Source organism: Talpa europaea (assembly GCF_964194135.1).
Source record: "Talpa europaea genome assembly, chromosome: 7".
In the NCBI taxonomy this organism is placed as follows: Eukaryota; Metazoa; Chordata; class Mammalia; order Eulipotyphla; family Talpidae; genus Talpa; species Talpa europaea.
In genome coordinates, this window is record NC_140074.1 from 103,206,632 (window position 1) to 103,350,007 (window position 143,376).

Sequence of the window (143,376 nt, forward strand, 5' to 3'; positions counted from 1 at the left end):
AAACTACGGAAAAACCCGCTCCGCGTCGGCGGGCGCAAGGCCACCTGCGGCGCCAGGTAGCCACGTGACCCGGCCAGTAGATCACGCGCGAAGGGCGGGAAAACGCCCCCGCCACTCTCCCGACTGCCCTATGGGAGACGGGATCCGGGGAGGGTGGGCGGTGCCACCCAGCGCGGGGCGGTCCCAGCTGCTGTCCTCCAGTGGCGTCCCTGAGAGCCCGTATCCGCCCAGGCGAAAGGGCCAGGCGCACGTCTGTCAGGCGGCTCGGCCAATGGGCTCGTGCACTGGTCTCGCGCCCGCCCCCGCCTCGGCCTCCCGGCGCCCGCGCTGCCTTCCCTCAGGCCGCCGCGGCGGCGCCCGCCCGCGCCTCCATCCGGGCCCCGCGCGCGGCTCTCGTGCGGTGGCGGGCGGCGGCAGGCGCGGGGCTGGGTTGTCCCCGTGGAGGGCCGCGGCAGCGGGCGGCGGGCGGCAGCCTTCTCTCCGAGCCTGAGGTGGGTACGGCGGGTGGGACAGTGAGCGCGGTTCCGTCGCCATTTTCTTTCGCTCAGACCGCCGGCGGCGGCGGCTGCGGGAGAAGGACAGTGCGGCGGCCGGCGGCCTGGGGCTGCTAGTGGGCCGGCAGCGGAGGGAGGTCGTGGTCGCGGGCGGCGCGAGCGGGGGTTGGGCGCCGCGTGGCGGGTCGGCCCCAACCCCCTTCGCTTCCCGCCAGCGCCTCGCGGGCCGGCGGGGGAGGGGTCGTTCTTCACATTCTTCACCCCGCCCCTCCCCCCACTTCAATCAAATTTGGGCGGGGGAAGTCCCACCCTCCGGGCCGCGCCCATTGGCCGGCGCCGCCTCCCGCTGTGGCGCGACTGGCTGAGGGTGCTGCCAGCTCCCTTGACGTCACTTCCGCTATCAGGTTTGTGGGCCGGGGAGACCTTGGCCTTGGGGGCCCGGGTGCCAGAGTAGAGGCTAGGGGTGCGGGGAGGCCGGTTGGCGGCACCTGGGGGCATGCTGCCTGTCCTTGTTCGCCCGGCCTAGCGCAGCCTTGTGGCCCCGAGCGCCCGGGCGTCCGGCCCGCCGCACGCCGTCCTTGGGGGGAGGGGAGCGGGCGGAAGTCGCGGCTCGGGGGACGGGCCTGTGTGCTGCGACCTGGGTTCCCGCCAGCGGCAGGCTGAGCGCTAGCTGCGCGCCTGCACGAAGGCGGCCAGTGTGGGCACCGCGGTAACCTCTCTGCCCTTGGTCGGCCTGGGCCCTCGGCTGTCCCAACTTTTGACAGTCGGACCTGACACCCGCCTCGTGTGTCAGGTGGAGGGTGTGTGTATCGCCCGTTTCTCATTGATGAGAGTGCTTTAGCAAACGGGGAGAAGGCGGCGGAGACTTGAACAGATTGTTACACACATGGGATGAGTTGCCTTCCTGACCAGCAGTGCTTTCCCGGCACTCAGTTCCTGAAGTTAAAATTTCCTTTAGCGTTCCGCTGCATTTGTTTCTATTAGCCTTAACGTCATCAGTAGTATAAGCCAATTTCATATCAAAATCTGCATCTATATGTGGTTTAGAAGACATAGCAATTGTTTCTATCCAGGTTTTTCTGCTGTTTGGCAGTCTAATTACATAATTCTGGTAGTATGTGTAGTTTTTTGGGAGTATGTGTCGTTAAGGAAGTAAAAACGTGGATATTCATTTGAGTGTTTTATTCATACATAGATGCTGAAAGTATTAACTTCGAAACGTCCAAGGTGTTTGAAAGTAAACAAATGTCTCCATCTCTTCTTAATTTAGTTACCATTCCATAGAAATTAAAAAGTGACACTTGGGGTACAATTATAGTTGGTGTGTGGGGGGAATTGAACCCTTTGGGTAGTTACATTGCAGTAACACGTAGAAAATATTTCATGCAGTCGCGAAGCAGATTGTGGGTCTTCTCCACTCCCCACTAAATTGAAACCTTAATTGCAGAAACTCAGCAATTTTGCAGGTTTTTAAAGTGGAGGAAAACAACATATTTATAAAAAGGTGAAAGTATGTAAGTCACTGAGTTCAGACTTAAGGGTGAAGAGATTGACGATGTACAAATTTACTTAACGGCATTTTATTCCTATTAGCATTAACTAGAATTTCCTGGTGTAGAGCAGAGCATACTAAATATTTGTATACTTCTTCTTTCGGTAGCTAATACAGTAGTAGTTTTACTGAGAGTAAAGCTTAGTAGAAATTGCTTAGTATTAAAAGCACAAATTCAGTCTTTCAAACTGTAGGTCGGTCCTGACTCACTGGCTCATGAAATCAGTAGTTGGCGGTCATCAAAATTTTTTATAACTAAAATTGAAAATATTAGTGTGTTAAATGAAACTATTGATGAAGCTATGCATGCATATACCACCAAAATATCTTATTCTGAGGGTGTCAAAAAACTCCGAGAAACATTTCCAAAGGGTATTTTTCTCATGTATGGATGGCACTGGTCCTCTCCAAAGAGTATTAAAAACAGACCTGTTTATTTATATTTATATTTGGTGGAACATGTTTCCCCCTCTTTAGTTTTCAGGAGTTGGCATACATCTTAATCACTTAATTTTCATAGCGTGACAAGCTTTTACTTAGACTGTAGGGGATCTTGTCCAGCCTTGACTATTAGTTGCCAATGATTTTTCCATGCCTAGATGAGAATGGAAGTATCTGGATCACCAGTAATGAGTTGTCAACATTGCCTCATGTGACCTCTGAACTGGAGTAAAGGAGACCTGTTACTACCTGCTCTTTGTCTGTGTTGGTGTTCTAAGCCATGCACACTTAAGAGTGGACTTAATAGCCAGATAAAATGAGAGCCAATGCTTACTTTCATACTAAGTCCTTGAAATCCAGTTTTACAGTTAAAGCACATCTCTCTCTAGGCTGGTTTTATTTCCAGTGTTCAGTAGTGGGGTATGGGTAATAGCTACCAGTGGGTAATGTCATTCTGTGGCTTATCTTGACTGCTTTTCAAAATTTAGATTGCTCCAGCTGAATGTTTGCAGTTTCAAATTATATTAGCCAAAGATATTCCTTCTCTCCCCACAACTTAACTTCAAATGCAAGGAAATTGCATCAGGCGATTTCTTAGGCTCTCTATCTGCCATTTAAGTCATGAGATAGCTGCAATTACACATTTTAAGTGTTGACTTTGCTTTTCTAGGAATATTTTAAGGGACTTTAGATCTCTTTAAAAATGACAGATATTACTAAATACATTTTGGGAGAAATTTGTTTCTTCTGTATTTTGTGTCAGTTTTGATGATGGTGAAATTACACTACTTTTTCACTTGAGAGGCCTCCTCTCCCCCACAGTTTTTAGGGAGTCGGTTATATAAATAGTGCCTGGGAGGGAACTTTTAAGTTTTTCTTGGTGGATCCACGCTGGTACATTGTAAACTGAATTGTCTACTAAGGATAGAATTAATTTTAGGTAAACTGGAGTCTAGATTAACTAGAATCTACTTTTTCTTGGTTTGGGGATGTGCAAATTAGTGACTTTTCTATCTGGGAACATAATCAGTATAATGGAAAGTAGGAAAGCTGAAGATTTTAAAGGATTGAGAAATAATGCTGTGTGTATATATAAAACGACCATTAAGTTACCCAAGAAGTAGCATACACCTCATCCTAAATATTTGTGTTCATTAGTGGACTTGGAGCCGAATCTATGTTTCTTAAGTATAGAGGCGTAGCATCGATTATCACTTGTGCAGGGAAGTTGGCTTAGAATAATTATTTGTGTTAGAAAATTTACAAAGGCTTACTAGGGTTTAAGTTCGCATCAGACATCTTTTTTAAAGATGTGTTTTTGGACCCTGACACTCAGTCTGCTTTTGGTCATATACTTGATAAAAGCTATGGACACTTGCAGAAGAATCACATATATAATTTCTGGGTGTTACCGACAATCCTCCCTAGTGACAGTTAAGGATGCAGGTATTGACTGTACAGGTGTGTTATATATGATAGCATACACTGTCATATTAAAATACAAGTAGATTTTAAAATATGAGTAATGGAATGAATGTTAGGGAACTGTACTTGATATAATTACAAATATAGACAAGCAGGTTTATTTGTAATAAGTACATTTGCGTTTTTGTAGCTAGCATCTTTTGATTTGAAGATAAGTATTTTTGGCTGTCACAAGTTTATCTGAGAGAGTAAAATTACTTAGATTCTCATTTTGTGAAAAAGATTTATTTATTATGCATACAAGAGCTGGGGTTCAGGCCAGAGGAACGGGGGTGTAGGGTGGGGTGACAGGCTCCACCAGAGACAGAACTGGCAGATTGACTGAAGCACACTGCTGAGGGGAGCAGCAGGCAAGTCAGGAGAGGTCTGCTGCGCCATGTGGGTTGCTCCCTGGGCCGGCGGGGATAGAACACACGTTCTATTCAGTCTGCAGGGGCTGTGACTTGCTTCATAGGTTGCATCTTAACCCCTTGCACCACCACCAGGGAAGCCCAGATTCTCATACTGTTTTAATATACTAAGAATAGTTGCTATTTGTTGAATACTTAATTATGGGTCATGGAGGTGCTTTGCCATGCGGTCCCAATCCTTAAAACAACCCTCTGAGGTGTGGCTGTTGAGGGCGATAACTAAAATTGGGATTGGGGGGAGTTTGTACAGTTGCCAAGAACACAGTGACTGAGTAGCCGCTTAACTCCAAGCCTCAGTCTTTAACTCCTTTTTCATACTGCTGTGTAATGCTGAAATGAGTTCCTTTTGATCCATTCTATCCATGACATAATTTTAATGGGACTGGGCTGTTCAAGCTGTAGATTGAGGAGTAGTATGTGAATAGGAATAGAAAAGAAATTTAAAAGTCACTGTAAAAGTTATATGAAAGATCAAATTTTCAGTTTCAGCTAATAGCATCTTGTCTAAAAAATGTTTTACTTAAATGTCTATTATCATTGGTTGTAGTTCCAAGATACTGAGCATCTGTTACTGGAGCTTTTAGTATTTTATTTCTAGTATTTCTTAATCCGGTAGGATTTGTGTGGTATATTTAAGTTAGAAATAGAGCCAGAGATTCCATGATGTGTCTAAAGACACAATAAATAGGGATCCAGAATTCAAACCAGGTCTCTTGATTCTGAAGTATAGCAACTGAAAACACACTAACTAGTTACTTTATCTGTCCTCGTATCCTTACACTGTATAATTGTGAGCAGTGTACTTGTTAGGGGTTTACTTGACCTTATTTCTTAGGGAGCATTTCCAGGGATCCTCATAATTCAGAATTTAGTACAGTAAGCCCTCATTGGACGTAGTCGGTAGGTGCTCAGAAACTGCAGCTTTAAGTGAAATGATATGTAATGAAATCAGGTCCTAGAATAACTGTCCTTTTGTTTGATGTTGGTTTTCTCATCAACATTATAACAGAATGACCTAGAACAAAAGACCCTGCTGTATGTGGATTGTGTTCTGTGTTTCTGAAAAGTTGCTTAGCTGATCATTGTCTCAGCAGTTAGATTTTAGCTTCCAAAATTTGCTCTAATCTGTTCTTCCTGCCACTTACCCATAAACAATCAACATTTGGATTGTTTTTATATATATTTCCCCACATTGAACATTTGAATAACCTTTGGCAGGTACGTTGCTTTCTATCAATATTGCACCTATATTCATTCCTGGACCAAGAAAAATAGTAAAAAGTAAGTATGCTACTCTTACTAAAACTGAAGAAATGAATATTTTATTTTTATTTCTTTTAAAGATATACTTATTTATGTGTACAAGAACTGTGGTGTAGGCCAGAGGTGCTGGGTGGGGGGGGAGAGTGAGAGGACTCACCAGAGACAGAGTGGGGAACAGAACAGGCAGACTGGCTGAAACACACTGCTGAGGGGAGCAGCGGGCAAGACAGGAGAGGTCTGCTTTGCCATGTGGGTAGCTCCCTGGCCTGCTGGGGCTTGAACTCGCGCTGCAGAGGCTGCAAATTGCTTCATAGTGTGGTGCTTAACCCCTTGCGCCACCAGGGAGGGCCAGTATATAGGTTGGTTTAATTTACCTTTATATATGGTGTTTTGTAGGGGGTCCAAATTAATTTTGTGCGTGAACATCCTGTTGTCCTAGCACTCTTGGTGAAAACTATTCTTTCATTGTTGAATTGTCTTGGTACTATTATTAAAAATCATTTGACACAATGTATGGTGTTTGTTTCTGGACTTTGAATCTAGTACATTAGCTATATTTCATAAGAGTGGTTTTTGTCACACATTTTGGTTCCTACTCTACCTCATAAATTTCTTTGACATAAAGTTCAATGCATACCCTGAATAATCAGCCTGTATTAGGTACCTCCTAAGTGTGAGGTGTGTAAACCAAAGCTGATGTGGTTTAGATTTGGGTTTTACAATTTTAATTACAAAACTAAACATCACATTACTTAATTTAGAAGGTATTGTACCAAGTTGTTGAAAACATAGGTCCCTGCCTTTAATCCTCATGGTACCTTCTATCTATGTAGGAAGGATGATGCTCTTTTTTTTTTTAAAGATTGGTTTATTCATACAAGCACTGGGTGCAGTCAGAAGCACGGGAGGGTGAGAGAATTCACCAGAGCCAAAGGGGAGAGCAGAGCAGGCAGACTGACAAAATACACTGCTGAGGGGAGCAGCGGGCATGGCAGGAGAGGTCTGTCGCGCCATGTGGGACCCTCGCCCGTGGCCTGGGATTGAACTGGCACTGCAGAGGCTTCGGGCAGCTTCGCAGCCCAGTGCTCAACTGCTGTGCCACAAGGGGAGGCCCAGGAAGGATGTTCCTTCTAACTCAGATTCAGGTTATCTTTGATTGTTAAACTTTTTAGTATTTGCAGGCATGGAATAATACATGGGTAAGTTAACTTAAAATTTAGGTTCTCTTTGTAATTTTTGATATCCCTTATACATTTACACATTCAACTGTGGATTGTGATTGATGTACATGACTTTGGGGTTTTGAAGTCATTAGGTTTCATTAGATACTCTCAGTTCCTTTGTAATGGATTTTGTTTCTCAAGGAAGGATAAGTTATGAACTCATTTTTAGTGCTTGTAAGAAAACTGAAAGTTGATGATTAGTCAAGATGTGCTAAGGTGATTTGTAAATTTACGGTACTGAGAATGGATTCAGATGACTAAGTATTTATAATAATTTTAAACAGATAAAATGAAAGTACAGTGTGGCTCACATATATACTAAAGTTTAAGTTGTTAGTTTGGAAGGAAATCTTCAAGTTAAGTGAATAATAGTGGTCTAATACTTCTTTATTCTCTCCTTTATTCACACAGGGAACCAGGATTGCCGAATAGAAATTCTTCCTGTGGTTCTCAACTGTGGTCCCTTTCAGCATTTGCTCTGGGAGTTCTCTTCACTGTGGGATGAGGTAGTAGGTTGTATAGTTTTAGGGTCACACCCACCACTGGGAGATAACTATACAATCTACTGTCTTTCCTAAGGTGATAGAAAAATCTGCATCCAGGTGGCCTCGTAGAAATTTGATAACTAGTACAAAGTTTAAGATGAACATATATAAAAATGGTATAGTGCAGCATTTCTTTATTGTGTGTAAGTTGATTCTTTTGCGTTCTAAAAGCTTTAACCTCTAGTCTGGATGAGTGGTGTACTTTTTTCTGTATGTCAGAATAGTGTTGTGACTGATGTTGATAATTCTGTATTCAGTTTTTCTTTTGAAAAAGTATGTATTCTCCATTCCAGAAGAAAAGATTGCTCTATCAGAGTGAGGTAGTAGATTGTATAGTTGTGGGGTAGTGATTTTACCCTATTCAGGAGATAACTATACAATCTATTGCCTTCCCTGAGGAGTATACTTGCTGCATTTGTTTTTATCTAGGTTATATTAAAACTCAAAAAAAATTCTTGATTTCATTTGTATTTATACTTTATGTCAATTGCTATATTTTTTTTTTCTTTTCAAATGTAGTGTATTTACAGTAGGTACAGTAACCTACCATTTTAAATTTCCATATATGGTATATTTCAGAAATTAAGTGAAAATCACCCAAGAGTAGATTAACTAACCTTCAGACAATCTTAATAGGGACCCAGCCTCTTTAGGGTTGTAAAATGGGTTCACTGCCCCCACATCCTGTCACACACGACCACCCACATCCTGGATGGTCTGAGCTAAAATGGAGTCAGGTCGATTGTGTTATTCCACAATTTGGGTTTTGGGGTGGCTTTGGGCAGTCTTGTAACCGCTGCTTTATTGTTACTTTGATTTGGGGGACTTCATGTTTTAGACCTAAAAAGGAATAATGTGCTTTTGGTTCTATCCTTCTTCCCTAGTAAGTCACTGAGACTGCAACTTTGCTCCCTCCCCGAACCTGAAAGAAGTCACCTCTTCCACATATTTCCGTTTTCCCTTAATGTTAACATCTAAAATAATCATAATGTTGTACCATTTGGCTGGAAATTTGCATGAAAGAAAACATCAAATTCTCTTCTGATTAGGCCCAATCTAGGTGATTTATCCTGTACTGATTTAATGCTTTTTATTTTATCCATGGTATATAGATGGACATCTGCATTGTCCAGAACTGATCTTTGTTTTATAAACTGGACATGAAACGTTGAGGGTGAGAGACTTTTGTTCACGTTTGTTACTTTTTGGTATGCCAACGAAAATTGGGAATATTGAAGGAATTCTCTTTGGCTTGATCTTTGTTGAACTGACAAGTTGGATAATTCACTTGCTCGCTGTGTGGCAAGTATAGTCATGGAGTATTACCGTTTTTCTGCACATGCCTCCATTGTGGATGTCATCACCATGTTGTACCTGGAAAATTAGCCTAATGTAATTACTAACTGAAGTCTAGAAGCAATTGAATGTATATCTTTTATAACATAAGGAACCATTTTGTATTTTTATTAACCAAGCCTAGTAAGTGACTCATTTTGTGGAAAATGACTGTTTTCTAAAAACCCTTAAAAGCACCTTTATGAAGAGGTACCTAAAAGTACTTTTAAAACTTGTTTTAAAATACCATGATCATAATTTGCTTCTGTTTAATTCATTAGTCAAAAACTTAAATATCTGGGCTCAGGAGGTCTTTTTTTTTTTTTTTTTAAGTGGGAGACAAAGTTTTATTTATTTTTTTTTAAAGTGGGACCCTTGCACCTGAGGTTTGATTTTTAAGCTAATACATCTGTAGTTTTTACCAAAGTTATGGCTAGTAACTTCTCAAAAGCATCAGTGAAAGAATTCCACTTGGTTTGAATTTGAAATAAACCATGAAGAATATGACCTAATTTAACAGGTTAATTTGAAGTGCATCTTCCAAGTAGAAGACCGGCAAGAAAAAAAAAATGGGTTCCTAGGAAGAGGTAGTAGGTTGCATAGTTTTAGGGCAGGGATTTTGCCCACAAGGAGGTAACTATACGACCTGCTGCCTTTCTTAGGGCCTTATTATTCTACGGTAACCTGTTTGATGTTAGCAGAGTTCTTTCTCCAGATTTTCTCATAAATGAAAACATTGCAGGAATATCAAAGAAAGTGATGCTTATAAACAGCAGCATGGTGCTATCATTGATGACTAATGGTCAACTAGTGAGAATCTTAAGATTTCTGAGGTATACTTTGTTGGTGTCCCACTTCAGGGTCCCTGTAAAGTTTTGGAAAGCATAGGAGTTTGGGGGGTCTTGCTCACCTTTCTGAGATCTTGAGACTGTCAGTTTTTCCCCTCTAGTTTTTGCTACACCTGAAAGAAGATGTTTAATAAAACTATTTGAGATATTTTGCTGTTTCTTACACTGTATTTGTAAAGATTTGTCTGAAGTTTCTGGGTTTCTTTGTCTTCTGAACTTAAAATTGGGAGCATTTCTTAGGGGGTGGTATTGTATATTGTGGAAATTGTACATTACACTGAGAACCTGTTATGGTACATAGCCCTGTGATTGAACTGTTTAATGTGTACAAGGACTGAAAAGTAAACAAGTGAAAATTGTTGATGAGATAGTAGAATTGACTGTAATTTGTTAAGTATCTTTTCAATAAAAATACATTTACTGTAAAACCTGTGCTATTTAAATTATTCTTAACCCTCCTTTTGATCCTTACAGTTAGATGTTTTTTACTTAAAAATATTTAGACTTGTTTTAAGATCTGTTTCAAGGTGTTAATTTAATTTTTTATTAGCCATGATTTAATGGTTGTACTATTATTCACAAATGTATGTCAGTAAAACTAATTTGAACCATATTCAACACATTTTTTTGCAAATGCTTGAGTGTTTGTACACACACAGTTCCATCTGTTTAGGACACTTTCCACTGGTAATTCTCATTCCTTGAGTTCAGGCAGACATTACCTTGTAGAAATTTCCCTCATCTCATTTTGCTTCCCAGTCTGGTTGAACACAGATACATCACATTAAGAATGGTGGGGCCTCCCCTGGTGGTGCAGCGGTTGAGGACTGGGCTGTGAGGCTGCCCGCGGCCTCTGCAGCGCTGGTTTGTTCCCTAGCCGCCAGCGAGGGTCCCCCCAAAAAAAAAAAATGGTGCTCACGGAGATGTGTGTGCATTAGCATACCAACGGTGCTTTTAATTTTTTTTTTTTTTTGGTAATGATTTTGAACGGTAATATATTTAAAGACTCCATGGTGAAAGGAAGTTCTCAATTGGGTGGCAAAATTGCATCAATTTCATTTTTAGGAAAAGAGCAAGGATGTGAAAGTGATATTGACTAGTAGGATTGGGAAAGATTTTTTGATCAATTATAAATTTTCTCTACTTTCGCTTATAAAAGTATTGTAAGCATGCTTAATAAAATATTTGGACCACACCAGCCAGCTCTCAGTCCCCATGCCATTGAAGTAATTTTCCAGGTTTTCGCTGTTCCCAATTTTGTTTCCTATTTTGCCTTTCACTGTGAAGGTCTTAGGGGAAGGACAGGGAGACAACTGAGGGGCCCTCGGGGATTGGATAGCAGTACCTTAGCCATTGATTTTTGGTTGAATGGTTGGCCTGAGGAAATCTGCTGTGTGCTAACTCCTTGGGGGTTCTCAAGTCCCATTTGCTTGAAAACTAGCTTAAAAAAGTTTTAATTTGACATAAAGGCTATTTTCCTAAAATAAGAGCCTGGGGGTGAAGTGACTGCATTGAACTGCTATTGATGTTGGAAGGACCATTTCAAAGAAACATGGAGATGGTACAGTGCTGTATGGAGCGTAACAAAGTCCTACGTTCTAGTTTCTCTGCTATCTCTGGCACATGATTTCCATCCTCAACGCCACCTCTGTTACAGTGTGATGGCTATAATGGCCATCACCCTTTTTGCAAGGCATGAAGATGTAAGGGTAGGCACACGTCAACCATCAAAACTTACTGAATGGTCTTGGCAGCAACACAAGCTAGTGCTTCCTTTGTGTCTCAACAGTAGCTGCTGGGCTAAGCTGATGTAGCTGCAAGGAGGCTGAAAATAACCTAACAGGCTGATTGCCAGGCTGAACAGAAATGGCACCACTAGTAAGGAGACTGGGGATAGATGGAAGTGTTCAAGCAACTATATAGCAGAGGGCACTGGGGAAAAACATGAAATCAAAAGGCTCTATTCCACCTGTGTCAATACTTGGGGCTGCCTCAGAGGATGTTGAGTTGGGACCCCTCCAACTTCTCTGGGCTTGAAGCTCTCAGTTGAAACTGAAGTTCAGTCCAAAGGGGATGTTGTATGGGGCTTTACAGCTCAGCAGAGAGGGCTGCTGAGGTCTGCTTGGACCCTCTAACACATCACCTCTAACACAGGACTTGCTACAGACTAGAACTAATAAAACCTTTTTCTTTTTTCTTAGTTGTGTAGAACAGTTGCAGGTTCATAGCAAAATTGGACAGGAAGTATTTGCCCTGAAACCACCCCCCACCCCCACCCCAAGTGACTCCATTATTGACATCCTGACCACTGTGGGACATTTTAATAAAAACACTTTTCCCCCCTTCCCTTTGAAGTTCACTGTAGAATTAGGCTAAGAGGCTTAGTATGACCAAATGGAAGGACAGACACGTAACTTAGCAATAACTAATGAACACATTCTTGCTTAGGCTTATAAAATTGGAAAATTAATGACAGTAGGAGATACTTAACTTTTTTTTAATCTTATATAAACTTAAAGAGCTAAACCTGTAGGGCTGTGGACAATAAGTTGCATTATATGCAGTGAAGTAGAAACAGTATGATGAACTTTATTTACCCAAGAAGGTTTTACCAGCAAGCAGGGAGGTAGGAGGGAATATGGCTGAGGTCAGCTTTGGGGAGTACTGGAGGAGTTCCAGTGCTCAGCAGTCTGGGATGGGTATGGTGCGATTCCCCAGATCAAATGGGGTGTGAGACCTGGGAGCAAGGATGACTAGTTTGACATTACTTGGGAAGATCACACATCTAGGGAAATCCATGGTGAGCATGACACCTTGTCAGTGAGGGGTGAGGAAGGAGTACTGTAACTTGGATAGGGAGGTGCGTGGAAGGTCCACCCACATGACATCCTGCTCAGAGAACACTTTTTTATTGAGGCATGAATCCTCATTTCAGGAAAGGAGCCCAAACTCTTGGTCTAGGGTTATGACCAGACCAATGATAAGTAAGGAGTGGTGGAGAGGAAGGGGGGGTGTAGCTGAGCAATGTTTCAGAAATGTGGATCTTATTAATGGTGGCCAGCAAGGATCAAAGACTACAAGAGCCGGACATCTCCCTGGTACCGAGATGTTAGCTCTTTGAAAAATTGGATTACCTATAGGGAAGAAAAGAGGTAGGGGGGAGAATCCTGAGTTGGATAGACTACAACTTTTTTGATTTTACCCATTTAGGAATAGTTTTCATTGTATGCTTTTTTTTTTTAAAAGATTTATTTATGCATACAATAACTGGGATACAGGCCAGAGGTGTGGAGGGTGAGTGGATTCACCAGAGACAGAGTGGGGAACAGAACAGGCAGATTGAAATACACTGCTGAGGGGAGCAGCGGGCAAGTCAGGAGAGGTCTGCTTTACCATGTGGGTCTCCTCCCTGGCCAGGGATTGAACTCCTACTGCAGTGGCTGCTGATAGCTTCATAGTTTGTGTCTTAACCCCTTGCGCCACCAGGAAGGCCCTGTATGTTCTTTGGAACTGAATTACCATTTAATTTTTTTAAACTGAAGTAACCTTGCATCATAATATGTAAGTGCATCGCTGAGAATCAACATGTGTATATACTACTTTAAATTCACCGCTGAAAAAACATTTTCGCCACACCATTCTCTCCTTTCCCCCAAATTGCGCAGCCCTCCTTCCCTCCCCATGCCTCCTTTCTGGTAACCATTCAGAAGCTTTTGTTTCATTTCATGTTAGTTTTCTCTACCATATGTCATATAGTGTTTTTGGTTATCTGACTGACTTTTCCTCTAGGCCCATTCATATTGCAAATGACAGGATTTCATTTTTTTTTTTTTTGTAGCTAAACAGTATTTCATAAAACTACTTTAAGTCAAAGAAGTTACCTTAACAAGATGATACTTCAGTTTTCTGCCATTAGTGGGCTCAAGGTATTCAGAACTTAAAAAACTTGTTATGTGTTTTTGTTCTTAAGTGATAATTGCAAGATTTGAACCTCTGCGATTACCTTCATCTGAAACTTAACTATTCGTAAGTAGTTTCACATGTAGTGAAATACTGATACAGAAACAGCTTTTTGAAAGCAAGCTGTATAGCTTAACTTTGTCACAGGTGATGTAGACAGTTTGCAGTATCTCATTTTATACATGTAGGTATATTATCCAGAGTATTTAACATGAACATGTTTCATATGAGATCTCAATAAATGTGTGTACATATCTATTTATACACATACATATGTGCATACATATACATATACTTGGAGTCCTTGCTTGTTAACAGTTACACATGTAAGAATTGTGTCCTTTGCCTAGCAGAGAACTATAAATGAGAACAAGGTTCCAGTATTAACAAGTTTGCATTAACACTTTCTGTGCTAAACAGGAAGTCCCTCCATATATATGCATCCTTTTTTAAATTTTTCTGGCTTTCTTCCATGTTTTGCTTCCCATTAGTTAGAATCCCTGTGGTATTAGATCCTCACAAGGAGCTAATCCTCTTAAGTTTCCAGGAAGCATTGTCCAGTTCATTGGCAGCTGCACGGGAAGCCTAACACTAAATCTGGTGCAGAAGTGACTCAGCAGAGGTGGGACACTGACCAAAATGAGAAAGGAGGTGGCTGAGAAAATCTGAAAAGATGCACACGATTTGAGGTACAATACTTTGGCCTAATGAATCCCGTGATTTTAAATATTGTTCCTAAGTAATCTTCTGAAGGTTTTAAAAATACCTTGGGAACCCCACCACAGATGCAAAGGGGACGGGTTATGGTGAATGGCAGAGCAGAGGATGCATGAATAGTGGGAAAAAGAATTCCAGTTAGTGAAAAGCCCTTGAAAATAATAGCCTGTGGATACACAGTTCTTTTGTGACTGAGAGAACGGTGACCTAGTTCCTAAGAATCATGCAGTGTGTGGTCCTTTCAGTATGACTTCATTCACTTAGCATATGTAAGCCCTGTTCCTTTTTATTGCTGAGTAGTATTCTCTTTTATGGCTCTGCCACATTTTGTTTATCCTTTTAGTGATTGGTGAGTATTTGAATTTTTTTTCTAGATTTGGCTCAATTTATGCTGCTATAAATATTTGCATACATATCTTTCTGTGGACATCTGTTTTCATCTGTAGAAGAAATACCTAGGAGTAGAATTGCTGAGTATGGTAGAATAGTTCTCTTTTTAAATTTTTGAGGAATTGGCTATATTGTTTTTCATGATGGCTATAGCAGTTTTCATTCCCATTACCAATGTACAGGATTCCCTTTCTCTACATCCTTTCAAATATCTGTTATGTCTTGCCTTACTGATGACACCATCCAAACATGAGTTGGATGGTACCTCATCCTGTCCCCCACCAGAATGGTTTTATTGAGTTGATGTGTAAGTTGTATAAATGGTATATACAATGTGATGATTTGATACACCTACATATTGCAAAATTTTATCACAGTAAAAGTTAAAACATCCTTCACCTCACACAATTACAGTTTTGTTGTTGTTATTGAAACATTTTTAATATTTATAGAAACTTTTAAAGTGTATTTTATAGCATTGTAACTAATCAGCATACTGTAAATCACATCCCCAGAATTTATTCCATTTATCACTATAGGCTTGTGTCCTTTGACAACATCTCATTTCTCCCAGTTCCGGGTAACTACCATTCTCTCTTTCTGAGTTCAGCCTTTTTAGATTCTACATATAAGTGAAATCATAGTGTCTTGACTTACCTTACTTAGCATAATGCCCTTGAGGTCCATCCATGTTGTTGCAAATGGCAATCTTTTGTTTAATGACTGAAAAATACTTGTTTCTTTACTTGCAAAATGAGGTAAAATTCCCTCCTCTGCTTACAAGTCCCTTGGGAGATTCTCCTGGAATAATGGATTGGATGAGCTCTAAAATGTACACTTCACCATCCATATGTTACTACTTGTGATAACATCCTGTTTTTCTGCTGCCTCAGTATCTGTGGAGTCTAGTCTCTCCTTCCTGTTACTATTTCCATGTTATGACTGGGCCCTGAATCCTCACTTTACACATGATGGATGCCTTGACTAAGCTCTTAATCATCTGTACTGTCCTTGTTACAGATCTGGTCCTTGGATCCCAGACGCCAACACATACTAGCTGTGTGATGTTCAGAAATGGTGTCATATTCCAATGCCTCAGTTTCTTTATTTGCAAACTGGGGATAGAGTAGCACATAATCCCACAGCGTTGGAAGAATCAAACGCTAAGGTTGTGATGTTTGCCAGGCACGCTGGAAGTGACTTGTCCAAAGCCATTTGCATGGCTAATTTGCATCCGAGGCACTTATGGTAGTCACTGAAATCCATGGTCTTTAAATATTTTCCTTAGGCTTCTCTACCTCACCTTTGTTTCAGGTTTCCCTTCGCCCAAGACCTTTGTTTTCTCCTCAGTGTCAGGAACTCTCTCCAGGTTTCTATTAATTCTCCTAGCATTCTAGGCTCCTGACAGACTAAACAACTTTGTTGTGTTTAACTTCCCTGTGTCTTCACCTCAGTACCATGAATGAGGACAGGCAAAGACAGAGGGCTGTTGGAGGGTGTATGGGGAAGGGTGTTTCCAGGGGGGAAAGGAGCAAAGGACAGGGGACGGGCCAGCAGGGTGATGTGTGTGGGAGCAGTGAGCAGGCTGTTGAAGGTGGGTGAAAGGTGTGCGTTGTAGAATATGATGCTGAGGGTTACCAGCCATACCTGGACTGCTCAGCCCATGACTGCTGGTGTAAGATTTCTTGTTCATTAGGTAACACAAATCCACAAAAGGTAAAGACATGACTATGTCTCCTCCAGGGCATCTTGTTCCTCTTTTCACTCCAATCGTCTCATATCAGTCAGACTTTTGGGGCTCTCCCACTCATTCCCCTTGCAGCCTCTGGGAGGCCTAGGCTCCCCATCATCAGAAAGGTAATTGTCTGCAGTCAGACTACTGAGATACTGTAGCTGAAGACCCAAGAAAGACATAGAATAGATTGCAAGACCTCTTGTCCACAGAGAAATCTCTATGCCTTAGATTCCTCGACTGTAAGATGGGGTAATAGCACCTACTTCAGGGGGGTGTCTTGTGAATTAAATGAGACAATATAAGAAGAGTGCATAGCACAGGTCTAGCACAAAGTTAGCCCCCACAAAAGCTTTCTGTCCTGGCAACCTTCAGGGAGTCTTCCCTCTAGCACATTCCATTCAGACAAGCATGATGTGAAGACACAAACCAACATCCTCACTCCTCTGTGTGGCCATTGCCTGGGAAGTGAACCCCTCAATTTGTGCTTTCAAGAAAGCAGAGGTGATTGAAGAACAGGACAGAATGAAGGGAATTGCTGTCAGGATTACCAACACATCAGGAAGGAGGGGGAAGGCCCGAGAGGCTCCAAGGAAGGCAGTGTGATGAAGAGAAGGTCTGTCCTAGCGATATCTGGGTACAGCTAGCTCTACTAGTCACTCCTGGGGAATGTGGGCAGGGCCCTCTCCTTGTCCCATAGTTTTTGATTGAATTGGATTGATGTGAGTGACTACATATCAAGTGTAGCATATTGGCTGGCATGGGCAATGCATTGCATCCGTCTCAGCACTAGGAAGCTATCAGCAGCATGAGTTTGATCCCCAGCCAGGGAGCTGACCCACATAGCGCAGCAGATCTCTCCTGTCTTACCTGCTGCTCCCCTCAGCAGTGTATTTTCAATTAGTCTGCCTGTTCTGTTCCCCACTCTGTCTCTGGTGAATCCTCGAGAACCCTCCACACCCCTGGCCTACACCCTAGTTCTTGTATACATAAATCTTTTTTTAAAAATATAGGTGATCATTTCAATATATTTTACTATCTCTAAAATACTTGTTCAACATGTACCAATACAAAACCACATTTTCTTCTTGTTCCATACTAAATCTCTAAAATCTGTGTATGTTTTGTAAAACAATCAGGACTGGCTGCTTTCAAGTGCTCAGTGCCTGTCATTTGGCTTGCGGCCACCTTGTTGGACAGACTTGGTGTCTGAAACTAGCCTTGAGAATGGAGCTAGGCTGCCATCTGGCGGCCATGCCATTAAGTAACCTGAGCACCCTCCCTTGGGAAGACTAGTCTCACTCCTAAACACAAATTCCTGCTTCCTGCCCCAAGGGGCCCTTGACCTGGTGTGAGAGCAAAGGAAGGCAGACATATTCCAACTCAGAGGCTCAAAGTCCCAGGATAAGACTCTTATAATGCCCTTGGATTTGAAAACTCCTGGCTGATAGAAGTGTGGGTAGGCATTCAGAACAGATGTGGAGATGCAGAGGCAAGAGCCTGCTTGCCTTTGCCCAGAGGTGAGGAGACCTTGACCAGGCCACCGGCATCTCTCACCCAGACCATGGAAATCACTTTAAAGAATGCTGTTTGTTTTGTTTTGTTTTTCCATACAATGAACACATATATTCAAAATCCAAAAAGTACCAAAGCAGAGCATCTCCCTCCAATTCCCAGCCCTAACAAGTGCATTCTCCTTAGTGCACCATCACAAGCATGCCATGGTAGTCCTTGCACACACTTTATGTGCAAGCTTTCTGTAGAATAACTTTTTGAAATGCAGTAATTTACTGCAGTAAATGCAGTAAATGCTCAAAATTAAATGCAGGTATAATTGTGATAGATAAGGAGTATCTTTTTCAAAAAAAGATTAGATATAATTTACATATAATAAAGTCACTGTTTTACATGTACAATTTGGTGAATTTTGAAAATCATATACAACAGTGTAACTGCCACCAGTGAACATTTCTGTCACCATTAAAGTGCCTCCATGACCCTTTGCAGCTAATCCTCTCACCATCCCTTCCAGCTTCTGATAACAACTGATCTGTTTATTGTCCTTATAATGTCATTTTCCCACAATATATACATGGGATAATAACAGAATGTAATCTTTTCAGCCTGGATTCTTTCACATGGCAAATGGAATGTACAACTTATCCATGTTCTTACACATTTATATCAAAGTAGTGCTCTTACTGTTAAGTAGTAGTCTATTCTAGGGATGTTATTGCAGTTTATCCATTTACTATTAGGTGGATACTTGGGTTATTTGCAGTTTGGAGCTTTCATGAATAAACTTTTTAATCTTTCAGTTCTTGATAAATATCTAGGAATCAAATTGCTGGGTCATATAGTAAATGAGTGTTTAACTTTAAAAGAGACTGTCATACTGTCTTCTGAAGCAACATTTTATATTGCCACAAGCAATGAGAGTTCCAGTTGTACCAAACCTTCACCAACACTTGGTACAACTGGTCTTTTTAGTTTGAGCCATTTTAGTAGGTGTATAGTGCTCTCTTTGTGGTTTGGATTGACATTTGATTGATGCTGTGCATCATATACTTCTTTGGTGAAGTGCATTTTGCTCAAGTCTTTAAAGAAATTGAACAATATATATTGTTAAGAATATATATTGGGCCTCCCCTGGTGGCGCAGCGGTTGAGCTCTGGGCTGCGAAGCTGCCTGCAGCCTCTGCAGCACGGGTTCAATCGATCTCCCGCTGCTGGCGAGGGTCCCACATGGCACGACAGACCTTTTCTGCCACGTCCACCGCTCCCCTCAGCTGTGTATTTTGTCGGTCTGCCTGTTCTGTTCCCCACTCTGGCTCTGGTGTTCTCTCACCCTCCCACACTTCTGACTGTACCCAGTGCTTGTATAAATAAATAAATAAATCTTTTAAAAAAAAAGAGTATATATTATTTAGCTTTTGTTAGAACTGTAAATTGTAAAGAGTGTGGTGATATAAATTAGTATAGCCATTTTGGAAAGCTAGTTTGCCCAATATTTTAATTTTATGTAAGTACCATATAACTTACAATTTTCTTGTTTCTTAGAGGGTTCTTTTGGTCTATGCTTATTAGGCTGTTCCTAGTTGGAGGATTCTCCAGCACTTGGAAATATTGAGAACTCACAACTGTGTGGTTGCTCAAATCCCATGGCCCATTGAGGGTCTTGCTTTCACATTCAGATTTTGTCTATGCTTGTTTGTTGTGTTATGTACAGAGGTTTCTAGTGGTAAGAGGGAGAGCCTGGCAGGAAGGTAGGAAGGGGTCTATTCTATTTTGGCTGGAATTCCAGAGGTACTTTCTTCCCTTATAGCTATTTTATTAAAGCAAGTGTAAAAAGGCTTCTTGACTATAGATACACACTTAATTTTAAAAGGAAAACATGATCCTGGCTAGCAGTTTTTCAATATTTTGAGAATATTGTTTAAAAGTTTTTCACAATACAGTTGAACTTTACCCATTTAACATTGTCAAGGAACTCCTGCTTCCATTGTCTTACAAGGACCACTAGAAAGAAATGACAGTTAACAGGTAAGAAATGATCCCACTAATAGTCATTCAAAAGTCATTCAAGTCATTCAAAAAAGCAGCTCTCTGCCTCTATGGTGTCTTCTACCATATCACTGCATATTTATGCATGTTTTAGAAATAAGTTCCTTAAACATTTTTATTTTGAAAATCTGAAACTCTTCTGTTACTTCTGGCTGTCATCCTCTCCGAGTTACACAGGGAAGCCCATGAGAAATAGGAGGAAGTTGAATATTGGTTCCTTCCCTATAACACCCACCTTTATAACTGTCTCCTGGACCATAGTTTCCCCCACCATAATGTCCCCGTGTTCCTACTGTCACCAAAATATCCAAAATCATTTCCAAAGTCATTTCCACTTCCACCATTTCCTCCTCTGTAGTAATAGTGTCATAACCACCTCTGTAGCTCCTATCCTGGTGCAATATCCAGGTCCTCCACTGCACTCTGTATTCCTTCTTCGAAATCAGTGCTGACTCCAAAACTGCCACCTCCACATCTTCCTCTGTACCCACTGTAGCCATTATCCAAACCACATCCTCTTCCCTATTCATCAGATAGATTGTTCTCTAAAGTTGCTTCCTGACTTTCGTCCAAAATTTCTACTACCTCTGTATGAATCCCCCCCAAAGAGAGTAGCTTCCTATGCCAGTCCTAGAACTTTGGATTTTTTGCATTTGTTGTCTGTACAGTCTCCTGACCCCTGATGGTATGGTATTTCATAAACTATTTTATCTACAAAATCACAGTCATCAAAAGTGATAAAGCCGTAGTATCTCTTTTCTTTCCAGATTGCCTCTCAAGTGGTATCAACTTTCCTCTTCCTTGAAGTAATCTTCCAAGGTGATGTTTCTTAGTATCTTCTTTAATTCCCCAACAAACTACTTCTTCACAGTGACATGAACATCACATTTTTCAGGTTCCTGTCTTGCTACAGTGTGTCTTGGTTTAGACACACACCCTTTAGTTGAATTAGATCTTATAGCCATGGGGGCATCAACCTCAGCCATGGAAGGAAGGTTACAAAACCAAAAAAACCTTGATGTGTTGCTTGCAGGATCACTAGTGAGGGATCTTACAATCTGTAAGTTTTCCCCATGACTCATGGTACTTAATTAAACTTGGGGGAAAGGATGTCCTGAGCTAATCCCATACAGGCTTTGTGGACCCCGCCCCCACTCCAGACCAAAGCCATCAAGACATTGGGAAAGACAAATCCCATCATCACCAAAGGGAGGGTTGCTGGGACCTGAGGGTGGAGTTAAGCAGCCAGGTTTGGTATAAAAACCAGACACGTGGGCCTTGGGCTCTGGCTCTTGCCTCTTGGCCTCCCAGCTCTTGGCTCACCGCCAGCTCTCAGAGTGCCATTTGGGATTCCAGATCTGTGGATCGTGTAGGACACATTTAAGACTTTATCTCCCACTTTTCTCCTTGAGTTGTACATTTCCTCATTTCCCCTTCCCTTGTGAATAAATCTTTTATTAACATTTTGTGTGTGCCTGCAGTGGAGTATTAAGTCCTTTTTAAGTGCGCAGGTGAGGACCCACAGTCAGGCAACCCTTTTTATATCTGGGCTGCCCTGTAACAAAGCTGCTGTGGTTTCAAAGCTTAAGCTACCAATGAAGAATTTGTGGAACTGTTCCTTTCCTCTCTCCATAGCAGGCTCAGTCACTTCAGCTGAATTTCTTGTTTCTCAATATAAGAGTGATCTCTACCTATGAACAGGGATACTCTTACCCTAGCACTGTTGTATTAAGGCATTTTTTTAAAAGGCACTCTTTTCTTGATGGTCTCTGCTTTGATTTAATGATTGCAAAGACCTGTCACACTGCAAGATGACTTTCACAATCATTTGTATTTTATTGTCTTATGTCTCTGATTTCTTTTTACATTTGTTTTGTAAACTAGCCAAATTAGGTAGGTGGCCAACTCTGGTTCTCAATAATTTGAGCAGAAGCAACTAGGAAGTAGTTTGAAAACATTTTTGTCAAAGTCCTAGAAAAAGCCTGTCAGTCTCTGTAAAGACTGATGTTTCTGAGCTTTCTATTCTGTTATATCTAAATGATTTTTGTTACCAGTAAAATACTTTTAATTAGGGTGGATTCCAGTGGGAGCCGAGGAGCAGACACCAGAGCTGGTCTTACAAGCTGACGTCCTGTGAGTGGGGAGGGCAGGTCCCCCTCCCACCGCTTTGTGGGCCTTGCAGCCAGGTGCCCCAGGCTTTGGAGCGGTGGAGCCCTGGGGGCCGTCAGGGCAGCGCAGCCCTCGCCCCGGAGCATTGTGGGTAGTGTAGTCTCACGGATCGCTGCGCTAGCGCCGTCCCTTGCGCCGGGGCATTGTGGGTAGCGTCTTTTTGCGCCCCGCCGGCGCTGCGCGGCGCGGCGAGGCCGTCGTTCCTCGCCTTTGGTGAGCGAGCCCGACGCCTGGCTCCTCGGGAAGGAGCAAAGGGAAAACTGGGTGACGACCGGGGTGTGTGGAGGGTTGGGGGGCCTGGGGGTGACGGTGGTTTGGTTTCTCCGCTGGGCTCGCGTTGTCCGGCGGGCCGGGCCGGGGGCGGGGACGCCAGCAACATCCCCAGGGCAGGGACGCGCCCCGTCTCTGCGGCGACGCCCATAGGCCCGGGTTTGGGGGAAGGACGGGCGGGGGGCCAAAAGCCCAGACTTGCCTCATCTTAGCGGGACGGCTCGGGCCCACGGGCTCCTGGGTGAGCCGAACGACCAGGCTGGGTGGGGTATGCCGGGCTGCGCCGGCGTCGGCGTGTGCAGAGGGGCGGTGCCCTCTGGCCTTGGGGGTTCTTTCAGCACCGGGTGGGGCGGGAAACAGCACCCTAACCCCAGGGCACTGTTGGTTCACCCTTTGGATTACAGGGGCGGGAGTGGGTTGGGAAGGACTGAGTAGTATAAGGCATCCAGATTTAAGTTCTTTCTTTTGATATTTCATTAAGAAAATACTGCACACACCCAAAAGTAGCTGTGAAGTTCCGCGTACTCATTCATCCCTTAGATTCATCACTTATCAAAGACCCTGTCATTTATCCCCAGATCCACAATGTCAAGTGTGCATCTCATTGGGAGGTCTCGTTTTTAAAAATCACATTTCCTAGGGGTTTCACAAATTTTGAGGCTTGATCAACAGCCTTGATTTTCATTTTTTTTTGTAAGAAACAACGTACATTTATCCTCAACAATTTTTAAGCGTACAATACAGTATTGTTAACAGTATGACTTTACCCCTTCCCTCCAGCCCCTGGTCACCACCATTCTATTTTATGTTTCTGTTACTTTAGATACCTTAGTAAGTGAATCATGCGGTATTTGTCTTTGTGACTGGCTTCTTTCACTTAGCATAGTATCCTCAAGTTTTATCTATAATTTGTGTCAGGATTTCCTTTTTAAAGGCACAGTAATATTATATGTGGCATATATATAAAGAAAAAGTGGTATGCATATATCCATTGTCGATGGAAATTTCTATTGTTTCAGAGTCTTGACAAACATGACTGTACAAATAATTGAGATCCTGTTTTCAGTTCCTTTGAATAAATACCCAGAATTGGAATAGTTGAATCATCTGGTAGTTCTGTTGTTAGTATTTTGAGGAACTTTCATACTGTTCTCCATAGCAACTGCATCATTTTACAGTTCCACCAATAATGCACTAGGAGTCCAATTTCTTTACATCCTTATCAAAACTTGTTATTTTGTTTTGTCTTTTTTTTTTTTAAATAATGGCCATTCTAATACTATGAGGTACTATCACACTGTGATTTTTATTTATATTTCCCTGATGATATTTGAAGTTTAGTATCTTTTCACATGCTGTTGTCCACTGTATCTCTTTGGAGAAATTTCTACTCAGATCCTTTTAATATCAGATTAATAGGCTTATTTTTTTTTAAGATTTATTTATTTATGCATACAAGAACTGGGGTATAGGCCAGAGATGCGGGGGGGGTGAGAGGATTCACCAGAGACAGAGTGAGGAGCAGAACAGGCAGAAGGACTGAAATACAAGGCTGAGGGGAGCAGCGGGCAAGACAGGAGAGATCTGCTTCTCCATGTGGGTTGCTCTCTGGCCAGCCGGGATCGAACTTGTGCTGCAGAGGCTGCGGATTGCTTCATAGTGTGGTGCTTACCCCTTGCACCACCAGGGAGGTCCCAGATTAATAGGTTTTTTTTTAATGAACTATAGGAGTTCTATATATTAGAACTATATATTAGATCTATATATTAGTTCTATATATTAGATTGGATATTAATGCCATGTCTAACTTGTGATTTCCATATATTTTCTTCCCTTCTGTAAGTTGCATTTTCACTTAGTTGATTGTTTCCTTTGCTGTGCAGAAGTATTTTTTTTTTTTAAGGTTTATTTATTTATGTGTAGAAGAATTGGGCTGTAGGTCAGAAGTGGGGGAGGGGGAGGAGAGGATTCACCAGAGAAGGAGTGGGGAACAGAACAGGCATTTACTGAAATACACTGCTAAGGGGAGCAGCAGGAGAGACAGGAGAGGTCTGGTGCTCCATAAGTGGGTTAGCTCCCTGGCTGGGGATCAAACCCAGGCCTTAGTGGTGATAGCGCTGAGTCTTAACCCCTAGGCCACCAGGGAGGCCTGTGCAGAAGTCTTTAAGTTTAATGGGCTCTTTATTTTGTGCCTCTGTTTTTGCCTGTTATATTGTACTTTTTGTGTTATATCCAAGAAATCATTACCTATTCCAATGTCATGAAGCTTTCTCCTGTTGTTTTCTTCTAGGAAGTTTTATAGTTTCAGACCTGGGGGTTAGCAATTTTATTTTATTATGTATTTATGATTTCATGGAGTTTATAGTCTAGTTTTATGCATACAGTAAGCACTGAATTAAATGAGTAAAATAAGTACATTGCCCTAGGGGCCCTATAAAATACCACACATAAAGTTCCTGAAAAATCTCTTAGGCCAGGCTACATGAAGTACAAAGAAATAGCATTTTCTTTGTCTCCCACTCCTTATCAGATTAAAACCAAACCAAAAAAGGTTGGCATGACCAGCCACAAGTACCAGCTAGGATTAAGGGGGAAAGTACATTTGGTCAAGACAGAAAACAGAGCTTGCCTTTGATACGGGAAGCAAAGCCCGGTGAAGTATTGAGGTGTGGGTCAGGTGAAAAACGTTTAAAATACCTCAGAGGAAATATAAGGGAAGAAGAGTTTCCAAGGCTCCCATATGGCAGATATGTTCCACTCTGCCAGAGAAATAGCCTAAAAAGAAATTGTCTGAAATAAGCCAAGTTCCCTAAGAGAAGGATCACATTCTCTGCCACACAGAGTGAAGCATTCTTGCTGGAAGTGGTGAAAGGTAGCAAGGGGTACAGTGAGAGGCAAGAACAACAAAACTGCAATTCATTGGGTTCTTCTGCTGTTGCTGTCACCGATTCCCTGATTTCCTGGGCTTTTGTTCTAGTCCCCTGCTGGAACACAGAGACTTTCTCAGGAGAAATAGCTGCTTAGCATATAGCATCTCCAAGAGAGTGCTGTTTAGGCACAGTTGGGTCATTTGGGGCCAAGGCTGGCAGACTTCCGGGACAGGGAGAGGCTTCCTGGGTGCTAGGGCTTCCTCCTCTCACCTCCTCCCAGTTTTCATCATGGTTCTGCCCTCAGACTCATGCAGGTAAGCAGAAATCCAGATAGAAGATTGGGCTAGCTCCGTCAGAGACTCTGTTCAGCTCATGGGTCCCAACCTGGCACTAGTGGCCACCACTTACCCTCAAGGATCCTAGCAATTTTAATATTCGCAAATAGTGTGGCTTTTAAATTCTTTTTTAAAAAAGATTATTTATTTATGCATAAAAGAACTGGAGTACAGGCCAGAAGTGGGGGTGGGGGAGAATTTACCAGAGACAGAGTGGGGAACAGAGCAGGCAGATTGAAATACACTGCTGAGGGGAGCAGCAGTTGAGACAGGAGAAGTCTCCTGCGCCATGTGGGTAGCTCCCTGGCCAGGGATCAAACTTGTGCTACAGCAGCTACGGACAGCTTCATAGTGCTGCTACTTAACCCCTGCGCCACAGGGAGGCCCTGACTTTTTAATTCTTTGTATAGTTTATATTTATCTTATTTTTTTTAAAAAAAGATTTTATTTTTGCATAGAACTGGAGTGCAGGCCAGAGGTGCAGAGGGTGAGAGGATTCACCAGAGACAGAGTGGAGAGCAGAACAGGTGGATCCACTGAAATACTCTGCTGAGGGGAGCAGCAGGTGAGACAGGAGAGGTCTGCTGTGCCATGTGGATTAGCTCCCTGGCTGGGGATCAAACTGGTGCTGCAGTGACTACAGATAGCTTCATAGTGCTGTGTCTTAACTCTTGTGCCACCAGGGAGGCCCCAGCTTTGCGTTTTTAAAAAAACTGCAGGTATGTCAGTTTATTCTTCAATACTTCATCAATTTTTAATGACTTGTTTTCATCTAGATCCAGAATAGTGTAATCACAGCTAATGATATTCACAATAAATCCCTAACATTGTCCAAATCCTAGTTCAACTTTTTGTAGTCCCCCAAATGTTTTTTATACATCATTTGTGCACTAGGCATATCAATGATATCTTAAGATGATTTACCTCTTAAATATCTTTTCATTAAAGAAATCTCCCCAATTAAAAATTTCTTCATGAAACTGACTTGTTGAAGATGCGGGCCAAGTCATTTCAAATCTTGGTTCCCTAATCTTGGCTATGGAAATGGAGGGAAGGGTGCAGCCAGATTATAACTTCCATCCTGCTTCGAGCTTTCCCTCTATTGATACTCTGCATAGTCCTGTAGCACTTCTGCTCTGAATTTTGGGTTTGTCCTTGGCCTCAGAGCAGATATGGATGGGCTACTTCTGCTTTCACTGTGAAAGATTATTTTCCTATGTTAGTGTTCATCTGTGGCTCTCTGAGGCCTTATCTGTCTTAATAGAGTACACACAGTGACAGTCTTATCCAACCGCTGAGTGTTGGGGGCTTCATTTCCCAACCAGAGATTGGGACTTAGCCACTGCTAGCCCAGATCTATGGGTCTTTCTTACAGGATACTGGGTAAGCAGAGGCTGCTTTGATGCTCTCTTGCAATCTACCTTCCTTGCTTCCCCTCACCCTGCTGAAGTGGGAGGCTGGATGGAAGGGTCCTTCTAAGTACCCCTCTCACTTCTCTTTTTCTAGATCTGCCTCTGCAACTTGACTGTTCTCTAGAAAGAGCATGCCAAAGATCAGGAATATGGCTCCTGGGTTCCTGACAACCAGGGATGAGGTAAGCCCAGAAATTTCCTAGCTCTTGCAGGATATACCCACTGTCTTTTCTCGTTTGTGAGCAGCCTTGATCTAGCTCTGGTCTAGGAGGTGTGTCCCATCATACATGGTGCCTCTGCTGGACTCCTGTGTGCCACCTGTGGCTTAGAACTCATTTAAATAACTAAGCAGTGGAATAAAATACAGGATGTTCTTGCTTATGTACTCAGTGGTTCCCAAGACCTGCACAAGCAAAGACAGGCTTTCAAGGGATGTCCTCCTGAGCTGACTCTGAAGGACTTGGCTGAGGGAAGACATACCTGTGGGAATGCGGCAGGAAGCCTAGTGTGTCTCAGAGACCTGGGGAGCAACAGGTTATCCTCACAATGTGAGGCATGAAATATCCAGTGTCCTATGGTCAGTTTTCTATGTCTGGAGGTCAGGATGCTAACTTGCTGTCCAGTTAGGATACATGGATAGATTTGGCTTGGCCATCCCACACTTTAAATGAGTCTCCACACTTAAATATTGGAAGATTACACCTAAATATTTAGATTGCCAATTTCCTTGAGAATAGATCACTATGCTGATATCACACAACATGTTCACAGTGTAGTCACCCCACTATCTTCCCTTGAGCCCAAGGTCAAAGCACCTGCTTCAGTTACTTCTTACTTGCTCAACCCTTGGAGGCTTTGCCTTTTTCCCTTCTGAGCCTGGATGGAGACAATTCCTGAGTATCCTGAAAGCCACACTGAGGAGTGTGGACTTGACCTTGGAGCAAGCTGGGTCTTAAAGGATTTTAAGGAGTTTGTTATGTTGAAATCAAGGGTTTGGAAGTAAATAGTAATTGAATATTTGTCCTAAAAGAAAGATTTTCTATTTCTTAAGATGAGGCATCGGGCCTCCCCGCTGGCGCAGCGGTTGAGCGCTGGGTTGCGAAACTGCGCGCGGCCTCTGCGACGCCAGTTCGATCCCCGGCTGCTCCCCGGCCAACGGAGGAGGGTCCCACATGGCGCGCAGACCTCTCCTGCCGCCCGCTGCTCCCCTCAGCAGTGTACTTCGGTCCTTCTGCCTGCTCTGCTCCCCGCTCTGGCTCTGGTGAATTCTCTCACCCTCCCGCGCTTCTGACTGTACCCAGTGCATGTATAAACAAAACAAACAAACAAACCAGCAAACAAATAAATAAAGCATGCCTCTAAAAAAAAAAAAAAAAAAAAAAAAAAAAAAAAAAAAGATGAGGCAGCAAGTAAATTGATACATTAAATTGAATTTAGTATTTATTGACCACCTCAACAGATGCCAGGTAGGCACTTTTTTAAAGAAATATTTTTATTAATCACAACATGAAAATGATACAATATTCTATTAAGAATTCAACATATGAATTTTGGAGAACACAATTCAGTCCATAGCATTTCAACCCCTGGTCCCCAAAATCCTTGGCCTTCTCACATGAAAATACATTATTTTATCCTCACAGTCTCAAAAGTCTTAACTTTGAAGCACCAGACCTTGAAGTCCAAAATCTCATCTAAAGATATAGTGTATCGGTGAGCTATAAATTGAGATACCATTCATCCTAAGGCAAAATTCCACACCAGTTGTGATCCCTTTCTAACCAGACAATTTACATAATTGATACAATAAAAATGGTGGCACAGGCATAGGCTAGATATTCCCATTTCAAAAGGCAGAAAGCAGAAAGAAGGTAGGGTGATGGCTCCCAATGAGTCCAAAACCTCGCTAGGTAAACTCTATTAGATAATAAGGCTGGAGAATATTTATCTCTGGTTTGATAACTGTATGCTCCAGGCCCACTGGATTGACAGCATGCCTTTGTTGTGGAGGGACAACCCTGCCTCTGTGGCTCTCCACAGAAGTCCTCATGAGAACACCTATCACCTAGGAACTTAAAAGGCTTTCAGGAGCCCTGTGTATATAGCTGGGACAGAGAACATCATCTGTCCTCTCACAGAAATACAGTTGTTTATACATTTATCTTCAATCCTACAACCTGGCTGAACTCACTTATTAGCTCTCATATTTTTGTCCTGGGTTCCTAGAGATTTTCTACACAGATAACTGTGACATCTGCATATAGGAACAGTTTTCTTTCTTTTACAGTCTGAATGCATTGTATTTCTTCTCTTGCCTTATTGCAGAATCTCTACCACAATAGATAACTCCACCCTGGGAAGCAAACAGAGTCACCCTGGGAGGGTGACACATCCCAGCTCCATGGGTCAGAAACTTCTGGGCTTGGGACTGTCCCAGCCTTAGCCTTATGTGATCTCTTTGACTGTTAATTTATATCTTTCATATCCCTTGATAAACTGGTAAATGTAAGTTAATTATTTCACTGAGTCCTGTGAGCCTCTCTAGCAAAATAATTGAACCCCAGGAGCGGGGTCATTGAAACTTGTGATCTGTAGCCAGTTGATCTGAAGTGCTATTGATAACCAGGGCTTGCAGGTGGTGTCTGAAATGCGCATGTGTGTGTGTAAGGGGAGAGGAGGAGAGTCTTGTGGGACTGTGCTCTTAACCTGTGGCATGAATTAAGTTAAATTGTAGGTATCCCTGTTGGTATTAGAGAATTGCTTGGTGTGGTGAAAAACCTCCATACATTTGGTGATCAGAGTGTCAGAAGTGTGAGTGTTCTATGTGAGTAAGTAAAGGAGATATAGGAAAGAAACACAGGAGGGAAAGAATTGAGTTATTTCACTTAAAGTTTCTGTGTCATAGTGATGAGCATTTGATCACCGAAACTGAAAAATACAATTAACATTAACCACTAAAAAAAAAAGAAATTCTTAGATGTCCATCTTATAATACATATATAGATTTTATATGCAGAAAACCACAAATGCTGATGAGAGGAATCAAAGAACATCTCAATAAATGGAAAGACATTGTGTTTATAGATTTGAGCAGTCAACATAGTTATAGTTTGTTTTTTTTTTTTAAAGATTTATTTATTTATTTATACAAGCACTGGGTGCAGTCAGAAGCGCGGGAGGGTGAGAGAATTCACCAGAGCCAGAGTGGGGAGCAGAGCAGGCCCAACATAGTTATAGTTAATATGTCAGTTCTCTCTAAATAGGTTTGCTTTTTTTTTAAATCCCAGGGTTTTTGTTGTTGAGGTATAAGTGATATAAAACACTAGTTTAAGGTGTGCAGCAGAGATTCAGTGTTTGAATCTTATATATTGCAAAATGAAAAAAAAAAAAGACTACAATAAGTCTAGTTAACATCTATCCCCATAACTAAACAAGAATTTGCGTGTGTATCTGATAAATAGGCTTAATGCAAATCAGGTAAAAATTTAAAGCAAGGGTTTTTTTGTAAATTTGGATAAGATTATTCTAAACTTTGTATGGGCCAATACATGCCCTAGAAAAACTGAATTCACCTTTAAAATGAAATATAAAGTGTGAGGAATCAGTTAACATTGTGTGTGTGTGTATATTCGTATATATACGTGTGTATATATATATACGTATATATGTATATTATACACACGCGTATATATATGTATATATGCCTACAGTAATCAAGATTTTTTTACACCGTTATAGATCAATAGAACAGACTAGAGGACCCCTAAATTGACTAACCAGCAATATGTGAAGGGGATTAATAGTCTTGAACACAAGGGTTCAAGTTAAAAGCAAGATTCATAAATCTCACTGGGTGTGCCATGCCATCTTTCTTGCTGTCTTGGCCCTGGTTGGTGACAAAGTTAAGTTGATTAGTGGGTGTGCCTGGCTCCAGGTGAGCAGCAATGTGTTTTTGTTACAGGCATTAACGGCCTTCAAGGACGTTGCTGTGGCCTTTACCCAGAAGGAATGGAAGCTGCTGAGTCCTGCCCAGAGGACTCTATATCGGGATGTAATGCTGGAGAACTACAGCCACTTGGTGTCAGTGGGTAAGAATGGCCTGTCTCAGATTTCAGATTCAGCCAGGGGGCACCTAAAGGTTTTGTGTAGCAGCCACCATACTTTTGACTCAGAAAGGAAACAATATTTTTCCTATACCTCCAGAGAATGTCTAGATTCTGTGCAGTTAAAAATAGTGAAGTTGTGTGTGTGGTATCAGATACTGCAGTCTAAATCCCTTCCCAGGCCAGGCCCCTCCTCTGAAGATATCTTACTTCAAATGGGGGAGTATTTGTATTCACTCAAACACATGGTGGGATTGTGTACTGCCTTTACAGCCAGTATTCCCTACCTCAGGCATCCTTTGTCAGTATTCAGAGTGCTTTTGCCCCACATTGTGCTTCCTTACTGTTACGTAGGTTTTTGCGTTCCCTGGCTGACTGTTAGATAAGTCTCTTAAGCCACCTAACCCACTGTCACCTTGATTTCTTTCTTTGTGAATAGGAATTGCATTTTCCAAGCCAAAGCTCATTACACAACTGGAGCAAGGGGATGAGCCCTGGAGAGAGGAGACTGAATGTCTTCTGGACCTTTGTCCTGGTGAGTGGGAAGGAACAGATAGTCAAGGAGAGTGGGCAGAGAGGCATTTGGCAATTGAAAAGGTAGAGCTGCTATGAGCTCCTAAAGAGGCTTCTCTGAGCCTCTCAGGCTGCTGTTACAGGCTGCAGAATGTCGCCTCCCTGTCAAACTGTTATGTGCACCCCAGGGAGAGCTTCCCTGGCATCCCACCTACCTCTTCTCTGAGGAGATCTCACTCTGTTCACATGGCTTTCCTTTTTTGAGCACTTTTAGGATTCTATTCCTGGGCTTTTATTGGTAGACCTGCTCTTCAGCATACACTTCTTTCTGAGACTAAGGCAGCTGTCTCTGGTAGATATTGTCCAATTTCTGCTCTCAATCTAGTAACCTGTATGCTCCGTTTTACCCCGTAAATGTCTATAACTTTGTTTCTTTTTTTTTATGATGGATTATTTAAGGTTACAACAAAGAATTATACAACGAGTGCCAATGTGCCTTCCCTATAGTTTAGAATAGAAAGTTTTGAAACCATTTGACAATCCCTGTAGCTTCCCTGGCTGTGGCCCAGACCTAACCCTCGGCAGTAAGAATTCTGAGACCCAGAAAATTGAGAACTTCCCTATTGGGATGGCTTGGGCACCAAAAGCCCCCTCCTCCACCCCTCCCAGAAGAGATCAAAGAAAAGCCAGGCTGAGCCTGGCCTAACAGCAGAAAGGAGGACTTCAGAGTTAACTCACAAATACTTTAGGAAAATAAACAAAGGGCAGGTATATCCCAGCCTTCAGAAGTGGCAGCTGAGGCAAGAGCAGGGCAGGCTACCGTAGTATTAAGTTAGCACACGAGTGCCACCTTTGGGTCAAGTGCAAATTAATCCCAGAGAGTGACTCCCTTGCTCTCCCCACTGGGAGATTCAGGCAGAAAGGAAAATCAGGAAGGCAGGGTGGGAAGTGAAGATAATCTAAGTGTGGAATCCAGCTTGTTGTGGAACCAAAGTAGGTTAGAGGTACCTAACATGCCATTCCTGAAACTGAGATTGAGTATTAAAGACCCAGAACCCCCTCCTCCCTCTACCTCACACCAAGGTACACCAAGGTAAAAACAATGCTAAATCTCCAGTGCCCCAACCACATACACATGCATAAATAGCTATAAACAAGGCAACACACATTCCTAGGATCAAGGGATAACTCAACACAAAATGGAATAGAAAAAAGAAGACAGAAGTCCTGGGACAAATGTAAAGGAGACAGAAATAGACAAACTATCTGACAACAACTTTAAAACAACAATATTAAAAATGTTAAATGAGATACTGCAAGGTCAGTCAAAGGCAGGTAGGTAGATGCAAGATCTCAGAAGGGGATCCAAGAACAAAGAGTTCTTCACCAAAGAGATTGAATACATTTTAAAAATCATACAAAGAGATTCTGAATGAAATACAGACAGACAAATTTAGAAAGTGCTTTAAATAGAATTAATCAGGTAGAAGAATTTAAAGCAGGAAGCAAAGAAAAAAATAACTTAAAAGGTCTCCCAAATTCAGATTTCCCTGGATTTGGGTTTACATTCTTCATTAAAGGATTGTTTATAGGAAAAGAAAACTAAAATGTATAGGCTTAGTTTATACCTTTTAAAAGCTTATACAATTAAGTATTTTTTAAATGCAGTTGAGTTATTCCCTTCTTTTGGACATTTATTTCAGGTAGATAACTATTAAATTTGTTATATCCATGTGTTACTTCCTTGGAAACACATGGAAAGACTTTCTTTCAGGATGCATACTAGGAAATTCACCATTAGATATACCTTACAGGAAATACTAAAGGGAATCACTGAATGGGAAATAAGAATGCTAACTAAATCATAAAATAGCAGAGTAAAACTCACTGGTAATGATATATATAGTCATAGTTTCTGTATGCTAGTGGTAGAGTGTAATTAATGTATAACTTAGAAGTTTAAGTAATAAACATAACCATAGATATATTTTAGGAACAATATAAAAATGTATAAATTATAATATCAATAACCTCAAATGTGAGTGGGAGGAGAAATAAAAGTGTAAATCTTGGAATTATATTTAAGTTGTTACTAGTTTTAAAGTGTTTAATTTTGAATTATTTTATATAAGTCTTAGGATAGCCACAAGGGAACATCCTATATTTCAGAAAAGGACATGATAAAGAAGGCAAAGCATATTGATATCACAAGATATCACAACACATATAAAGATGGCAAGCTAAGACAAAAGGAACAGCAGATTGACAAAATATTAACAGACCGAAAAGTAAATGACAACAACACAATAATAGTAAGGGATTTTAACACTCCCACTTAAATCATTGGCTAGATCATCTAGACAGAAAACTAAAGCAGAATAAATGGCCTTAAAATAATCTTTTTCATCCCTTCACCATTAGCATGAGTCTTAAGGCTAAAGTGAGTTGCTTGGTAACTAAGGACTTACTACTTTTTTTCCCAATTCGAATTCCATTTATAGCCTTCCCTTGCCTAATTGCTCTAGCTAGAATTTTTTTTATCCTATGATGAATAGTAGTGGTGAAAGTGGACATCCTTGTCTGGTACCAGATTTTAGTGGGAAAGCTTTCAGTTTTTCATGATTGAGAATGATCTTGGCTGTGAGTTTGTCACATATAACATTATGTTGAGGTATGTTCCATTTATGCTGTTTTTTGAGCGTTTTCATCATAAATGGGTGTTGAATCTTACCAATGTTTTCTTGACATCTCTTGATATGCTAATATGGTTTTATTGATGCAGTGAATTATGTTGATTTTCAGATGTTGAACCATTCTTGTGTTCTTGGACTAAGTCCAACTTGGTCATGGTGTAGAATCCTTTTAATGCATTGTTAAATTCAGTTTGCTAAGGTTTTGTTGAGGGTTTTTCCATCTATGTTCTTTAGGGAAATTGGTCTAATTTTCTCTTTACATGTTGTCTTTGTCTGGTTTTGGTATTAGGGTAATGGCCTCATAAATGTGTTTGGAATGGAAGTATTCCCTCTTTCTCAATTTTGTGGGAGAGTTTGAGAAGGATAGGTATTAGCTCATCTTTGAAAGCTTGGTATAATTTACTTGTGAAAATATCTGGTCCAGGACTTTTGTTTTTTGGGAGAGTTTTTAATTACTGCTTCAGTTTCCTTGCTTGTAATTGGTTTGTTTGGGTTTGCTATATTTTCCTTATTCAGTCTTAGATGTTGGTATATTTGTCCATGTCTTCTAGGTTATTCAACTAAGTTATTAGAAGATAAATGTTCATAGTAATGTTTCATTTTGGATCCTATTTGAGTTTTCTCCCCTTTTTTGTGAGCCTAGGTAGAGGTTTGTCTATTTTATTTTTTCATAGACCTAGCTTTTGGTTTCATTAATCTTTTGGATTATCTTTTTTTTAATTACTATTGCATTTATTTTTGCCCTTAATTTTCCTTCCTTCCTTCCTTCCTTCCTTCCTTCCTTCCTTCCTTCCTTCCTTCCTTCCTTCCTTCCTTCCTTCCTTCCTTCCTTCCTCCCTCCCTCCCTCCCTCCCTCCCTCCCTCCCTCCCTCCCTCCCTCCCTCCCTCCCTCTCTTCCTCTCTTCCTCTCTTCACAGAAGGGGGAACTATAACTCAGCTGTTGTGCCTGCTTGAGGGCAAACCAGGCCCAAGGGCCAGCAAAACTACTCAAAGTAGGTCCTGTGTCCTGCTGAGATCCCAGGTCAGAGTACACCACTGACTTGGTTTTGCAGAGGAGCAAATCCACTGGTTGGAATTACTGCTTGGGATTTGCAGGCAGGAACCTGGTCTACTAAGATTTGAGCTGGTTGTTTCAAGTGCATCCCCTGTCCACCCCATCATAATCAGATTTCTAGTGGTTGAGTCTTGCAGGTTCTTCTGCAATCCCTATGATGCAAGATCAGAATAGAGCCTCCCACATACTGCTGTGCAGTGCTGGAAAGGGTGAATGTTACCCTGGACTTTCTCTTCCCACTAGAAAAACTCTAGGCTCAGATGGGACCTGGGACTTGGCATGGTACAGCTCTGGCCTTGGTAGATACACAGTGTGCTTAGCGTGGTTAGAGTGCTGCCATTCCTTTCACCTTTTGAATGCAGTCTGTCTGTCGTGGTCTGTGTGGTGGAGGGTCTTCAGCTTCACTCCCGTAGTATCATGAATTACCAGTTTTTCTACTTTTGAGGGGGTAGTAAAGTCAGGAACAGCCTATGTCACCATCTTAGAGGCATCACTCCCTGTTTTGTTTTGTTTTTTAAAGATCTATTATATATAAGGTATGAAACATAATATAAAATGTTATTGGTATAAAGTGTTATGGCATAATACATAAGGAAAAATTACAAGATATATTGAAGTGTAATAAGTATAGAATTTGGCAAGTTTTTAAATAGGTACAGATACAGATATATCACAATTGATTTAGCCATTCACCAATTAAAGGACATTTGTGTAATCTCCAGTTTTTGATGACTACAAATAAACCCTGTGTTATAAACATTCACAAGTCTTTGTGTAGTTTGCTTTCATTTCTTTTGGTTAAATACCTGGAACTGCAATCACTGAGTTGTAAGATAAAGTGTGTATTTAACTTTTTACGCAATTCAAAAACTGTTTTCCAATATGGCTACACCATTTCATATTCCGACCAGCAGTATCTGAGAGTTCCCGAAGCTCTAGGTCTTTGTAAACACTGTCAAAAATTAAAATAAAAAATTATCATAGCTGTTTAGTGGCATCTTATTATGGCTTTATTTGACATTTCCTTTGCTTAGTTGCCATCTGTATCTCTTCTTTGAAGTGTATTTTGAAATCTACTGCCCATTAAAAAAATTTGTCCTGTTTTTTACTAATAAATTTTGAAAGTTCATATAGTCTATGTAGAAGTCCATGATCAGTCATTTGCTTTATAAATAATTTCTCTGAGGATTGCTTTTCAGTCTCTTAATAGTGCCTTTCGAAGAGAAATTCATACTTTTGGTTAAGTCCTAATTTTATTTTCTCATGAATTGCACTTTTGGTGGGGTATTTAAGAAATCTTTGCCTTAAACTAAAGTAGTAAAGATTTCCATATATCTTTTCCTTAGAAGTTTTATAATTTTGAGTTTACATTTAGGTCTATAATTTATTTTGAGTAAACTGTCCTTGGTGCCAGGTCTGGATCTAAATACACACAAATACTCACTTTTTTCCAGCACCATTTATGTATGTATTAATTTTGAGTTATAATTGACATATCTTAGTTTTACTTGTGCAACATAATGGTTCTATATTTGTTTATATATTGAGAAATAACTAACATGATGAATCTAGTTAACAGCCATCACCACAGTTATAAGTTTTTTTTTCCTTGTGGTGAGAACTTTTAAGAGTGACTTATTTAGCAGCTTCCAAATATGCAGTTGCTACCACACCACATATTACATCCCCATGACTTAGTGATTTCATAATTAGAAGTTTGTACATTTTGACCCACTTTGTCTATTTCACTTACCTCCCACTGCTGGTCAGTCTGTTCTATTTATTTATGAGCTTGGTTTTTTATGTAGAATGCACTTTATATGACTGCGATCATACGTTATTTGTCTATGTGTGACTTACATAAATAGCTAGAAGTGGAATTTCTGGATCATTTGTTCTATAGTGGCTATACCAGTTTACATTTTCATCAGCAGTTCAACAATATTTGTTGAGAAGATAACTCTTTCTTTGCTGAATTGCTTATGCAGCTTTGTGGTAAATCAGATTACCTGACCGTGTGTATATGGGTCTATATGTGAATTCTGTTTTTTTCCAATCCTATCTTTGTCTCTCACTGTTAATATCATAGTCTTGATGGCTATAGCTTTACAGTAAGTCTGGAACTCAGTATAAGTCCTTCAATATTTTAGATTCCTTGCACTTTCATATGGAGTTTAGAATCAGCTTGGCAGTTCTCTCACACACATACACACACATGTTCTGATTGATATTAAGTAGATTCTGTATCAATTTGAAAAGAACTTACATGTGAACATTATTGTCACCTAATGTATAAACTCAGTATCTTTTTCTCTATATGAGACTTCTTTAATTTTTGTCAGCAGTTTTGTAGTTTATAGTATACAAATACTGTGTACCTCTTGTGTTAACATATAAGGTCGTTAAAGGCAACAACAAAAGATTGTTACCTTTTGGGATCACCTCTTATGAAATTTGTACCTCTGTACTTAATTTTTTGATACTATTTCACCAGTTTCTAAATTTCAGTTTTCATTTTTGTTGATAGTACATAGAAATACAACTCATTTGTTCCTCCTTGGTGGCACAAGGGTTAAGTCTCAGCACTATGAAGCTATCTACAGCCACTGCAGCATGAGTTCGATCCCCAGCCAGGAAGCTGACCCACATGGCACAGCAGACCTCTCCTGTCTTGCCTGCTGCTCCCCTCAGCAGTGTACTTCAGTCAATCTGCCTGTTCCCCACTCTGTGTCTGGTGAATCCTCTCATCACCCCCCCCACCTCTGGCCTACACCCCAGCTCTTGTATGCATAAATAAATAAATCTTTAAAAAAAATACAACTAATTTATATGTAGTGATCTTACATCTGGTAATCTTGCAAAACTTCTTAGTTTTAGTATGTTTTTTATAAATTCTATAAGGTATACTACTTAGTTGATCATGTATTTGTGAATAAGTATAGTTACTCCTTTCCCTTCAGTATGTCTTTAATTTATTTTTCTTGCCTCATTGCACAGGCAAGAACATCCAGTGCAATGATGAATTTAAATGGTGAGAATGGACATCCTTCCTGATCTTATGGGGAATGCTTTCCTCCTAAGTGTAAGTTTTTTGTTTTTTTTTTTTAAATAGCTGTTCTTTATCAGCTTGACAAACTTCTGTTCCTTGTTTGATGAGTTTTTATTGGAAATGGATGTTGGAGTCTGTCAAATGGCTTTTAGCTTCTTTTAAGATGGTTATATGTTTTTCTTTTTTAGTCTTTTAATATGAATTATGTTTATTTTGTTGTTGGTAATGTTAAGCTATTTTTTCTCTTACTACCGTGTACTGACCTTACACAGATTTCACCAGTTTTATTTTCATTCTTTTGTGCATATGTTTATAATGTTCATGAAATTTTACTGATGTAGACTCATGTAACTACCATCATATTCAAAGTTACAGAAGAGTTCTATAACAGGGATCCCTTATACTGCCCTTTATAAGCCACAGCCAACTCCTCCCCTCCTTTCCTCTTCCTTCTGCAAACACTCATCTTTTCTCCATCTCTCTAATTTTGTTATTTTGAGAATGTTATATAAAAAGATTGTTACCTTTTGGGATTGCCTTTTATAATTCAATCTAATTCCCTTTGAGATCCTTCCAAAATGTTGCAGGTATTGACACCTCATTCCTTTTATTGTAGTATTCTATGTGTAGTATTCTATGTGTGATTGTACCACAGTTTGTGAACTCATTTACATATTCAAGAACATTGGGGTGTTTACAATTTTAGGCTCTAACTAATCTTCCTCAACTTACGATAGTGTTATAACCTGATAAACACATCATAAGTTGAAAATACTGTAAGTATTTACTGTATTTAATACACATAACCTGCTGAACATGATAGTTGAACCTGTGATTTTCTTGTTACTCTCATAATCAACATGGCTGACTGGGTGCTGTGGCTGTCACTGCCCAGCATCATGAGAGAGTACTGTACTGTTTGTCACTAGTCTTGGGAAAGACCAAAATTTAAAGTACAGCTCCTACTGACTATGTATAAATGCGTTTGCACCATCATAAAGTTGAAAATCATATTGAACTGAAATGGCGCAAACACCAGAGTGGGATGGAGGAAGGAGATGAACCAGTTAGTGGGCCTCACCTGAGCTCTTATGACTGAAACACAACTGGCAGTTCCTCTCAGTTGGGCAGGCTCCATAAATAATGGTTAGCCAAAGGTGTAATGGGTGTCATCTAGAGTTTTAAAATATTTTTATTACATGGAATTTACTTAAAGGTGATTTCATATAATGCATATACATCTCTACAGTCAGAACTTAAGAACATTACCATCATCCCTAATATTTACCTTGTGACCCATTTCAGTAAACAATGCTTCTATTCTTCAGAGGTACCACTGGCCTGATTTTATTTCACTGCAGATTAATTTTGCCTTCTGCTGCACAATATTACATGAATGGGGTCACATTTATGTACTGTTTGTGTGGGGCTTCATTTACATCAGTAGTCTTTTGTTTTATGCTCACTAGCATTCCATCATATGATGGTGCAACTGTTTACCCATTTTCTCATTTTTCCTGATAGATACCTTGACGGCTTCCAGTTACAGTTATTTTGGAAAAGCTATTAACATGCTGGGTTTCTTGTTTTGCCTTTTTTTTTTTTTTTTTTTTTTTTGGTAAACATATATTTTCATTTCCTTTGGATAAATAACTTAGGGTTGTTGTAACAAATTACCACAATTGAGAGGATTGAAATAACAATTTTATTCTCCCTCAGTTCAGAGGCCAGAAGTCCAGAATCAGCCTGTCAGCAGGGTTGGTTCCTTCTGCTGATTCTGAGAGAAAATTGTTCCTTGCCGCTCTTCTAGCTTCTGGTGGTTGCTGCTAATATTTAGCATTCCTTGGTTCGTAGCTGTGTCACTCTTGCCTCTGCCTCCATGGTCACCTAGCCTTCTTCCTACTTTGTCTCTATATCCAAATTTCCCTCTATTTGTAAGGATACCAGTTTATTGGATTAAGGCTCAACCTAATTCATTATGACTTCATTTTAACTTGGTCACATCCACAGAGGCCCTATTTAAAAAAGCCACATTTACTCTTCCAGGTAAACATGAATTTTGGTGGGATACTGTTCAACCCTGTATGTGTAGTTTTTATAAGAAAGTTCTTTTCCAAAGACATTATACTATTTTTCACTTCCATGAACAATATATGAGAGTCCCTATTGACTCATATCCTCTGACATTTTTCCTGGTATGTGTTGTGATGGAGACATTGTGGTACCTAATGGGGGTTTTGATTTCTATTTCTATGATGGTTAGTAATGTTGAGCACTTTTGATGTGCATTTTGATCGTATGCGCCATCTTCATATCTTATTTTTTACTGAGTTGTTTTTTTACTGAATTCTATGAGTTATTAATCCTAAATACCAGTTTTATATATACATTTTACAAATTGTTTCTCATACTATACAACTATTGTGTTCATTTTTTTTAGCAATAAATTGATGAACAGATGCTTAATTCTGAGGAAGGAAAATTTTTCTCTAATTTTTGTAGGTATAAAGATAATCTGTTTTAGTTTTTACACTACCATCCATCTTGAATTAACCTTTTTCTATGGTTTGAAGTGGGATCAATGTTTATTTTTCTTTTATACTCAGTGGCTTTAGCACTGTTTACTTTAGAAAAGACTTGCCTTTCTCTCATTGGATTTTTTTATTGTTGAAAACCCAACAATGAATATGTATATTCTTAAATCAAGCCACACTATCTGTTACTGCAAAATCATAGGAAAGCTTAAAGTTAGACAGTCTAAGTCCTTTCCCTCCCCCTCTTTTCCCAAGATTGTTTTGTTTTGTATAATGTAAGTCCTCTGTATTTCCAGTTAAATTTTAGGACACACACACACACGCGCGCAATACTTTTATTAGATACAGCTTCTCCTGGTTAGCAGGTGGTCTTTTTTTGTTGTGCAAAGAAAAACTCTGTGCAGAAGTTTTTTAGTTTGATGTAGTCCCATTTGTTTATTTTTTTGCTTTTATTTCTCTTGCTTTTGGAGTCATCAAAAAAAAAAAAAAATAATGCTTACACTGATGTCAGGGAGCTTACCAGTTATGTTTTCTTCTAGAAGTTTTATGGTTTCAAGTCTCACATTTAAGTCTTTATTCCATTGTAAGGTTTTTTTTTTTTTTGGTGTGTGGTATAAGGTAGTTGTCCAGTTTCATACTTTAACATGTGGCATGTTTAGTTTTATCAATACCATTTATTGAAGAGACTGTCCTTTTTCTATTGTATAGTAATTCTTGCTTCCTTTGTCATAAATTAAACATTATGTGTGGGTTTACTTCTGGGCTTTCTATTCTGTTTCACTGATCTATAGTCATAGGCATCCTTTTGAATATTAAGTTGAAATTCGTATCAAGTGATCAGTTATCTCTGTTCATTAAAGTCTTTTTCTGAGGTTTATCATGATCTTTCATGTGGAACATACTCTGTTTCCTCATTTTACTTGAAACTCTGTTTCTATGTGTTAGGCAAAACAACTACTACTTGTGGGACCTTTTGTAGGTATTGAACCTTATCATTCAGCTTTGCCCTACCTGTTGGCTGTTTCTTGTACCTTTGTGGTTGTCTATGCAGCCTGCTTTATTTTTGATAGCTCCCCATTGTTGAGTGTGTGCTAAGACCTGTCTGTGTTCCAAGTGGAGGAGTCTCTTTCAGCACTTAGGTGTCAGCCTGAGTGGAAGCCAGAACCTCCTGTAGGGCTATAGTTATAAATCCTGCTGGCCTCCAGACCAGGCAGTATGGAGGTATTCTCTTGTAGTTTTAAGAATCAGAGCTCCCAAGCAGGTATATAAGCTTCTTTATGGAGGTAAAGGTGAGCTGTAGCTAAACCAAGGGGAGAAGGCAAATATATTGTCCCCAACCTGTGTTCCACAAGAACTCCTCTGGCTTCAGGGGGCCCAGACTTGCACAGGGCAGAGGGGCATAAGATAGCCAGTGTCTTATGATAGTACTGGCAGCTACAGCTAAGGTGGGGTGAAAGTTCAAAGAGAGCATCTGCAAGTCTCTCCATCCCAGAGAAAATTAAAACAGACTCTGTCCCCTGGCAGACACTTTAACTCATATGTCTCCTATATGAATGATTAGGCACTTTTCACATTGCTACTTTTGTACTAGGTGCCAGCATAAACGAGTCTGTGAGAATGTGCTTTTAAAAGTGGAGTCTCTATTACTCACTGCCTCATGGGTGTCCTAGTGGAAGCCCTGAAATTAGATGTTTTTTGAGGCCTCTCGCTCCACCACAGGCCCTAAGGGGCATTTAATGTGGGCATAAACCTCTCACTCCTCAGGGAGAAGCTTCATATTTGAGATTCCTCCTAATTGTAGGTCACCATGTCAGGGGTAGGCTTTCTTGGTGAAACCAAGTCTTTGCCTTTCCTACTAATTTTTTTTTTTTTTAAGATTTATTTTTATTTATTTATACAAGCACTGGGTACAGTCAGAAGCGCGGGAGGGTGAGAGAATTCACCAGAGCCAGAGCGGGGAGCAGAACAGGCAGAAGGACCGAAGTACACTGCTGAGGGGAGCAGTGGGCGGCAGGAGAGGTCTGCGCGCCATGTGGGACCCTCCTCCAGTGGCCGGGGAGCAGCCGGGGATTGAACCAGTGCTACTGAGGCTGTGGGCAGCTTCACAACCCAGTACTCAACCGCTGCGCCACCGGGGAGGCCTGCCTTTCCTACTTGTTTTGATGGGTCCTTTTGTCCCTTGTCCTTTTGTCAGCTTGTTCTCAGATGCTTTTCATAGGGAATTGTTGCATATGTAGCTGTATATTTGATGTGGCCTTGAGAGGAGGTGAGCCCAGAATCTTCCTGTACCATCTTGAACCCTTCTCCCTGTGATACTTTCTTAAAACTATTTTTTTTTGGAGGGGGGAGAGATGGGGGCTGGTATTTAGAGTTGGCTCATCATGGAGATTTTCTGTTGCAGTAAAAGTATATTTCATGTAGTACTATGCAATGGAAGGTAGATTTCTAAAGAAAGTCTTTGTTGTGTGAATATCTAGAATTATTACTGGATAAGTGTTACCACCCACAAGGTACTTGTGGTGAATCTGACCCAGAATTTTTCTCCAGCAGAACCAAGGACAGAATTCCAGCCCCATCTCTCCTGCCCAGCGACTTTTTCAAGTCAACGGTTCCTCAGACAATATATGCTGTGCTGTCACTCCCCTCAGATCTTCCCAAGCTCATCTGCAGAAAGTCACTTCTTACTAGAAGCTGCAAACTGCTCAAGTGAAAAAGAAGAAGATGGAAAGAGAGAAGGACTTGATACCTTGTTCAGGAGGCTGCAGCTGCGTTGGACTTCAAGGGCATTCTTCAGCCCATCTCAAGGTCAGCAAGTAGACTGGGTGGAAGGCAACAGAGATGGAGGAACAGATCACGATCCAGCCCAGAGGATGAGCCTTCAGGAGTCAGACACATTATTGTCAGAAGTACACATCTCAGAGTCAGAAGCAGTCATATGTGGAAAATATGGATTAGAACTTAGCACAAAATCAAGCCTTGGTAGCCTCCAGAAGCATCATGTATGCCCTGAATGTGGCAGAGGCTTCTGCCAGAGGTCAGAGCTCATCAAGCACCAGAGGATGCACACAGGGGAGAAGCCTTACATTTGTAAGGAGTGTGGACGAGGCTTTGGCCGGAAGTCCTCTCTCAACATACACCAGAGGAAACACTCTGGGGAGAAGCCGTACATGTGTACAGAGTGTGGGCGACACTTCAGGTATACATCCTCGCTCACTAACCACAAGAGGATACACTCTGGGGAGAGACCATTTCTGTGTCTGGAGTGTGGGCGAAGCTTTCGCCAGAAGATTGCCCTCATCTTGCACAAGAGGACACACATGAAAGAGAAGCCCTTTGTGTGTCCTGACTGTGGGAGAGGCTTTTGCCAGAAGGCATCGCTCCTCCAACACCAGAGCTCACATTCAGGTGAGAGGCCCTTCTTGTGCCTTGAGTGTGGGCGTGGCTTCAGGCAGCAGTCACTACTCCTCAGTCACCAGGTCACACACTCAGGGGAGAAGCCTTATATCTGTCCTGACTGTGGGCATGGCTTTCGCCAGAAGGTTACCCTGGTCAGGCACCAGAGGACACACACAGGGGAAAAGCCTTATGTGTGTCCTGAGTGTGGACGTGGCTTTAGCCAGAAGGTCTCCCTCATGGGACACCAAAGGACACACACAGGGGAGAAACCTTATGTGTGTCCTGAGTGTGGGCGTGGCTTTGGTCAGAAGGTCACCCTCATCAGACACCAGAGAACCCACACAGGGGAGAGACCTTACCTGTGTCCTCGGTGTGGACGTACCTTTGGCTTCAAGTCACTCCTCACTAGACACCAGAGGACACACTCAGGGGAGGAGGAAGCTGATGTATATGGAGCGTGTGAGCGAGGAGCTGGCAAGAAGTCACACCTCACCTCTGAACAGAGGCCATACTCAGGAGAGAGGCCATGTGTGTGTGGTGAGTGTGGACGTGGCTTTGGGTTTAAGTCAGCCCTCATCAGACACCAGCGGACCCACTCAGGAGAGAAACCATATGTGTGTAGGGAGTGTGGTCGTGGCTTCAGCCAGAAGTCTCACCTCCACAGACATAGGAGGACCAAATCTGGCCATCAGCTTCTGCCACGAGAGCTGTTCTCCTGACCTTTCCTTTTCCCCGAGTGTGAAGATGTCAGAAATCACTAGGAAATGTTCCACTTCCTTCAAATGCAATGGGGAAAAAATATTGCTTTCTTTCAGTGATTATAAGATAGTTGATTCATAGTTTACTTTCTGTATTAGCAATAACTTTTAATTTGCTAGGGCTACCAAAACAAAATACCATGACTTGGTGACTGAAAGAATAGACTTTTTTTTTGGCTTGTATGTGTTTTCTAGTGTCTCTCCTTCTTCCTACAAGGACACCAGACATACTGGGTTAGAGCCCTAACTTTATGACTCAACAGTTATCTTTAAAGATCCTTTCACCAAATAAAGGTCATGTTGTGGGTTCTGGCTTCCACATAGGAATTTGGGGGAATAATTTAGTCCATTACACTCAGCTCTCTGGACTCCCCTAATTCATGTTCTCACACACAAAATACATTCACCACCACCACCTCACCCCTACTTAACATCCTGAAAAGTCTTGATCTATTCCAGCATTGACTGTATATTCAAAATATCTAAATACCATCTAAATCAAGTGTGGATAAGACTAGAGGTACTATTCATCCTTAAGCAAAGCAAAACTCTCCAGCCATAAACAATGAACCATTTATCTGCTTCTAAGAGACAATGATAGGACAAACACAGAATTCACATTCCCATTCCAAAAGTGGAAGGAAGAAAGAATTGGTGACTCCCAAGCAGGTGTAAAACTCAGCAAGGCATTCTTAGATTTTAAGGCTTGAGAATAATTATTGGTTGGATGCTGTGCACTCTGGCCCTAATGGAGTGGTGGCGGTGGAAGACACATACAGGTCTCCTGAATTTTTATTACTACTTTGGGCCTGCTGAGGAAATGGCAGACCTACCTGATCTCTGGTTCATCTGGGGTCACTCTTTCCTTTTCTTGATGGATAACACAAGAATCCCAGAGATCCCAGTAGAATCCCAGAGATCTGACAGCCTGTCTTTATTTTACCCTGGCAGTTTCTGCTGAAATGGTTGATTTACAAACCATTCTTTTACCAAATAGTTGTCCAGCCACACTATCGGTGTGTTCTCAATTTTGCAACATAGACTGGCATGCTAAACTGTTCCGACCTTCAACATTGTGCCTAGAAATCTACTCAGCTAAACACTATCACAAGTTCTATCTTCTGTAAAATATTAGCACACAGTTTGGCGAAGTTCTTTGCCACTTTTTGAAAAAGATTGCCGTTCCTCCAGTTTCTGGTAACAAGTTTCTCATCCCATCTGAGGCCACATGAGAATCACTTAATGTCTGTATTTCTACCAATCGAGCTGCCTCTTCAAGGCAAGCTAGGCTTCATTTATTTATTTATTTATTTATTTATTTAAGGCTTTTTTTAAACAAGTGCCCCAAAACTCTTCAAGATTTTGTCAATCACATAGTTTCAAAGCCACTTTTACATTTTTAGGTATTATAATAGTGAAATACAAAAGTTGTATTTGCTTGCTAGGGTTACCAGCAACTGAATGATTTAAACAATAGAAATTAATTTCCACATAGTTTTGAAGACTGGAGTCTAAGACTTGGCAAAATCTTCTATTGAACCCTCGTTCCTTGGCTTACAGACAATTGGCTGCCTTCTCACAATGTCCTTGTTACTGATTCCAAAAAGGGTCTTTGCCTGGCTTCCACCAATTAATCCCGCACACATTTTAAAAGAGCCAATAATAGGACTCAAGTGAGGAATGTTTACTATGGATCGCACTATGGGGAAGGGGCAGCAACTGCCATGAACCATACTTGTTGCTCTGAGAATGGCGAGGGTTCTGGCATTATAGGGTTGAGTGTCAGGGCAGGGAGGCAGGGTGGATGGTCTGTTTCTCACTGGTGATTGGCTGGCTGGGGTACTGTGTGTCCCTGTTAGCCTGGGAGCTCAACAACAGGAAGGTAACGAACAAGGATGAGATTCTGGGGCCCTGCAATTCCTCACATGACCTTTCTTCTGTACCTGTGCAAGAGACAGCCAGCAAGCAAGCACTCAAGATTTACTCTTGTAAGGACACCAGCCCTGTGGGATTATGGCTTTACCCTTATGACACTATTTAACCTTAATTACCTCTATAAGTTCTGTATCCAAATACTGTCATTTTAGAGTTAGGGCTTCCTCCTATGGCTTTGGGGGGAGGGATTCAGTTTATAACACTCACCTTTGGCCACCCACAATTCATATCTGCCCACGAGTTCATGTCATTAAGGGGTATTAAGATTTTCCATTCCTCGTGAATAAGAAGATGGCAGAAATCAGTAGGAAATGTTCCACTTTCCTGAAATGGAATGGAGAAAAATAACATTGCTTTATTTCAGTGTTCATAAGAGTTGGTTTATGGAAGTTTTCTTTTTAAGTTGCAGTCTATATTTTATGACCTTTTATTTTAATAAACTTTATAAAAGCTGCACACCTGTATCTGTACCTCACTTATTCATCCCTCAAGAACCCAAACTATTCAACCTTGTGGGGAGTTACTGTATACATTCTGGAACTCTTGTCTTGAGTGCGGGGAAAGTGACATAATAGCCTTCATCCTCACATCCTCCAGAGTCCTTCAACAGCCAAATAAGAGTCCTGTGTCACATACTTGGCCTCCTAAACAGGCATCTCTCAGTATCAATCCCTGTATCCTGAGGCCCCGTCCCACACGTGTGCCAGTGATCTAACCCAAGTCTCAGGGGTTGCAGCCACAGCCCTTTAGTCTTTCATTCAGGGACTAAGTTCTGGAGCGCCCACCTTTATAAGCAGTCCAAGGGACTGACCCTTTAGCCACTGCTTCTAACACTAGTCTCCAGGGTCTAAATGTCTCAGTGCCTAAAAAATATCCAGCCCTAGTCTGGCCATAGTGTCTTCACCAAATGGACACTACTGGTCATTCTCCCCAGACCCAGGGACTTCCCTGGCTTAAAATCCAGAGACAAAGTTTAGTATATAATAATTTTAAAACTTGCACAGCAAAAATACCACAAGTGATATCAAAAAATAAATGGAATAAAAGTAACATTATTTTACACATAAAGGGTTTCTCTTCCCCCATTTTTTAAGAACTTTCAAAAACAAAGGGAAAAAGGCCAGAAGTTCTAGGAAACGTGGGCAAAAGACAGATCTGTTTACCAAAAGAGGTATAAACAAATGAAAAAAAAAAGTTCAACTTCACTCATGGTAAGAGAAACACAAATCACAATTACATGAAGATACTATTTCTCATCACTCTGGCAAAAGTTAAAAAGCTAAGAGAATTTTTTATCTTGATCAGGCTGCACAAAACATTTTCATACATTGCTGGTGGGAATGCAAAATGGTTTAAAACCTATAGAGGAGAATCTGACAATATTTAATAAGATTATACCTGTTGCAAACAATCACTTTTAAGAGACTATGCCGCAGATTCACTTGCAACTTTTGTGTGAATATACACATACACATGGTTATTTTTTTCAGCATTATTTATAGTTGCAAAATACTGAAAATTGCTTGAATGATTAAACATAGGAAAAAAGTGAAGGGAGCATTTTACCTGTGTCACATCAACCTCTAACCCAGCACAGTTACTTCTTCAGTAAGAGCCCCTTGGCAGTAATTTCCCTCTGCCGGGAGGGAGGAGACCAGAACAGCCTTCCTTACTGAAGATTTCAGTGGCCCTTACTGATGCCATGGGCACCTGCCCATTTTACCACTGAGGACCAGAGCAACCTTCATGGATGATGACAGTTGATAAAGCTGCCCAGAGTCTACTGCACCATGCTCCTCTGAAACAGAAACCAATGCTGTGAATCTCAACACAGTACCAGTATCCCCCTGGTACTACTGTGCATTCCTGTGCCCCAAACCCCCATGCCACTACTCATGCATCTACAGCCCAGACAGGTAACAAGAGACCATGACTTTCTCATGCAGGAGAAAAGGAGAGGAGAAGGATGCCAGTAGTTCATGCCATCACCATGGACACCTGCAGTCATTGATAATGATTGAGCGGACAAAGCTGTATACCTTGGGGCCAGAACCACTGCTGTGCCACCCTGCATCTAAAGCAATAATGTCTCACCCAATCATAGCACTTAAACTCACCTAAATATGAAGATCCTTCCTAACCAAAACTAGTCCATAAAGTCTGGAGGAGGTAACTACTTCAAATGTACAGTCATCGATGCAAGGCTACATGGAACATGAAAAACCAAGGAAGTAATGACTTCACCAAAGAATCATAAATTTCCAATTACTTGCCTAAAGGAAGTGATTATCCAAGGATAATCACCTGCCAAAGAATTTAAAATAATTGTTTTAAAGGAACTCATCAAGCTAAAAGAGGACACAAATAAACAAAATATCAAATGGATGAAAGCAATTTATGAATAGGTTCCAAAAGGGAAGGAGACTAACTGTAAAAAAAAAAAAAAAAAAAAAAAAAAAAAATTCTGGAGCTAAAGATTACAGTGAATGAAATGAAAAATGCAATGTAGTTCCATCAAGCAGAAAATTCTGTGAACTACAAAATGGAACATTTGAAATTATCCAGTTAAGGAGAAAAAGAAAACAATTAATATGGAAATAGCCTACAGGTTTTATGGGCCATATCAAGAGAACCACTGTATGTATTATTGGAGTCCCATAAGGGGAAGGGAGAATAGGGCATAATATTTACTTAGGAAATAAAAATTTCCCAAATCTTAGGAAAGAGTGAGTCACTGAGATTCATGGTAGTCAAGACTGCTAGATAGGACCAATGGAAAGATGACTACACCCTGATACAGTATGATCAACTTGTCAAAAATCAAGGACAAATAGTTTTGAAAGGTGCAAGAGAAAAATGACTCATTACATAGTCATGTGTTGTTTAACAATGAGGGTATGTTCTGAGAAATGTATCCTTGTACAATTTCATTTTTATGCATATTATGCAAATGTCACAAATTATGAAGCTGCTGCCATGATTTTCTGATGGCTTCAGTCTCACTGGCAATAGGAATTTGGGGGCCACCATCATATGTGTGGTCTGTTTTGACCAAAATGTCACTGTGCATGACTGTATAGTGGAACGCACACTAAACTCTCAGTTGATTCTGAGGTATTTAATTCTTTTTTAAGCAATTATAAATGGATTTTTTTTTAAACTTGGCTTCTGAGCCTAAGGAGACTTTAAATGTCTAATCTGTGATTCTTTATTACCAGACAACTTTAAAGAATGAAGGTTGTCTTTATGGAGTAAATAAAACCACTCACAGAAGCTTTGATTTAACTTCATGCTTGAGAATATGCATAGAAGCATTTCCTCACTATATCTATGTAAATAAGCCAAGTGTAATAAACTAGATTTATATCACAAATCAGTGAGTTTCACTGTAAATACTGTGAAAAAGTGACTTTAAAAAAAAGATGGCTTAAAAAAAATGCTGTATTTCAATTGAAAACTATAATGTATCTATTATCAGAATCTAGTCCTGTTAATTGTCTTTAAGGTTTTATCTACTTGAAAACTTAAGAAAATCACCACAACAGACCACGTATGGACAGCTTCCATACCTATTGTTGTACGGGCCACTCAGAAAAATTCAACAGAATACCCGATAACATAAATCCAAGACAGTCAAATAACAAACCAGGAAAATGCACCAGATTGAAAGTGCCTCTTCTGCATTCCACCAAAAATGCTTTGAACTCAAATCTAGAAATTTTCTCAATTGGCTACTCTCCAAACTCAGAAACTGAATTTGTAATATGTTCAACAATTAACCATTGTTTTTCTGTTGTTTTCATAGATGTTTCTCATTAATTTACCTAATTGCTCACTTCAATTATCCAGAGGCCTAACTTAGGTTGAAGCTCTCCTGCAAAACTGCCTCATAAAATAGCCTCATAATCACCCTGTTCTAAGTAATCTTGAGAATGTGTTTGTTAATACATCATGTTATGCCTGTGCAAATAACTAAAAAAATTGTAGACTGACTTACAACAATAACACCTGAATCTAACTATGACTTACTTGGTTTGATCATTTAAATCTTGGCTCCTGGCAGTCTGCTCTGGGACATTTTTCAAGACCTGGTTATTCTTTTTATAGTCATCATGCAACCTCTTTAGTGTATTGTATACTCTCAAGGGCTTTAGATGCTTGTCAGCAACCAGTCACACATCAAACAGTATCCATCAGGAGATTAAATTATTGGATGAAATAAACAATGACATAAAGGATGAAAAGTGACTACATGGCCCTCTGGTCTGCCAATTCAGTTAAAGGAAACAACAAATATGTGGTAACAGGATAACAGTATTCTGGCTGCTCATACTCTCAGTCTCAGAAAATGACCAAAAGGGTGGAAATGATTGTTAAAATAGAAAACAAATGTATTAGAGAAGCCAAATGGAAAATAGTCATATGGAGTTTCTGGAAAAAAAAAAAAAAAAGAAATACTGTATAATCCAAGTATTCCAATGCTGGGTATTTATCCGAGGAATATGAAAACACTAAACCATAGAGGTATATGCATCCCCATGTTCACTGCAGCATTATTCACAATATCTAGGAGTGGGTACAACCCAAGGTGCCCATCAAAGGATGAGTGGATAAAGAAGATGTGGTATATATACACAATGGAATACTATTAAGCTATTAAAAAATGAAATTTTTCCATTTGCAACAACACAAAGTATGATACTAAGTGAAATAAGTCAAATGGAGAAAAACAAATAACATATTACTTCATTCAGGTGAAGAAACAGTGAACCAACAAAACAAAAACAAACTCTTAGACTACAAGATCTTAATAGTGGTTACCAAAAGGGAAAGGAAACGGGAAATGGTAAATTATGTAAAAGGGGTCAACTGAGGCCTCCCTGGTGACACAGGGTTTAAAGTCTCAGTGCTATCAAGCTATCATCAGCCACTGTAGCATGAGTTCGATATCCAGCCAGGGAGCTACCCACATGGCGAAACAGACCTCTCCTGTCTCACCCACTGCTCCCCTCAGCAGTGTATTTCAGTGGATCTGCCTGTTCTGCTCCCCACTCTGTCTCTGCTGAATCCTCTCATGCCCTGTACCTCTGACCTACATCCCAGTTCTTATATGCATAAATAAAAAAAATAAATCTTTAAAAAAAAGGGGGGGGTCAATTGTATGGTGATGTACAGACTATACTTTTGTTGATAAACAAAGTAATTTATACAGACATTGATATATATCTGTACATCTGAAACCTATGTTACACACCCAATATTACTTCAATAAATAATTTAAAAAATGAAGACTAGTCTTAATTCCTGAGCAGACAAAACCAGTCTAGTCATAGAAAAGAAAGCTTAATTGAGCTTATTTTGCTAGGTCAAGACTAACTTCATCTGGGTCATTTCTTCATTTCTCTGGAAATCATAAGCAAGTATTTGTTTCCACAATTGATATGAGGTAACCACTAATGAATTCACTATCATTTAAGAAACTTCTAATATTACCAATCACTATGAAGAATGCTGCTTCCTTATGATATAATCTACTTTATAACAATCTACACCAAAGCCTCATCCCATGTTTTGGATGGTTTCTCCCAGTTTGCAAACTGTCCTTTTGGAGTGCACAAAACTCTTTTACTAATGTTTAAGTTTATTAAAGAGATTAGTCAGAGCAAACTGAGGATTCAACCCCAGGATGCAGCACTAGATAGTCTCTGAGTGCTAGTCTACATGTTCTGGTCTGTTATATGAGGTTTGTGCAGCTGGGCTACATGCCCAGGAGGAGATACATACTTCTTCCATGCACAGGTAAAGGAGACATCTGGTTATATTCTGGTTCCAGGAAAAAGGAATGTATAATCAAAATTGCTCTTATTCTGCAGTCAGATTTTATCTCTCTGTGGGGTGGGAATAGCAGAAGACCTGGGATTAGAAAATTTTTTTCTACTCTTGAGTGTGGTTTGCAGACATGAAGACAGAGCTGTGCAACTCATCTCCTTCTGCATGTCAAAACATGACAATTGGGGGAATGGGTCTAGGTGTGTTGATTGGGCTGCATGTACTTCACAGTAAAAGTTGTATTTATATGTTTTTTTTTTTCTTTTTAGTGACTTCAAGCATCTGCAGGGGCCAGCTCAGCAGTTTTACAGAGGGGAGACCGCTCTGACAAGGATTATTCTTTCAGTCCACAGTACTTTGATGATTGATTGGTTTTACTTTAGTCTGAATCTTTGACACTAATAACCCATTACTGAAAATGCAAATATACCCTATAAATTTTTATCCAATTTTCCATGTTCCTTGTATACACGCACAAATTCAATATATGATTCTCACCACAAACCATTAATACCTATGATTCCCAGCACATTACAATTATGAGAACATTTACTCTATATCCCCCAGTACATACAGCTCACACCACCTACATATACATAATCCACACTCTCAAATACACTAAAACAACCTCACCATTGTCCAAAATACAGATTCCTATAAATTCCACTCCATAAAAGCCACTGACCTACACATACCATAATTTCCATAAAATGGGGTTTTACAAAAGCAAATGCATATTGGGCCTCCCCTGGTGGCACAGCGGTTGAGCGCTGGGATGTGAAGCTGCCGGCAGCCTCGACAGCGCCAGTTCGATCCCCAGCCGCTGGTGAGGGTCCCACACAGCAGGCAGACCTCTCCTGCCACACCCACTGCTCCCCTCAGCAGAATTTCGTTGGTCTGCCTGTTCTGTTCCCCGCTCTGGCTCTGGTGAATTCTCTCACCCTCCTGCGCTTCTGACTGTACCAAGTGCATATATTAAATAAATAAATAAATATTATAAAAAAAAAAAAAAAGCAAATGCATATTAACAATTACTGAAAATCACCAAAGGAAATAAAGCTGCTCTTGTACCTACAGGTGACTTTGCAGGTGCCTTTTTCTTCTGTTCCTAATAAACCTGTCCTTTTAAAATATAAAATACATATATACATAAAACACATAAAGCATGCCCTGAGTACATTTTGAAAACATACAAAATAAACAACCCTATACCACCAGGACTTCCCCCAACAATGCCAATGTACACATGCAGCTAACCCTGCCAAACCACATTACACACAAACTTCCAAAATTCTGGGGAAAACATGCACAGACAAACATCTTGCAAAGGCCTAGATAACAAATGCATAACCTCAAATTCAAAAGTAAATTTAAATTACAACTCAGACCCTCTGAATAACTCAACTCCAATAACAAAAACACACTCATGACTACCAGTTAACCACAAGTATCCACACAGGCATTTCCACCTATACAAATACACTCATCATATTCCCACTACTAATTAAATACACAAATAAGCCCCAAATGAGGAATTCACATAAACACATTTCATGTGTCTGCCAAATCATGACATTTCCAAAATAACCCTGCCGTGAGTATCACAATCTCCAGGAGATCCACACATATGCATATACAACTTAGGTTTATAGAGACACACAACAACTAACAACTGTCATCTATAAAAACAACCATAAAACTTACTGAACCGCACAAGCCTGTGAGCACACATATATGTAGCTCACACTACAAACACACCCTCACAGTGACTTCACAGAATACAAACACAAAACCTCCAAAGCCCCAAGTGAACAGACAGTGTTGTGCTAGCAAAGACTTAACCACCTGAGCCACCTCACTCTGAAGAAAGTAGGATATAAAAATACCCATAAACATACAGAATTAATTTTAACCATATCACCACTGATTGACACGTAATTGATGGATAATAAAATACATTCTTTATCTCTCCATTGTAAATTTCATCTACACAATTCTTAACGTTTTTTGTTGATTCAGCTGGTCTTGGATCTACAGCCCACACATCTATGCAATTCCATTATCATTTGGTAACACCAGAGCATGATTAACGCCTGATCACGATGGGATTGAGCAAAGTTGCTGCCTCACTGAGAAGAGAGCGCAGTTAGGACATAATGGCTGCTGATTTTTTTTTTTAAAGATTTATTTATTTACACAAGCACTGGGGTACAGGACAGAGGCACGGGAGGGTGAGAGAATTCACCAGAGACAGAGGCAGACAGAGAGAATTCACCAGAACAGGCAGAAGGACTGAAGTACACTGCTGAGGAGAGCAGCAGGCGAGGCAGGAGAGGTCTGCCACGCCATATGGGAATCTCCCTGGCCAGCCGGGGATCGAACCGGCGCTGCAGAGGCTGCAGACAGCTTCACAGCGAGCGCAGCGCTCAACCGCTGCGCCACCGGGGAGGCCCAATGGTTGATGATTTTATGTTATTAAGAAAAAACTGTGAGGAAGGATATATGTAGAGTCACTCATTTAAAATAACCTGAGTGTCTACATTGGGAAGAGGTAATGATTCGAAATCTGGAAGTACTCCCCTCTGGCTTTTTACATTATTCAGAAAGCACAAACACACCAAGACATGTTTTAACCCAGGTATCATTTAAGCCCCTTGGACAAGCATCCTTGAACCAAAGTGCCCCTGGAGTGAGGTGGGTGCCCACCAGGGGTATCAAAGCCCCCCAACCGAGCTACGGGGGTGCACACAAACGCTGGTGGGGTGTCCCCACACAGACAGAGTACAAGAAATCTGACATAAAAACAACAGGCACAGAGCGGCACACCTGAAGAGCCAGACACTCCGCGCGCCCATTACCTCCACATTGACACAACCGACGAGGCGGCCATCTTGCCAGGCCCCGCCCCCCCAAAGAAGGGCCGTTGTGGCCACGCCCCCGGTAGCGCGCATGCGCGTCTTACGCACTAAACAGCCGCAACGGACGCTGGGAGCCGTTGGGTGATGACGTTACGGGCTCCACAGCTCCGCCCCCCGCGGGCGGGCACGTGCTTGCGGCGCGGGGCAGGCGGGGAACAGTCCCAGGTGCCCTTGCAGGGGAGGAAAGCCAGGGCGCCCCGGGGCGTCGTGGCAGCTCCGCAGGTGCCAGCGCCAGTTCCCCCCAGAACTTTCCTGCTGTCCGTGCTCCTTAGAGCCAGCGCGAGTGGAAGCAGCACTCGCGATTTTAATGACAAGCGTGCACTTCACGCGCTCATGTGACACCCGGGGAATGGTTTTGCAGAGCTTTACCCTGAAGCACAAATTGGGGCAGATGCGTGCAAACCTTTTTGCAGTGCATTTCCTGGATTCTTGGTCATGCCTTTCAAAACGGCGTGTGCTTTTCCCGGCCAATTCTGAAGTTTCCATTAAAGAACAGTTCCGGAGCCTCCCCGGTGGCGCAGCGGTTGAGCGCTGGGCTGCGAAGCTGTCCTCAGCCTCTGTAGCGCCAGTTCGATCCCCGGCCGCCGGCGAGGGTCCCACATGGCGCGCAGACCTCTCCTGCCGCGCCCGCTGCTCCCCTCAGCAGTGAGTGTATTTCGTCAGTCTGCCTGTTCTGCTCCCCGCTCTGGCTCTGGTGAATTCTTTCGCCCTCACGCCCTTCTGACTGTACCCAGTGCTTGTATAAATAAATGAATTAATTAAAAAAAATTCTGGCAGAGAATTGTCGATCTGGCAAACAATCTAAGAAGTGCTTTGCCCTGAGTGCATTTCCAGAGCTTTTTGAAATGCGATTAGTGCACTACACTATCATTCTGACTGCATTTATCGAATGCTTGGACTTTTTCCATAGTTGTTGATTCAAGATCTTTATAAGGTTTTTAATTATAAATTTAATTATAACTTTAACGAAGATTTGACAGTCTGGGCTATTTCAGACCTAGCAAGGATTTTGGGCACACTTTCAGTCCCTCAGCCCTGCTTTTTTTTTGTAATTTAGGAAAGCATGTCATAGCAAAATCAATTTAGGACTTGAGTTTGTGATGCTTCCCAAAGAAACTCCACAATCATCACATCCTCTCTGTATCTTAGGCCAATGCAAGTTTAGTTTCATTTCTCATTCCACAAGATTACTCTAAAGACCCCTGACATCTAACACCACCAAGAACCTCCAGATGCCCAGAATGCAAACTCCACAAGACACAAACACAGTATCTTGCCATTCTGTGATTGGACATGGTCTTCTGAGGCATGTGATCTATGTCCAAAGAGATTTTCTCCATCAGTCAATGCCTGCACAGAGGCTTTCTGCAGGCATGGCAATCATAATGTGAAAGACTTTTACCCACTCCCTTTATTGGCTGCACAACCCAAATAACTTTAAAGCTAATCTAATTATCTCTCCTTCTAGGGTGTGGATTTAGATGTGATACAAAAGAATTGCATCTGCGATCAATTTTCCCACCATGCAGTTTTTATCTCAATTACTCTGAAGGGAGTCATTCCAATCTTATATTAAAACTATTAGAAACTTGGAAATAAAGAATCACCTGATATAACAAATGGAGGGCCAAACAAGGAAGCCATCCTTTCTGGAATGCTTGTGCATAGTATTTGGACTCACTACTCTTCCATAAGAACTTATTTATTGAAGTTACTTAAGTTTCTAATGTTTCCCCTCATGAAGACTCTGCAGTTGATTATTCAGTCCACAACAGTGATTTTGGAAATAAAGTTCACTATGATTTTCCTTGTATAGCTCTCACCTCAAGGTACTGTCTGCACAAAGTAACTGCAGAGATATTCAAAACAGACATGCACGTGAAAACACTTCCATGCTACAGAGAAAGCAGACATTCCTATGGGAAGTCACTGTGGAGGTCAGAGCGTTCAGAGGGACAGTCAAGCACTCTGGAACTACTCAGTGCAAATAGTCACTGGAACTTGCACTTTGAGAGTTCAGGGAAAACATAGAAATCACGTGGAAATTGTGCAGATTCAGCTATTACTTTCTTGCAAAACCTGGGCAAAATGGGAAGTAGTATGGACCTTACCTCCAATTTACTGCCAATTTATTCAATTCAGCTACTGTTTAATTTTCATACAATTTGTCCTTATGATTCAAATTGTCATTTCTTCCCAAAGAACAAGAAAATCTTAAGCACAAGCAAAAGACTTTATCAGTGAATATTCACAGGTTAGAAGAGTCCTTCTAAACCTCTCTTTCCTTCCCAACTCTGAACCATCAGTCAGAACTCTACACCCACTGCATCAGGCAGAGAAGCTAAGGCAGAAACCAAGCTAAGGCATGACCAGGAGTTCATGCAGGTGAGACTTTGTGTGATGATGAGGCTGGATTCTAAAGAACAAGTGTGTGAAATGAAGACTGGAAATTGGGCAGCCAATGAGGATTTCCAGGTTCAGATGGTCATGAGAAGGTAAGTGGGAGGAGGGTCGTGCATTGGGACTTGGACATTGGTGGTGAGAATCCTTGTTTCTCTAGGGAGCACATCCATGGTTAGGGATCTTTAACACTTGGACAAATCAAGGAAGGCTCTAAGGTGTTAGGCCATTGAACTTAGGGAAAGAGATTTTCTGCCTTATTTCTGTGCCTACCACAGTAGGCCCAGAACTCAGCTGCATAGACTCCAACAAAGTCTATTACACCCAAAGATTCAGGTTTTGTGTGCATGTCCAATTGTTAGCAAACAGGTGGTTTACCCCAGTTGCACACGTGCATGACTTTATTCCAAGTTCTCATTCTGCAAGGGTGAGTAATTAACTGTTTAGTTCAATATGTTCAATATGTTCAATAGGTCAATATGTTATGTTTTCTTGGTAGTGCTGCCAGACAAAATACTGCAAACCAGTCCAATGCAAATCTCAGATAAATAGGGAATAGCTATTGCAGGTGTAAGCAGAGTGGTTTGGGGGACACAAAGCTATATTGCTGGATAAGAGCGGAAGTAAAGAAATAACTAGTAAAACCTTATGCTGGGAATGTGAAAAAACGGTGCCTCCATTTCCTAAAGGTCACCCATGCCAACTGTATTGCCACTGAATACTTTCAAAAGGAGTTCTGGTTCTGTCTTCCTGCCAGAGCCCTTCATGGAATGTTCCCCCAAGACCTCACCCCTCCCAGGCCCACCTGGTCAGGCCCCTCCCCCACTGCGGAATGTCTTGACTCCAACATTCTAACCAGGTTTAAATTCAAACTTGTCCCACTTCAACTTAGCATCTGTTGAAACCAGCTCAGTCTCTGCGTGTTGCACCTGACATAGGTCATTGTGGAGGCTGCCAGGCCGCTGTGGTCTGCACCCAAGCCCGTGGAGATGGCTTCTGGAGGTCAGTCTGTGGGTTTGGAGGAGGGGGGAGTTCAGAGGCCCAACCACCCTTCCAATTCTTGAGATGCAGATGTGACTCTGCTGCTGGGGACGTGTAGTTTGGATGGAGTAGTGGGAGGTGGAGAGTCCGTGGGCCCAGGTGGCTCAGGAGAACACCCTGGGTGTGGAGAAAGGAAGGCAGCAGGCACACTGGTGCTTTCTGAGGGGGACAAGCCACTTTGTCGCATGTTCACGGGCAGTCGTGGGGCTTCTTCTGGAGCACAGAGAAGGTCAAGGGGGCAAGCTGAGCCCCGTGTTGATTACTCGGCTCCCTGGAATGGCCCACCTTATTTTCCTAAGGACTTTGAAATGCGGTGAAGCGATCTGAAGTGGGTAATGGGGAGGTGGGGCGAAGCTCGAAAACTGTTAGTGAGTCCCTTGTGGGACCAAGGTGGCGATGAAATGTCCTCTCCAGAGCCAGGCTGAGTTCATTGTAATACCAGGGCCAGGGCTGTGCTCTTTGGATCCCAAATGCACTTCCCTTTCAGTCCTGGTGCTGTTGTCCAGGATTCAATGGGGCTGAGGCAGCCAGTTGACTGCAACCAATAGGGCCTGACTCCCGAGTTGCTCTGGGTCGTTCTCCTTTGTGCAAACTACTTCTGACTTCCTTCCTATGTCCAGCCCCTGATTGTGGCCCACAGCCCTTGTTTCCTGTTGGTGGGGATATTGTCCATCACTGCTTCACGCAGAGGGACAGATGATCCCCTGGCAAGAGTGTGCAGGCTGACTCCTTTTAAGTGGGGGGTGGTGAAAAGCCCAGAGAGAGACTTTTCTGTAGCTATAATATGACCCTATCAGTTAGTGACCCACAAGGGGCTGCTTCCCGCAAATAGATGTGCTCAGATCTGAGACTGCAGTGGGGCATGGGGTGCAGCCAGACCAGGGATGTAGGGAGGCTGTTTCTCAGCATGCAGGGGTCATGTGTTGGTGAACAGGGAGCAAGTCCCCGGGCGACTAATTCAGGCTGACACAGACCATGTACACTTGAGGACACATGCACACTGCATGTTTTCCTGCTCAGTGGCCTTGTTCATCACTAGTGCCTCAGGCCTGCAGGAAAAAGGTGGCATCATGTTGCCTGCCAGGGCTGCCTCCTGCATCACCCTTCTCCTTTTCTCCACAGCGTCTCCAATGCTGGGACTGGACTTGACCATCAACCCTGGCCCCTCCATGCTTCCTTTCAATCCCCTGCCTCTTGCCACTCCAGGCCTCCCTCACCTGACACCTTGGGAGCCACCCCCACCCCCATTCATGACCCCAGTCTTCCCTCCTGCCAACCCTCTGGTGATGTCAGCTTTCCCCAGGCCACCTTTGGTGGTGGGAGCACCTGGCCCTGGCCCCCAGGAGGCAGGGGCTTGCAATGTTCTTCTGCAAGTCAGGTCCGAGGCGGGGCCAGTGGTGCCCCCCCAGACTCAGACCTTCGTCGTTTCATCAGCACCTGTCACCTGGAGTGCTCCAGGGACCCTCTGTGGGGCAGCTGGCTATCCTGCTCCCCTATTCGTGGCAGCCTCTACAGCTGAGACCATTGTGCCCAGCCCAGTTGTTGTGGGCACGCAGGCTGGCAATGGAGGCTGGGCCCTAGGCCTGCCTCCTCACGCTCCACCACCCACTGCCCAGCTGGCCCCCATCATGCTCCCAGTGAACACTGGGCCGGAGCCACAAGGGGCTTCCAGGGAGGCTGGGCCAGCCGCCACCCAGAGCAATGTCTCAGCTGATGACTCCTGCAACGCCAAGAGCGTTTACGAGAACTTCCGGCGGTGGCAGCGCTTCAAGGCCCTGGCCCGGATGCACCTTCCTCAGAGTCCAGACACGGAAGCCCTCTCCTGCTTCCTCATGTGAGTCAGCACAGGGACTGCCCAGGGCTTGTGCACAGGGACCCTTGGGGCTAATCTTTGAGTCAGCAGATGTCTGGCCTGAGGCCCGCTCTTGAAATGATAGCAGTGGTTATGATGGAAGGTTCATCTTGAACAAAGAGCTCCCCCAGCTGACGCCCCAACTCTAGAAGAGAAGTGACGTGAGCTTCCAGTTGAGCCTGATCTGTTATGAGCAGTCACAACTGTAGCTGGGACGTGGGCTTTCCATACTGTAAGGGGCAGAAAGGGCCAGGGAGCAGGCTCTCTATGACCCGGACAGACAGGGTAAAGGAGGAGTCCTGGAGCCCTCAGTGGCTTTTCAGGCTTTTATTGGGATTTACCAGGTACACAGCAGGCAGGGGAGCTGGGGGGCCGGGAGGCTGGCAGGCTTCCCAGCCCCTAGAAAGTCTTTACTCTGGGCTCTCCAGTGTTCTCTGGTGGTCTCTGCTTCTCTGCTCTACTCGTGGTTCCACTTCTGCTGGTGTCCCCGGGACACCGCCCTTAAAAGAGCAGTATGCGCCCAGGTGAATCCCCCCATGCATGCCCACACCCTACTCCAGGTGCCCGCCATCAGGCTGCATTCGGGACCACAGGGTTCCATCATCAATCCTAATGGCGGGAGGGCAGAAAAGCCTGATATCATTTACTTACCCTACACATACCCAGGCCTCACCTCTCCCACCCCATCGGCTTCAATCCTGCCCTCTTAGGCTGCAGAGCACACGTCACCTCCCGAGGACTGTTAGCATGGCCTGGGGTCCCCAGTGCATCTCCTGGAGGAGTCCCAGCCCGAGGGCAGTGGCTTACCCTGCATCCAGCTGCTGGCTGCGGGCACGCCCTGGAGAAGCGGCCTCTCCTCCTGGAGCAAAGGCTTTGGGTACTTGAGCAAATCTCTTCTCCGTGGACAGGCAGCCCGGGGTAGGCCAGCTGCCCGGGCCCTGTGTTTGGCCCTGCCCCTCACACTCAGGGGCTCCGAGGCTGTTTGAACCCTGTTCCCAGCCACTGTGTGCGGTGTCTGAGGGCTCTGGCTATTATAACCGGCCGGTAGGATCAGCGGCTTTAATGACAGTTTTCTCTGACACTGGCAAGTCTGGGATCAGGTGCTGACAGATTTGGCCCTGGGTGGGCTCTTACTGCCTTGCAGGTGGTCACCTTTCCACCGTGTCCTCCCATGGTAGAAAGGGCGTTCTGCAGTCTTCTCTAAGCAGAGTAATGGCAAAGCGGAGCCCCCCTCAAGGCCCCTCCTCCTAGCCACCTGCCATAGCCCCGCTGTCCAGCACCCTCTCCTGGGGGCTCAGATGCCTCACATGTCACTTGGTGGGACACAGACCTCACTTCATAAGCCAAAGGAACTTAGTGACCCACAGGGAGTCCCAGAGGCCAACTACTGCAGAAGGGCCTCCTGGGGCTGGACCTGCATGTCAGGAGGAGGGAAGGGGAGAGGCGGGAAGTGGTGGGCAGGCGTGTGCCGGGGGCAGGGCTGGAGGTGCGCTGCAGACACTGACTAACCCGTTCCGTGCAGCCCTGTGCTTCGGTCGCTGTCCCGCCTGAAGCCCACCATGACGCTGGAGGAGGGCCTGTGGAGAGCCGTGCGGGAGTGGCAAGCCAAGAGCAACTTTGACAGGATGATCTACTACGAGATGGCGGCCAAGTGAGTCGGGGCGACAGGCCGAGGCTGGGTGCAGACCAGGGGCTGCTGGAGTCGAGCTCCTCAGGGACAACGGAGGACGAGGCTGCGGGGCGAGGGGCCCACAGCCCCGGGGCTCTTCCTTCATCCCGAACTTCTCCCTGCCCTGTGTGCTGGGCTCCTCCTCCCACTCAGCCCCCACACTCACCCCCGACCCTGGCCCCCAAACCTTGACACGACAACTGGGGCTGTAGGGTAGCCCTTTGCTTGGGGGTGCGCAGGGCCTGTTGTCCAGCCCCCGGGCCCCGTCTCCTCAGTGAGTGGCCGTGACGGTGCCAGCAGAGCCTCCCCATTCCCGCTGCCCCTCGGCCCATGTGGGCTCCGCCTGGGCCCTCTCAGCATGGCTGCGCCTCCCACTCACCAGGTTCATGGAATTTGAAGCAGAGGAGGAGATGCAGATGCAGAACTTACAGAGCACGATGGGGGTGCGGTACCTACCAACTCCTGCTCCACCCCAGCCTGAGAGTCGGGGCCCCCCACCCCCACCGCTGGCTCAGCAGCCAGGTATGGCACCTCTGTTCCCACAGGAGCTCATGGCCAGAGGCCACGGCTGAGGAAAGTCCTGTCCCATGGGGGTCCCTTCAGTGCCAGGTGGTGGTTGCGGGGCGCACTGGCTCTTTCACCCAGAGCCGTCCCTGGACATCAGGCTCAGCTGCCCTTTGTGCCAGGGCCCTTCCCCTGCTTCAGGACTCTCCCCCTTCCGCCCCAAGGCCCATCACAAATTCACCCAGGAAGAGGACCGTGAGGAGCCCCTGGAAGCTGTGGCCTCACATCCTCCCACCGACCCTCCGGGATGCTCTCCTCCCCTTTCTCCCCCTGTGGCGTGTGGGCTTCGGTGTCCTGACCCAGCAGTAGCTGTGCGGGCTACTGTTGCCCCGCCCTGTGCCCTGGGATGGGGATGAGGCCCTCATGCTCCCTTCCTTCTTGCTTCCTGCCTCAGCATGTGGCCCCAGGAAGGCCGGTGCCAGGGCCCAGGCCGCCCGCCAGCGGCCACACCGCCCCCTGCGGCCCCGTGAGGCCAAGGCACCCAAGGAGATCCCCCCTGAGGCCGTGAACGAGTATGTGGACATCATGGACGCTCTGCTGGGGCTCCTCTCGGGGGAACCCCTGGGAGAATGCGTTGAGGCGGAGAAGGAGCAGCAGGAAGACGAGGAGGGAAACTACCCTGACCCGGGGCTCCTGAGCTACATTGACAAGCTGTGCTCCGACCAACACTTTGTCACCAAGGTGGGCTGCCCCAGAGCTCTGGGTCCTGGAAGCTTCCAGGGTTCTGCCAGGACCAGATGTGGGTTCTCCCCAGGCCTTGGGAATTAAGTTCTCTTCCTCGGTCCTCACCTGCCTGTCTGTGTCAGTGTGCAGAGGTGTACATATTCACTGTGGGTATGTGTCACCCTGCGTGTGTGTGTGCACGTGATTCCATCTTCCTTGTGTGTGCTTACGTGTGCATTGTGAGTGTGGGCTGTGTGTGTGTGCATATGTGTGTGCATCGGTGTTTCTCTATGTGCAAATGGGTGCACGCGTGTCCCCGTGTGTTGATGTGCAGACATGTGTACCTACGTGTGTACTCCTTCTTGACCCAGGAATTGGTGTGTGTGTCCATGTGCATGTGAATGCATGCATGTGTGCACTCACATGCTCACTTGTGTCTACCTGTGTCCATCCATGTGCCCAGGTGTGTGTCTGGTGTGTGTGTGCCTGTGTTTGTACGTGTGTGTACCTGCAGCCATGATGGTCTGAAGCATCCTGCCTTGTGCACGAGGGTGGAAGGGTCTCTCCTCTCCACTCCTCCAGCTCAGTTGTGCTCACAGGTGCCCCTGAAGCACGCTCAGCCCCTCTTCCTTCTGTCCCAGGTGGAGGCGGTCATTCACCCCCGCTTCCTGCAAGAGCTGCTTTCCCCAGAGCCAGAGCTGGATCTGTCAGCCCTCGCTGCGGAGCTGGAGCAGGAGGAAGGACTGACCCTGGCACAGGTGAGCAGGGGGCAAGGCACTCTAGGGGAACCAAGGGACCGGGCACCCTCTGCATCCAGGGAGGGGAGAACCCCAGAACAAGAGCCCTGTGTTACTCTGTGCATCCCTCCTCTGCCTGAGAGGCATGATAGTGGCTTGCCCATTTGGGGGGTACAGGGTAGGACTGAGAAGGAGCCTGTGGGAACTGGAGTTGGGGGAGGACACATAGCTGGGGAGAAGGTGCAGAGCATGGCATTGCTGCCATCTCTGAGATGAGTCAGTGGGTCACCCCCCGTTCCTCTCAAGTGCCATGCACCCCACCCTGGGCCTGTCCTGTCCTGCTCTGCAGACCCAGTCACTGTGCCCTCTCTCTCCCAGCTGGTCGAGAAGCGGCTCTTGGCTCTGAAGGAGGAAGGGGCCGTGCTGAACACCCCAAGCCACTGTGCGCCCAAAGTGGACTCAAAGTCCCCCAAGTCTGACGGACCTGGCTCCCAGCCAAGGGCCAGTGGTGACGGGCGCCCCAGGGAGCCTGACTGTAAGGCCCCTCCAAGAGCCAGCCAAGTGGACATTGGCCTGTCCAGGCCTCGCACCGCTGCCTTCTCCTCGGGACAGCAAGAGCCCCCTCCAGTTCGGGCTGGACACCCCGCCTGTCCCCCACAGAGTCAGAAATGTGCTTCCTCTAGATTGGGCAGTGGAGACTCCTGCGTCCTGGGGCAGACCTCTGCAGTCAGGGGCATTCATGTGCCAGCAGATGGGTCCAGTGAGGAGGATGAGGAGGAGCTCCCCAGTCTGGCCTTCCTCCTGGCCTCTCAGCACAGCCTGCTGCCCTGGGGACTCCCCCAGAGTCCTGGCCCTGCCTCCACTACTGGCTCTGGTGGTGAGCAGGCAAGCCAGTTCCCCTGTCCTCAGAGGCGGGGCCTCAATCCAGCTGGGCCTCGTGGGGCCAAGTCTAGGAAGCGCCCTCTGTGTGTGGGCCCAGCTCCTGCCAACAAGAGCCCCCTCCCAGGGGCTGACCCGGGGGTGTCTGGGAGGCCAGCCTCGCCACTGGAGCTGCTTGGCCCCTCAATTCCTTGGAAGAGAAGGTGTGCTCCTCTTTTCACAGGGCACAGGAGGAAGCGCCATTGCAGCCAGTAGGGAGCAGCAGGAGGCCCCTTCATGTTTCCCCCCAGGGGTGGGGGCTCTGACTTTGTCCTTGCTCTCCCCAGTGGAGGATCCTCAGGGACTCCTCCTCATCTCAGTTATTAACTAACTGTCCTTGGACCGGAAGGGTGGGATGGGGAGGGATGGGGCGGGGTCTGGGGGTGGGGGGTGGGTGTGTCTGGGACAGCAAGGGAGGGAGGGCAGGGCCTGGGGGGAGGGTATGGATGTGGGTGGGTGGGAGGTATGAGAAGCACCTTTGGGGCATTGGATGTAAATTGTAAATAAATAGTTTGTTGGAATATGCTCTTGGGCTGCTGTTCTTACTCTTGCTTCTTGGAGAAGGACCCGAGATGAGCAGGAGGAGGGGGTCTCAGGGTGACTGACCAGATACCTTTCCATGTCACATACTTAGACTGCTCCTGGGAGTTCTCTGCTTACCAAACCCCAGGAACTCCTCTCATCAGTCTCCACCACGTGGTCCCCTTGTTAGGAGTCTTCTGGGCAGGTATTCATCCTCTGTGCCCCTAAGTATCTGGGTTGGAAAGTTGATTTTGTATTTGTGCTCTGGACCTGTAACCAGTTTTATAGAATGTTGCCTGAGATAGCCCTGCTGATCAGTGACTTTCTTCTACCTGTCAGTAGTGACCAGACAATGGGGTTCACTCATCCTCCTTGCCTATGGATAGAGTGACTAGATGGAAAAAGCTGCACTGAGGCATATACCTGCCTGTTGACATAGTTGCGGGAGGAGCATGTCCTAGTCTCTGTAGGATTATTGAAATGTGGACAGAAGGGGAGCAGCTACCTCTTAATCTCAGTGAGGGCCGAACCAGGAAAATGGGCTCAGAGCTGATGATGGGGCACTGAATAGACATGTGCACAGGAGATGGTGTGGCTTGAGGACATCAAGCCCCTGAGTAGGATCTCTGTGCAGCAACCTCTTGTTCAACTGAAAAAAGACCCATTGTGCTGTGGCCAGGGTACTGGCTTCAAGAGCAAGACTGTCCCCTGTCCTCCCTGCCATAGCTGGGCTCTTGGTAAACACATGTTGATACAGATCATCATTCACAGTGAAACAGATCCTGCTAAGAAACTATGACCATCCTGCATAGCACAGTAGGAGTAGCAGAGATAGGTTGTGGCCCCAGGGATGGGGGGAGCTAGATTGAGCACCCTGAGGCTTCTGTTGTCCTCCTTGGGTGCAGACACAGACCCATATCAGAGAGGGGCCCTAACCCAGGTCAGGAGTTAAGCTGGCAGGAGACCCCTGCTGTTTCAGCACTGCCCTGAGCCCCCCTCCCTGTACCCAATTCCCCTCATAGGACATGCACCCACCTGTCCAGCCTCTTCCTTGAAGCTTCCATCCCCAACAGCAATGTTCAAATTTGTGGGGACATGCTATTATATGCAGGGTACACAGCTGAAAGGGAACTGCTAAGATAAGGAGATCTTTCCCTGTTAAAGAGTCATAGACCTGGAAATGTAAAGTAAATAACATGTTTGCTTCCTTAATAAGCATATCTAAACAAGGTCTGGGAGCCTGCTAGGCTGATTGATCTCCCAGGCCATCCTGGAAGATCTGCATCATTCCCCTTTTCCTGTGTCAAGGGTTTGTATACTAACTAACCAACTTTATCAATTTAAGGTGGTTGTGTATAAAAGAAACTTTGTCTCTAGACCAGTGCTCAGACCTTATGGGACTACCCAGGTCTGAGACCTCATGCATGAGTAATAAAGCTTCTCCTGACCTCACCCTTCCTGAAGTACCACTTGTTCTTCCCCTGCCTGGGTAAAAGGCTAGAATTTATTTCTGCAACACAGCCACCTGCCAAATGATATGTGCTGTTTTGAGTCACAATAATTCTCAGAAATTTGTCACCCACGCTTTCAGAGTCAAAAAACTCATTATGGTTAGAGTCAATTATTTTCCTCTCTGTGGTATTTGTAGGGATGCTTTCGTGGAAATATTTCACTAGGAAAGGTCCTTTTGAATAGCAGCACCCAGAGAAAGGAGGCTAAAAACTAGGTCTGGCCATAACATGGAATCAGAATATTTTCACCTTCATTTTATAAAATGATTTCAGTGGGTCCTTTGTATGTTATGATGCGTTATTTCCTGTAAGTAACTGCTTGGTTGATTTCCAATAATATAATTTTGAGCTAAAAGCGTTTGGTGTAAGCTGAGACCTGAGAGTCTTGTGATCAAAGTCAGATATAAAAACCCAGCTAGAGAATCCATTTTGTTCTTGGTGCTCACTTGCTGGAGTTGTCCATACCCATCCTGATCTATGGTCATTTGTTTCTGATCCTGGTCAAGTGCCTGAGCCTGGTTCCAGCCCAGGTGGCAATGGTGCTTCAACTTTATGTCAGTTATCTTCTGGGAGGTCCAGTTCAGAACAAGGGTGCTTTTTTTTAAAATAGGAAATGTTAACAAATGACAAGAACCTGCTCTGGTTCTTTCTAGTGGGGTTGGAGGGAGTCCTTGACCTAGTGGTGTTTTCAAAACACAGCGTTTCCTGGTTGGTGGTCCTGACGTTTGATGCCTTCATTTCTGGGAGCGTATGGTGGAAGGAATCTCTTACCAATTTGGCATTATTAATGAGAGTTTTAATAAATTCCTGTTAGTAAGAGGTGATACTACCTTTGAGAGGACTGGTTTCTAGGTCCCTTCAATTAAATGCCTAGACTTTCTATTAATTATTTCAAAAGGAAACAACGGGTGTTTGTTAAAATACAAAGATCTGGTTTTATTATCATCCCAATATTTCTTTAACTGGAATTATGCCAACACAATTATTGTAAACCTTTATCATTCAAACAGTAAACCATCCCACGTGAATAATATTCATATGTTACAGCTAATTTTATAACTAAATTAAGGATTTCAAGCACATTACTTAAAACACAAATCTCACTTTTTCAAGTCTTCATTTAACTAATTTTCTTCATCTTTAAATTTAAAAAATGCATGTGCATCTACATCATTAAAAGTATGTATGAATGTATGTATATCAACTTATCACCTTAGATTCCTGAAAAGGACTGAAATGTTCTCTAAGATCTAAAGATTATTGCCCACTACAGAGTCACATTTTTTTTTAGCATTTATTTATTTATGCATACAAGAACTGGTGTAGGCCAGAGGTGTGGGGGGTGAGAGGATTCACCAGAGACAGAGTAGGGAGCAGAACAGGTGCATCTACTGAAATACACTGCTGAGGGGAGCAGTGGGTGAGACAGGAGAGGTCTGCTGCACCATGTGGGTCAGCTCCCTGGCCTGGGATCTAACTCATGCTGGCAATACTTCGATAGTGCTGTTTCTTTAACCCTTGCATCACCCAGGAGGCCCCAGAGTCACATTTGACACCATTATGACTTCCTTCTCTTGCACTTTGTTAGCACTTTGTTTCCTTAGAGTAAAAAAAAAAAATTAATTTTAAACAATGTTTCAAATAAAAAGTTATTAAAAACATTATACAGGACATTTAAATTGGGGAATTTCATAGAATTTCCCTACCATATTAATTCCTATTCAAATATAACATCAAGAAGGCTTAGTATTCAGCATTCAAAAAAGATAAACACATGCAATTTGCAGCAACATGGATGGCGCTGGAAGGGATCATGCTCAGCGAAATAAGCCAAAAAGAAAAAGAAAAATACCGGATGGTCTCACTCATAGCAGGAATCTAGAAAACTTAAATAAGGGACCAGGAAAATGAATATAAGAAAGTGAAAATCAAAATCAACAAAAAACTATGAACCAGAGATACTTTTAGGGGGGCGGGGGCGGGAGGGGAGGGATTGGGGTCAGAATGGGGGGGCTGCAATTGTATGGGGGAATATAACAATAAAATTTATAAAAAAAAAAAAGAAGGCTTAGTATTTACTTTTCATCAGACCATGTTTTCTATTTAATTTAATACATCAAATAAACCCAATTTATTTAATATTTATCTTTTCAGAAGTAGCAAGAACAATTCTCTTGAGATCATTACAGGGGACCTTCTGGAAAAATCTTAAAGTTTGTTTTAAGTCAAAAAGATAATATTATTATTAACTTGATTTTGGGAAGTCTGTCGAATATTTCAAAATATTTTAAATGCTTACATAGGTTACTATAAATAATACTTAATTTTTCATTTAATGAAAGCGACAAAAAATTCAAAAGTACATATAAAAATTCCATGACTACAAACAAAACCTATTTCCAGAGCAAGAAGATTGGCTAACTTAAGCATTTAAGGATCTGATAAAAATGACATGAAATGAAGTTTAATCACACACAAATCCTTGCTTTAAGGTAGCCTACTTAAACAATTCACAATGTTTTCAAAAGCAGAGCACAGTTCATGAATACTTTTGTCTTTTTTGCAGAGGAAAAGTAAGTAAAGTTTGGTTTTACGTGAGTATAGGATTGATATCAAAGTTTAATTACAAATCCTGTAACAATTCATGTGATTTTACTTAGCTTAACCCCATATAAAGTTCCTTTCTTAAGTTTCCTTCCCCATAAGCCACTGCTGCTTTCCCAGACATTTATGACTTGCTATATTCATTTAGTTTTTTGCCCTATAGTTCATTCACTTTGGAAAAAAAATGACTGTTGTCTTTTCCTTTATCAAGAGAAAGCCCATGTCCTTTATCCTGTCTTATACAGAAATAGTCTCTGGCTCTCCTTGACTGCTTTCCATTTACATTCATTTGCTTTCATTCTTTAGAATCCTTAATTTCTAATGAAAGCTTGAAAGTCAAGGGAAATTCTCTAGTAATTTATATATTTTGACAGACTCTGTCTTAATTTTTTTCTCTCTTCCTTCCATTTCTTGGGCAGTGTCTTGGTTGTCCCCCGGGTGGCTACATCCGGGAGACTGATTGGTGTTGCAACTTCTAGAAACAGAGGAAAAGTGCATGCTTTCCTAGGAGTATCAGGATATATTTTTCTATTATCATAAATCTAGGATAACTGGTATTAAAATGTTTCTCTTTCCCAGGGATTTTTACCTCTCAGCCTCTTAATCAAACTTTTGTTTTAAGTGCTTGGACCTTAATTTATAGCTTTCTCAACTTTGCAGAATGGTATGTAAGGTCTCCAATCTTTTAACTCTTGTTTCAGCTAAAACTCAAGCTTAATCTCTAAATGGGCACCCACCATCACTTGAATTGCCCACAGTAGAGGCCAGTCCACTAAGACAGTCATTTTCCCTCCCTGCCATAGGGAAACTGAGAGACTGTATCTTGGATAGCTGCAAGATGAGTAGTTTTGCATATCATTCCCACCAAATCGTAAAGCTTTATAGAGGCTTTGCTATATTCAGGCCTGTATGCTGTCCAGAAAGTCAAAACAACATATTATATACTTTCTCCAAGGTTGTATCCTTAAATTAACTTCTGAGAATACACATTTTAGGGGAGGGGAACGAGAAGCCTTAGATTGTCTGAGTTCAGCTTATAGGTCAAATAGGCAGTCAACTTCCTTTGATTGCTTTTCCCGGCACAAGCTGGATTGAACATTTTTTCCTTATTTAATGAATCTTTTTAATGGTTCATTAAACCATTAAATAATTCTCCCATGAATTATCGTTTCATACTCCTTCCCATTTTTCTATGCATAATCTACATTTCCCCCCTAATTAATTCGCAGAAACATTTGATTGCCTTTTGGTCTCACTGTGCTCAGGCCGAGTCTGGCAGGGCATGGTTGAGGTCAGGAGCAGGTGGAGGAGAAGTCAAGGCTGGGGTCGGGGTACGGTTAGACTGGGGTCAGGAATGGCGTCAGCGTGGGCGTGGAGGGGGGGTAGGATGGTGGGAGGGTGAGGGTTGTTAGTCCAGGGTTGGGGTCAAGGTGGGATAGTGTGAGGTCCAGATTCCGTGTCAGAGACCGGGTAAGGCAAGGTAGACGCTAGGGCCTGGGAGGGGTCTGAGGTTAGGTTGGGATGGGTCGCGGCACCGATTCTGGGAGGAGTCAGGGGCGGGGCCGGCCTCAGGAGGGGGGTCGAGGCCGGGCGGGGTCAGGCTTGTTTCAGCGACCCTGACAATGGGCACCAAGGCGCAGACCCACCTAGACTGCGGCCTAGGCGAAATGGGGTTCTTGCTCTGGCTGCTGCTTCCCGTAATGCTACCTGGGCCCAGGAGTGTGGAGACCTTGACCGCCGCTGTGGGCGTGGACCGTGGAACAACCGAATTGCCAACCGTGGCCAGGGCTGCCGGTGCGCAGCGGTTGGTCCCAGGAGCCACAGGACCCAGCCGGATCGTAGGGTGGGATGGGTCGGGGCTGTTACCTGAGGTCCCAGAAACTGACTTCCATTTTCTCTCTGCCCTCCTTTCCCAACCGGGCAGCCAGAGACCAACTCAACAGAGGTGAGTCTCAGGCCCCCAGTCTGGGGTGGCTTGTGGGTGGTGGGGCACTGCCCCAGGACTTGGCTGGGGCCCTAGGTGGAGGAGAGCAGGCTGCATGAGGGCCCTGAGTGGGGCCCAGAGGACACATCCCCCTTCCTGAGCTGGGAAGCACAGACCAGACCAGAATGCTCCCCTCTCAGGTTGTCTGGACCCAGCTGCCCTCCCAGGTGTGACCCTACAGCCGGGCTGTCTTTATTAGCCACCCCCCCCCTTTTAGAAGTGGAGTCCCCTGAGTCTGAGAGGGGAGTGGCTCTCCCCAGGTCACACAGCACCACAGCCCCCCTCCTGAGACACCAGGGTGCGGTGCAGGGCACAGCTACTTAGAAGCCATGGTCTAGAGCATAAGCATGGTGCCCCTGAGGCCCACAGAGTGGGAGAAGAGGTGTGCAGTTTCTGGGTTCAGGTCTGTGTCTGTGAGGGGCCCTGCCCTTGGCAGGCTGCCCAGGAGTGGGTTTCCCTGAGGATGCCGCTGTGGTGGCTGTGCCACAGACCCCTGGGCCTCATCCTTGCAGGGCTTCTCCTGGGCTCTGCTGCCAGTCTCCCGCGGCAGCCAGCGCACGCAGAGTCTGGCATCTCTGTCACTTGTTGAGGTTACTTGAGCCTTGGCATTCCCATTGGTGAAGTGAAGGGCTTTCCCGGAAATGGCATTTGGGACTACCACTGGTGTCTATCGCAGGTGGAACCAGGGGTGTCTCTGAAGTGTGTGGGAAGCCCAACGTGATGGGGAAGATCTACGGAGGCCAGGACGTGGTAGCTGGCCAGTGGCCGTGGCAGGCCAGTGTGCTGTACCAGGGCTCGCATCTCTGTGGAGCAGTCCTCATCGAGTCCCGCTGGCTGCTTTCCACAGCTCACTGCTTTGTCAAGTGAGTCCTTCCTGAGTTCCCTGCAGAGGGGCTGGTAGGGGAGAAGGGGGAGGGGAGAAGAAAAAAAGGGTGAAGGGTATCCCACACCACTCCTTGAGGCTTTGCTCTGGGGCAGTTCTTCAGCTTCCAAGTGCATGTCATTCTGCCTTTGACTTGTGTCCTCCCCACCTGGATCGTCCTCCCTGCTCACGTGCTCAGATCCTCCTCATCCTCCACCCTCACTCCTGTTGTCCCCTAACACAGACCTGAGAGATTGGCAGTGTCCATCTTGGCCACTAAGTGATATAGACCTACTCTTTGCTCCTACCTCAGACCAAAGGTGGGCAAAGGTCCTCACTGTTCCAGCATTGCTGGGTGTCAGACTCTGGACAGGGGCCTGGAACTGCTCCCACAGCCAGCTACCGGTGATGCTTCTCATCACTTCTGCAAAACTATACCCCAGGGAGGACCTGGTACCTGAGTGCTAAGGTACATGGAGAGTGGTGTGGGTCTCCTTGACCTGGGAGAGCCTAACTTCTCTGATGCCCCTGGGCCTAACCCAGTGCCAAGTTCCTGAACAGACAAGGAGAGGTCCTCAGGGAACAAGGGAACTGGAGCTTGGGTGCTGACTGACTCAGAGTCAGAACCCTGTCAGGGACTCCGTGCTGCACTCCACGTACACATCTGTGGCATCAGGAGTGGTGATGCCCCAGCCTGCTGAGTCACAGCCTGTCAGGAGACAAGGCCCACAGTGAGAGAGAAGGATGAATCTTGAAGGAGGGAGAGGCCGAGGGTCTGTGCAGCAGTTGGCCTGGCACAGCAGCGGGGGGTTTGCGGAAGGGAACGGTTAGCACCTGGGGAGTTTGGGGAGGGTTGTACAGGTGGATGAGCCATGAGTACAATGCCAGAAACGTGGGATGTTTCATCCCTCATGTTTAGGTAACAGGACAACCTGCATCCATTCATTCATTCAAATCTTTTATGGATGCTTATAGGCAAGTGGGTGCTTATAAGCCATCGTGATTGGAAGGCATGGAAAGAAAAGGGGGTGGGAAAGGTGTTTGAACCAGAGGGTGGACCATGGGGAGCCCTGGGAAGGGCCAGGCTTGAGCTGGGTGGAGCCAGTGCTCCTGTGTGCACAGTCAGAAGGCCAGGATTCATAGGCTCCTGCAGCCCTTGAATCCCCACTCCTTCAACTCTGGGGTGTGATGGGGAAGCCAAATGTGCTGACGTGAGTAGAACAGCATCTAGCCTCAAGAAAGAAGGGTTATAAAGGGGGGAACTGGGTGGGGTGAAGGGCTCCAGAGCGGTGTGCGTGGTCAGGTGAGGATGTGGGGCGGGGGGAGCGCAGGTCTCACTCAGCCAAAGGCCATAGCTGCCCTTCTTCCTCCAGCAAGTCCCAGGCACTGAAGGACTACTGGGTGGTGCTGGGCAGCACAAAGCTCTTCCAGCCAACCGAGCACACGCAGAAGATGGCCGTGAGTGGCATTATCATCCACCCAGACTTTGAGAAGCATCACGCTTTTGGGAGTGACATAGCCATGTTGCAACTGTATCTGCCCGTGAACTTCACTTCTTATGTGGTCCCTGCCTGCCTCCCAGCCCCCGGCATGCTGCTGCCCAGTAATGTGTCCTGTTGGATCACTGGTTGGGGGATGCTCACCGAGAACAGTGAGTGACTGGGAGAGGCTGGCGGTGAAGTTGGTCATGGAGGAAGGGGGAGGGAAAAGGGAGATCCCTGGGCCTTGGCACCCTGAGTCTCACTTCCAGAGACCTGGGCCATTCTAGGTCAAAGTCGCTGAAGTGTGTGATTCTGACGCTTCAGGGTTCCCTGCATCCAAGATTCTGAAAATCTGGGAATCTCAGACTTTGGGCATCAAGAATCTAGGTACTTAGAGACTGCTTGGTTCTTGATTCCAAGGTGTGAATCAGCCAGGGATCTGAGATAACTCGATTTAATAGAACAGCCATGCTTGGGACCTGGCCTTTCCCACACCACTGCCAAACTCCCTGGTTTCCCACTGCCAAGGAAGGGGCCTGGACAAAGTGGAAAGAAAGTACTTTATGGCTTCTGTCTCTGAGCCTACAGGATCCAGTTAGAGTAATGATGACTTGAGAGCCTCTTAACTCCGTAAACTCGCTTTGTTTCCTCCTGCAGGTCTCCTGTCTGTTCAGCTTGTTAGGTGAACTTAACAATACAGGGAAAACAGAGGAACAAAATTTGTGTTTTTTTGAGATTGTAAGAGAAGAAATATAGCCAAGACTCTGAAAGACAGTGTTTATTAGAGAAAGGAGTGCTTTTAGTTTGGGGAAGTCCTTATGGCATAGTGTTAAGGAAAAGGGAACATATGTCATTATTTGTAGGATCGTAACTTGGTGTGGTGTTTCTCAACAGAGCTGCAACAGGCATTTTGGGCAGATCACTTTTTCCAGCCCTGCATGGCATTAGTCCCCGTCCCTCAGCTTCTGCCGCATCTGCCCACTTCCCATACACACCTTCCAAGCCACAGGCCCCCTTCCTGCCTTGAACGTGCCACGGCAGCCTTACCTCAAGGCCTTTGTGACTTTGCTGCCTTATCTTCCTGGGTCTCTCCCCAGCTAATCTCTGCATGACTCATTTCTTCTTTACTTTTATAACTTACTCATTCTCTGAGTTTTACTTGATCATGTGAACAAAGATAGGCACTCCCTGCTATCACATATCCTGGACTCATTTCCTTCGGACCACTTACTAGATCAAAATAATTATATTTCTTTATTTACCATGTCTCCTCCAACTAAAAATATTGCCCTTTATCAGTGTCTTAAAGAGCGTAGCAGAGGACGGATGAGTGATTGGCTGAGAACATGGATGGGGAGGGCAGCTCAAGGCTGAATGGGTGGGTGGAAGGGGAAGTGAGGAGCAGGGTGGTGGGGGGTGGGCATATTGTAGGGTGGCTGGATGTACTGACTGGCAGAGAGGAGGATAGGTAGGTGAATGATGCAGGGGTGGGTGGAGACATGGCTAAAAGTTGGGTGGGTGGGTGGTTGGATGATGGATGGAAGGGCACATGGGTGGCACACTGGGAGACAGGGGTGGATGGATGGAGGAATGCGTGCATGGGAGAACAGGTAAAGGCCAATGGCAGCTGGATGGCGAGTGGACAGGATGGTTCATGAAAGGATAGAGAAGCATGTAGTAAGCCCCAGTGAATGGTATGTATGGTGGGATTTGCCTTTTATCTTTGTAGAGTAGGAGAGGTGTGGTCTATTGCTATTGGAGAGGTGGAAGGAATAGGGTGAGCTCGGGGAAGTTTGAGGAAAAGGAGAGAAGCATCTTAGGGGTGGGTAGAACACCGAAGCAGCGCTGAGAGCTCTGCTGTGCTAACAAAAGCTTGTGCTGGGGGACAGTGGTGAGTATGGGGCAGAGTGGGAAGCTGGGTGGCCTGGGGCTCCTGGCCAGCCTGTGCTGTCACTGGTCTCCCTTATCCCCACAGCACCCATGTCCCTGCCCTTCCATCTCCAGGAGGGTAAGGTGAACCTCATGGAGAATAAGTTGTGTAATATGCTATATGGTCAAAGAGTTAACAAAGACAACGACTTTGTGTATGACGAAATGCTGTGTGCCGGGGACTTCTCGACAGGGAAAGCCATCTGCCAAGTAAGTGAGGCCATTTCTGTTCTTTCCTTGCCTGTTTTGGGGCCTCAGTTTCTGTGGGAGAGGCCATATTATCTCTACTGTCTCTGTGGAGGCCCCTGGATCATCACTCTGCAGGGTTCCAGGGGCTCCATCCCAGGGCTCTAACAGACACTGCTCTACTGTGCTCCCCTTCTGGTGGCCTTTTCACCTTCTCCTCATTCTCAGTGCGGGCTTCTGAGACCCCCCTCATGGGATTATTGAAAGGAGGGTAGAGTAGGTTGAACTGTGTCCCCTGAATTCATGTCCATTGGGAGCCTCAGAATGTGACCTTATTTGGAAATAGGGTCCTTGCAGATGTACTTAGTGAAAGATTCAAGATGAGAGTCAGCTGGATTTATGGTGGGCCCTAAATCCAACAGCTGGTGTTCTTATCGGAGGGAAAGACATAGAGATACTTGATCTCAGACTTCTGGCCTCTAGACCAAGAGGGAATCTATTTCCGTTGTTTTTCTTCTCTTTGAAGATTTATTTTATTTATACAAGAGCTGGAGTACAGGCCAGAGGCAAGGGGGTGAGAGGATTCACCAGAGACAGAGTGGGGAACAGAACAGGCAGACTGACTGAAATACACTGCTGAGGGGAGCAGCGGGCAAGTCAGGAGGGGTCTGCTGCACCATGTGGGTAGCTCCCTGGCCGGATAGGAATTGAACCCGCGCTGCAGAGGCTGCAGACATCTTCTGGGTGAGAAGAGAGCACTGACATCTTCACAGCGCTGCGCTTAACCCGCTGCACCACCGGGAAGGCCCCATTTCTGTTGTTTTCCCAAGCCCCCCAGTTTGTGCAGACACATATGACAGCCTCAGGAAACACACACAGGAGGATGAGATGCCCTTGGCCCATGGGAGGGCTCATGATGGTTCACTCCTGCCCCGAGAGTGGCTGGCCAGAGGGAGGAAGCTGGCCCACTGCTTTCCTGGGAGCAAGGAGACCCAGGTTTCCTGGTCCCCATCAGTAGCCAGTGGTGTGTGCTTTCTGACTGTCCTGTCCATCCTGCTCACAGTCAGCAGCTCCCAGATGAAGAGCAAAGGGCTCAGCTCCCGAGTCCCCACCCAATATATCCTCCACCCCCCTTCCAGCCTAGTCCTCAGTGCCTTGCCCTGCCGAGGCCATGGCTGTGTAGCTCAGGGCTTGCCCTTTGCCTGCCTGCCAGCCTGCTGACACCACAGCGCCCCCGGATGGCACTCCTCCTCCAGCTTGTCCCCAGGCTCAGGACACCCCTGAGCTGGCCCTTGAGAGTACCAGCACACCCCTCCATCCTCTTTAACCTCTCAGTCACCACAGCTTGTCTATGAGATGCCACGTGCCTGCTCTGGCCCCACACTCCACACAGTGTTCTCTTCTCACCCAGAAGCGCCTTCCCCTGAGAGGGGCACCCAGACACCACTGTGAGGGGAGATGGACCCCAGAGGAAGTCAGCTCAGAATGTGGGACATGATAGACCCAGCTCCTTATTTGTTGGTTCTGTGACTTTACCTCAGCTTCCTCACTGAGCAAATGGGATTGAAAATGGTCTCCTCTTCATAATGTTGCTGTGGGAAATGAGCATGTGCCTGGCATTTAGTAGGTGCTTAAAGTGTGTTGGCTTCTTCCCCTGACCAGGTTTGGCTGCTGCTATCTAATATGGGCCTGTCTTAGACCCATCCTCTCACCCAGGGTGGAACTCACTGCCCTGACCCCTCCCCCCCCACACACAAACACACAATTTGTTCTCACTCTATATTAGTGCAAACTGCAGCTAACTTGTCATGAGCTATGTTAGTGTTAGGGTTTCATCTGCCTTCTCAGAGTTTCCCAAAGGCCAAGGGCTTGTTAGAGGCCTACCTGTCTTCTCCCAGATAGGCTGACAACCCACGGTGATTCCAGTGAAAACACAGTTCATCTGTGTGAATTGCTGAGGCCTGGAGTGGACAGGGGCCACTGTCCCAGATAAGGACCAGGCCTCCTCTGGACTTGAGGACCTAGGATTGATGCAGATTGGGAAAACCAAGTACATTCCACTAGGAAGGGCTGAAACTACCATGATGCAGTTCCACTCTCCAAGAAGGCCCCAGCTATGAGCTTCCCAGGGCAGCTGTGACAAATCATGCCCTACTGGGTGGCCAAACGACAGAAATGCATATCTTTCCTTTCTGGAGGTCAGAAGTCTAAAATCAAGGTGTGTGCAAGGCTGGTTCCTCAGGGAGGCTCCAGAGGAGAATGTCTATTTTTTCTAGCTTCCAGAGACCACCTGCTTTCTTGGCTACTGGTCCCTTCTTCTGTCATCAAATTGTATCACGCCACCTTTGCTTCCATCATCACATCTCCTTCTCTGACCTGACCCTACTGTCTCCTCTTCGCACACAAGTATCCATGGGGGTTTGGGGGGACAGATCCAAACCCCACTTCCTGTCTGTGCCCCCTCATTCACCACCAGTCTATGCTCTTCCTCTCACCTCCAGCACGTCCCTCCTTCCCTTGCCTGCCCTTACCACTCCCTCTGTTCCAGCATTGCAAAGTCAGGTTCTGTGTCCTGATTTGAGTCCCAGCTCAGGAAAAACTTCTGCTGTCCATGATGAGGCACTGATACTTCCCTGACATGCCCTGTCATTATAGGACTTGTCTGCATGTGTCACATCTGAGATGGGCTTCTCATCTTGTTTAGAAGTACCATGAGCGATGGAACTTGTGTTTTCATCCCTGTGTTTCTAAAGAAAGCCAAGGCTGGCTCTAGGATGCTTGGTGTGTTCTTTGGAGGGGTGGGTGGAGGAGCAAGCATTGCAACAGCCCCTTCTCCCCTGTTTTCCTAGGAGGAGATGCTCCTTTTGGCCAATGAAGTGAAAGGATATGTGCTCTGATAGCATTTCAGGATTCTGGTAGCTCCCAGGATCTTTCTTGGGGCCCCACATGCTCCCTGAGCAATGAGGGCTATCTCCACAAGGCCTGGATGTGGGCATTTTTGGAAGATGCTCACCCAAGCAGCTGAGAGCAAAACTGAGGCTTAGATGAATGAGAAAGGAAGGGACCCCAGTGGAAATGTGCTACAGCTCGGGGCCTCTGCAGGAGCCGGGTCTGCAGCAGCTTCAGCTGGCCACCTCCTCACAGAGGCTGAGGCCTCTTATGTCCTGCCCTCCCTTCCTGGCCTTGGGCAGTGCGTTCTTAGGCCAACGGCTCCTCCCTGGGCTGAGGGGCAGAGGCTGGTTCTGTTGATAGATTTAGATCTATGATTTTCCTGAAGGTCAGCTCTGATGTTCTTGAAACATGAAACTGCCTGCTGATGAGACTGGGAGGGCTGCAGCTGGAAGCTAATGTCTGTATGTTCACAGTCACTGGGGCACCAGACAAGAGACTCACCAGTCCCACCCAGCAAGTTGGTGTTCTCAGAGATGCTTCAGTCACCCACACTAATTCTCCTGTCTTTCCTAGGGTGATTCTGGAGGGCCCCTGGTTTGCAACCTCCCCAGAGCCTGGGTTCTGGTGGGGCTGGCCAGCTGGGGCTTGAGCTGCCAGCACCCCGTCTACCCCAGCATCTTCACCAGGGTCGCGTACTTCACTGACTGGATCAACAAGACCCAGAGGCTCACTCCTCTTCCTGACCCCTCAGCTGCTCCTCCACCATATAAGCCTCTGCACGCTGCCAGCTCCCCCAGGCCCCAAACTGCCCGCAGGCTTCCACAGCTCTGGTTCCCAATGATGTTGGTGTTCAGGGCCCTGAAGTGACCCACAAGTGCACTGCTCCTGCACTCTGCCTCAGGCCCTCGTGTCCTCACCAGAATGTTCCACACCTCCCCTCTGCCCATTCTCATCATCTTTCCACGGCCCCTTCTCTGTGGCTTTTCTGTCCATTAGCTCCAACTGCAAATAAGCCTGAAAAAAAAAAAACAAAAAAAAATTAAATAATAACTTGCCTCATGACAAGTGAGCTGCATTTTTGTGCTACTGTAGAGAGAGAAAGTAAACCATGGAGGCAGTTGGGGGAGGCAGTTCCACCCTGGGTGAGAGGACAGGTCTAACACAGATAGTGGCAGCCAAACCTGGCCAGGGAGTAGAAGCTAACATGCTTTAAATGCATGCACAAAAAACTCGTACCAGGACACAATAAAAGACAAAGCATTTTAAAATGGGCAAAGAGTAAAAAGAGGTACAGATGGCCAAAACACACATGAAAATGTTGCACATAAAACATTAGGGAACTACAATCCCAAACTACAGTCAGGTGCTCCTTAGAAGCCCTTGGACCACTATTATAAAAAAGACAGATGATTGTAAGTATTGACCAGAGTGTGCAGAGAAATTGAACTCTCTGCCCTGCTAGTGGAAATACACACCATGTTTCCCCGCTTTGGAAACAGTCTGGCAGTTCCTGAAAAATCTAAACACACTTTCTGCATGACCCAACAATTTCACTCCCAGAATATAGCCATGAGAAATGAAAACATACATTCCCACAAAAACTTGTACAGAAACACTTATAACAGATTTATTCTTTTTTTAAAACTTTATTTATTATTATTAATTTTTTTTTTTTTTTTGTGGGACCCTCGCCGGCGGCCAGGGAACGAACCGGCGCTGCAGAGGCTGTGGGCAGCCTCGCAGCCCAGCACTCAACTGCTGCGCCACCAGGGGAGGCCCCTAAACTTTTTTTAAAGATTTATTTATTTATACAAGAACTGGGGTACAGCTTAGAGGTGTGGGAGGGTGAGAGAATTAACCAGAGACAGAGTGGGGAGCAGAACTGACAGACCGAAGACATGCTGAGGAGAGCAGTGGGTGAGATAGAAGAGGTCTGCGGTGCCATGTGGGAATCTCCCTGGCCAGCTGGGAATTGAACCTGTGCTGCAGAAGCTGCAGACAGCTTCACAGCACTGTGCTCAACCCTCTGAGCCACTAGGGAGGCCCAACAGATTTATTCTTAATAGGAAGTAGAAACAACCAAATGCCAATTGATAAATGATTGTAATAGATTGTAACTGTAAACTACAGTTATGGGCTAATGTGGATGGGCCTTGGAAACATTTCTAGTGGCAGAAGACAGACATAAAAGGTCATATTTCATTTGATTCCATTCCCATGAATAGAATATGGAATCTACAGAGGCTGAAAAAGAAGTAGTGGCTGCTTAAGGCTGGGGAGCAGGGGGAACTATGTGGCTTCCTTTTTGAAATATGAAAATATTAAAAAATGTATTGTGGCAGGTTCTAAATTCTATGAATATGACAAAATCCATAAAATTGTACACTGGGTAAATTCTATGCAATGTGAATGTCATAATAAGCTTAATAAAGGTTATATTTTTAAAATGGCTTAAGGCAAATACAACAAAATGTTGACATTGCAAACACCTAGGGGCTGGTGATGGATGCAGAAGTGATCAAGCAGTCTCCCTCAGATTTAGATGATCATCAGAAAGCTCCTCAGATCACACAACTCTCACAACACACACAGCCCCTGAGACGCCCATCGCCTGCTCATCTCGGGTCCTTCTCCAAGAAGCAAGAGTAAGAACAGCAGCCCAAGAGCATATTCCAACAAACTATTTATTTACAATTTACATCCAATGCCCCAAAGGTGCTTCTCATACCTCCCACCCACCCACATCCATACCCTCCCCCCAGGCCCTGCCCTCCCTCCCTTGCTGTCCCAGACACACCCACCCCCCACCCCCAGACCCCGCCCCATCCCTCCCCATCCCACCCTTCCGGTCCAAGGACAGTTAGTTAATAACTGAGATGAGGAGGAGTCCCTGAGGATCCTCCACTGGGGAGAGCAAGGACAAAGTCAGAGCCCCCACCCCTGGGGGGAAACATGAAGGGGCCTCCTGCTGCTCCCTACTGGCTGCAATGGCGCTTCCTCCTGTGCCCTGTGAAAAGAGGAGCACACCTTCTCTTCCAAGGAATTGAGGGGCCAAGCAGCTCCAGTGGCGAGGCTGGCCTCCCAGACACCCCCGGGTCAGCCCCTGGGAGGGGGCTCTTGTTGGCAGGAGCTGGGCCCACACACAGAGGGCGCTTCCTAGACTTGGCCCCACGAGGCCCAGCTGGATTGAGGCCCTGCCTCTGAGGACAGGGGAACTGGCTTGCCTGCTGACCACCAGAGCCAGTAGTGGAGGCAGGGCCAGGACTCTGGGGGAGTCCCCAGGGCAGCAGGCTGTGCTGAGAGGCCAGGAGGAAGGCCAGACTGGGGAGCTCCTCCTCATCCTCCTCACTGGACCCATCTGCTGGCACATGAATGCCCCTGACTGCAGAGGTCTGCCCCAGGACGCAGGAGTCTCCACTGCCCAATCTAGAGGAAGCACATTTCTGACTCTGTGGGGGACAGGCGGGGTGTCCAGCCCGAACTGGAGGGGGCTCTTGCTGTCCCGAGGAGAAGGCAGCGGTGCGAGGCCTGGACAGGCCAATGTCCACTTGGCTGGCTCTTGGAGGGGCCTTACAGTCAGGCTCCCTGGGGCGCCCGTCACCACTGGCCCTTGGCTGGGAGCCAGGTCCGTCAGACTTGGGGGACTTTGAGTCCACTTTGGGCGCACAGTGGCTTGGGGTGTTCAGCACGGCCCCTTCCTCCTTCAGAGCCAAGAGCCGCTTCTCGACCAGCTGGGAGAGAGAGGGCACAGTGACTGGGTCTGCAGAGCAGGACAGGACAGGCCCAGGGTGGGGTGCATGGCACTTGAGAGGAACGGGGGGTGACCCACTGACTCATCTCAGAGATGGCAGCAATGCCATGCTCTGCACCTTCTCCCCAGCTATGTGTCCTCCCCCAACTCCAGTTCCCACAGGCTCCTTCTCAGTCCTACCCTGTACCCCCCAAATGGGCAAGCCACTATCATGCCTCTCAGGCAGAGGAGGGATGCACAGAGTAACACAGGGCTCCTGTTCTGGGGTTCTCCCCTCCCTGGATGCAGAGGGTGCCCGGTCCCCTGGTTCCCCTAGAGTGCCTTGCCCCCTGCTCACCTGTGCCAGGGTCAGTCCTTCCTCCTGCTCCAGCTCCGCAGCGAGGGCTGACAGATCCAGCTCTGGCTCTGGGGAAAGCAGCTCTTGCAGGAAGCGGGGGTGAATGACCGCCTCCACCTGGGACAGAAGGAAGAGGGGCTGAGCGTGCTTCAGGGGCACCTGTGAGCACAACTGAGCTGGAGGAGTGGAGAGGAGAGACCCTTCCACCCTCGTGCACAAGGCAGGATGCTTCAGACCATCATGGCTGCAGGTACACACACGTACAAACACAGGCACACACACACCAGACACACACCTGGGCACATGGATGGACACAGGTAGACACAAGTGAGCATGTGAGTGCACACATGCATGCATTCACATGCACATGGACACACACACCAATTCCTGGGTCAAGAAGGAGTACACACGTAGGTACACATGTCTGCACATCAACACACGGGGACACGCGTGCACCCATTTGCACATAGAGAAACACCGATGCACACACATATGCACACACACACAGCCCACACTCACAATGCACACGTAAGCACACACAAGGAAGATGGAATCACGTGCACACACACACACGCAGGGTGACACATACCCACAGTGAATATGTACACCTCTGCACACTGACACAGACAGGCAGGTGAGGACCGAGGAAGAGAACTTAATTCCCAAGGCCTGGGGAGAACCCACATCTGGTCCTGGCAGAACCCTGGAAGCTTCCAGGACCCAGAGCTCTGGGGCAGCCCACCTTGGTGACAAAGTGTTGGTCGGAGCACAGCTTGTCAATGTAGCTCAGGAGCCCCGGGTCAGGGTAGTTTCCCTCCTCGTCTTCCTGCTGCTCCTTCTCCGCCTCAACGCATTCTCCCAGGGGTTCCCCCGAGAGGAGCCCCAGCAGAGCGTCCATGATGTCCACATACTCGTTCACGGCCTCAGGGGGGATCTCCTTGGGTGCCTTGGCCTCACGGGGCCGCAGGGGGCGGTGTGGCCGCTGGCGGGCGGCCTGGGCCCTGGCACCGGCCTTCCTGGGGCCACATGCTGAGGCAGGAAGCAAGAAGGAAGGGAGCATGAGGGCCTCATCCCCATCCCAGGGCACAGGGCGGGGCAACAGTAGCCCGCACAGCTACTGCTGGGTCAGGACACCGAAGCCCACACGCCACAGGGGGAGAAAGGGGAGGAGAGCATCCCGGAGGGTCGGTGGGAGGATGTGAGGCCACAGCTTCCAGGGGCTCCTCACGGTCCTCTTCCTGGGTGAATTTGTGATGGGCCTTGGGGCGGAAGGGGGAGAGTCCTGAAGCAGGGGAAGGGCCCTGGCACAAAGGGCAGCTGAGCCTGATGTCCAGGGACGGCTCTGGGTGAAAGAGCCAGTGCGCCCCGCAACCACCACCTGGCACTGAAGGGACCCCCATGGGACAGGACTTTCCTCAGCCGTGGCCTCTGGCCATGAGCTCCTGTGGGAACAGAGGTGCCATACCTGGCTGCTGAGCCAGCGGTGGGGGTGGGGGGCCCCGACTCTCAGGCTGGGGTGGAGCAGGAGTTGGTAGGTACCGCACCCCCATCGTGCTCTGTAAGTTCTGCATCTGCATCTCCTCCTCTGCTTCAAATTCCATGAACCTGGTGAGTGGGAGGCGCAGCCATGCTGAGAGGGCCCAGGCGGAGCCCACATGGGCCGAGGGGCAGCGGGAATGGGGAGGCTCTGCTGGCACCGTCACGGCCACTCACTGAGGAGACGGGGCCCGGGGGCTGGACAACAGGCCCTGCGCACCCCCAAGCAAAGGGCTACCCTACAGCCCCAGTTGTCGTGTCAAGGTTTGGGGGCCAGGGTCGGGGGTGAGTGTGGGGGCTGAGTGGGAGGAGGAGCCCAGCACACAGGGCAGGGAGAAGTTCGGGATGAAGGAAGAGCCCCGGGGCTGTGGGCCCCTCGCCCCGCAGCCTCGTCCTCCGTTGTCCCTGAGGAGCTCGACTCCAGCAGCCCCTGGTCTGCACCCAGCCTCGGCCTGTCGCCCCGACTCACTTGGCCGCCATCTCGTAGTAGATCATCCTGTCAAAGTTGCTCTTGGCTTGCCACTCCCGCACGGCTCTCCACAGGCCCTCCTCCAGCGTCATGGTGGGCTTCAGGCGGGACAGCGACCGAAGCACAGGGCTGCACGGAACGGGTTAGTCAGTGTCTGCAGCGCACCTCCAGCCCTGCCCCCGGCACACGCCTGCCCACCACTTCCCGCCTCTCCCCTTCCCTCCTCCTGACATGCAGGTCCAGCCCCAGGAGGCCCTTCTGCAGTAGTTGGCCTCTGGGACTCCCTGTGGGTCACTAAGTTCCTTTGGCTTATGAAGTGAGGTCTGTGTCCCACCAAGTGACATGTGAGGCATCTGAGCCCCCAGGAGAGGGTGCTGGACAGCGGGGCTATGGCAGGTGGCTAGGAGGAGGGGCCTTGAGGGGGGCTCCGCTTTGCCATTACTCTGCTTAGAGAAGACTGCAGAACGCCCTTTCTACCATGGGAGGACACGGTGGAAAGGTGACCACCTGCAAGGCAGTAAGAGCCCACCCAGGGCCAAATCTGTCAGCACCTGATCCCAGACTTGCCAGTGTCAGAGAAAACTGTCATTAAAGCCGCTGATCCTACCGGCCGGTTATAATAGCCAGAGCCCTCAGACACCGCACACAGTGGCTGGGAACAGGGTTCAAACAGCCTCGGAGCCCCTGAGTGTGAGGGGCAGGGCCAAACACAGGGCCCGGGCAGCTGGCCTACCCCGGGCTGCCTGTCCACGGAGAAGAGATTTGCTCAAGTACCCAAAGCCTTTGCTCCAGGAGGAGAGGCCGCTTCTCCAGGGCGTGCCCGCAGCCAGCAGCTGGATGCAGGGTAAGCCACTGCCCTCGGGCTGGGACTCCTCCAGGAGATGCACTGGGGACCCCAGGCCATGCTAACAGTCCTCGGGAGGTGACGTGTGCTCTGCAGCCTAAGAGGGCAGGATTGAAGCCGATGGGGTGGGAGAGGTGAGGCCTGGGTATGTGTAGGGTAAGTAAATGATATCAGGCTTTTCTGCCCTCCCGCCATTAGGATTGATGATGGAACCCTGTGGTCCCGAATGCAGCCTGATGGCGGGCACCTGGAGTAGGGTGTGGGCATGCATGGGGGGATTCACCTGGGCGCATACTGCTCTTTTAAGGGCGGTGTCCCGGGGACACCAGCAGAAGTGGAACCACGAGTAGAGCAGAGAAGCAGAGACCACCAGAGAACACTGGAGAGCCCAGAGTAAAGACTTTCTAGGGGCTGGGAAGCCTGCCAGCCTCCCGGCCCCCCAGCTCCCCTGCCTGCTGTGTACCTGGTAAATCCCAATAAAAGCCTGAAAAGCCACTGAGGGCTCCAGGACTCCTCCTTTACCCTGTCTGTCCGGGTCATAGAGAGCCTGCTCCCTGGCCCTTTCTGCCCCTTACAGTATGGAAAGCCCACGTCCCAGCTACAGTTGTGACTGCTCATAACAGATCAGGCTCAACTGGAAGCTCACGTCACTTCTCTTCTAGAGTTGGGGCGTCAGCTGGGGGAGCTCTTTGTTCAAGATGAACCTTCCATCATAACCACTGCTATCATTTCAAGAGCGGGCCTCAGGCCAGACATCTGCTGACTCAAAGATTAGCCCCAAGGGTCCCTGTGCACAAGCCCTGGGCAGTCCCTGTGCTGACTCACATGAGGAAGCAGGAGAGGGCTTCCGTGTCTGGACTCTGAGGAAGGTGCATCCGGGCCAGGGCCTTGAAGCGCTGCCACCGCCGGAAGTTCTCGTAAACGCTCTTGGCGTTGCAGGAGTCATCAGCTGAGACATTGCTCTGGGTGGCGGCTGGCCCAGCCTCCCTGGAAGCCCCTTGTGGCTCCGGCCCAGTGTTCACTGGGAGCATGATGGGGGCCAGCTGGGCAGCGGGTGGTGGAGCGTGAGGAGGCAGGCCTAGGGCCCAGCCTCCATTGCCAGCCTGCGTGCCCACAACAACTGGGCTGGGCACAATGGTCTCAGCTGTAGAGGCTGCCACGAATAGGGGAGCAGGATAGCCAGCTGCCCCACAGAGGGCCCCTGGAGCACTCCAGGTGACGGGGGCTGATGAAACGACAAAGGTCTGAGTCTGGGGGGGCACCGCCGGCCCCGCCTCGGACCTGACTTGCAGAAGAACATTGCAAGCCCCTGCCTCCTGGGGGCCAGGGCCAGGCGCTCCCACCACCAAAGGTGGCCTGGGGAAAGCTGACATCACCAGAGGGTTGGCAGGAGGGAAGACTGGGGTCATGAATGGGGGTGGGGGTGGCTCCCAAGGTGTCAGGTGAGGGAGGCCTGGAGTGGCAAGGGGCAGGGGATTGAAAGGAAGCATGGAGGGGCCAGGGTTGATGGTCAAGTCCAGTCCCAGCATTGGAGACGCTGTGGAGAAAAGGAGAGGGGTGATGCAGGAGCAGCCCTGGCAGGCAACATGATGCTACCTTTTTCCTGCAGGCCTGAGGCACTAGCGATGAACAAGGCCACTGAGCAGGAAAACATGCAGTGTGCACGTGTCCTCAAGTGTACATGGTCTGTGTCAGCCTGAATTAGTCGCCCGGGGACTTGCTCCCTGTTCACCAACACATGACCCCTGCATGCTGAGAAACAGCCTCCCTACATCCCTGCTCTGGCCTGCACCCCATGCCTGACTGCAGTGTCTTATCTGAGCATATCTATTTGCGGGAAGCAGCCCCTTGTGGGTCACTAACTGATAGGGTCATATTATAGCTACAGAAAAGCCTCTTTCTGGGCTTTTCACCACCCCCCACTTAAAAGAAGTCAGCCTGCACACACTTGCCAGGGCATCATCTGTCCCTTTGCGTGAAGCAGTGATGGACAATATCCCCACCAACAGGAAACAAGGGCTGTGGGCCACAATCAGGGTCTGGACAAAGGAAGGAAGTCAGAAGTAGTTTGCACAAAGGAGAACGACCCAGAGCAACTCGGGAGTCAGGCCCTATTGGTTGCAGTCAACTGGCTGCCTCAGCCCCATTGAATCCCGGACAACAGCACCAGGACTGAAAGGGAAGTGCATTTGGGATCCAAAGAGCACAGCCCTGGCCCTGGCAGCTGCAGTGAACTCAGCCTGGCTCTGGAGAGGACATTTCATCGCCACCTTAGTCCCACAAAACTCACTGACAGTTTCCAAGCTTCACCCCACCCTTCCCATTACCCACTTGCGATCCACTTCACCACATTTCAAAGTCCTTAGGAAAATAAGGTGGGCCATTCCAGGGATCCGAGTAATCAACACGGGGCTCAGCTTGCCCCCTTGACCTTCTCTGTGCCCCAGAAGAAGTCCCACGACTGCCCATGAACATGCGACAAAGTGGCTTGTCCCCCTCAGAAAGCACCAGTGTGCCTACTGCCTTCCTTTCTCCACACCCAGGGTGTTCTCCTGAGTCACCTGGGCCCAGGGACTCTCCACCTCCCGCTACTCCATCCAAACTACACGTCCCCAGCAGCAGAGTCACATCTGCATCTCAAGAATTGGAAGGGTGGTTGAGCCTCTGAACTCCCCCCTCCTCCAAACCCACAGACTGACCTCCAGAAGCCATCTCCACGGGCTTGGGTGCAGACCACAGCGGCCTGGCAGCCTCCACAATGACCTATGTCAGGTGCAACACGCAGAGACTGAGCTGGTTTCAACAGATGCTAAGTTGAAGTGGGACAAGTTTGAATTTAAACCTGGTTAGAATGTTGGAGTCAAGACATTCCGCAGTGGGGGAGGGGCCTGACCAGGTGGGCCTGGGAGGGGTGAGGTCTTGGGGGAACATTCCATGGAGGGCTCTGGCAGGAAGACAGAACCAGAACTCTTTTTGAAAGTATTCAGTGGCAATACTGTTGGCATGGGGTGACCTTTAGGAAATGGAGGCACCGTTTTTTCACATTCCCAGCATAAGGTTTTACTCGTTGTTTCTTTACTTCAGTTCTTTATCCAGCAATATAGCTTTGTGTCCCCCAAACTGTTAGAGGGAAAAGGATGTCCTAAAGCTAATTCCATACAGGCTTTGTGGACTCCACCCCACCCCAGGCCAAAGCCAAAAGACACTGGGAACTCCAAATCCCATCACCACCAAAGGGAAGGTGGCTGGGACCTGAGGGTGGGGTTAAGCAGCCAGGTTTGGTATAAAACCAGACACGTGGGCTTTGGGGGATTCCCCTTTTTGGCCCCCCGCCAGCTCGCAGTGCACGCCACCAGCTCTGAGAGTGCCTTTGGGTTCCCAGGTCGGCGGATCGGGTATTTCCCTATTTTCTCCCTGAGTTGTACATTTCCTCAATTCCTTTTCCCTTGTAAATAAACCTTTTATTACCCTTTTGTGTGTGCCTGTAGTGGAGTATTCATAAGTCCTTTTTAAGCGCGCGGGTGAGGACACACAGCCAGGCAACCTGTTTTATATTGGGGCTGCTCCGTGACAAAACCACTCTGCTTACACCTGCAATAGCTATTCCCTATTTATCTGAGATTTACACTGGACTGGGTTGCAGTATTTTGTCTGGCAGCTCTACCAAGAAAATATAACATATTGAACTAAACAATTAATTACTCACCCTTGTAAGAAAGAGAAACTGGAGTAAAGTCATACAAGTGTGTATCTTGGGTCAACCACCGGTTTTGTAACAATTGGACTGACACACACACAAACCTGTATCTTTGGGCATTACAGACTTTTTGGAGTCATCATGCAGCAAAGTTCTGGGCTTACTGTGGTAGGAGTAGAAACAAGGCAGAAAATCTCCTTCTCTAAATTCAAATGACCTAACACCTTAGAGCCTTGGTTGTCCAAGTGTTAAAGTTTCCTAACCATGGATGTGCTCCCTAGAGAAACAAGGATTCTCACCACCAATGTCCAAGTCCCAATGCACGACCCTCCTCCCTCTTACCTTCTCATGACCATCTGAGCCTGGAAATCCTCATTGGCTGCCCAATTTCCAGTCTTCATCTCAGCACATTTCTCTTTCGAATCCAGCCTCATCATCACACAAAGTCTCACCTGCATGAATTCCTCATAGCTCCTTGTAAACAGATATGCGTGGCTCTTCTTTTCATAATTGGAGTTAATGTCAGTTTGTCAGTGTGAAATGATAGGAAATAACATTCATGTTCTTTGTAGCAAAAAGAGAGGAATTGGTAGGAAATTCCTCAAGGGCATGCGGATGACTATGCAGGGACCTGCTAGCAAACCTTAGCAGACAAGCTTCTTTGCCTTCTGCAGCAGGAGTAGAGTTCTCACTGATGGTTCAGAGTTGGGAAGGAAAGAGAGGTTTAGAAGGACTCTTCGAATCTGTGAATATTCACTGATAAAGTCTTATGTTTGTGCTTAAGTTTTTCTTATCCTTTGGGAAGAAATGACAATTTGAATCATAAGGACAAATTGTATGAAAATTAAACAGTAGCTGAATTGAAGTAAATTGGCGGTAAATTGGAGGTAAGGTCCAAACTACTTCCCATTTTGCCCAGGTTTTGCAAGAAAGTAATAGCTGAATCTGCACAATTTCCACGTGATTTCTATATTTTCCCTGAACTCTCAAAGTGCAAGTTCCAGTGACTATTTGCACTGAGTAGTTCCAGAGTGCTTGACTGTCCCTCTGAACGCTCTGACCTCCACAGTGACTTCCTATAGGGACGTCTGCTTTCTCTGTAGCATGGAAGTGTTTTCAAGTACATGTCTGTTTTGAATATCTCTGCAGTTACTTTGTGCAGACAGTACCTTGAGGTGAGAGCTATACAAGGAAAATCATGGTGAACTTTACTGCCAAAATCTACTGTTTTGAACTGAATAATCAACTGCAGAGGTTTCATGATGGGGAAACTTTAGAAACCTTAGTAACTTCAACAAATAAGTTCTTATGGAAGGGTAGTGAGTCCAAATACTACGCACAAGCTTTCCAGAAAGGATGGCTTCCTTGTTTGACCCTCCATTTGTCATGTCAGGTGGTCAGTTATTTCCAAGGTTCTAATAGTTTTCATATAAGATTGGAATGACTCCCTTCAGAGTAATTGAGATTAAAAATTGCATGGTGGGAAAATTGGTCGCAGATGCAATTCTTTTGCATTACATCTAAATCCACACCCTAGAAGGAGAGATAATTAAATTAGCCTAAAAGTAATTTGGGTTGTGCAGCCAATGAAGGGAGCAGGTAAAAGTCTTTCACATTATGATCGCTGGCCATGCCTGCAGAAAGCCTCTGTGCAGGCATTGACTGCTGGAGAAAATCTCTCTGGACATGGATCACATGCCTCAGAAGACCATGTCCAATCACAGAATGGCAAGATAGCGTGTTTGTGTCTTGTGGAGTTTGCAGTCTGGGCACCTGGAAGTACTTGGTGGTGTTAGATGTCAGGAGTCTTCAGAGCAATCCTGTGGAATGAGAAATGAAACTAAACTTGCATTGGCCTAAGATACAGAGAGGATGCAACGATTGTTGAGTTTGTTGGAAGCATCACAAACTCAAGTCCTAAAATGATTCTGCTATGATATTCTTCCCTAAATTGCAAAAGAAGGAGGGCTGGGGGCTGAAATTGTGCCCATATTCCATGCCACGTCAACTGAAATTGGCCCTGACTGTCAAGTCTTGGTTCAATTTATAATTAAAAACCCTATATAGGAAAGAACTATGAATCAACAACTATGGAAAAAGTCCAAGCATTCAATAAATGCAGTCAGAACGATAGTCTATTGCACTAACTGCGTTTCGAAAAGCTCTGGAAATGCACTCAGGGCAACGCACCTCTTAGATTCTTTGCCAGGTCTACCATTCTCTGCCAGAACTGTTCTTTAATGGAAACTTCAGAATTGGCCGGGAAAAGCACACGCCGTTTTGAAAGGCATGACCAAGAATCCAGGAAATGCACTGCAAAAAGGTTTGCACGCATCTGCCCCAATTTGTGCTTCAGGGTAAAGCTCTGCAAAACCATTCCCCAGGTGTCACATGAGCGCGTGAAGTGCACGCTTGTCATTAAAATCGCGAGTGCTGCTTCCACTCGCGCTGGCTCTAAGGAGCACGGACAGCAGGAAAGTTCTGGGGGGAACTGGCGCTGGCACCTGCGGAGCTGCCACGACGCCCCGGGGCGCCCTGGCTTTCCTCCCCTGCAAGGGCACCTGGGACTGTTCCCCGCCTGCCCCGCGCCGCAAGCACGTGCCCGCCCGCGGGGGGCGGAGCTGTGGAACCCGAAACGTCATCACCCAACGGCTCCCAGCGTCCGTTGCGGCTGTTTAGTGCGTAAGACGCGCATGCGCGCTACCGGGGGCGCGACCACAACGGCCCTTCTTTGGGGGCGTTGGCAAGATGGCCGCCTCGTCGGTTGTGTCAATGTGGAGGTAATGGGCGCGCGGAGTGTCTGGCTCTTCAGGTGTGCCGCTCTGTGCCTGTTGTTCATGTGCCAGGTTTCTTCACTCCGTGTCTTTGTAGGAGACTCTATCCAGTATATGTGTGCCTCTCTCTAGCTCACTCTGGGGTGTCGGCACCCCTGATCTGAATCCACTGTACCCCATATCCAAGGGCGAGTCAAGGACGCTGGCTCCAACGGGTTAACGGATGCCGGGGTGAAACCAGGCCGTGGTGTGTGTGTGTGTGTGCTCTCTGTGTAATGCAAAGCCAGAGGGAAATTGTTCCAAATTTGAAATGATCTCTCCAAATAGAGGCTCACGTCGTTTGTAGAATGAGTGAGGCCTGACATATATCGTCACAGCTGCACTCCTTAGTAACAAAATTATCCACCCACCCTTTTTTGTTTTTGTCAATGAGGCAGCGACTTTGCTAAATCTCATCATCATCAAGCGTTAATCATACGCTGGTGTTTCCAAGTCATGATGGAATTCATGAATTCATAGAATTCGTAGTTTGGTGCAGATCCAAGAGCAGCCAAAATCAATAAGAGCATTAGTTAAGAATCAGTTGTGTAGATGGAATTTACAATGGATATAAAAGAATATTTTATACTTTTAATACTATGTAAATTATGCACCACATGTTCATTATAATGTTAATTTTTTTTTTCTGTATGTATGTGTAGGTAGAAAGATACAGGACATACCTCTCTAGAGTAAGGTGCTTCAGGTGGTTAAGCCTTAGCCAAACACCACTGTATGTGTGTTTTTGACTTAAGATGGCTTGTGATTCCAAGAGAGTGAAGGTGTGGTGTCAGTGTGTTTAGTATTGTGTGTATGTGCTGTTATGGCTTAGTGTGTTCATTTTTTAACACGGTGTGTTTGTAAGGATATGCATATATGGTGGGTACCATCAAATCTAGACCTGTGTTGTCAGTACAGTAACCACTAGTTACTTGTGGCTACTTAAATTTAAATTCAATTGAAGTCAGGGCCTCCCTGGTGGTGCAAGGGGTTAAGACACAACCTAAGACACAACCTGCAGAGGCTATTTGCAGTCTCTGCAGCATGAGTTCGATCCCTGGCCAGGGAGCAACTCACATGGTGCCGCAGACTCGCGGTCTTCTCCCCTCAGCAGTGTACTTCGGTCAGTCTACCTGTTCTGTTCCTCACTGTCCCTGGTGAATCCTGTACCCCACCTCTTGTATGCATAAATAAATATTTTTTTAAAAAAATTCAATTAAAGTCAAACATTTTATAAATCGTCTTCTCAGTCACACTAGGCTCATTTTTATTGCTCTTTATCATATTGGCCAGTGGCCACTCATTGGGCAGGACAGATACAGAACATTTTCATGATTACAGAAATTTTACTGCATACTCCTGCCTGCCCTAGAGTGTATATTCATCTTCCTGCATGTTTGTATGTGTCCTGGTTCATGAATTTATGTATGGGTAAGTCCCTTCATATGCTTCATGAATTCATTTTTTATTCTTGTTCAGCCTGCTTTGTTTGTGTATCTGCTTCTGTGAGTCTTTTTTTATATGTTTCTGTGTGTACCCAGGAGTGCCTTTATGAATCCATGTGTATGTTCCTGGCTGTGCAACATACCCTTTCCCCCTGCCCCAGTGTTGGCATTTTGTTTAAAAAACAGCAACAACAAAACACTCCCCAGTTACCACATTTTCTTCCTTATCACATAGAAGAGGGAGTCTTTGTAGCTGGATTCACCATCACCCTCCCCAACCAACACAACCTGTAATTTAAACTTTTAGCCAAACCCTGTTTAGTTGTTTATACTTTCACTGAATTGTTGTAAATGTGGAAATGTTGATCTTCGGTATGGTTTCAGATCTTGAAGAGATCTTTGAGATGATATATTCTATAATTAAATGTGAATTGTTCAACTGTGCAATACTCCTATGATGATCCTTCTTGCATGTCTCTAGTGATAAATATTAGTGGACACATGGAAGTTGGGAAAATTCCTCATTATTCTGAGCTGTAAACTGTCATTTTTGCCTGCTATCCTAGGTTCTTCTGTCATTGTACACACAGTCTTTCCCCCTGGCACCCTGTGAATTATTTGAAGGCATTATCTTGACTTGTCCAAATCTTCTTTATCCAAAAGTTCATTTCTTGCCAATTAGATTATCTCTTCTAGGATGACCTGTTTGCTAAGATCCTTTGGGCCTCAGTCCCAAAGTTGTGTAGACCAGAGCCAGACTTTCTCAGGGTATGGCGTGATTGGGCTCTTAGTAATTGCAATCAGTAACAGTTAGAGATACTATGAACAAATTTTGCTAAATCTTTGAAAAGTTTCCAAAGGCCATAAAATATAAAATTAGTTCAAAGCTTAAAATTAATAAAATTCTCCTTCTAAAAGAAAACTGTACCTTTCTATCTATCTGGAACATTCCATGTTGCTCAGGTTTTCTGCTTTATTAAGGAGAATAAGGAGAATTACACATGCATATGCTTTTCATAAGGTAAAGAGAATAAAAAACAAAAACAAAACAAGGCTTAGGTGAAAGTTATAGCTAAAACCCAAAGATGGCTTCATAAAACCTGCCGTCTGCCCCGTTCAGAAAGAATTTTGAGGCCAGGAATAAGGGGCTCAATCTATGTTGGGGAGAGTCACAAAGTCCAGGTCTCTAAGACATCTTTAGAGACTCAATAGACATCTGTTCTATTGAGTTATCCTTCACAAGAATTCATACTGATTCATAGAAGCTTGTGTCATTCTGATTCATAGAATTATAAAATGTCAATTTATAGTATCACATATTCATACTGATTCACAGAAGCATAATGTTATACTGAATCTCCAACTCCAGTGTAGCACCACAAAGTATGTTATAGCCTTACTCCTGGATTTGTAGTTTCTTTATCCAACTTTATCCAAGAAAGAACTTGGTTCTCATCACCCATAATATATTTACTTCATCCTCAATACTAGAATACACATTAAAAAGTGTGGGATACTACCTGCAATCCTTTTTGACTTACACTATTTTTGAGCACCTGAAAAATTAATATATTTCTAATGTAAGAATAATTATAAGATGCACTCAAAGAACTGTCCCTCTTCCTGTTCTTTCTACCCTATTCCCATTTCCTCACCCCTGCCCTTTACCCCTTCCCATCCCTATCATTTTATTAATTTTTAGTTTATATTTTCTGTGATGTTTTGTGCACATGAATAGGCAGATGTGTATTTTTTTCTGTTTTCCTATCCTTTATTGTGTGAAAAGTAGGTACTTCATGAAGTTCTTTATATCTAGTCCAATGCCTAGATGAGCCACAGAAATCTTAAATATTTTAGCAACTTTAAGAGAATGAAGAATAGTTACTAGAATTAAACTGAACTGTTGAACATACTATTTTTCCTCTATCCATAAACATTCTGTTCCTTATAAATACGTAAAAACACTTACCATTTATCCTAAATGTAAGCACAAAATGGCAGTGGGTATCCTGATTGCCATTCTGTGCTTTCAAAACACTAGTCTCTATTTCTAAACTAAGAATGTATACAAACTTAAAAACTTCTTCTCATAAATAAACATAAAATTTTAGGCTACATGGGTCTCTGACAGTACTCAGCTCTAAGATTCTGTGAGTCCTTGTTCCCATGGTACCTTCATTCTAATATTCCAAGCTTCAGGAGAATCATTTCACTGAGACATTTACAGGCAACATTACTGACTGGCCTTGAACCTGCTACCAAGGTTTGAGCATGGTTGGAATGGAATATACAATGAAGAACACCTTACAAATAGGGGACTCCATATACATACGGAGGGTCCTTGTGAACAACATGGGAGAAGAGAAGAGGACCAGGCTCCACATTAAAAAACTAGAGCAGACTTTAAATTACAGGCTCAGGGAGATCGATAAAGAAAAAGCAGCCCTGAGGAAGTTCTTGACAAAGCTTTCCAAGACAACTGGCTATTTTCCTCGACTGCCCTTCTGGTGACCAGTACCACTGTAGGTGAGGAGTTCATGGAAAGAGTCAACACAAAATACATGGGAGTCTCCTGTTACCTGTATGTGACTCAAGAAAGCAGTGAAAGAAACCACGAGGACAAGTTAAAAAAATGACTATACAACTGAACATACAAATAGCATGTCTGTAAGACAAACAACAGATGCCTCCTACACGAACGGAATAGTCATTTTTTCCAGATGATCCCATTCTTTATGACTTGAATGGTAATATGCAGTGCACACATTTTTTCTGCTCAGACTTTCCTTCAGACAAGAATAAATCTTAGCTATTGTAAAGATCTTTCTGATAATGATCATGGAATACATATATTTGCCTAATCCTGTTCTTATTGCTATATTTTTTAATAGCTTAAATAAAAGTTGAGGGTAAAATTAGGATGAAAATTATATAAGAAAAGCATAGAATCTTTTTTAATTTAAATATTTTATATAATTCTTACATCTTTTTTCATCTTTGCACAATGTATGCATTTTCATTTTTGTTATATTTCCCCATACAATTGCACCCCCCCCCTTATTTTGACTCTAGTCCTTCCTTTCCCTGCCCCTCCCTACCCGCCCCCGCAGTGTGTCTCTGGTTTATAGTTGCTTGTTGATTTTGATTTTTACTTTACATTGATTAGTCTTTTTCCTGGTCTCTTATTTAGGTTCTAAATTCCTGCTATGAGTGAGACCATCCAGTATTTTTCTTTTTCTTTCTGACTCATTTCGCTGAGCATGATTCCTTCCTGTTCCATCCATGTTGCTGCAAACTGCATGTGTTTATCTTTTTTGATTGCTGAGTAATATTCCATTGTGTATATGGACCACATCTTCTTGATCCAGTCATCTATTTTTGGCATTTGGGTTGCTTCCATAGCTTAGCTATTGTAAATAGTGCTGCTATAAACATAGGGATGCAGGTGCCCTTTGGAATTACTGTTTCTGTGTCCTTTGGGTAAATACCTAAGAGTGGAATTGCTGGATCATATGGAAGCTCTATGTTTAGTAGTTCAAGAAATCTCCACACAGCTCTCCATAGTGGTTGGACCAGTTTGCACTGCCACCAACAGTGCAGGAGATTCCTTTTTCTCTACAACCTCGCCAACATTTGTTGTTGGTAGTTTTTTTAATATGTGCCATTCTCACTAGTGTGAGATGGTATCTCATTGTAGTTTTGATTTGCATTTCCCTGATTACAAGTGATGTTGAACATTTTTTCATATGCCTGTTGGCCATTTGCATTTCTTCATCAAAGAAGTTTCTTTTTAGCTCTTCTGCCCATTTTTTGACTGGATTATTTTCTTTGTTTTTGTTGAGTCTCATCAGCTCTTTGTAGATTTTTGTGATCAGTCCTTTATCATTAGTGTTGTGTGCAAAACTATTCTCCCAGTCAGTGGGGTTTCTCTTTGTTTTGGTTATTGTCTCTTTTGCTGTGCAGAAGCTCTTTAATTTGATGTAGTCCCAGCTGTTGATCTTAAAGCATAGAATCTTGATGCTAAAAAATACATGATTCAAATCCAGGTTTTGCCATGTATTAACAGGTGTGATGCTGAACTTAGAAACTTTTTTCTTTTATTCAAGATGGAGATTAAACACGTGTATTAAAGGATTGCTTTAAGGATTGAATAATGTATGCACAGGCATCTCCAAAATGGTAATAGTATTACAATTGATTTTCTTTTAATTATTATTTTCATTATGTAATGAAACCCAGATTCTTTTTTTTTTTTAGCATTTATTCTTTTTTTTTTTAATGTATGTTAGGCATTTATTTATTTATTTATTTAAATAATAAATTTTATTTTTATATTCCTCATACAATTGCAACCCCCCCATTCTGACCCCAATCCCTCCCCTCCCGCCCCCCACCCCCCAAAAAGTGTCTCTGGTTCATAGTTTTTTGTTGATTTTGATTTTCACTTTCTTATAGTTATTCATTTTCCTGGTCCCTTATTTAAGTTTTCTAGATTCCTGCTATGAGTGAGACCATCTGGTATTTTTCTTTTTCTTTTTGGCTTATTTCACTGAGCATGATCCCTTCCAGTGCCATCCATGTTGCTGCAAATTGCATGTGTTTATCTTTTTTGAATGCTGAGTAATATTCCATGGTGTATATGTACCACATCTTCTTGATCCAGTCATCTATTTTTGGGCATTTGGGCTGTTTCCAAAGCTTAGCTATTGTAAATAGTGCTGCTATAAACATAGGGGTGCAGGTGTTCTTTGGAATTGATGTTTCTGTGTCCTTTGGGTAAATACCTAGGAGTGGAATTGCTGGATCATATGGAAGCTCTATGTTTAGTAGGTCCAGAAATCTCCACACAGCTCTCCATAGTGGATGGACCAGTTTGCACTCCCACCAACAGTGCAGAAGAGTTCCTTTTTCTCCACACCCTCGCCAACATTTGTTGTTGCTAGTTTTTTTAATATGTGCCATTCTCACTGGTGTGAGATGGTATCTCATTGTAGTTTTGATTTGCATTTCCCTGATTGCAAGTGATGTTGAACATTTTTTCATATGCCTGTTGGCCATTTGCATTTCTTCATCAAAGAAGTTTCTTTTTAGCTCTTCTGCCCATTTTTTGACTGGATTATTTTCTTTGTTGTTGTTGAGTCTCATCAGCTCTTTGTAGATTTTTGTGATCAGTCCTTTATCATTAGTGTTGTGTGCAAAACTATTCTCCCAGTCGGTGGGGTTTCTCTTTGTTTTTTTTATTCTCTCTTTTGCTGTGCAGAAGCTCTTTAATTTGATGTAGTCCCAGCTGTTTATCTTTGCCTTCACTATCACTGCTTTGGGTGATGTGTCTGTAAAGATGTCTTTGATGTGAATATCACGTAGTGTTTCGCCTATATTTCCTTCTATGTATTTTATGGTTTCAGGTCTTATGTCTAGTTCTTTAATCCATTTTGAGTTGATTTTTGTGTATGGTGTGAGGTAGTGGTCAAGCTTCATTCTTTTGCATGTAGCGACCCAGTTTTTCCAGCACCATTTATTGAACAAACTTTCTTTGCTCCAATGCATAGTCTTTGCTCCTTTGTCAAATATTAGTTGACCATAAATCTGTGGGTTTATTTCTGGACTTTCTATTCGATTCCATTGGTCTGTATGTCTGTTCTTGTTCCAATACCATGCAGTTTTGATGATTATGGCTTTGTAGTATAGTTTGAAGTCTGGGAGTGTGATGCCTCCATTCCCTTCTTTTTTTTTCAGGAGAGCTTTGGCTATTCGGGGTTTTTTTTGTGATTCCATATGAATTTCATCAATAATTGTTCTATTTCTTTGAAGAATGACATTGAAATTTTGATTGGAATAGCATTGAATCTGTATATTGCTTTTGGTAGGATGGCCATTTTAATAATGTTTATTCTCCCAATCCATGAGCAGGGGATGTCTTTCCATTTCTTTGTGTCTTCTTCTATTTCTTTTAACAGTGTTTATAGTTTTCTTTGTATAGGTCCTTTACCTGTTTTGTTAGATTTATTCCCAAGTATTTGATTTTTTTTTTGTTTCAATAATAAAAGGGATGGTTTTTTTGATTTCTTCTTCTTCAGATTTGTTTGTGTATAGGAAGGCTACTGACTTTTGTGTGTTGATTTTGTATCCTGCCATTTTACTGAACTGATTGATGAGTTGAATTAGTTTTTCTGTGGAGTTTTTGGGGTTCTCTATGTATATTATCATATCATCTGCAAATAGTGATAGTTTGACTTCTTCTTTTCCTATTTGGATTCCTTGGATGTCTTTCTCTTGTCTTATTGCTCTGGCTAGGACTTCCAGTATTATATTGAAAAGCAGTGGTGAGAGTGGACATCCTTGTCTTGTTCTAGATCTTAATGGAACTGCTTTCAGCTTTTCAAAACCCAGATTCTTTTCTTAGCTCATCTATTAACATAGGTCTCCAGGCGAGTCCATTTCCATTCATAAACCTTAGTTTTCTATGTAATGTGAAAACTGGACTAGCTCACTCACCAGGCCCCTTTTTGCTTTAGGTTCTTTGATACTAAAATTCTACTTTGAAATGTGTTTACAGCAAAGAGGAAGGATTCAGCAATCAGAATGCGTATCTAAGATGGTTTTAGGGGTTGGAAGCATATTTCCATTTAGTCATTTACCGATCTCCTGTTTAAAGATGTATGTTATTCAAGTATGATTTAGTTGTGACTAAGTTGCACTCTTTAGTATTTGTTTAGGATCTGCAAATGTCATTTCTGCCAAATAGTGCTGTTTGTCACAGGCAAGTTTGTTAACATTTGTATATCTTCATGTGTACCTCAAATTGCTTAGATTTTTCAACTAATGGGAACAGTAGTACTTAACTTAGAAGACTGTTGTGATGTTCCCCTGTGATAGAAATCTATTTGTACAACATCTAACATTTTGCAGGCATTCATTATGTACAATTGTTGTGGTTGTTATTTCTGGAAATAGGCAACAACTAGAGCTTCGGGGCTATAAAATGTGGACTCTCAACACTCACAGTATGACTCATTATTCTTGAATCTCAGATATGAACTGCTTCACTAAATCTCAAGACACCTGCAAAAGAAATGTGTGTATCCAAAAAAAGGTGATACATGGATAGATGATATAGAGAAAGGAAAGGTGATAACTTGAGGATTTTGAGGCTGACCAAGGAAGACATGACCACGAGACAGCAGTAGTCTACCATGAGCTTTATTCGGGCAGTGTTCTGTTAGGGTGCAGGAGAGGGGAAGTCTCTCACAGTCACAGATGTAGAACAGTGGCATGGAACCACACCACCTAGACGGGGGAATGGCATAGGAATTCCTAGGGGAAAGATGACATATGTGTATAGTCATTGTTATTCAGCAGCAAGATAGGAAGTACATTGGTTTGCTTAGGCAGCTGTAGTAAAGTAACTTGGTGGCTTAAACAAGAGAAATTTATTCTCTCAACCCTGGAGATTAGAAGTCAAGATCAGGCTTTGGAAGACTGGTTTCTTCTGCTAGCTCTCTCCTTGACATGTGGCAGGCCATCTAGTCCCTGTGTCCTCACTTGGTTGTCCCTCCATGTTTATGTCCGTGTCCTAATCTCCTCCTATAAGGACTCAGTCATGTTGCATTAGGATCCACCCTACTGGCCACATTTTACCTAAATTATCTCTTTAAAGACCTATTTCCAAATGAAGTCACATTTTGAGGTCCTTGGGTTAGGTCTACAATATAAAAATTTTTAGAAAAAAGAACTAGGCTGATAACTGGATCAGAGAGCACTTGAGTCTTTCCTAGCCCTGAGGTTTGTCTTGTCTGAGGCTAGTAGATGTTGCAGTTTCATAGGGCACACAAAACTGCCCTATGCAGTTTCATCGGGCACACAAAAGCTGGCAGACTCTAAATAGCTATGAATGGGTTTATTTGGGCTCTATTTAAAACAATTGGATATGTAAAAATTTGAGTTTGGTACCAGCAGGATATGTATCAAAAGGACCAAAATGGGGCCTCCCTGGTGGCTCGAGGGTTGAGATGCAACCTATGAGGCTGTCCGTAGCCACTGCAGCATGAGTTCGATCCCCAGCTGGCCAGAGAGCAACCCACATTGAGCAGCAGACCTCTCCTGTCTCGCCTGCTGCTCCCCTCAGCAGGTCATTGACTTTGGTCAATCTGCCTGTTCTGTTCCCCAGTCTGTCACTGGTGATTCCTCTTAAACCCCCCTGCCCTCCCTCCCCGCGCTCTGGCTTGTACCCCAGCTCTTGTATGCATAAATAAATAAATCTTTAAAAAAAAAGGACTATAATGTCTCTCTACTGATTAAATTGAACAAATCAAAACCATCTCCTAGCTTTCCCTCACTATGTAGGTTAACTGCAAACGAACTTCAAAATCTTACTTTGTGTGCATATATGCTATGCAAATATTTTCTCCCACTCAGTGGGGTGTCTTTTTGTAGTTTCTTTCACTGAGAAGTTTTTTAGCTTGAGATAGTTCCATTTACTTATTTTGCCTTTTGTTTTTCTGTCATTGGAGCTCAGTCCCCAGACATCCCTGAAGCCAATGTTGTGAAGTGTTTGGCCTGTGTTTTCTTCTATGTATTGTATGGGTTCTGTGCTTACATCCATGTGTTTAATCCATTTTGAGTTAATTTTTGTGTATGATGTGGTAGAGTGGTCCATGTTCATTTTTCTGCATGTGGTTGTCCAGTTTGCCAACACCAATTATGGAAGACACTTCCTTTCTCCATTATACACTTTTTGCACCTTGTCATAGATTTGTTCGTATATATGTGGGTTTATTTCTGGGCTTTCAACTCTATTCCATTGGTGTGTCTATTTTTATGCTAATACCATACTGTTTTATTACTATATCCTTTTAATATAAGTCTTGGAACATGATACCTCCATTCCTTTTTTTATCAAGATTGCTTTGGCTATTTGGGGTCTTTTGTGGTTCCATATAAATTTCAGTGTTTGCTCTCTTTCATTGAAGAATTACATTGAACCTTTGATAGGGATTGCATTGAATCTATTGCTTTGGGTAAGACAGATATTCTAACAATGATAATTCTCCTACTCCATGGTGATCATTGCTGTGTTTTACAGTTTTAGCCTGTTTATATCTCTAAACAACAGAATTATTTTGCTTACTGTATAAAAAGGGAATCAAACTAGAATTGTTCTTTTATGTATTATTTCTTTTGTTCAATCATCTATTCAGATACATGAGTGCTATTGCCTGCAGCTCTAGTTCATTTGCATTGCTGTAGTGTATCCCTGTTGTATGACTGTTATTCTACGAATGCAAATATTTGGGTTGTTTCTAATTTAGGGCTACTATAATGTTCACATGTCACAGTTCATATGCGTAACAGCTTCATAAAGGTATCTAATGATATATCTCCAATTTCACCCTTTAATGGCAAACTATTTTCCAAAGGGACAGGTGGATGTGCACTATCTCCAGTGCAGAATGAGGCCTTTCTTATGACATATTCTCATTAAAACTATAACCCTTAAGCTTTAAAATTTCTTTTTGCTAAACTGAGAGTATGAAGTAACATCTCATCATGGTTTAATATGAGCTTCCTCAGATTGTAATAATTTTAAGTAAAGTTTCATACATTTTTTTGGCCATTTTTATTTATGAAGCACCACCTATTTTATATTCTTTGCCTTTTTTCATTGAAGAGATTTTAAAAAATATATTTTATACTTAGAATATAAATTTATATTCTATATTTCAGTTCTTTATTTTCATGTTGCAAATATTTGGCTCTTTATTGCTTCAGTTTTAAAAATGGTACTTTTTAAAGGTACAGGACCTTTAAATTTTAATGAAATTATAAATCTGTTGCTTAATGACTGATTTAAACAGTCCTAATGTTCCATGGTCAAAATACTATATATTATTCTATTGCTTATTCTTAAAAATATTTTGTTTACTTTGTACATATCATAGACTTGATACTTGAATATTATTTGAGAAAGAATTCCAATTTTTTTTTCCATATGGATATTCAGTTATCCCAGCACCGTTTTTTTTTTTAATTAAATATTTTATTTTATATAATTCTTACATCTTTTTTCATCTTTGCACAATGTATGCATTTTCATTTTGGTTATATTCCCCATACAATTGCACCTCCCTCCTTATTTTGACTCTAGTCCTTCCTTTCCCCGCCAGCACCGTTTATTATAAAGGCCATACTCTCCCTGTGCTTCAGTGTCATGTCTGTCTCTGGACTTTTAATTACCTTGAAATCTCTCTGTCCTCCATTTCCCTCTCCCCTCTTCTATATTTCATCCTTTCATCAATACTACACTTTCTTAATTTTCTTTGTGTTGCTATCACATTTAATTTACCTTTTTGATTATGCCTTAACTATTCTCAGCCCTTTGTGTTTCCATATAAATGTTTGGAATCATAAAGTTCCAGGGGAAAAAGTGTTAAGATTTTGTTGGGGTTAAATTAAAAAAACATCAATTTGAGGTTACTAACATATTTTCACCATTGAATCCTCCCATTTTGGGACATGAGATAATTTATTCACTTACCTCCTTTAACAGATTTAATTAAAGATTTATAACTTCATCTGAAAAGGTTGTAGCCCAAATTGTTATTTTTCCTAGATACTTAGAATGTTTTTATTCCATTTTATTCAAATATTTTATTTTGTAAATTTGCTGATATGCAGAAAGATTTTAATTTATTCATTTTGTTTCCCAAAAAGTTGCTAAAATATCTCATCAACAATATTAATAGTTTATCTAAAAATTATCTGGAATTTGTTACATGCACTATCTTATTTCCAAAAAGGATAGACTTGTTTGATTCCTTCCAATCACTATGCATTTATTTTTATTTACCTTACTGCTTAAGCTCAGTTCTTCAATAAAAATGTTAAAATAGCAAAATAGTTTAGCTCCTGATTACTCAGGGAAAAGATTTCACTGTTGAACCAGTAAGGGTGTTTTGTGGTTGCTGTTTTATAAAAACAGTTCTCAATTTAACAGTTACAGTTTAGTCCTTACTTGCTAAAGTTTTTAATCAACATAAATGGTAACTAATAACTAATTTTAGTAACTAATTTTCCTGCATCTTTTGAGGTGATCATAAAAATTTTGTCTTTTAATTTGTTTGTGTGAATTACATTGACAAGTTTTCTAACGATTTATCAATCTAGGGGAAATCTGTCTTGACTACATTGTTGCCTATTTTAAGATATATTAATATATTGTTTTATTTTGGATTTTGCATCAATGTTCATAATTGACATTAGTCTCTAATTTTACTTTTTCTTAATGTCTTTGTCGGATCTTCATAACATTTATGTTAGCCTTATAAAATGCTGAGGAGTGTTCACTTATTTCTATTTTCTGGAAGTCGTGTAAGATTTAGTCACTTTATCATTAAATGTTTAGCATGTATGATTGTATTTTTTGTCATTTCTAAAATGTTTTTATTGTGGCCAGAGAACAAATTTTATATTAATCTTTCAAAGTTTATTGACTTATTTCCCAGAATATTTCTCCTTTGTGACTAGTCTCTGTGTATGCTAAAACACATAGATTCTGTAGTTGTAGGTGTAATGTCCACATTGTCCCTTGATTCGTGTAACTTCTGGTCCTCTTTCTTTTGGTCAGTGACCCAGCTAAGATTGAGTCCCCTCTAGGTCTTAGATGAAATATAAACATGTCATTTTATAAAAAGAAAATGGGGACCTCCCCGGTGGCGCAGCGGTTGAGCGCTGGGTTGCGAAGCTGCTCACAGCCTCTGCAGCGGTTCGATCCCCGGCTGCTCCCCGGCCACCGGAGGAGGGTCCCACATAGCGTGCAGACCTCTCCTGCCGCCCGCTGCTCCCCTCAGCAGTGTACTTCGGTCCTTCTCTGCCTGCTCTGCTCCCTGCTCCCCTCAGCAGTGTACCTCGGTCTTTCTGCCTGCTCTGCTCCCGGCTCTGGTGAATTCTCTCACCCTCCCGCGCTTCCGACTGTACCCAGTGCTTATATAATAAATAAATAAAATAAATCTTAAAAAAAAAAAGAAAGAAAATGACAGTCACCCTCCAACGTAAGGCTAAAGCCAGTGAACCTTTTTTTTAGCTATCATAGGCAGACCCCTATTACTCTGGCCCAGGATCTGGCTATGAGAGGGGAGGTGGGGTAGGGCACGCAGGAGACTAAATGTGCAGCCTCAGCAGGCCTCCTATGTGAAAATCAGCCCCAGGTAGGGAGTGAGAGCCTAGGACTTGAATTGGGATATTTGAGCAGACATTCTGAGAATCCTGACAACCCCCCCTGAATTTTCCTGAGTCACTCCTAATGGCAGAAATAGCCCTCCCCACCCCTCACCCCTTTTTACTGGGAGCACTTAGCCTCATAGGAGGGGTTGCCTAGAAAGATGACTCCTGAGGGCCTGCCTACCCATTGCTTCCAGGTTGATACCAGTCTAGATAGGGGAATATAAACCCTACTTTGTGACAAATGCCTTCATAGCAAAACAATTCTCAAACCTGCCTGATAACAGGACCTGGGAGTCTATGAGAGGTGGATCTTGCTAGTAGATGAGGGAAGGCGGAGTTTAAGAATGGAGAGGAAACCCTTTATTGACACTTGCCTTTGATTCAGGATTTTTACTTGGGTCAAAACAGCTGAGGTTGTAACAGGGTGGTCCCCAGGAAAGGGGGAGGTTCCCTGCCCCACCCAAGGGAGGGTGGAGCTGAGCAGGAAGAGGAGAAGCTGCAGAAGAGACTGAGGAAGGAAGCAGGATGGAGCCAGGAGACCTGGAAGAGGCGCATGGAGCCTAGAGACATGTGAAGAAACTGCGCTTGTCTTTTGGTCGTGGACTGGGTGACACAGATGTGGGTGAGACCCGTGGGGAGGTGACAATGGCAGCTTTTATCTTGATGTTGATTTTGCTCTTTTCCTTCTGGGCTTGTCTGATTGTTTCTGACCCTTTGCAGTGGGTCCCCACTGGAAGGTGCTTTAGACTCATGGCAGGCTTTGGGGCCTTGCTCTATAATGTGTCACCCAGTCCACGACCAAAAGACAAGCGCAGTTTCTTCACATGTCTCTAGGCTCCATGCGCTTCCTCCAGGTCTCCTGGCTCCATCCTGCTTCCTTCCTCAGTCTCTTCTGCAGCTTCTCCTCTTCCTGCTCAGCTCCACCCTCCCTTGGGTGGGGCAGGGAACCACCCCCTTTCCTGGGGACCACCCTGTTACAAGGTCACCTAGCGAGCAATAAAGACTAGCAGGGTTGAAGTGGCTACCAAGTGTTTTTCCTGCAGAAACCTACACTACAAATCCCAGGGTGATATACATGAAGAGCTGGGAGAGTGCTAACTTGCTTATATAGATAGGGGAAAAAATCCCTGAGAATTGGAAAACTAAATGACTTCTACCACAATGGGAAGTGAAGGCCCCACACCAAGTTCCTGGATCTAAAAGTACAGATCCAAAGCACACTGACTGCAGGGAAGTTCCCCTGCAGTAAAGTTCCCAACCTCCATCACAAATACATGAGGAAGGTCTAGGATACGCAAGGGCATCACTCTCAGGTGAAGGACAAGGGCAAGATTCCAAATGTCTTGCCACCAAACATGCATTTGGTGGGCCTCTTTGAATTTGAATTTGGTGGAAACAAGTACCAAACCTGGAAACACTTTTCTGATTAATACACTGGGTAACACAAAAGGCCCCCCTTGCAAGTGTCAGGGACCTATAGTGTGAGAGGCCTTACCACACACAGATCCTCAAGTGGCATAGGCTGGTTTCCTTGGTCTTATAACCTGGCAGATCAGATGGTGCTAGAGATAGGGGAGGGTGAGGAATGTAAGCGGGCAGCATGCAGACCTCTGTAACCTACCTGAAAGCACCCTCCGTGATCAGGGGTGTTGATGACTACCCATGGTTGTTAGGCAGATTCTTCTCACTACCCCAGTCCTTGTGCAAGGGGCCTACAAAGAGTTGGGGTTTACAGACACAGGCTTCTTCTTCAAGACTGACACAGTTATACTGCAGCTAAAGGTTCAACCCAGTCAGCTGGAGACCGAGGCTAAGTTATGGGCCTACCTGGCACCACTCATCACAGAACAGTATTTTATCCCTATGATCCCTGTTCATGGTTCTGCCAGCACATCTTCCAGAGAACCTGCAGATTTCCTGGTCCATGACACCCTACACGACTGCCTGGGAAAAGCACCCATTTTACACCAAAAAGTAGGAACATTAAAAAATATTTACTTAATTACATATTCAGACAACAAAATCCAACCATGTTATAAACCCAGACTCAACCCACTGGCCCTCTGCCATGAGCTGAATGAACTAATAACTTAATGGGTTAACTGTGTTCCTGATTCCTTGTCTGAAAAAACAATAACACTGACCTGACCTGTGAGAATTAAAAATAAAGTCATATAGCACAGAGCCTGGCTGCTGGCAAGCATTTGAGAATCACTAATCCTTTTCCAGTGCTGATGAAACAATCACTTCCGTCTCTGTATATATCCAAGCTCTGTGAGGGATGCCATTCTCAGCCGCGCTGCACTTCAAAGTAGTAGGACCTGAGGATACTCGTCCCAATGCTCCTGGCTTCCACACCCACGATGCTCATGCTGTCACTCTCCACATGGGTGAACCCGCTGTGAAGGAAAGAACACTGCTGTTAATGGGAGAAAAGGACAAATGTTTTAAGAGTAAAGTATTTCCATGAAGAAGGAGCATAACCCATGCACCTACCCCTGCCAAGAAAAAAATCTAAGTGATTCTAAAGCCCTAATTTTAAAAGATAATGCAAAACTGCATCCTTTCAAACTTTTATAATCTCACCCCCCACTGACTCCTCTCTATCACCTGTGTTTGGTGACTAGATCTGTGATTGTTCAGGGTACAGAGGGAGGGCCATGCTGGGGTCCACCAGTCTTGCCTGTGTGCCCCTGTGGGATGGTCACATCTCTGACCCAGATTGCATCTGGAAGATGTAATGATGCCAACTGTAGGTGGTGGTTTTTACATGTGAGAGGAGAAAATATAAATGGTACACAGTATCTTTTTTAACAGATAATCTGAGTGGGGACTTGCCTTACATCTCCAAATGGTGAGGGGCAGACTGGGCTAAGACTCTTGTCTCTGTCCCACCCTGTACAATGACCTTCCTGAAAAAGTGCTGCTCGGGGCCCAGGTAAGGTCATTCCACAGGCAAGTGAAGGAAAGGAGAAGCAATTACCTGGACCATCTGTGGGACCCCCCAAGCAAGTGATAGCAGCTCTTGAGGACGGGAAATTTATTTTCCTTATTCCACATGTAGACTCTCAAGGAGAGGTCAAAGGAAGAGGTGATGACGCGGCTCTGGTCCTTGAAATGAAAAGCCATGTGAGGCGGGAACATGGGCTTCAAAGTGGGGAGCCACGATGGGGTAGGCAGGCACCATACTCACCACCCACATGGATGTGATGGGCCGCTGGTGGTCCTGGAAGACTGCCAGTTGGAGGCCGTGGATAGTGAAGAGCACCAGTTCTGAGCCTGACACCAGCAGGATCACTTGAGAGCCATGGCCCTTCATGAGGTGAGGAGGCATCATGGTGTCTGACAGGGGGAAACTTGCAATTTCTTGTACTGTTTGAAATAAAAACACACAGATTGACATTTTCTGATAGCAGGGAGTCTGGAATAGTTAGGCTTCACCCAAGATAATGTGGTACATTCAAAAGAGGAACACCTTGGCAGTTACATCTGCATTCAATCATGACCCATGCACTTACTCCCCTAAATTTCCCATTGATGGCTCTAAAACACTGATTATGACGCCTTATTTCCAGGGGGCTGTATGATTGAAGGCACTATCACATGGAGTGATTGCATCTGGCGTTCACTGCCATCCAGGGTAAGTCCACCCTGCCTACTACCCTTCCCATCTATGACAGGGACTCATAAGAATGGCCACATGAGAACTATGACATCTAGACATCTACCAAAAGTCATCACCTTTTACACTATATAGCACTCCTTAAAAAAACAAACAAACAAAAAAAAACACTTCTTATGGAACTTAGCACCAGGTAAAACATTACCTCTTTTGAAGAATTCATGCATTTTCTTGTATCAGACAAGGGACTATATTATACACCTTGTTTCCCTTTTTCCCTCAGCTGCTAGGAATCTCAGAGTAAAATTTATAGTCAAATGATAACATAAAAACAAATAAACATAATACAAAAGAGAAAATGCTAAAGACCAGAGGGAAGGCATGTCAGTATGACCTGGGGTTTGGGAGATATAAAAGAAGAGGGCTGTAGGTCTCATATCCTACTGGGCTAGGAGCTCCTTGGGGAAGAGAGGGGTATGGCTTTTATTTATTTTTGTGGATACTCGGTGCTGAGAACAGTGTCTTTATTAAGATTTTTTTTTAATTTATGTATACAAGAGCTGGGGTACAGGCCAGAGGTGTGGGGGGGGTGAAAGGATTCACCAGAGACAGAGTGGGGAACAGAACAGGCAGAGTAACTGAAATACACTGCTGAGGGGAGCAGCAGGCGAGACAGGAGAGGTCTGCTGCACCATGTAGGTTGCTCCCTGGCATGCCGGGGATCGAACTCGTGCTGCAGTGGTTGCGGATAGCTTCATAGGTTGTGTCTTAACCCATTAAGCCACCAGGGAGGCCCTGAGTACAGTGTCTTTAACACTGTTGTGAGAAGAGAGGTTAAGAATGATGGAAGAAAGAAGGCCAATGAGAAGGGAGACTGAACAGCAGTGAATCCCAGGGCCACAAAGTGGCAAGTGCTCAACCATTCAGTCAGTACATAAATCACAGACAACAAAACATTTGCTAGGCTACTATATTCACTGAGAGAAATGACAAAGTGCCCCAAAGGAAGCATGAGGATTCTGCACTTGAAGCATCCTAATGCAATGGTGATGACAGTATCAACACAGGGCCCTTACCCATAATGTCCACATTATCCCTGGACTTCTTGGTCTCTAGCTTGTAGGTGGTGACAACCAACTGCATGCCGTTATCACTTCTGTGCATCACTATGAGCCTGGCCACCTCATCAGGTGCCCAGCAAGCTCTGGAGGTCAGCAAGATGGGGAGGGTGGCGGAGATAGGTGGCTCGTCTTCTGATGGACACAGCAAGGAGTGCATGTGGAATACCTGGGGAAAAGCCAAGGCGAGAAAGGGCTTGTATCTGACCTGGGAGCACTCCATGAAGCCTTCCATGGCCACTCTACCCACAGACACGCACCCTCCATGACCTTGGTGGGTCTTATGAGGCAGCTGGGGTCATCTGTGGGCGCTCTACCAGGGTGCAATGCCCAGAGCAGCAAGGTTCATAGCAGCCTACATCTGTCTGCTGGAAATGCCTCAGCACATGAGACCCAGTGAAGCCAGTGTGATGGATAAATCAAATAAAGGCCTTCCTGGTTCTGAGTGGAGTTACATCATCACTTTGCTGTGCCTGCATTGTCTTCCTACATATTCCTTTCCTACCTCAGCATCTGACTCCAAATGCCCCGTGTTGGTGAAGGTCCCAGGCTGCTGCTCTCTGATTCTGTGGCCTGTCTCCGGCTGCCCTTCCTGCCCACTGGCCTCCCTGGCTACCAGGTACTGGCATGGCTGGTTCTTCCTGCTCTGGAACTGCTGTGTTTCTCCTGGCTACCACATCTAGCATGTCCCAGAGCTTCTCCAGCTGTCTGCTTTCTTTTCTGTTCTAATTTCCAGTTTCGGCCAGGATTCAGAAATTGCATCACTGTCCCTGCTCCTAAAGTTCTGGCCGTGAACCACCCTCATAGGCCGGTGACACAGAGGCCATAGTCTACAGCTTCTGCTATGCCTTTTCCCCAGCTGATCAGCATTCCTCTGGGCTTGAGCTGCATGCTGTTGTTCTCACCCTCAAGGGAGCTCTGTTTTCAAACCACTAGATGTCTCATGAGATTTTCCACCACGTTTGGCTAAGGCCCCAACGCTCTTCTAAACAGAATGCCAGCTGGGCAGCTGACCCCTTCAGCCTGTGGGAAGCGCAGCATCCCAGAAAGTCCAGAAGCTCTGGAGAGAGGATGGCAGCACCACCAACTCAGCCAGTGTCTTGAGAAGGTCATTTCTGTGGTGACTGCCACCAGTGACTATTCATCATCATGGTGGCCACAGGCCTCAGTCCTACATGAGAAGCCTTCCTCCCAGATGCATCCCACAGGCCTAGGGGGCAGAACCCAATACTTTGCTTATATAGTCAGGCCCCTGGCACAAGGAATACAATTGACACTGACCTTCGGACCCAGGTCTGAGTTCTGGGTCGACACGAACACCCACTGCCAGTCAGGAGAGCAAAGGAGACTCATGGGATTGTTTGGAAACACGCTCACTTTGGAAAGCAGCTGCAGCTGGGGCAGGGTCAAGGTGTAGAGTGCTCCTTCAGCACAGGCAGCCTGTAACAGAAAGGTCTAGAAGTCAGCAGAGTGCCGGGAGCAGCATCTTATCCCAAAGGTGGTGGCTGCTGCTGAACTGCCACTCACCAAGGTACACACACTTGTTATTTTAAATTAACACCTTGAAATAGTTTCCAAAGATACAGGAGTTAATGAAGTCATACAAACAAGAGGAAATTTTAAAACTTGACAGATTAAAATAGCATTGATGGCTACTTCATTAACTTCATTCTATTACTCTTTGATATCTGGCTTTGATATCTGGCTTCCCCTGCATGGCATGCTTCTGAGATTAATCCACGTTGTCCATACGTCCAGTTTGCTCCTTCCTTGTATTTGAGTTCATAGTCACATGCTGCTTAATGGGAATGTATTCTGAGAAATGCCATTATGCAATTTGTCCTTGTGTGAATGTCACAGAAAGTATGCAAATCTAGATGGTCTGTGCACCTTCCTACCACCGAGACTACATGGTAGTCGGGTACATACAGTTATCCTTGACCGCCATGCAGCACATTACTCCCATTCTTTATAAAGACCTTCACCTGCTGATAAGAACTTGGGTTGCCCCCAAGTGCCGGATAATATAGGAAATATGAGTCAACATTAAAATAAGTAGCAAGTTATTCTCCAAAGTGCCATGCCACATCTTTTGCAAACACATTTTTGATTTCAGCTATTCAGGCTGACACAGTACTGATTTGCTGTGGTTTAAAATTGCATTTTGCTGATGACTGAGATGTAGGGCATCTTTTCATGTGTTAACGGCCAGTTTTATGGTTTATTTTGTGAAATGTTCAAATCTTTTGCCCACTTTAAAAGTTGGGCTGCCTTCTTTTTACTGGTTGCTAATAGTTCTGTATATATTCCTGACATAAATTTTGTGTTATTTATAATATGACAAATATTTTCTTCCAGTGTGAGGTTTACCTCTTCTTATTAACAATGTCTTCTGCAGTCAAATGCTCTACCACTGAGCTATACCCCCTAACAATGTCTTCTGAAGGGCAGTAGTTCTGAATTTGAAGAAGTCCAGTTTATCAATGTTTTTCTTATACAGTCAGAGCTCTATGTCCTAAGAAATCTTTAGCTACCAGGAGCCTTCCTGGTGGCATGGGGGTTAAGGTCTCAGCACTACCTAGCTATCGCCAGTCACTGTGGCATGAATTCAATCCCCAGCCAGAGAGCTGACCCACATGGCGCTGCAGACCTCTCCTGTCTTGCCTGCTGCTTGCCTCAGCAGTGTATTTCAGTAGATCCACCTGTTCTGCTCCCCACTCTGTCTCTGGTGACTCCTCTCACCCCCCACATCTCTGGCCTACACCCCAGTTCTTGTATGTATAAATAAATAAATAAATCTTAAAAAAAAAAGATATCTTTACATACCTATGGCAATTTTCTACTACTCTCCAAAAACCATACTATAATAGAGAAGTGAATTTAGTAAGGTTGCTGGGTAGGTGTATATACAAAAATCAAGTGTATTTCTATGTCTATGTATACAGAAATGATTTCTATAAATGTGCTATATATATGCAATTTCCTTATAAATGCAAAACTATACATTCCTCTATATTCCTTTACATATATGCTAAATATGAGCAGTGAAAAATTGGAAAATGAAATAAATTTTAGAACATTTAAAATAGTATGAAATACTTACGAATAATTTTAACAACTTACATGTAAATCCTGTTTACTTAAATCTATGAAATTCCATTGAGAGAAGTTAATGAAGGCCTGCATAAATGGAGATGTACATACCATGTTCACAGCTTTAGAAGATAATATTAAGATGTCAATTGTCCCAAATCAATCTGGATTCAATGCCATCAAAATATGAGTAAGCAGTTTTGTAGAAACTGGCAAATGACTTGAAAATGTTTGTGGAAATGCCTGTATTTTTGAAAAAAGGCTGGAGGTTACAACTTTATATAAATCTGCAGCCAGTTGAGACTTGTGTTGACTGGCATAGACACAGATTGGTAGAAATCGACCTCACCTCATACAGCCAGTTGACATTTTGACAAAGGCACCGATGTAATTAAATGACGAAAAGATGGCCTGTCCTATGAATACTGAACATTCATTAGAAAAAATGAGCCTCAACCTGATCTTGTGCTGCTCATTTCACTAACTTGAAACGAGCCACTGCCCTGCACGTAGAACTCAGCAGGAACCCATGGGTTAAAGAAGAAACCACACAAATTTAAGCCAATACGTCAGGGTGCCAGATATCTCTCTATCCAGGGACCCATTCAGACCGTTGGCAGTTCAGTCCTATTAGCTGCAGTTACTTTGCTGTTTGGTGGCAGGACCATAGTCATGACCAGGTCCCCTACTACTAGTAGCCAGCAGTGGGTTGATGTGAGTGCCCACAGTCCTTGAGTCTCTCTGACTTCCCATTCTGTGACCAGCACTTAATGCGATTAGAGAGGGCACCCCAGATCATCACTCTTTAGCAGTGTAACAGATATTTCCATAATCCTTGTAGACTTTTTTTTTTTTATAGAGGCATGTTATTTATTATCTATTTGTTTGTTTGTTTGTTTATACATGCACTGGGTACAGTCAGAAGCGCGGGAGGGTGAGAGAATTCACCAGAGCCAGAGCAGGGTGCAGAGCAGGCAGAAGGACCGAAGCACACCGCTGAGGGGAGCAGTGGGTGGCAGGAGAGGTCTGCGCGCCATGTGGGACCCTCCTCCGGTGGCCGGGGAGCAGCCGGGGATCGAACCGGCACCGCAGAGATCGCGGGCAGCTTCGCAACCCAGCGCTCAACTGCTGTGCCACTGGGGAGGCCCAATCCTTGTAGACTTTTATCTCCTTGAAATTCCATAAATTTATTTTCTATATATTTTTAGGCCATCTTTTGAGGTGCATCCAAAATTAGCCTTGCTCTATCTTCTGGGATGCTGATCTATTATTATGTCAAGTCCCCTGAAAGTGAAGACTTCTGACTTGAAGGTTTTTGGTCCAAATTAATGGCTGCATAGTTTGCTTTTGGCTGGCATCTCTGGTGCATTTTGTTTTCCTATCCTTTTAACTTCAACCTTCCTGAAATGCCGTGTTAGATGAGTCTTGTATTCTTTTCCACATGTCCCAAGCCCAAGACTATTTGTTCCCAGAATGCATGAGGCCCTTGCAACAAGGCTACAGAAGCCTCCTTACTGAGATGAAATGACATCTTAAGGATTGAGAGGCCTGCATTTAATGCACCCCTTTGCAGGGGGAAGCCAGCGTCCCTTTATCCTCACGCGACACTTCTGGAGAAGGCCATCCTTTGAGTAAACAAGAAAGGGGCAGCATGTGAGTGCTGCCCACAGCACGCACCTGTCCCAAGTAAGGTGCCCACCTTAATGGACTAACAGGTTTAGTTCTTTTCTAAATCTGTTACCTCATTGTTTGTTGCTCTAAGTCATCTGGTGACATCTCTCCCATCCTCTGAGGGCCCCACATGTTGCCTTCTGTGCCATCAGGTGCCTTGGAGTAAACACAACAGGACAAAACAGCCCCAACATCAGGACTACAGCTTTGATGTCTGCCATCTCCAGAAGGCTGCCCTTGAAACTGTTTGCTCTTCTCAGCTCTCCTGTGTTATCAGCAGATTTAGACAGTCTAATTTTACTCTGTTCTTCACAGAGATGACTGTGAACTTCATGGTCCACCATTCCCAGGAGGGACCTATAGTTGCTTCTTCATCTACTCTTATTCGCAAATTATGTTGGATAGACTAATATGTATCCTTCTTCAAATGACTACAGTTGTTTATATGAAATCTGTTTCACCAGGTATTGCTATTTTGTTTGCTGAGCTTTAGTTCCCTTACAGTCAGCTCTCTTTACACATGAAATTGGTCCTGGATCTTTGCTCTTCTTGTCATCTGGGATGCCAGTTCCTCCAGTTCACTAATTCACACTCAAAGAACCTCTGCCCCCACAGGGGAGGTCACTGCCCCCTGTCAAGAGCCACTCCCTCGACATGCCTACACCCACTTTCATTTGCTTCTCCCTGGCTAAATATTCCCAGTGCTGAAGAATCATGTTGAAACCAAGTGTCCTGACAACAGAAGGCTGGCGACGTTTTGGGCAAATATGTCGAACTTGCCTCAGTTTTTCCTGTCAGGATAGCAGAGAAATAAAGACTCTGATCTAAGTCCAGGAGAGAGGGCAGGAGTGTGTGAATGTGGGGCTGGGCTTCACTGAGAGGAAGCCCCCACACAGTGGCAGGGAGAAGGAGCCAGGCTGAGCGGGAGAATGAGCGGTCACTCGATCAGTCACACAGGGGCCTGACTGGAGGTGCTGGCCATCAGGGCAGCCACGCACCAGCGGTCACAAGCTGAGAGTCGGCTGGCATCCACAGGGCCCGAGAGCCAGTCACTCACCATCAGGAAGGGGCCATCAGGGTGGTCACAGGCCTCCAAGGCAGATGAGTGTGTGGGGAGGCAGAAGGAGGCCGACTCCCACCCGTCCTCTGCCTTCCACACTTTGATCAGTCCCCGCTCATCCACGGTGACAACGAGCTGCAGCCGAGGGTAGGTCACCAAGTGCACCAGCGCAGCAGGCTGGAGAGGGCTGGACCAGATCTCAGTGCCCTGGGCAAGAACAAAACGAATACAGTTAGATGGGTGCTGTTTATTTCAGAATGTGTTCTCATTTGTTGGGCTGTCACCAGCGCACAGCAGGGGCACCCAGGTGGGAAGGCAGGGCCGTGCCCAGACAGCGTCCACAGTACAGAAGGAAACAGCGTGGAAGTTGGGCTTTGTGGCTTTGTGTGCAGTCAGACGTGTGCTTTGTTGTTGGGCTTTGTGTGCAGTCAGACGTGTGCTGCACAGGACGGCAGGGTCTGAGCCTGGTGTGAGGACTTCCTGGGGGTGGTAGTACCACTAGGAGGACTGAGGGCCAGGCCCAGTGGGTCCGTGCTCAAGGAGAGGGCTGAGCAGGGGCATGCAACACTATGTGGCACGGTTGGGAGGCTGGGCATGGGGTGGAGCTGCCCAGCACCCTGCTGTGGGTCCCCCCTCTGCTGTCTGTGCACTAACTTTACGAGAAGAAACTGGCAGACCTGAGCAACAGGAGGCGAACACCCATTGGCCCAGAGGAGCTACATAATGAAGCGAGGACCCGAGGTGCCCCGTCCTGGCAACAGCAATGGGAACATAAAGCAAGCTGTGGTTCTCCAGGAAAAAGACTCCTTAGAGGAGGCTGGGTTCTATTTACAAGTGGGCCTCTGCAGAACCTCTCAACTTGCATCTTCGCTCTCTCAACCTCAGTCTCCACTTATATCAAATGAGGATGAGTAATAACAAGCTCTGAGAACCAATGAGAAAACAGGCAGGGAAGCATTTTTTTTCACTCTAAGTGGCCCCACACCAGGCACTGTCAGCATGCCCTTCTCCCTGAGGTGGGCAGCGCATGGCATCTGCCATCAGTCAGACTGGCGTCTGCAGCTTAGACTGGCACAGCCACCCAGTCCCTGTAGCTGATTCCCATCGGTCCAGCGGGGCTCACCCACCTCACTTCACAAGTCTCCCATGATGGCTGAATGAGGATGGGGCACTAAGACTGAGGACGTAGCATGCATGGGGTCCACCTTCCCCTCTACTCACCTCGTGCACATCCCAGGCACGCACAGTGCCATCGGAGGACACGGTGCACACCACAGACTTCTCCTGCCCATCAAAACGGTACTCGTTATTTGAGATGTAAGCCAGCTCGTCTATCTCTCCTGAAAGAGAACGCAGACTGACCTGGAACGCACACACAAACTGCTGGGATAGGAATACTCCATCTGAAGTCACTCTTTCTCTCAGGAGCACGACAAGCATACATCAGGGAACAACACTGGCCAGAGAGATGGGGCTGCTGCAGACCAACAATGTGGTTTTACATCCAGGACTGCCCACCTTTTGTCTTAAACCTGTAACCATGAATAACTCCCCACCCTCTGAGTTTCCGCTTCTTTTTACTGAAATCGATGTAATGATCCCCTCCTCTCAGGGCCACTGTGAGGATACGTGACATAACAGACATAGAAGCCAGCAGGGTTCTCATGAAGTGTTTCCAACTCACTGGCTGAAACATCAAGTCCCAGGACTTGACCAGGGGGTGCCCACCGCTGCCCCATACCTTTGTGGCCAGCAATGGCTTTGCAAGTGAAATCCTTCTCTGGCCTCCCACACTCCATTCGGAACTCCAGCTCGGATCGGCAGAGATAGTACTGTTTCCAGGTCTGGCTGCCCAGGATCATCTGGGAGGCCTTATGTGAGGACCAGCGTCTCAAACACAGCTGCCTGAAAAAGGGACCCACAATTCCAGGCAGGACGGAGCAGTCATTAGAAGGTATCTTGGTATTAATAAGCCTAACTTTGATCCCTGGCTTCACCACTATTAGCCTGGACAACTCATTCTACCTACACAGACCTCAGTTTCCCCCTGAATGAGATGACAAGAGCACTCGCCACATGGCTCGCTTTTGTGTATCCAAAAGGGGTCCTGATCCTCATTCCACACGAGGCCAGAAAGACAGAGAGGTTAAGTAATGAACCCAAAGCCATACAGTCTTGGTCATGAAACTAGAATTCATGAGTCTGAATTCTTGGACATCTCCAACTCTTGTTGAATTGTCCTTGCCTCCCCTAAATATCATCAGCCTACATGATGTTGCTGCTCTATTACTAGATGCATGTTTATAATTTTTACATCTTCCTGATAGAAAGTCCTTCATCTCTAGTAATGCTTTTTGTCTTAAAGTCTCTTTTGTCTGAAACTAGCATGACCATTCCAACCCTTTGCTTACATGGTGTATCTGTTTCCATTCTTTTATTTTCAACCTATCTATCCTTTAAATCTAAAATGTGTCTCACTAGATAGCATAAAGTTGGATCATATTTTTTAATCCCTTCTGCCAATCTCTGTCTTCTTATGGGAGTATTTAATGGATATACATTTAATGTAGTTAAGATAGGATTTACATACGTCATTTTGGTTTGTTTGTTTTTTTAAAATAAAAAGAGATCATAGCATTAACAGTGTTTTTATGGGCTCAACATACAGCCAAGCTGAGTATAATGGAGCACACAGCTGTAGGAAATAACTAAATGGCCAGGGTCCTACCCATCACATCAGCCTCATCAGAGCACCTAAGGAAGGTTGGGCCGACGCCTTAGGAAACAACGGATGTGAACCAGGGGCTGCTCCAGAGTCTATGTAAAGGAAGGAGGTTCTGGCAGTGATCTGGTTAGAATGGGCACTCTTCCTGAAGCTGCTTCCAAAGTGAGTCTTGCTTTTTTCTTAATGCTGGCCACAGACTGTACTTGTTTGGATTAGCCTGAGAAGCTGACGGAGGTCTAACATGGGGAAGTCCCCTAAATCCCTCTCTGGAGCTTCTACCACACATCCTGTCCTGAGGAGGATCATAAAGACTGAAATCCAAAAAAGTTTCCTCAAACTGACTAAAGAGATTAGGAGTTTTTCTAATTCATATTATTAGTAATGAAAAGCAACAAAAGAATAGTGCTATATTACACTGAAAACTAAGTATGGTAAGATTGGAACCCAGAAGTCTCAAATATCTCAATGTACAGTTACCCTAAAAATAAAAACATTCAAGCAAAATTCCCTTCCATGTTTAGAAGAGCCTCCATGTGTGAACAGCTGTTTTCCATGACTAATGATTAAAACTAAATATAGCTCCTAGTTGACAGAGTCAAGGCCACACTCTGTCCAGTATTCAGCAAGAGGCAGAAGATCTGACACATCTGGGACAAAAGAAAAGATGTCAGATTCCAAATTAAGGGTAAACAGGAAAGAAAATTTATTAACTAGAAGATTAAAATTTTTTAAATTTCAAGAATAATTTCTTGATTTTAAGTGCTGCTATCAGATATGTATAAATTGCTATGTTGTTACACCAAAGTTAAATTATAAGTGATTTGTTGATTTGTCTTCTTTCAGCCAGCTGCATTCATTTGCTGTACATTTCTGTTCCTCAGTTGGGTACCCCTGCTATCAGCCTGCCATTGGATTAGTATTCCAGTATACTATAAAACAGGCTTACGCCCAACCAGGAAGGAGTTTCTTGCTTGTAGGGGCTGTGCTGTCAACAGAACAAGAAACCAGAAGGTTCTATGGACTTATGCAATGTGCCCATCTCTCCTTGGCAGGGCACTCTCCCAAGATGGTTTGCTCTTCCTTCACTCACCTCCACAGTTCCTTGGTTTTTGAAACCTCATTCCAGACCTAGAACAAGAGAGAAAAAGAGTATCTGGGCAGTCAATATGAGTCAGCACCTGCCAGGCTCTGTGAAGGGTACAAGCAGTTGCTTCAGACTCAGAACCTACACTCAATAAAATACACCCTGGGGAATTAGCAACATATCTGGACAAACAAAACAACCAAATAATGAGTATGAAAGGAGAGAACGACCAACTCAATGAGACCAACGGGCACAGAAATGTTTACTGGTAAAATCCCAAAGGACGAGTGGGTGTTCCCTACAAGAAAAGGGCAGGAAGAGGTAGAACCACTGGGCCAAGCCATGAGAAGTGTGCCTTAATTAGAATCTATGTTTCTGAGTGCTGGAGATTGGATTTGACCAAATCCCTTAAATCATAATGGCAAAAACAGAAGCAAGTACGAATTAAGAGTGGGGGAGTGGTAGGTCAAACTGCTTTAGGATGATCACTCTGCTAGCTGTGAGAAGGAAGGACTGGAAATAAGGGCAGAGCAGCAGTCCTGAAGCTGGGGCCCTGGCCACTGGTCCAGGGAATGTCCCAGAAAGACCAAGAGAGCAGTAAAGATCAGTCACCTCGGGGAGGGCACTCTTTGGGCTCTCGATGCAGGCTCGGGGTGGCCCAGAAGAGGATGAGAGTGCCTCACTCCTACCCTTCCTCTGTGAAAACAGCCAAGGCTCCAGTTCCTGCACTGTGCCAGGCTGGCGGAGTGACTCTGGGCAGCTGTTTGATACCTTCCTTATTCATGAACACCAGTACTTTTTTGAGACATTAAAAATTATAACTACAGAACTCAAGCAAGGCTCTGTTTGTTAATCTTTGTGCTCAACGACACAGTAATGTATTTTAAAAGTAAAGAAGTCCATTTACTCTACAAATATTTACTGAGGCTACGCTAAATGCCAACACATACAGTGACACTAAGTGCCAAAAACAGTAATGCAAAAGGCTAAATCCCTGTTCTTGAGGACGGGTGTTGCGGGAAAGCAGACGCTAAGTCCACACACTGGGATCACTCAACCACAACGTGAGGGGGTCTCAAAAGGGGCCTCGGGGTGCAGCCACCCAGAGGTGAGCACAAACGGTCGGGAGGGAGCGGGTGGGAAGGAGGGGAGCTGGGAAGGGACAGACTAAGCCTGCAGGGGGAGCCTACTCTCTAATAAGGCCCCGGAGGGAAATCACAGAATATTCCAGAATAGGGAGAAGTCTGATGCGCGTGCCAATCCCACGCTCGCACCTCGTTCAGCGACCACAGAGTTGGGGGACCACAGAGTGGGAGCTTTCATGGGAAGCCCTCCAAGGTCGCCAGGCCCCCATCCCCGGCCACAGCGCCGGCCGCTCATCCCTGGTTCGGGGCCACTCGACGCCCCTCGATGGGGAAACTGAGGCCCGGAGGGCAGGGCCGGCCGGCCGCGCCAGCCACCGTGAATGTAGTCCCGCCTCCCGCCCAGGAAAGGGCGCGCTACCTTGTCCACCTGGGCGGCGCAGAGCAGGTCTCGCGCCTCCAGGAAGGAGAAGACATGCAGCAGCTCGTGAAGCCCCAGCTGCGGCTCCATCGCGCCCTCCGCTCTGCCCAGCCACACCTTCGCCGCGCTCCCGCCCCGCAGGCCAGGCCCCGCCCCTGCCGCGCTCCCGCCCCGCAGGCCAGGCCCCGCCCCCTGCCGCGCTTCCGCCCCTCAGGCCAGGCCCCGCCCCTGCCGCGCTTCCGCCCCGCAGGCCAGGCCCCGCCCCCTGCCGCGCTTCCGCCCCGCAGGCCAGGCCCCGCCCCTGCCGCGCTTCCGCCCCGCAGGCCAGGCCCCGCCCCTGCCGCGCTCCCGCCCCGCAGGTCAAGCCCCGCCCCCTGCCGCGCTTCCGCCCCTCAGGCCAGGCCCCGCCCCTGCCGCGCTTCCGCCCCGCAGGCCAAGCCCCGCCCCTGCCGCGCTTCCGCCCCGCAGGCCAAGCCCCGCCAGGTCCTGTTTGCCACGCCCCATTCAACAGAGGGTCCCCGAACTTTGACTTGCCCTGGCTCCCTCCCTTACTCTCAATCCTAGTTCTGCCTCTCCCCCAGACACTCGAGCACCCCTTTATATTGACATTTGCTCTCCCCCTACCTCTAACTTCTTCATCTTGCCCTGACCTTGCTCTTGATCTGTGCTTTTTCACTGACCCTCACTGTGGACGTTGTGGTAGCACTGAACCTAGCACCCCCTGGGCCCTGCCAGTCTCCCCCTTGAATGTGCCCTCTTCTCCATGCCCTCTTCTCTTACCCTCTCAGCGTGGCCTTCGACCTGGACCTCTCACCTGTTTGGGCCTGACCTTCACCCTGCCCCTGGTCTTGACTCTTACTTTTATTCTGACCCTCTCTCTCAGACTCAGCCTGATCATAACCCTTGGCCTCCATAGCATCCACTGCTTTCCCCTAACTCTTGTTTCTACCCTCACCTGACCCTGACACACTCTTACCCTGAACTTCACCGTGACCTTGACCATCACCTTCACAATTGCCTTCAAATGACCCTCAGCTGCCCTATAACTGACCCTTGCTCTAACCCTGATGCCTCCCACCCTGTGGCCCCTACCCTGACCCTCACCTAGCTGTGATGTGGCCTTGACCCTGACCTCATTCTGTTCTTCCTGGCCAGAGTGGATCAGGATCTCATTCAGGATGAGGGCAAGACCCAGGGACAGTGATGAGGGTCAGAATCAGAGTGAGGGTGAATGTACAATTCAGGGTAAATTTCTGTCAGGTTAAGGGTGAAGGTGAAGGGTGGATGAGGTCAGGTATACACATCAGGGTCAGGCTCAAGGTCAAATGAAAGGTCAGGGTGGGCTGAGATTCCAGTTAAGATGAAGAGTCAGCTCCATTTGTTTCTCTTAATTCTTCATTTCCAAATATATATTAAAATCAACTTATCAAACCATATTAAATAAGAACAAGAGTCAGTTGGGATTATAATGTATTTATTGAACAAATGTGTTCTAGGAATGCTTGTCCCCTGTTCACTTGGTATCCCTGAGTAAGGCAGTAGCACATCTGGTCCTGGCCCACCCTTACCGCGAGGGTGCAAATGTTTGTAAACTGCCTTAATGTGTTGGCCTCCAACGTGAGCTATCCCTAAGCCTTGACTTCTGCTACCTCTCCTCCAAATGGGAACTCCATGCTATGAAGCTCCCAGAACGAATGTGGTCATAAATGGGGCCATTTTCCTGGTGATAATGCCACCTCAGCCCTAAAGAGGAACAGACACCAGACAGAGATACTTGGGGTTTTTATAACCTTAAAACTGAACTAGTGTTTAATGTCTCCAAGAACAAAATCAAACCAAGCCTTCCTTTCCACCTGTGTTGCCAATGGAGGGCATCGTACACTCTGCGGCACCCCACCCTCCCAGATGGCCCCAAAATAACTGTCCCTGAGCAGGAAGGCAGAGCCTGGAAAAATAGCACCACACAGGCATTGCCCCTCAGTATGGGTGGTCCCTGCACAGTAGCAAGAGAGCTCTTCCTGAGGGGCAGTCGTGGCACAGATGGGAGGCCAGCAGCACAGGCCACCGGTGTCTTGCTCTACTGAAGCCAGATGTCCTCTTGCCTGCTGGGGCAGAAGCGGAGCAGATATGGAGTGGTTCAGCGTGGCAGTAGTAGGCTGTGAAAGACTGAATCAGGCAGGAGCAGAGGAACAGAGGCCGTGGTTCTGGGGATAGATCAGGGGCCTGGCCCGAGTCAGCCTTCTGGGATGAAGGGCCGAATCAGCTCTGGGTTCAACAATGACTCCTCGAGAGGCCGGTCCACATGGAAGTCATGGACATGAGGGGGGCCTGGATGGGACTTGGGGGCAGGGCCTCCTGGGCGCTGAGGAATAGGCAGCTCCGACGGGTGGGCAGGCAGGGGGGCAGTGAAGAAGTATTGGTGCAGGAGGGCCTGGGGGGGCAAGTGAGGATCAGTTACTTCCTATCCCAGCTCAGCATACTGCCCTCAGGGCTTACTCCTTTACCTGCTCACCCACCCAGCTGCCTCTCATGTCTGAGCTGTTCAGAGGCTGGGTTGCTGCAGTGATCAAACAGAGCTGCACACACGTGAAGTTTCCACATAGCTGGGGGTGTAGTTAATGAAGGAAAAGTAAAAGCTGCAGTCTGTTAGAGGACCAGTGCTGTGGAAAAGCAGGAGCAGGCTTGGGGACACCACAAAGGCTGCAGGTCTTAAGAGCAAAATGGGGGGCCCTCAGAGCACCCAGCAGACCCTCAAAGTGATCAGTGAGCATGGGAGGCCAAGGATGCTGGCAAAGAGCCTCCCAACTAGGGGACAAACATGGAGACCAAGGATATGGAGGAGTGGTGGGGGTTGAAGGACCTGGGCAAAGAGACAGCTGCCAGCGAGGTCACAGAGCTCGGGCCCCGAGCATGGGACCCTGTAGACACTGGAAGACCCTGGGCTTGCCAAGTGAGAGGGAGCCACAAGTGGAGGGGAGGGAGACAGATGTCCTGCAGAGGCTGGTGGGCAGCCTGCTTGCACGAAGTCACTCTCTGTGGGGTGGTGGGGACACTGAGGGCAGTCTCTGGGGGGTACTGGGTGCACAGTGGCTGAGATTTGGAGAGCAGGGGCTGGGAAGCCACTGGTCTCAGTGTACTCTGAAGGCCGCTGATGCGGGACTCACAGGGATGTGCAGAATCACTAGTGCTCAGGATGGGGAGGGGATGCTGGCATGAGGCCTGAGAAACAGGTTCATCCAGGAGGCCCTGACCATCAGTCATCAGCCAAGGATCTCCTGCTTCTCTGCCTTTCAGCCATATTCCACCCCTCCTGGGCACCTCTCTGGACCTCTGCTGATCACTTATCTCTGGAAAACACCTCCCTGTGCGTAGTCTGTGCTCCTCCAGGAAGAGCCAAGTCAGTCTCAAGTCAGTCCCAAGCTCTCCCCACAACCCCACTCCCAGTCTGCCTACTTCCTCACCACAGGGTGGAGACCCCATGGAAGGGGACTGAACCGAGTCTGCTTGTTCACTCTGGGCCAGAACCGAAGACGACACACAGCACCTGCCAGAGGCAGATACTTGTTGAAGGGCTGGAGGGAGCCACTGATATCCTGGAGATGTGCTCTTCTGGTGTGTGGTAGGGGCTGCCCACACCCTGGGCTCTGCCCACAAGAGAGGCGCACTGCTCCATGCCCCCAGCCTTGAAGGTCATATTTCCAGCCTAGCACAGTTCTGACAGACCCCCCCCCCCATCCTGGGGCCATTGGGGAGGAAGGGCACTGCTAGGGGGCTTACCTGGGAGGCGGCGATGCGCTGGCGTGGTGGGTAAAGGAGAAACTGCCCCAGCAGGTCCAAGGCTTGGGGAGAGGCATCGGGCAGCACCTCGTCCAGGGGCACAGGTGCCTGCTCCTTGAAGGAGATCTTGTTGTAGTCAGGTAGCTCCGTGATCTCCTGCGAGAAAAGGTGCATGAGCCTCACTGCCTGCCCGCTCGTCCATCCTCAGTCCTTACTCACTGAGCCCACATGTCCCATCTGGAGCCACTGACGCACAGATCACCTTGTCTTCCCCAGAGCATACTCAGGCCTTTACTCCTTCACCCTCCTCAGTGTTGGGTGCCTTCTGTGCCCAGTGGGTGAGAACTGCGTGTGTGATGTGCGTGAGTGGGAAGTGACAGGGGACAGACCTTTGCATCTTCTCAGAGGAACCCTGCATTTGGGCCAGGATCATGGTCCAGGATGTCAAGGAGGTATGGGGACATGAAGTGTGGGGGAGGGGTCACTGGCTGTTGAGGCATGGAGGACACCTGCACCCCTCCCCACCAGGGCCCTTACAAACCGGCCAGATTTGAGGGCTGGGAGTGCCCAGGATGCGAAGCACACAGCAAAGTTGTTCGATATCATTTTCCCCAGGGAAGAGGGGAGATCCATTCAACAGCTCCCCCAGGATGCAGCCCACAGCCCTGCAGATACACCAACAGCTCAGATCTCAGATATTTCATAGCATGGACACATCTCCCCACACCAGCTCTAATCACCTCTCACCATAGACATCTCCTCACACCAGTGCTCACACCCCAGACTGGCTCAATGCCCCCATAAGGCAGCCTAGATGCTTGATATCCAAGGATACAGATCCTCAAATGGATACAGATACCACTTCAGCCAGATCTGACAGCATGAACTCGAAGGCCTAGAACACAGAGCATATCCCCCTCTTCTCCCCCTTGGAGTACACTGCAACCCAGAAATAGTTCTGAAACTTCTGAGGGCCACACACACTGTTGCAGACCTCCAAACATCCTCCCAAATCTCAAACACTAAGTACACACGAGCCAAATTCCCCCAAATAAAGGCTCAGATCATTCGCACCAGAAACCCAGGCCTCTGGACAGCTCAGAGATGTCACATCCTCAGATTATCTGTCTTGCCCAGACCACCTCTCCCATCCCAGCCCAGAAGCTTCTCATGGAGAAAAACACTGATCCCACCCAACTCTCAACCAGCTCAAAAATGTCATGGAGAAGAATACCGACCCCAGAATACTCAGAGATATCCCAAGGGGCAGACACTCCCAGGCAAACCTAGAGCACAGCAGGAAGACACCCCCAAATGGTTTGGAGACTCGATGCTCAGGAGAAAAGATGACTCTTGATCCACATTCCCCCTGACTAGCCTATAGAAGACTCACCACAGGTCAACGCCCTGGTCATACTGGCGGGCACCATACAGCAGCTCGGGCGCTCGGTACCACCTGTGAGAAGGAAAGCAGGTGATCACAGCCAGGTCACTGGGCTGACAAGATGCTGCCCTGGAAAGTCATCCTGGCCCCAGACCAGCCCCATGAGCAATGTCTGGATAGAAGGTCCAGAAGCATCTCTTCCCCAGCATCTGGTCCATTGCCAGATCCTGCAAGACCAGTCTTCCCTACCTGGTGGCCACCTGGTGTGTGTAGAGGCGGTTACCATCTGGGGAGAAGACGCGGGCCAGGCCAAAGTCTGCTATCTTGAGCTGACCCGAGGCACTGATGAGCAGGTTGGCCGGTTTCAGGTCCTGAGAACACAAAAGAAAGCGGTTCCTCCAGGGTTCCCAAGGACCTTGGTAGCCTGTGTGCCCTGGTCAGCCCCAGCCCTACCTCCTCCAGGGTCACATCTGCAGGCCCTGTCCCTTATGAACACGCCGAATGCAAGGGCTGCCCCACCCCATGCTGGGACTGACCCGATGTACTATGTTGTTGGCATGGCAGAAGGCAACACCCTTGAGCAGCATCTGCAGATAGCTCTTGACCTGCGCCTGGGCCAGAGGCCTCTGTGCATGGCGCACCACTTCAGCCAGATCTGACAGCATGAACTCGAAGGCCAGCACGAAGCCCGCACCATGTGGGAACACGGCCTTCAGCTGCACCACCTGTGGGCAAGGCATCCCATCAGCCCCAATTCATATCACCCATACCCCCGGGATACTGAGTCCTTCACTGACAAGAGGCCCAGGGAGGCAGAGAAGTGACATGGAACTTAAGTTCAGAACCAGGGAGCACTGAGCAATCCTGGCTTCCCTCTCCTGAGAGACAGCAGGTCCGAGTCTAACACCAACAAACACGCAGGGGAAAGCAGGTCTATGGAAGGTCATTTGGGTAGCATCTGGCCCCCTAGTCAAGTCACCCAGTTGACAATCAGCTGGAGGGGAACACGATACACATCTGAGCACAGGTCTCCTCCTCTTTTCTCTTGGGAAACATATCCCAGTACCGAGAGAGACAGCAACAGTCCCAAGTCCCCAGTGTTGGGACGAGTGGAGACATATCCCAAATACTCCCTGAGAGCCCACTGGCCGGAGAAGCTGGGCTTCAGAGCAGTGAGCAGGAGCAAACACCAAGGAGCTCATAGCATGAGGAACAACTGACAAATGAGGGAAAAGAAACCCACAGGTACATCCAGGTTCTCGTGAGGACAGGAAGAAAACATGGGTGGTGCAGGTTATGCAGAAGTCTCGCAAGTGCAAGGCCCGAGACAAGAACTGGAAGGCAACTGGGAAAGGCAGCCTTGTTTCAGGGAAGGACATTTGCTCTGCTCTGCACTCCAGAGCCTCGGTGGTCATCATGGGAGAGAAGTGTCCTGTGTAAACCTGAAGGCCCCTTCCCAGCAGAGTGCCCGGGAGTGAGTGGCTGAGCCTCCCTCCCCTACTTGGAAAGAAGAGGAAGTTCCTTCCTGCAACTTGCCTGGTAGAAGAGTGGAGAAAATGCAAAGTTTTAAAAACAGTGAACCCAGCCTATGGAACATGAAGCTCAGCTATCGTCACCAGAAATCACGAAATGTTTCCAGAAAACAGTGAGTGAGTGAATGAATGAATACACTAAGAAAACTAAGAAATACACGGGTGAAAGAGTGAGAGGTGATGTGTGAATGAGGGGAACAAGAGGACAGAAGAGGGGGACAGGGGAGGGGAAGCGGAGAAGTGAGCAGAGTAGGGAAGGGCCCCCAGAGCGCTAGAGGGAGTGGAGGGTGAGTCAGGGAGACCTGGGCCACTCACATGCTGGTTGTCCTCAATCTCCTGCAGGGCCTTGATCTCCCGCAGCGCCTGGTTGGGGATGCCATCCTCCAGCCGCCGCAGGGCCACCTTCTTCAGAGCCACGATCTCTCCAGTCTGTGCGAGAGGAGCTCAGTCACTGCAGCGCTGCCGGCTGGGCGCTGGGGGCCGGGCCAGAGGCCCTCGTGGGATGCAAAGCAACCTCGCTCTGGAGGGAAGGCAGGGATGGTCCCGCCGCCAGCACCGGGGCATCCCACAGAGGACGGCAAGTCGGGGTGCACCCCACCACGAGGAGGCAGGGGACGGGCCCAAAAGCGGGCCGAGGGGCGGCCAGACGTCACGCAGGAGTGAGCAAGGGGCGGAGGAAAGGCGAGGCCAACCCAGCCCCCTCGGCCGCTGGCCCCGCAGCCCACCTCACCTCCACGTGCTTTGCCTTGAAGACGATGCCGTGCGCGCCCTCGCCAATGCGGCCCAGGATGCAGTACTGGTCCATGGCGGCCCGACGGCCCCCGCCTCCCGGGCCGCGCGCTCCCGGCGTGCCCACGCGGCTGCCTAGCAACGGGCGGCCGGCGGCTCCGGGCCCGGCGGCGGGGCCCCGGCGGCACCTTCCCCCGCCCCGCGCCCCCCGCGCTGCCCTCGGCGGGGATGTCCGCGGGCGCACGGCGCCAGGGCGGGTGAGAGAGCGAGGCGCCACCTCCGTCTCCGAGCGGCCGATGTCACGTGAGGAGCAGCTCCCAGGGGACCAGGACCGGCGGGGGCGGGGCCGCGGGGCAGCGGGGCGGGGCGCGCGGCGGGGCGGAGCGCAGCGCCCTTCTTAGCCCGGGGCGCGGGGTGCAACCGTCCCGCCCTGGGCGGGGCCGAAATAATGGGGCGGGGCCTTCCCACAGTCCCGGGGCTGTTCTCGGCGTCTCCCTGCCTGCTAAAAGCAGTGGGTGAGTTTCAGAAAAGATCAACACATGCAATTTGCAGCAACATGGATGGCGCTGGAAGGGATCATGCTCAGCGAAATAAGCCAGAAAGAAAAAGAAAAATACCGGATGGTCTCACTCATAGCAGGAATCTAGAAAACTTAAATAAGGGACCAGGAAAAAGAATAACTATAAGAAAGTAAATATCAAAATCAACAAACAACTATGAACCAGAGACACTCTATGGGGGGTGGGGTGCAGGGAAAGGAGGGATTGGGGTCAAAATAAGGGGGTTGCAATTGTATGGGGAATATAAAAATAAAATTTATTTAAAAAAATAAAATAAAAAAATAAAAAATAAATAAAAGCAGTGGATGAGAAAAGGATTTCAAATGCAGTGAGCTGTTCACCAGTGGCTTTATGGGCACCACTATGGGTAAATATGCCTTATGGTGGCTCCCAACACCACACCCTTGTCCAAAAATGTGTCTGCTGCAGGTGATTGCTATTCCTGACGCCTGGCCATCGCAGGATGGATTGTGGAGAGTTTAGCTGAGTCACCCCTGGTATTGCTATCATGCATCCATTCTGTGTGGCCAGCTGCTTTAAAATGACACTGGCCCTCCCTGGTGGTGCAAGGGGTTAAGACGCAACCTATGAAGCTATCCGCAGCCACTGCAGCATGCGTTCAATCCCGGGCCAGGGAGCAACCCAAATGGCACAGCAGACCTCTCCTGACTCGTCCACTGCTCCCCTCAGCAGTGTATTTCCGTCGATCTGTTCTGTTCTCCACTCTGTCTCTAGTGAATCGTCTCACCTCCTGCACCTCTGGCCCCAATTCTTGTATGCATAAATAAATAAATCTTTAAAAAAAAAATGACACTGGCCCCACTCTGAGCACCTGGGCTAGGCCCCAGCCTGAGAGTCAATAGCACAAGTTCCTGATACAACTCCCCTAGCAGGCACCCTGCCCTACCTCTCAAAGCCTCCCCTGGCGAATCCCTTAGATAAGATCCCTGAAAACCCAGCTCTTTTTGGTTTTAGGTGACTAATCTGGCCTTAGCCTGGGAACTCCAAGGCACTCTGCCCCCAGGCCCTAATAAAGGCTTGTGCCTAAGGTGTATCTCTTGCCCTGGTTGGATGTAAATAGCAACACCCAGCCAGCCAGTCTCCAGTCTTCCCCAGGACTTTCTGAAGAGGCTTTAAGATTTGGTAAACTCGGGGATATAGGTTCTGCACTGAAAATGTTCTCATTCTCTGCCAACTTCAGTTCTTTTCCAGCTGCATTCCTTTCTCTTTGACAGGTTCTAACAAAAGTGAGCTAGTTCCCAACTGCAGGCTACTTGGTAAATGAGACCTGTTCCCCAATCAAGTTCCTCTGTCTGTCCTGAGGGACTTAGGAGCGAGCAGCCCCTGTGGGCTTCTATGTTCACTGGTAGGTGTGTGATGATTCTACTAAGGAATGGCCTGCACTCTGTTTGCTGTCAGCTTACGAATGGAATCTTGCCAACACAAGTTCTTGCAAAGACATTCACTGAAGCTCCAAAATATTGGAAAGAAAGGGACATGTCCATCAGTGGAGATGAGTTAAGACAGGCTGAATCAATATAACGATGTCTATGCAGCAATTATGTGCAGCGTCTGTGCTGATAGTGGTGAATTGGTCTCCCCCAAAGAGTCAGATAGGCTTTTCTCAATATACTCAGAGTGGGCCTCTTCCAATAAATCTCAGCTTGGTAGGTGAGCTGAAGGTCAGTCAGTCTAAGCCTGCGAGCCTTGGGAACTCTGACCATACTTACAGAATGCAGATTATTTTATGCTCAGACCAGTGAAGGTCCTAGAGATGAAGAAGAATTCTGTGTCCTCTGCCCTTTTTCCTCACTGAAAAAGCAATCACTGCAGCTCCTTTGGTGAGCTGGAAGACTACAGGTTAGGGGGTGTCGTATAGATGTAGGTTTATAAGTGAATATGTCCTTCCTATCAGAGTGAAAGGGTGAGGACAACCTTCCTTGTTTTGTGAAGTTTTTCCCTTTCTCCTTAATAGCTCAGGTCATGAAACACACACACACACACACATATATATATATATATATATAGCCCTGGCCTTTCCTATTTTGCTTTAGAATTTACAACTGTGTAAATTTTCCTTATGTATGTTATTAAATTTTGACATTTTCGAGAAGGGAAACATGTCTTGTGGCCTACTAAATTTATCATACTGTAGGGTAAGTGAAAAGATATCAAGCTTTTCTGCCCTCCCGCCATCAGGATAGATGATGGATCCTTGCGGTCCTGAATGCATGCCTGATGGCGGGCACCTGGAGTAGGGTGTGGGCATAGGTAGATGGGATTCACCTGGGCTGAGACTGGGCTTTTAAGGGTGGCGTCACCGGTCGCCAGGAGAGTAGAGAACGAACCGAAGAGTGGAGAGCAGAGAGCAGAACCACGAGAGCAGCAGAAAACAAGGCCGCCAGAGAGCCCAGGTAGAGTGAAGACTTGCTGGGGGTTGGGAGGCCTCCCGGCCCCCCCGGCCCCCCAGCACCCCTGCCTGCCATGTGCCTGGTAAATCCCAATAAAAGCCTGAAAAGCCACTGAGGGCTCCAGGACTCCTCCTTTACCCGGTCTGCTCAGATCATAGAAAGCCTGGTCTGTATCCTCCTGCCCGCTACACATGCTTATGCTTTTGTCAAATGAAAATGTTACATGTAGAAATATTAGAGTTCTGGAAAAATTGAAAAAATTATGTGGGACTACTGTTGGTGTCAACCTTGTTTGTATGATTTATACTCCTCTGAATATTTCCCAATAAAACTAATAAAACACAATTAAGGTGGGAAGGAAAGGATCTCGCCTGAATTGTCTGTGTCCTTGCCCCAAATCCTAGTTTTCTAGCAGGCCCTGTGACTCCTTGGAAATCATGATTCAGCGCACACCTCTTCAGGGCCCTGCAGCGGCGCAGAAAGCAGCCAAAATCTGAAGTTCAGGTTAAAATGCAAGCTCTCTTACTTGTGGGTGTGGTTGGTCCCGGGGTGGGGTCGCCTATAGGGCTGCATGAGGCTCCATGCAGCCAAAGTAGGGTCATGTGGGCCATAGGGTTACATGGGGCCATAGAGTCACTTTGGGTTTGTGGGGGGTGGTGCAGGGCTGCATGGGGCTACATGGATTGTATGGAGTGATTGTAGGATCATGTGGGACCATATTAGAATTGCATGGGGTCATGAGGGTCTTGCATTGGTTCATGTAGGGCTTCGTGGCATTTGTGGGGTCGTGTGGGATCATGCGAGAGCATAGGTGTTAAGTGGGGTCATGTGGGGTGATAGGAAGTAAGTCTTGAGTGGCCACATGAGATCATTTAGGGTAGCATGGGATTATTGTGGGGTCATGTGGGATTATGTAGTATCATGTTGGGGTTCGGGGTGGTACAGGGTCACATGAGGTCATGTGAACATACAGGTGGCACGTTGTCTTGTAGGGCAGCATGGAGTTATTTTGGAGCAGCATGTGGGGGTATGAGATTGCATATGAGGTAGCTGGAATCATGGGGGGGTCATGTGGACTGGATGTGGGGTTGGTGGGGTCATCAAGGGGTCATGTATGGTCATTTTAGGGCAGAATGGGGCACCCTAGGGTGAGACTGCTTGTTGTTGGTGTAGCTGTGCCCAGGATAGGGAGTTGGAACTTTAAGCTGTATGGTAGTTCTGCCCCAGGTGGCTCTCTGATGTTGAGACTGGCTTGCATAGCCAGAAACAGGGTCCTGTAAGGGGGACCTCAGTCAGCTAACACTCCATTCTCAAGCTTTTCAAGTTTGCTCCTTTGTATATTAATTCTTTCAGCTCTGCAGATATCGGTGGAAATAATTTCTTATTCTTTGTTTTTCTCAAGCAATCCCAAGAGGATGCTCCAAATTATTTCATTTGCAAATTGATCCAGCAAAAACAGAGACTCTTACTAGCTTGAAAGGGGAACAGCTGTTGGTCTTTAGCGGTCAGAACCTGCTAATCATTGAAGTGAAATCAGCAGCGTGAGCTACTGCTCACCTCCCTTTCTTCGGGGGTGGGGGGTGGCAAGCTGTGTCCATTCTACTTATGTGGGTTTTCAGGGCACTAAACCATCCTGGGGTTCAACAAAGGGACTCTGGGGCCTCCCTGGTGGCACAGGCGGTTGAGCGCCGCACTGCGAAGCTATCTGCAGCCTCTGTAGTGTGGGTTCGATCCCGGCAGGCCTGCGAGAATCCCACATAGTGAAGCAGACCTCTCCTGTCTCGGCCGCTGCTCCCCTCAGCAGTGTATTTCAGTCAGTCTGCCTGTTCTGTTTCCCACTCTGTCTCTGGTGAATCCTTTCACCCTCCCGCGCATCTGGCCTGTACCCTGGTTCTTATATAAATCTTAAAAAAAAAAAAAAAAAAAAAAAAGGACTCTGGTAAGGCATACACCTAACCCTAGGTCTTGACTCACTGCCTTCTGCGTGCTGAGGAGGTGGGGTGGCAACTGTTTTATAAAAGCTCATTTTGAGATCAAAACTCTGCATGATTTTTTGGAGAATACAGATAAAAGGGAACAGAGGTGTTTCTCAGTCCTACCTCCACAGTGAGGGAGGTCTGCTGCTTCCCCCCAAGTTTGGGGAGCAAAGTGGGTGTTTCCTTGTCAGTCTGTAACTAATTCACTCATGGCCATGGTGCTACTTGGTGAAGTGTGGTCCCCTCACAACACTGCAAGGCCGGAGCAGTTGAGGGAAGTCCAGGGCCTGGAAGTGAAGCCAGGAACACAGTGGGAAGGGCATCCCAGCACCACTCCAGGGATCAAGCCTTCCAGAAAAGATAGTATTAAGGAAGGTGGGTCTTGCTAAGTGTTAAAAAGGGGCTTAACTGGGTGGGTCTACATGCTTATAGGGAATTCTGAGCCAGAAGGAAGGAGGCAGTTCCCCGGGTCCCTGCTTGGAGCTGTGCAGCCTGGCCATGTCTTCGAATGGTGAGTCCTTTGGAGGAGGGTGCTGGTGGCAGGGGAGGCTTGGCAGGGGTTGGCCTTTCTTTGGAGATATTTGTGAGTTGAAAGGTAGCTCTCACCTGGTGTGGATGGTGTCAAGACTTAGAGCAAGTAGGATGCTAAAACACCAAACCAGGCCAACAAGCTACCTTTGAGCTGGGAGTTGTAGGAGGCACCCAGGATGGGGTAGTGTTTTTTTCAGTTTGACAGTGTGGAAAATCTCCTGGGAGCTGGGCTGGCCAGAGCTCTGAGGACCCAGAGGGGATGGGTCCCAGTGGCCAGAACCTTGTATTTTGCTCACTTTTCTGCACTAAGTGAATTGTTTGAACTGAATCACAAGGCTATAGTAAGTCCAACTTGGAAGCATTCTAGATGGGGTGGAGGCAGGAGCAAAGCTAACATGGAGGACTGGGGAGCTTCCCTAGGCCACAAGGGAAATAAAAATGTTGATGTATGGAAGTTCCCAGATTTTAAAGTTTTCAGGTTTTTCTCATATGAAATTTCTCATGTTTCAGTTTGGGATTTTTCTTAATATTTGTGAGTTTGGGTCCTACCCCAAATACATGATAATAGGATTCTCGAGGACCTGGTACTGCTCCAGCTGGTACTGGTAATTACGGTAAACTCCATAAGAACAGTCTGGGCTACAGTCTGTTGTAGGATGTGCGGGTGGAAATCCTGAGTAGGGGGCACTGGGTGTGAAATGCGAAGAGCAGACCTCACTGAGACTTGAGACCACTCTCCTCTTACATTGTATGTGTCTGCCCAGCACCCCAAGGAAGCCAGAGGCGCAAGAGGACCACATTCAACAAAAATCAATACAAGATCCTCAGTGAGGCCTATGAAAAGGATCGTTACCCCGACTTTCCCATCATAAAAGAGCTGGCCAAATTAACCCAGATTCCTGAGCCACGAATTCAGGTGAAGTCTATCAGCCTTGGAGAGGAGGGAGGGGCAGGTGGGGAGACCAGTGGGATCACCAGTGGGATTGGATCCTGCTTTTTTTTTTTTTTTTTTTGTGGGAACGGCGGCCGGGGAACGAACTGGTGCTGCAGAGGCTGTGGGCAGTGCGGCGTTCAACCGCTGCGCCACCAGGGGAGGCCCGGGATTGGATCCTGTTTTAAGACAGGCTTAAAAACCTTTTGGAGTTAATCTTGTCAACACCCCAGTGAGGGTGGGGGGTGTATTATCCCATTCTTGGGATGGGAAATAAGGATCAGAGAGGGTTAGTCACTTAGGTTCTAACTCTGGCCAGGGGTAGAATCTAAATTGGCTTATTTGAATCTAAATTGGCTTATTGGTCAAATATTTACCTCATTAGAAATTGAAACTGAGAAATTCAAAAGCATTCACTAACTCATTTAGAAATAACCATAATAAACCCATCACATTAATTAAATAACCTGTTTTTCAAAAGCAGCTATATTCTCAAATTTAGTGAGGAAATTTACTAAGAGGAATGATTGTTGAACAGGAGGCTGGATTCTTACATCCTTTGCCTTTCATCTGTCCACACAGCCTCAGGGGCATCACAGAGCACAGGGGTGGGGGTGGGGTGAGGGTGGAACATAGGAAATTTGACCTCCCAGTGGTCTCCAAAAGTGTGTCAGGTCCCAGACCATTTGGTCCTCTGGGTCTCAGCCTTGGGGGATTGTTCTGATGCCCTGGAGGGCTGGATCCCTCCTCCTCTAGGAAGTCTGCTGAGATGAACAGGTATAGCCTGGGGATTAGGGATTTTATCTCCCTCTCTCAGGGACTGAAGTGTGCTCTCAAATTTGAGAACCTGAGTGTAGGAGCTGAATATCCTCAGGTTGTCTAAAAAGTTCCCCCGGGATTCTAATATGTAGCCAGGATGGAATTTTCTACTCTGGGCCAGCATTTTTCAGTCCTAGACTATCAAGGTCTATTCCAAGGCATCTGGTTCAGAATGTTTGGATGTGTGTAAACTGCCAGGTGACACCAGCACGCCCGCGTCCTGCCCCGTACCTCCTCTGGCCTGGGCCACTGGCTATCACCCGGAGAGTTCAGCTTGGGTGCTCGGATGTCTCCCCAGATGGTTCTCAGGTGCAGCAGGGTCCATCACCCACAGGATGCCTCTACTCTGGGGTAGAGGCATTCCACCATGTTTTACAATCAGGGGCTGTTGGAGTGGAATTAAGTTCCACAAAGGGGTTGCTTTGTGCCTTAGAAATATTATTTAAAAAAAATCTATATAGCCCTAGAGATAATTAACCAAATCACAACCCAGAGGAGAGATGCATTAATAAAAGTACTCAGTACCTACAGAAAGAAACCTGGAAGGGGGAGTTTCTTCCTAGTTTTAAAAGTATAGCCTGAACTCCGTTTTCCCAAATTTCCATCTTTCCTACATGCCTACCCCCAGTCCTAAGCCAGTGATATTTGACTTGGAGGAAACTGTAAGGACTCTAAGTGGCCACTTATTGACTGGCCTGGGACCTTAAGCTCTGGGGGAGGGGCAGGCAGCCTGTCTGGATAGAGGACTTGCCAGTAATTTTTCCTTGGAGGCCCCAAGCTAGGTACAATTTGATGGCCATTTACTGCCCAAAGAAGTCATGTCAGGGAGTACCAAGTTTCAGAGGTTAGGGGTCTGAGCTCCAGCTGGAAATCCTAAAGGCATCCTTGAGGAGGCACCTGGGAGAAGTGGGCTTTTAGGCCCAGGGTGCCTGGCAAAGTTTGATTGCTGAAGCTCTGGTTAGGACAAAGGCCCTGGGGTAGCTCCATATACAATGCTCAGGACTGGCACATAGCCCACTCTTAATACTACATATTTGATAATTTTTATAAATACTTGCTGGAAAATAGTGGGGCACTGGGCTCAGACCTGTGTCAGGGCCTTTGCAAATGCTAACCAGATCTTCAACAAGCAAACTTTGCCAGCTCCCTAGCCTAATAGCCTACTTGGGGCTTTTGAAAATTCTGTCTAAAGGTATTAGGGATGCTTTGCTCATTTACTTGTTTTACTTGCAAGTTTTAAGCTTACCTCCTACCTTTATTGAGACATAATCAATACATAAGATTGTGTAAATTTAAATCGTACAACTGGTAGATGTGACTTGCTTATATAGTACAAAATGGTCACCACTTCGGCTTAGCTAACATGTCCATCCCTCAAATAATTAACTTTTTTGAGGATGAGAACATTTATGATCTCATCTCAGCTGTTCACCAGGCTGTGCACAGGCCCCTGGGGTCTGTTCATCTTACACATGAAGTTTGCAGCCCTTGACAACATCTGCCCTATTTCCCCACCCCCTTGCAGGGGAGAGGCTTATTTAAAAGATTATGTGGATGATACAGGATCAATTGTGGTTGGTGAGGCAGAGAAGAGGGGCCAGGAATGAAAGTGGGGGGCCCTGATAAGAACCTGCATGCTTGTGAGTGTGTGAACATACACGTGTGGGTATAAGGTGGGCTTTGGGGAGATGTGCCTGCAAGGTAGTTTGGGCCACACAGCAACCAGTGTGCTCCAGCCTAGACAAGGATTTTGCTTTCATTCTAAACTTGAGTAGTTTATTTGACAGTTGTTAAACTCAGGTCATATCTGTTTGATGATGATAATTACAGGCCTGGGCTTAACTAGAACATGACTTTTTTCTCTTCCCTTCTCTCCTCCTTTCCCCACCTTTTGCCCCTGCAGGTCTGGTTTCAGAATAGGAGAGCTCGGAAACGAAAACTAATCCAGAAGCCCAGTGTGGAAGGCAACTCACGGGTTCCACAGGCCTGTGCCTGCAGGTGCTCTTGCCAGCAGGGCCTTCTGGGGGCCCAGAGTGATGCCAGGCAACTCTCCCCAGAGTCGGAAGACGACTCTGGTCAAACTGACCTGTTGGTGCGTGCTGGTGTCCTGCTCGTGAAAGTGGAACCGCCAGCCCTGGAGATGCCAGGCGGTACACTGGGGGTGTCTCCTACCCTGCTTTCTGTCTCCCAGAAGTGCAGCAAGCCAGACCCTGCAGAGATGGGTCAGCAGCTGTCCCCCCACTCTGGAGCCCAGGGTGGCAGCCCAACAGCTGCTGACCCAGAGAAGTCACCACTGCCCACTCCACCCCAGGAAGGAAGGTCGGCATCTCCCTCCCTCCCAGACGCCTTGGTGGGAGGCCCCAGGGTACCCCAAGCTGCAAGGGCAACACCTGATGATAAAGTAGAAATGACCTAAGTGCAAATTGATGGGAGACAGATTAAGTCAGGTATGTTTCATTTATAATGTTCAATACTATGCAAAATTTACAAAGCAGATTTTATACTTGACCCTGGAGATGCCTCCTAGACATACTTCTTGGGGAATGAAATTGTCGAAACGGACATAAAGGCGGTGTATGTGAGGGGGAATGGGGGGTGGAGGGAGATGGATGGGGGTGGCAGGCAGTCAGAGGACCAAAAGGTTTTCCTGAGATGGGAGAAGGAAGAATTTTGAAACTCTACCTGTCCTGCCTTTTATTGACAGATGAATGGGAACATTTACAATGTCCTCTAAACTCTTAAAAGGAGCTGGGGGTGGGTGGGGGCTGCCTATGGACATGTATTTAACAATCAATAAAGCAGGAGGATTCAGACTGTACACTTCTCTGCACCCCCTTCCTCTCCCTGTATACCTCAGCCACTTCCCTTGGCCAGCCTCAAGATGCCCCCGACCCGTCCTGCCCACCAATCCCTGTGTTCAAATGCTGAGCTCGTCCCTACCCCAGGCAGTTTCCTGAAAATAAGTCGCCTTCTGCCAACTCATCTGCAGGGCCTACAGCAAACCCCTTGGTGAAATGAAGGGAGCATTTCTTTGCTAGCTTGGTCCCCTCCCACATCCCCCACCATGCTGACAAGGAGGTGAAGGGAAGAGCACTTCAGCACAGGTGATTTGCTTAACAGGAGGACTGGGGGCATCCCTCATGGTTGGGGAAGACCTGAGGACCCCTCTAGATCACTGGGAAGACCATATCTTCAGGGTAACAGGAGCAAACATTAGCTTTACCTAATTTTAAAAAATATTTATGCATACAAGAGCTGGGGTACACCCCAGAGGTGTGGGGGGTGAGAGGATTCACCAGAGACAGAGTGGGGAACAGAACAGGCAGGTTGACTGAAGTACACTGCTGAGGGGACCAGCGGGCGAGTCAGGAGAGGTCTGCCATGCCATGTGGGTTGCTCCCTGGCGGGCCAGGGATCGAACTCGTGCTGCAGAGGCTGCAGACAGCTTCATAGGCTGCGTCCCAACCCCTTGTGCCACCAGGGAGGCCCTAATTTATAAATAAGAATGTGGTATGAGTCACAGATGAACACTGGAAATTTAAATTGCCCAGCATGGTCCAAATTTAGGTGAAAGCAGGAGCTGAGCACAGGCTGCTGTGTGTGGAAATACTTCCTTGTTAACTTTTCTGTGAAGTAAAGAAGGATTGAAACCTTAGAAACCCTGTGCCCATGACACTCTTGGTGTGCCTAGACTCACCTGCTTCCCCCACCTGTTAGGTGAGCCTTGGTGGGTCCAGGGGAGGCCCCCAGCTCATAGCCACGTCTAATCTTATGTTGATCAGTAGACCTCTTCCTAGCCCACAACCCTACTCCCCACCTATTTTCCTTCCCCAAATGTAGTCCCCATTCAAAGGGGGTGTAACCCTCCCCCTGACACCAAAAGGTCAGTCTCAGCTGCCCTCTGCAACACTCTTGAGGGTCTGTTCCTGAGGAAGGCTCGGGGCTTCCCAGGGCCAGGGGGACCAGAGCAGAGTGTGACAGGGAAAACAGCAGGTCCACTGAAAGATGATGTTTTCTCTTGTTGGGTTTGCCTTTCTTCTGAAATATCCTGGTTCTGGTCCCATGCCCCACTTGGACCTGCGCCATTTTCCCGGTGGGGCCCTGCCAGAAGGAAGGCCTTGCAGCTGTTCTGAGAGCTCAGAGGGCTATTCCAGGGTGCGCCAGCTGGGACTGGGGATCCTTGGCTGCCCTTGTCATTGGGCTGGGAAAAGTCCTCCCCATATCCACCCAGGCCCACATGGTGATCATGGTGGGCCCTTTGGGGCCTTTCTGTCAGCGGGTGAATGGGGAGCCCTGTTGCTTCCCTGCCTCTGCTACCGCACATGCTGTGAGGGTCTTGGTTGGTGATGGCTGGTCCCTGCTGCTTTTATTCTGCTATGTGTGAAATAACCCGCTACCTGCTTCTAAGTAATGCTCAGGTTTTGTTTTGAACATCTCTGTTTTATGCAGAAATTTTGCAAGATACCAAATTACAACCTTGGCTCTCCCTTTAAAGAGCTCTGGGGAAAGGGAATCTTCTCTTGACAATCCTCCCAGAAGGGAACTTGCATTTGGGTGTGAGCTAACTCATTTATTCTGAATTCTGCCCATTTTTATGTAGTAGGCCCTCTGGGGGAAACGTGGAACAATTATTCCCCAAATATTCTAAATGCTCCCTGTTTTCATGTCTTTCTCCACCAGCAGCCAGGTTCTCCCGCCATCCCAGGAGGAGCAGCACCCATCCTCTGGGCCCACCCTGCAGGACAGAAGCACTGGGCCCTTCACCAGGCCCTGATGCTGGCACACAACAGCCACCTGCCCCTCTTCCAGCGCAGACCTGAGTCTCCATTTCCTTAAGAGCCCAATCTTAAAGAAAAGTCAGTTATTTCCCTGCCCTCTTACTGCCAAACCCCACTTCCTCACAAATAATAGCGCAGTGGCCAGTGTGCTCACATCCATGGCACTGGTTTCTCCTGACACCAGTTTGGTTATGTGGCCGGTATGAGGAAAGAGACAGTTGGGAGTTGGCTTAATTGTTTTCTCCATTTCTCCCTCCATCTGATTTTAAAAATGTTCCATTTCTATATCTGGAAGCCTTGCTTTTGAGCCCAAAGAGTGTTTTTAAAAATGCAATTTGTTCTTCTATAATGTCATTTTGAAACTACAATTAGTGGAAGTAGTGTCCAAAAAAAAAAAAAAAAAAACCTGAGAAGAGGAATGTATTTGGTTCTGAGTCAGCCTGTAGAGTCTTTGATTTGAGATACCTCCTGGCAAACACATTTGAAATATTTTTGTTGATGAGGATCTAGAGTTGGGGGGTGAGCAGAGCTGGAAGGTAGAGACCACTACAGCCTATTGTTCAATATTGAGGTCAGAGGGAAGGGCTGCTATAAGTCCCGGATGTTTCCTCACAGGTGCACATCCTGAAATCCTTCAACAACGTATAGGCTCTGGTCTCATCTGCATGTGAGAACCTGATAGAACAATGCACCGTACAATATGTGGCCAGGAAGGGTAACAGTTGCTGGTGCATGTTGGGTGTGTGGTGTACGTGTATGTTTGCGTGTAGGTGTGTCTGTGTGTGTTTGTGTGGGGTGTGTGTATGTGTGGTATGTATCTCAGAGGGAATTTGGGTCTTTAGGGAAAATCTAAGTAATATAGTCACAAATAATAAGCCATATTGTTTGATAAAATTAATTTTTAAATGCATTTATTGGCATTTACCATGTAATATATGGTTAAGTGCCAAAGAGGAAATGTATATGTCTGAAAAAAATTGGGTATAGATTCAGATGGAGGACACAAGGGTGCTATCACAAGGGTGGGCAGGCAGCGTCAGGATGCACGTCAACAGTGTCGTCACCTGTCGGACAACTTCTCTGACTTGGAATGACTGGAAAGAGCCTGGGAAAGATCTATCAGGGGTTACAGTGGGGAACTTAATGTCAAATGTCTGAGAGCTGGAAAGAGTTCAGGTATTCTGGAGACAAGTAGGGCCGTGTAGACGTAGGAAGACCCTTTGGAAATTGGTTCAGACTTGATGTCCTTTTTCCCAAGTTATCTGCATACCAGTCTGCAGATACAGAAAACTTGAGAGGTGATGCTTGTTGCCCTACAGTCTGTCCTTCAGCCCACTGCTAATTCAGGAC

The 143,376-nt window shown here is 45.8% G+C and overlaps 6 protein-coding genes across 8 annotated transcripts in view; 3 read left to right on the top strand and 3 right to left on the bottom strand.

Moving 5' to 3' along the window:
- The window catches only part of LOC311173849 (uncharacterized protein), a gene marked incomplete at its 3' end in the record, with an annotated part of 20,010 nt that extends 19,950 nt beyond the window's left edge, over positions 1 to 60 (top strand). The window contains exon 5 of the mRNA XM_084237938.1: positions 1 to 60. This exon is cut by the window's left edge and continues 214 nt beyond it. Within this exon, the coding sequence (XP_084094064.1) occupies positions 1 to 60 (60 nt within the window).
- Positions 61 to 27,163: 27,103 nt separating this feature from the next.
- On the top strand, positions 27,164 to 65,856 carry NUTM2F (NUT family member 2F; the record flags this gene model as incomplete). Its single annotated transcript, XM_084237939.1, has 9 exons — positions 27,164 to 27,196; positions 30,976 to 31,102; positions 60,360 to 61,071; positions 62,612 to 62,740; positions 63,141 to 63,280; positions 63,464 to 63,517; positions 63,717 to 64,003; positions 64,627 to 64,743; positions 65,101 to 65,856. 9 exons carry the CDS (start codon positions 27,164 to 27,166, stop codon positions 65,854 to 65,856), a joined length of 2,355 nt encoding a protein of 784 aa, XP_084094065.1.
- A 7,112-nt stretch (positions 65,857 to 72,968) lies between these two features.
- Positions 72,969 to 80,734, top strand: LOC311173851 (putative serine protease 47). Its single transcript, XM_084237940.1, has 4 exons — positions 72,969 to 73,124; positions 74,497 to 74,774; positions 76,580 to 76,743; positions 80,185 to 80,734. The coding sequence occupies exons 1-4, from the start codon at positions 72,982 to 72,984 to the stop codon at positions 80,476 to 80,478; spliced, it is 879 nt and encodes a 292-aa protein (XP_084094066.1). The 5' UTR covers positions 72,969 to 72,981; the 3' UTR covers positions 80,479 to 80,734.
- Positions 80,735 to 82,471: 1,737 nt separating this feature from the next.
- LOC311173852 (NUT family member 2G-like) lies at positions 82,472 to 89,260 on the bottom strand (the record flags this gene model as incomplete). The annotated part of the gene is made up of 9 exons (XM_084237941.1): positions 82,472 to 82,515; positions 83,186 to 83,342; positions 83,700 to 83,816; positions 84,442 to 84,728; positions 84,928 to 84,981; positions 85,165 to 85,304; positions 85,705 to 85,833; positions 87,374 to 88,085; positions 89,248 to 89,260. The coding sequence occupies 9 exons, from the start codon at positions 89,258 to 89,260 to the stop codon at positions 82,472 to 82,474; spliced, it is 1,653 nt and encodes a 550-aa protein (XP_084094067.1).
- Positions 89,261 to 109,012: 19,752 nt separating this feature from the next.
- On the bottom strand, positions 109,013 to 122,688 carry LOC311174091 (F-box/WD repeat-containing protein 12-like; the record flags this gene model as incomplete). Its single annotated transcript, XM_084238227.1, has 10 exons — positions 109,013 to 109,121; positions 109,706 to 109,833; positions 109,916 to 110,094; positions 111,421 to 111,631; positions 112,744 to 112,902; positions 117,284 to 117,493; positions 118,508 to 118,626; positions 119,028 to 119,191; positions 121,102 to 121,139; positions 122,599 to 122,688. The coding sequence occupies 10 exons, from the start codon at positions 122,686 to 122,688 to the stop codon at positions 109,013 to 109,015; spliced, it is 1,407 nt and encodes a 468-aa protein (XP_084094353.1).
- Positions 122,689 to 124,831: 2,143 nt separating this feature from the next.
- Positions 124,832 to 130,096, bottom strand: CDK20 (cyclin dependent kinase 20; the record flags this gene model as incomplete). 3 transcript variants are annotated; one of them, XM_084238650.1, is made up of 8 exons in its annotated part: positions 124,832 to 125,029; positions 126,376 to 126,531; positions 126,917 to 127,040; positions 127,769 to 127,831; positions 128,009 to 128,130; positions 128,296 to 128,484; positions 129,607 to 129,720; positions 130,022 to 130,096. In XM_084238650.1, 8 exons carry the CDS (start codon positions 130,094 to 130,096, stop codon positions 124,832 to 124,834), a joined length of 1,041 nt encoding a protein of 346 aa, XP_084094776.1. The 3 variants fall into 3 exon arrangements, with proteins under 3 accessions (XP_084094776.1, XP_084094778.1, XP_084094777.1); XM_084238652.1 differs by lacking the exon at positions 127,769 to 127,831; XM_084238651.1 differs by lacking the exon at positions 127,769 to 127,831 and having other exon boundaries at positions 129,989 to 130,096.
- Positions 130,097 to 143,376: the final 13,280 nt, after the last annotated feature.

Excerpts from the sequence above, each read along its gene's own strand:
- LOC311173851 (XM_084237940.1), top strand. The coding sequence starts at position 72,982 with ATGGGGAAGATCTACGGAGGCCAGGACGTGGTAGCTGGCCAGTGGCCG. Across the intron at positions 74,775-76,579 it reads GGGGATGCTCACCGAGAACA|CACCCATGTCCCTGCCCTTC; the intron begins GTGAGTGACTGG and ends TTATCCCCACAG. Across the intron at positions 76,744-80,184 it reads CAGGGAAAGCCATCTGCCAA|GGTGATTCTGGAGGGCCCCT; the intron begins GTAAGTGAGGCC and ends TGTCTTTCCTAG.